This window comes from Anolis carolinensis, chromosome 1 (genome assembly GCF_035594765.1).
Source record: "Anolis carolinensis isolate JA03-04 chromosome 1, rAnoCar3.1.pri, whole genome shotgun sequence".
NCBI lineage: Eukaryota > Metazoa > Chordata > Lepidosauria > Squamata > Dactyloidae > Anolis > Anolis carolinensis.
The window spans coordinates 172,354,989-172,499,167 of NC_085841.1; the positions used below are offsets into that span (position 1 = coordinate 172,354,989).

General features: G+C 39.9%; 2 protein-coding genes across 3 annotated transcripts; one reads left to right on the plus strand and one right to left on the minus strand.

Annotated features, from left to right (window-relative positions):
- The first annotated feature begins 9,367 nt into the window (after positions 1–9,367).
- vps54 (VPS54 subunit of GARP complex) lies at positions 9,368–68,995 on the plus strand. Its single transcript, XM_003215187.4, has 24 exons — positions 9,368–9,506; positions 13,254–13,373; positions 23,715–23,876; positions 24,378–24,619; positions 25,659–25,737; positions 27,295–27,329; positions 30,744–30,875; positions 31,581–31,966; positions 33,473–33,599; positions 38,533–38,640; positions 41,070–41,125; positions 47,939–48,035; positions 52,591–52,928; positions 54,826–54,955; positions 56,226–56,407; positions 57,223–57,335; positions 58,928–58,991; positions 59,792–59,897; positions 61,878–61,965; positions 62,342–62,463; positions 64,581–64,661; positions 65,811–65,918; positions 67,064–67,158; positions 67,863–68,995. Exons 3-24 carry the CDS (start codon positions 23,741–23,743, stop codon positions 67,966–67,968), a joined length of 2,931 nt encoding a protein of 976 aa, XP_003215235.2. The 5' UTR covers positions 9,368–9,506; positions 13,254–13,373; positions 23,715–23,740; the 3' UTR covers positions 67,969–68,995.
- Positions 68,996–69,038: 43 nt separating this feature from the next.
- Positions 69,039–98,427, minus strand: ugp2 (UDP-glucose pyrophosphorylase 2). Of its 2 annotated transcripts, none has more exons than XM_008114233.3 (10): positions 98,273–98,427; positions 86,138–86,265; positions 84,981–85,088; positions 79,065–79,250; positions 78,200–78,333; positions 76,746–77,043; positions 75,989–76,186; positions 74,768–75,010; positions 72,426–72,530; positions 69,039–70,063 (listed from the first exon to the last, which is right to left on the minus strand). In XM_008114233.3, exons 2-10 carry the CDS (start codon positions 86,249–86,251, stop codon positions 69,956–69,958), a joined length of 1,494 nt encoding a protein of 497 aa, XP_008112440.1. In that variant the 5' UTR covers positions 86,252–86,265; positions 98,273–98,427; the 3' UTR covers positions 69,039–69,955. The 2 variants fall into 2 exon arrangements, with proteins under 2 accessions (XP_008112440.1, XP_003215236.1); XM_003215188.4 differs by lacking the exon at positions 98,273–98,427 and adding an exon at positions 94,169–94,526.
- Positions 98,428–144,179: the final 45,752 nt, after the last annotated feature.

Consider the following 144,179-nt stretch of genomic DNA (forward strand, 5'->3'; position numbering starts at 1 on the left):
TGATTTTTTCAGCAACCAGTTTTGATATTGCAAGTTATTTGTGTATTACTTGATTATTGATAATATTTATATCCTGATTCTCACCTAAAGCAACTCCCAGAACAGCTTACAAATAGTTAATAATTTCCCTCCCTGCAGACTTTCAGTCTGCATAAGTCATGCCATGTCAGGAAAAAGGAATGGGTGTGTATTTGTGAATAAACACTGTTGAACTGAGTGCATGAAAACGCCAAATTATTAGTATGGGCAGTCAGCAAAACAGTTGCCAAATAAAAAAGCAGGGAGGGGGCTCTCCAGTTATGTTTAAGGCATGGGGTAAGCTCACAATCCAACAGAATGACCAGCAGAACAATCAGCTTTGACCAAAGACTTATGCAGGATTGAAAGGTGACAGTTTGAAAGATTATCTTAAAAGTTAAGGTGAATACTGCTTCCTTTCATATATATTTCATATATAATTTAATTCTTATATTGGATGGATATTTGAAAAGGCTTAAAAGGAGAAAGTACTTGTTCCCATTAAGAAATGGCTAGAAGCATCCACCTTGAAAGCTCTAGGACCAGTTGTCGAAGCAAGTTCAAATGGGGCATTGTGTAAATTAAAACCATTCTGAAATCATTCTCTCTGTAAGAGCCAGTGAAAATGACTCATGTATTAAATTACTCCCATTAGGCAAGCAAATGATCAAGGAGAGAATTAAAAACCGAGAAAATGGGATTTATACATAGCATTTCTTCTGCTCTGATCGAGGCTTTCTAAAAAAAATTCAAGGTCAGCCAAGATTAGAAAGTTAAAACAAATCAAGTGCTTGTCCAAAATCAGCCAGAGCCAAGGGGCAGACAATGCTGTCATGGTTTGCAAAAACACTGTGCTGTGTGTGTTAACTGGAAAATAAAGTGCATGAAACTGATTGGCTGAGCCTGCAAAAACCCGGGGATTAATTTGATACTGTTTCTGTTCTGCTGCTGCAGAACCAGTTTGGACACGTTTTTCAATGCTGACTGAGTACTGCTATCGTGTTTCCCCGAAAATAAGACATCCCCATAAAATAAGACCTAGTAGAGGTTTGGAGGAACTGGCAAATATAAGACACCCCCCAAAAGTAAGACATAGAAAGAGGGAGCCAAAGGAGAAGGGAAGGCACACCTTTCCCTCCTTCCCCGGCTGTGACGGCCCCCTTCCCCACCCAGGAAGGCGAAAGAGGAGCCCTCCTTCCCCTTCCCCAACCGTGACGGCCTACTTTCCTGCCCGGGAAGACGAAGGAGGAGCCCTCCTTCCCCTTCCCCGGTGGTGACAGCTCTCTCCTCTTTCGCTGAGGAAGAAGGAGAAGGAGAAGGAGAAGGAGAAGAAGGAAAGGCACACACCTTTCCCTCCTTCTTCACGCCGCAAGCTCCTTCCTTGGTGGAAGAGAAGAGAGTGAAATAAGACTTCCCCCGAAAATAAGACCTAGTATGTCTTTAGGAGCAAAAAATAATATAAGGCACTGTCTTATTTTCAGGGAAACACAGTAGTGAAGAGAGCAGTGTGTACTCAAGAGAGGCTTTTTGCTGCTGAGAAAAGACGGTGAAGAACAAGGACTGTATTCTTCTCTGAAGCAGATTTGTGGACTGAGAAAGGACTGTTTATGACTGTGGGCTTTTGTTAGTGATCAGAGGGACCATTGTAAATACTATTGTTTTTTTTGATCTCTTGGAATCAGTAAAGTTCCGGTATTTTTGTTTTGCAAACCTGAGTGGCATGTTATTGTTCTGCGGGTGACTCTGGATCGCGGGCACACGTACGAGCTTCCATTTATCATCATCAATCCATAATAAATGCTACTTTTGAGGCAAGCTACCAAATACACAAGTATTTTCTCCTCCTTGAGACACAGGTTTATGCTTATACTGTACATCAGCAACAAAACTCTTTAATGTAATGCACCTGTCCTTAACAGAATGTTATAGCAAAAGTAAGGTTCCACATTTAGGTCTTAGCAGCATGTAAGTTTAAGCAATGGGACAAATATTAGCATATGGTGCCATTTGTAATAACTGGATAATAAGATGTGAACCCGTTCAATACCTGAAGATGAATTTGAGAAATGGTTTTGAGCTCTAGCACCCAAACAGATCTTGTAGCCTACAGAGTCTGTATACACGTTCTTATTAAATCCATAGGGAAATACTTGTAAGGATGGGACAAAGGCGCTGTGCCTTCCTCCATAATGGATCTTTATAGCACCAAGAATCTGTTTCAGAAGAGGAAAGTAATTGTACCTAACACTTCAGACAGCAGTCAGTCACAGGATATACTGAAGGAGAGATTGCAAGCCATTACAAAACCATAACATTTAAATAAAAGAGAAGTTATTAAATTGTGTGTGTGTGTGTGTGTGTATAACAATGTGGCCATCAATTTGTTTTCATGACAAAACATACATTTCCAACACACTTAAGATCATTTGAAGCAAAACGTTTGGCACAGATGACACTGAATAACTGGTGCAATTTTATTGAAAATTAAAGGAACTGCTTTTGCCTTTAAGCCATTTTTTCCTGAAAGAGAATTTCTCTGATTAACATTTGGAATGAACACTGGGGGCTTCCATTTAAATCATGAGAACTTGGGGGGAAATCACTAATAATAAAAATACTTTAAATTGCAATTATTACGCTAGAATACTCCTCCTTGAATACATATCTAACAAACTAAACTTCTGACATGATCCCTTTTGGGGGGATCTATGTCTAATCTATTTAAGGGATTACTAGACAATTCTGTGGCTGATATTTATAGCATAGGACTTGGACAGGATGACCCTTTTAGTCTCTTCCAACTCTATGGTTCCATGATTATAATCTAGACTTGACTTCAAAATCACAAAATAGAGATCTGGTTTGGCGTTCACGTGCAGGAAAAATGTGAAGATATCAACTGTCCAAGTCAGTGCTTTAAACAGAGAAGGGTTCTTTCTCCCACCCTGGACATTCCACAGATAAAAATACACTCGACTCACTGCCAACAGAACTTCTGAAGATGCTAACCACAGATGCAGGCAAAACATCAAAAGAGAATGCTACTGGAACATGGCCATACAACCCGAAAAACTCACTCACAGAAAACCAGTGATTCTGGCCATGAAAGCCTTCGATAACACATTGTTCGATAACACAAGTCAGTTTTCACTATTGTACTATTCCACAGTGTTTGAATCTAGTTCTTATGTCCGGGTCTTTGACAACTTTGTTCGCTGCCATCTGCTTAATAAAGAAATGTGCTTGTAGCATGGCAGATGGCGAGTGAGAACATAACAGCAGAACGTAGGCAGCCTAAGCATATTCAATAGCAATTCATTACATTAAACAATATTTCACAATTAGCCGAGGATAGAACCAAGTTTGCAAGTATTCGGTATACAGCTTGTAATGGGCTGGCACTAAGGCTAATAGAAGGGTGCACATTTCTAACTCTCAATATTTTCTTCAATATGGTCCATATATTTATTTATTTACAATTTGCCTTATAATTTGTTCAAATTTTTTGGTTACAGCAGCAAGGATGGTCTATGCCAGGGTGTGGAGACAAAAAGTAATACCGAAAAAAGAGGACTGGTTAAATAAAATTTTAGAGATTATGAATATGGACAGGTTGACTTACTGGTTATCTCCGAATCAGGGTCTACCTAAGAAGGAAACTAACTGGGACCTAGTAAAAGACTATTTGAAACAGATGAAATTAGACCTCATCTGCTGAACTTATTCAACTCCAAGGAAAGAAGAATACGAAGGGGAAGCAGTACTATTATGGTAAGACAGTAATTACAAATGAACTTAAGAACCAGCAAAAAGCAAGATGGAAGTCAACTGTTTTTTTCACTTTTTTCTTTTTCTTTTCTTTTCTTTTTCCTCTTTCCCACTTTCGTACACAAACCAATGTTCCCCCTCTTTCAATGTATAACAAACTTGTTTTTTTTCTTTTTTTTCTTCTTCTTCTCTGTTAGTGATGGTTTTTTCTTTTAATTTTTTTTAAAAAAAACTTTAATAAAACATTATAAAACAGAAGTAAAGCAACTTTTCACAGTATTTCAGGAATCCTGTTAGAGACAGGAAAGCTCTCTAAGGGCGCTAAGCTAGACCAGGGACTTCATCAGACGGTTTTCCCCCTCCATTTCTACACACTTCAAAGATGGCTCAGAGAAGGACTCCCACAGAACCATCAAATAATGCAGGACTGCTTCCAGTAGTTACTCCTCTCCCCAGTGTGGGACTCTGTCTCTGCAGTGTGTAGAAATGGGAGGATTTCTAAGCTGGGCACAAATCGACTCCACTCTATTGTATATTAATAGAAACACCTAAAAAAGCGTATCTGTCCCTGGCAAAGGAAATTGTTCATTTCTCCATTGCACTCCATTTTATGAAGTGCCCCTCTATGATCCTTCTGTGCATTAGTGGTTTCAAGGTAGTGTGGGTCCCATTGAAAGAAGAGTTTTAAAAGGGGTGCTTGTCTCTTCTGGAGTAAGGGTCTTGAGGGAAAGGACCTCATAGAAGCAGGGTCATCAGAACAATGCTTTATGTCCCCTCTAAACAGATGATTGAGTTAGAAAAGGGAGGATATATATGTGTTACACTTTTTAAATGCACCTGTTCTGACTTGACATACAAATTCAACTTGAGAACACGCCTACAGAACTAGGACTGTCTGTACCTGGTGCACTTGTTCCAGCAATATTTTTTGCAGTGATGTAAACATCAACTTTGATTAATCAAATACTGATCAAGATCTGCTGATGGTATTTCCATAATGGCGTCCAGTTTCAAAATAAGAAGTGAGAAACCTGAATGTGTTCTAACAGCAGATACGATTCCCTTAGAGGTCTTCATGGATCATTCTCAATGGTTGGCTCCTTTGTTTGCGAAGTTGTTTTTAAATATAAATTCTACTGGCCTTTTTTCCTGAGGGAGGGAAACATATATAGCTTTCCAAATGTAATGGGAAGGAGATACCGGTAAGTGAAATGCTCAGACCTGCTGACCAACTAGTTTATTAGAAATTAGTTCCAAGACCTATAGCTGCATCGTCTTCCAGAAGCTGAATGATGCATCAGATGTGACTCTACTGGTCAGTCTTGAGGCCAATCGGGGTACAGGGTGGCAACCTGTGCTCAAGAGGGTTTCACCCCCCCCCCCCCCGAGGACACAGATCCAGTCTGGGGGTCCTCCTGGACTTATCGCTGACACTTGAAGCTCAGCTGTCAGCAGTGCATCAACTGCAACCATAACTCGAGAAGCCAGATCTAGCCACGGTGGTCCATGCCTTAGTTACATCTCGGATGGATTACTGCAATGCACTCTATGAAGACAGTTTGGAAGCTTCAAATAGTTCAAAGATCTGCAGCCAGGCTGCAGGCTGGGGCGGGTTGTAGAGAACACACAATAATGAAGCAGCTCCATTGGTTGCCTATTTGTTTTCAGGCCCTAAACAGTTCTGGCCCAGCTTACCTATACAAACACATCTCCTTTTATGAGCCAGTTAGAGCATTAAGATCAGCTGGGGATGTCCTGCTCTCAGTCCCACCGCCGTCACAGGTGTGACTGATGGGGAGAGACGGGACCTTCTCGGTGGTGGCCCTTCGGCTGAGGAACTTCCTCTCCAGCAAGATTAGATCAACCCCCTCCCTTCTGGTGTTTAGAAAACAACTAAAAACTTAGTTATGTAAACAAGCCTTCAGGGAGTGACAACCTCAGGATCTGTCAAGGACAGAACGCCACAAGATTCAAAGTAACAGAGTTTATTAGATTACAGAACTCAAAAATGCCCGTAAAAACACAAGGGCCAGGCAGTTTTTGCCTTTAAGCGCAAAAAGGGACAAAAGTAAATGTTCAAAAGATAAACCGGATTAAACCGGAGTTTAATCCGGGTAAAAACAAACTGCTTGCTTCAGCCTAGGTATTAACAGAACGAAAGCCAAGGAACAAAAGATACAAAGAATGCAACTAATTGGCAGCAGATTCCTCTCTGCTGCCAGCACTGTGCTTAGAGTAACTTGCGTCGCTCCCACACACACACAGTAGACAGGATCTCCAACACGAGCAATTCAGCCAAGGATTGTAGAAGTAGAGTAGACCAGTTCCGTTCCGTAGATCAAAGCCAGAAGCAGACGTTTGTAGTTTTTCCAAGTCCAAGAAGGGGGGGAAGACAAGCCGTGGTCAGTTCAGTCCGGGTTCTCAAAGCAGGAGATGGCGTCCGTCAGAAAGACGACGGAAGGTCAAGCTAATAAGAGTAAACACAGGTTTGCACAAACAAATGCCCACACAATCCCTCCCGCCGTCTGACCTTGGATTCCAATCAACTTACGTCTCAGCACAGGAAAGCACACAAGTCTTCAGGGAAGCGTCCCACACACACACGGATCCCAAGCGTTTGCCCAGATTACCTTGCCCGACGCAATTTGCAATTGCTCCCAAGCCCCATTTTATGCCAGTTACAAATCTTCATCACTGTCAGCTGTCCTCCTTAACCCGGGCGTTTCCTCATCACTTTCCTCGTCAGAGCTGGAACACCTCTGACTACGCCCAACAGCATCTCCAGCTGTGGATCCCGTCCCATCCCTCCAGCTAAGCCATGGGTCTAATCCTGAAGGTCCCCATTCATCTTCTGCCCCATCATGGCCAGTGGCCCCCAATTCCTCCCTTACCCGAGTCCAATCCATCTCATCCTCCTCTGAGCTAACCAGCCCCTCCTCCATTTTCTCCGTAAACCCTTCGAAAGATTCTTCGTCAGATGGTGCTGCAAATATGTCTCGCAGTCTTTTTCTCTCTCGCTCCTCGAGAGTATCTGACTCCCGAGGAGTCTTACGCCCACGTCTGTCAGTAACAGAGCCATGAGGCTCAATCATAACAGGATCAGTGCAATTTTAAAATGTTTCATGTTCATGTTTGATGTTTTATAGTTTTTAATGGTTTAATTTATAGTCATATGTTATTGTTTTAGATATGTGATGTACTGTTTTTATTATTTGTGAGGCATTGAATTTGATGTGCACCGCTTTGAGTCCCCATAGGGATGAGAAAAGCAGTATATACATGCAATAAATAAATAATAAACTACCCTCACGACCTTTAAGGAGTTAAAAGACATGGTTATTTCAACAGCCCTTAGAAAATTATGAATAACATCCCCCTTAATATGGATTAGGTTTTTTTGTTCTATGGAAACTTGGTTATTTTGGCTTTTATCTAGTTTATTTAAAAGAGTGGAAACACTGTGTTTTAAATGTGTTTTAATTAAATTAAATTAAATTTAATTTAATTAAATTTTTCCTGTTTATAGTTAAATGAAAACATTATGCTTTATCAAGATTTCAGAAAATTTGGAGTGTGGTGGGCCAGATTTTGTTATTTCGTCCTTTAAATTTATAAACAACCCAGTGTCCTTTCCAGTGGCTTTTGCTGCATTCCTTCTCTAGGGCCTTAGTCACACATCAACTGGTGTTGCAAGGTTTTGTTTTCAAATTCTTGCTGGTTCTTCTCCTTTTGTATTTTTTTTCTTTTTACAATTCACACACTGGGGTGACCTAACCATGGCCACATCCACACTGCCATATAATGCAGTTTGGAATGGCATTATAAGGTCAGTATATAGAACCATATAGTGCTATTCAAATGAGGGAGAGGGGGTAGGGTATAAAACAAAGTAAATAAATACATTGCTTGGATTTATTTTCACTCTTGTCAGGAAAGATTTTTATGTATAATCTCTGATTGGTCAAGATTTATTGCAAGACCAGATATATTTTCAAATTTTAAATAATATTTATTATTACTTACTTACAACTACTTAAGCCCTTGTTGTCTGAGTATTATTGTCTTCCAGGTGCAGAGTCCTGGCGGTGGATACATAGTGACTGTGGAGTCCTATTCTTGACCCACATGTTCTTCCGCAGTGAGGGCATGGATTTCCAGGCAGAAAACGGTTCTGGTCAGAGTTGGCTTGACGGGCCTTCCTCTTGGCACGTTTCTTCCTTTCGCCCTCCATTCGTGCCTCTTCAAATTCCACAGCACTGCTGGTCACAGCTGAACTCCTTCTAGAGCACTCAAGGGCCAGGGCTTCCCAGTTCTCAGTGTCTATGCCAGTTTTAAAGGTTAGCGTTAAGACCATCGTTAAATCTCATTTCCTGTCCACCAACGTTTCATTTCCCGTTCTTGAGTTGAGAGTATAGTAACTACTTTGGGAGATGGTGATCTTTGGGCATTCTTTGGAATTGATGGCGTAGGACAGTGTGGTCTAACCTTTAATTACCCGAGGGCCAATCAAACTTTAGTATAGGAATGTGAAGGCCAGAGACATTACTTAAAGCAGTAAGAAGGGTAAACCATTTTTTTCCCCAAATGTTACATTAAAATATTTTTCCAGTAAGAAGGGCAAGGGCCAACAAAAATGAATTGGTGGGCTGCAGGTTGGACCACACTGGTGTAGGAGCATCACTTCAATGCTGGTGGTCTTTGCTTCTTCCAGCACGCTGACATTTATCCGCCTGTCTTCCCAAGAGATTTGCAGGATTTTCTGGAGGCAACACTGATAGGATAGTTCCTGGAGTAGAGTGTGATGTCTCTAGACAGTCCATGTTTCGCAGTATAACAGGGTTGGGAGGGCAATAGCTTTTACAAACAAGCACCTTATTGTCCCTACAGATGTCCTGATCCTCGAACACTCTCCGCTTCATTTGGAAGAATGCTGCATTGGCAGAGCTCTGGCAGTGTTGTATTTCAGTGTCAATGTTGACTTTTACTGCTTTTTACTTGCCCCGGGGCGCAGCGGGTTAAACCGCTGGGCTGCTGAACTTGCTGACTGAGAAAGGTCAGCAGTTTGAATCCGGGGAGCGGGGTGAGCTCCCGCTGTCAATCCCAGCTTCTGCCAACCTAGCAGTTCGAAAACATGCTAATGTGAGTAGATCAATAGGTACCGCTCCAGTGGGAAGGCAACGTCGCTCCATGCAGTCATGCTGGCCACATGGCCTTGGAGGTGTCTACGGACAACGCCGGCTCTTCGGCTAAGAAATGGAGACGAGCAACATACCCCCAAAGTTGGACACGACTAGACTTAATGTCAAGGGAAAACCTTTACCTCTACCGACTTCCCTTAGGGTTTCGCCTGGTGACGGGCCTTGTCTTTTGACTGTGAGGGAAAAGGAGAGCGAGCGGGGCCGAACGGGAAGGAAGGAAGGAGGTGGGTGCGTCCTTTCCTCCGCCTCAAACACAGGGGCTCGTGCCTGAGGCCTGGGTTCCGACGTGCGCCTTGCTCAGGACCCCCCCCCCCCCACACACACACACCCGGGAAGCGAAAGGGGAGGGGGAGGAGCCTCCGCGGCTGCTCCTCCTCCTCCTCGTCGGGGGCCGGCTTCCTCCTCAGTGCCGCCTCTGAGGGCCGAGTGGCTCCTTCCCTGGGACGCCGTCCTCCATGGTGGCGACGTGTCGCTGCGGAGGCGCCGCCGGGAGCGCTAGGCCCAGCCGCCCGGCCTCCGCAGGTAACGCCGCCGCCGCGGAGGGGGAGGGGCGGGAAGGGGAGGCCTTCGGCCCTGGCCAGGCTGTGGGGAGGCCTGGGCCCTTCAGCGCCCACTTTCCCTCCCACCGGAGGAGCCTGGAGCCCTACACCGCTCCCACGGCGGCCAGGCGGCCTCGCTTTTGGAAGGGGCGGATTGGGAAGGAAGCCCTCCTTCCCCTTTAGTTCCCCTTCAGGCCCTCCTGACAGCCTTTTCTTCCCCTTCGCCTCCATGTAGCCCTCTTCTCCTCTCACAGACCTTCTCCACAGCTGCTTCATGGCTTCCTCCTGCCTGCCTTCCGGCCCTCCTGACAGGCTCTTCTCCCCTTTCGCCTCCATACAGTTTCTTTCCCCTTCTCAGATCCTTCTCTACAGCAGCTTCATGGCTTCCTCCTTCCAGCATCTTAATAACAGCCTCCCTGAGTATGGAGTTTCTCTGGGGACAATTTGGTCTCCTGTACAAATCCTTCCCTCCCTTCCTCCTGCCTTCCTTTCTCCCTTCCTCCCCTTTTCATTCCCTTCAGGCCCTCCTGACAGCCTCTTCTCCCCCTTCACCTCCATGCAGCCCTCTTTTCCCTTTGCAGAGCCTGCTCCTGAGCTGCTTCATGACTTCCTCTGTCCAGTATATTACAAATTTACTCTCCTCTGAGTATTAAGGACTGTACTTTTCCCTTACTTATTTCTTTTGGGACAGGTTGATCTTATGTAGAAATATTTCTTTTAACCCTAAAGAGATCGTACACTCATGTTTACACCTGCCCTCACCCCATCTGCCTTCCTTCCTTCCCTTCAGCCACTTCACCTGGGTCTTTATCAACCAATCGTGTGTTGATAACCGCAAAACAGTGAATCTGCGAAAAGTGAACCGCGAAGTAGTGAGGGAACACTGTAGATCAGTAGGTACCGCTCGGCGGGAAGGTAGTAGCATTCCATTCAGTCATGCCGGGGCAGCCACATGACCTAGGAGGCTTATATGAACAACACCAGCTCTTCGCCTTAGAAATGGAGATGAGCACCAACCCCCAGAGTTGGACTTGACTATATTTAATGTCAAGGGAAAATCTTTACCTTTACCTAGATGCCATTAAAAATGCTTGAATTCATTTTCTAAAAATGTCTTAGGACGCATCTATTTTACACTGTAGAATTAATGCAGTCTGACCCCAGTTGAATTATCATGGCTTAGTGTTGTATTTGTACAAGATCTTTAGCCTTCTCTGCCAAAAACTGCCAGTGTCCTGCCAAACTACAACTCACAGGATTCGATAGCACTGAGCCACGGCAGTTCAAGTGGTGTCAAACTGCATTAATTCTACAATGTGGATGTCTCTAAGATACTGTAGTCAGGTCAAAAATGCACAAGAACAGGCCCAACACATCCTTCATGACCTCTGTTGACCTGAATATATATCCAAAATCCCAGCATGTTCACATACTATTATTTCTTTAAACTGAAATGTTAAAGAAAGAATAATATTAATATTTTTATTTTAAAATTTGCTATTTGATAGCTGCTGATAGTAGCATGCTGCTAATTTGAAAATAATGTAAAAGAAAACACCAAAATATCCTCCAAATCTCCAAGGAAGTACAGATTGAGTATGACTCATACAAAATGTTTGGGACCAGAAGTATTTTGACTTTTTTTAAAACTTTGGAATATCTGCATACATAATGAGAGATCCTGAAGATGATCCCAATCTAAAAAGGACATTGATTAATCTGTCATATTTACCTTGTATATCTAACCTGAAGGTAATGCTATGCACATTTCTTTTAGAATTTTGTGCATGCAACAAAGCCTGTGTACATAAAACCATAAGAAAGCAAAGGCATTACTGCCTCAGCCATCCAAGTGAATAGTTTTGGATTCTGGAGTATTTTGGATTTTTGGATAAGGAATGCTCAACCTGTAATAAGTAAATATTCTTTGTAATATTTCAAAAGTGTAACTGCCAGCAGTCATGGCATCTCCCCCTCCCCAAAAAAAGGGGTCATGTTACTGCTTGACCACTCTGAAAGTATTGTTCCTGTTCATAATGCAATGTGCTTTACATGCATCTGTGCTCTGCTTCAGATATATACTTCAGATTCCAGTGGAAAATGAGCTTAAGATGGTTATGACAGTGGCATGGTACCTTGAAATGAAGGATTTTTTCCTCAAGATGTTCTCAGCATTCAATGTTTTTAGACCATTGCCTCTGAAAAGCAGCCAAAGAGAAAAGGGGAACATTTAAGGAGTGATTTCATTTCTTCTTCTTCATTCACGCAGTCGTTTCCGATTCTTCATGACCTCATGGGCCAGTCCACGCCAGAGCTTCCTGTCCACGGTCGCCACCCCCAGTTCCTTCAAGGTCAAACCAGTCACTTCAAGGACACCATCCATCCATCTCGCCCTTGGTCAGCCTCTCTTCCTTTTTCCCCAGCATCATGATCTTTTCCAAGCTTTCCTGTCTTTGCCTCTAATATCCTTCCCTCCAGTGAGCAGTTAGGCATTATTTCCTGGAGGATGGACTGGTTGGATATTCTTACGTTCCAAGGCACTCTCAGGATTTTCCTCGAGCACCAAAGTTCAAAAGCATCTATCTTCCTTCACTCAGCCTTCCTGATGGTCCAGCTCTCACAACCGTAGGTTACTATGGGGAATACCATTGCTTTAACTATGCGGACCTTCGTTGCCAGTGTGATGTCTCTGCTTTTCACTATTTTATTGAGGTTGGCCATTGTCTTCTCCCAAGAAGTAGACATCTTCTGATTTCCTGGCTGCAGTCTTCATCTGCAGTGATCTTCGTGCCTAGAAATATAAAGTCTGTCACTGTCTCCACGTTTTGTCCCTCTATTTGCCAGTTATCAATCAGTCTGGTTGCCATACTCTTGGTTTTCTTGATGTTTAACTGCAGCTCGGCTTTTGCACTTTCTTCTTTCACTTTGGTGATAAGGCTCCTCAGCTCCTCCTCACTTTCAGCTATCACAGTGGTATCATCTGCATATCTAAGGTTGTTAATGTTTTTTTCAGCAATTTTAACTCCAGCCTTGGATTCCTCAAGCCCCGCATGTCGCATGATGTGTTCTGCTTACAAGTTGAATAGGGAGGGTGAAAGTATGCAGCTCTGCCATACTCCTTTCCCAATCTTGAACCAGTCTGTTGTTCCGTGGTCTCTTCTTACTGTGGCTACTTGGTCTTTATACAGATTTCTCAGGAGACAGACAAGGTGACTTGGTATCCCCATACCACCAAGAACATGCCATAGTTTATTATGATCCACACAGTCGAAGGCTTTAGAATAGCCAATAAAGCAGAAATAGATGTTTTTCTGAAACTCCCTGGCTTCCTCCATTATCCAGCGGATATTGGCAATTTGGTATCTCGTTCCTATGCCTTTTCTAAGCCCAGCTTGGACATCTGGCAACTCTCTCTCCATGTATAGCTGGAGTCTGCCTTGCAGGATCTTGAGCATTACCTTACTGGTGATTTCACTACACAAATTATATTAATTTATAATCTACTTTTATAATTGCCAATATTTACCTTCCATGATAACATTGCATGGGTACATCTTCTGATAAAATAGATCTATTACACATGCCAGTTTTTTGTCTGAAGTGAGTATGCTTCTTGCTTTGGTTTTTTAAATATAACAATAAAAAGTAATGGTTCATCTCAACTTTGTCTTTTTAAAAAAGTTTTGTTAAATTTTTGTTAAGCTTGCTCAATGCTATTATCTTTTTCTAGAACTTGAAAACAGTGTTCTACATATGTGCTACAGTCCCAAGATATTTTCTTAAAATCTATGGAACTGAAAGAGATATGAGGCCTGCCTTACTGGGACATTCTTGGAGTTCTTTCATCAAGGTATGCAAACTTATTTACTTAATATTATTAAAATATTACTAGCTGTGCCCAGCCACGCGTTGCTGTGGCATTGTCTGGTGGTGTTGGTGAGAAATCGTTGAGGTAGTGGTGGTATTGAATGTCTGTTGTATGGTTGTCTTTATGTTTAGTATGCATTTGGTTGTTTGTGTACTGTGAAAGTGGTGAGGGTAGAGGGGGTCTATGTCCCTGTGTAGCATTGTATAGTATTTATACGTTGTCCATGTGTTGTGAATGCTTGGATTGTGTCCTGCTGCATAGTAGAAAGGGTTGAGCTGGATGGCCCTTAGGGGTCTCTCCAAACTCTTGGATTCTATGCTTCTATTATTATTATTATTATTATTAGCATCATCATCATCATCATCTTCATTATTATGTAGAGGCTGGATGGCCATCTGTCAAGAGTGCTTGGATTGTGTCCTCCTGCATGGTAGAAGGAAGTTGATCTGGATGATCCTTAGGGGTCACTCCAAACCTTAGGATTGTATGTTGTTGTTGTTGTTGTTGTTGTTGTTGTTGTTGTTGTTGTTGTTGTTGTTATTATTAGTAGTAGTAGTAGTATTGAGAGGCTGGGTGGCCATCTGTTGGGAGTGCTTGGATTGTGTCCTGCATGGCAGAATTGGGTTGGACTGGATGGCCTTCAGGGGTGTCTCCTAACTGTCTGATGCTATGATTCGATGTGTATTATTATTTTGCAGATATTGGATGGCCATCTGTCAGGAGTGCTTGGTTTGTGTCCTCCTGCATGATATAAGGAAGTTGAACTGGATGATCCTTAGGGGTATCTGCTAACCTTAGGATTGTATGATATTCTTATTATTATTGAGAGGCTGGCTGGCCATCTGTTGGGAGTGCTTGGATTGTATCGTCCAATGGCAGAGTTGGGTTGGACTGGATGGCCTTTAGGGGTCTCTCCTGTCTGATTCTATTATTCGATTTGTATTATTATTGGGCAGATCTTGGATGGCCATCTGTCAGGAGTGCTTGGTTTGTGTTGTCCTGCATGGTAGAAGGAAGTTGAACTGGATGATCCTTAGGGGTGTCTCCTAACCTTATGATTGTGTGATATTCTTCTTCTTCTTCTTCTTCTTCTTCTTATTATTATTATTATTATTATTATTATTATTATTATTATTATTATTATTATTGAGAGGCTGGGTGGCCATCTGTTGGGCGTGCTTGGATTGTGTCCTCCATGGCAGAATTGGGTTGGACTGGATTACCACAGTAATTATTTCATATTACAGTAGAATCTCACTTATCCAACATTCGCTTATCCAGTGTTCTGGATTAGCCAACACAGCCTGTCAATGTTTTTGTAGTCAATGTTTTAAATTCATTGTGATATTTTGGTGCTAAATTTGTAAATACAGTAATTACAACATAGCATTACTGAGCACTGAACTACTTTTTCTGTCAAATTTGTTGTATAACATGATGTTTGGTGCTTAATTTGTATAATCATTACCTAATTTGATGTTTAACAGGCTTTTTCTGAATATCTTCTTATTATCCAACATATTCACTTATCCAACATTCTGCCGGCCTGTTTATGTTGAATAAGTGAGACTCTACTGTATATTTATAATCTTATATTATCTGCTTAGAAGATAATAAGGCCCCTTCTACACAGCTGTATAAAATGCACACTGAAGTGAATTATCTGACAGTGTGGACTTAAGATAATCCAGTTCAAAGCAGATAATATAAGATTATAAATGGGTAATATAGCTGTGTGGAAGGGCCTTGAGTCTACACTGCCATATAATCCAGTTAAAATCAGATAATCTGTATCTTATAGGCAGTGTGGAAGAGGCCTAAGTGAGGCCTAACTGTGCCTGTCCCCTGGGCTGAGTAGGTTGCTAGGAGACCAAGTGGGCAGAGCTTAGCCTTCTAACTGGCAGCAATTGGATAAAAAACAATTATTCCTGTCCTTCTAATTAGGACTTCATTTTTCTTTTGTTGTTGTTGTATGATCCTAGAGGCATGGATGAGGGGTTGTGCTGCCAAGTTTAGTGTTTCTGGGATGTGTAGTTTTGTTGTTTTGTCCTAGGCCGAAATCTCATAACCATTTTATATATATATAGATCATTTATTTGGGGAGTTGCAGAATGCAGTATATATTGTTTCACTGTTGGTAGACTGGTATTTATTCATCATGTCAGAAGCGAATTGACAATACAGTTATAATGTATTAAAAACCACAAAGGTAAAGGCTTGGCATTATTCTAAATTTCCTTTGGCCAGAAACTGGCCACTTTGAGTGCCTCTTGTGTCGCTGCTAGAAGTGAGGCAGGGCTCAGACGGCATTGCAGTAAGTGGTCCGTGGTTTGCTCTTCTCCACACTTGCATGTTGTGGACTCCACTTTGTAGCCCCATTTCTTAAGATTAGCTCTGCATCTTGTGATACCAGAGTGCAGTCTTTTCAGAGCCTTCCAAGTTGCCCAGTCTTCTGTGTGCCCAGGAAGAAGTTTCTCATCGGGTATCAGCCACTGATTGAGGTTCTGGGTTTGAACCTGCCACTTTTGGACTCTTGCTTGCTGAGGTGTTCCTGCAGGTATTGTTGTAGTAGAGCCTGTGAGTAATGTTACAAACAGTAGTATGGGTGCCAGAAGGAGGAAAAGGGTTACTCGGGAGCAGAAATCTGATGATGAGCAGCAGAGAAAGAGGATCCGGGACATATTTACAGCACCTACAGATGAGGAGTCATTTGAAGGATTCTCTGGGGATGATAATGTTGCAGATAGTAGTATGAATGCCAGAAGGGGGAAAAGGGTTACCCGGGAGCAGGAATCTGATGATGATTTGTAGATAAAAGTGGGTTCAGGGGTGAGAGGTCTTTGCAGAAGGCAAGGTGTTGTGCGTTTGTGTGCTGGGTGCTGTGTATTGGTAAAGATCCTTGTAGACTTGCTGTTGCCTGTTTCGTGTTTGGCGTTGGATTCGGATCTGCAGTTTGGACCTCCTGATCATTTGTGTGTTTTTTGACACGAATCGGCTTCTTGTGAATGTGGACTTCTCTCTTTCTGGACCTGGACCAGTTTGGCTAAAGACGCTGCTTCTGCGGGCACTGGAGCGACGCTGTTTTGGATTTTTCCCGCTCGACCCTGGACCCTGGACTTCGGCTGACAACACTTCTCTTCCTGCGACTCCTTTTGTTAACCATTTGTGTACTGTGCCTTTTTGTTTTGCCTCAGAGCGTTTTGTTTGACTTGTTGCTCTTTGGATCCAGTTAATCTGGATTATATTTCTGTTAACCTTTTGGACCAGGTCTGGTTTGGTTTTTTGAGTTTTGACCAGTGGAACTGCATTTTAGGATCTCTGCGTCCCTTTTCTTTTGTTTTAATAAATTCTGTTCTGAAGTCACTTTTAAGTCTGGCCCTTTAAGGCGTCTGTGATTCCAACAGGTATCTCTGTAGATCTTATAAAGCTATTTCTTGATTTAAGACGTTGCCATGCTAGCTGATATTCAAACAGAGGATGGGTCAGAGATGTCAGTGACTTGGTCCTTTCATTACTGGCTGCTACTTCCTGATGGATATCAGCTGATGCAATACCGGCTAAACAGTATAATTTCTCCAGCAATGTAGGATGTAGACATCCTGTGATAATGCTTCATGTCTCATTAAGAGCTACATCCAAAGTTTAACATGGTGAGATGTATTCCACACTGGGAATGTATATTCAGCAGCCAAGTAGCAAAGTGCAAGGGCAGATGTCTTCACTATCTGGTTGTAATCCCCAGGTTGTGCCAGTCAGCTTTTGTATGGTATTATTTCTAGCACCCACTTTTTGCTTGATAATTAAGCAGTACTTCAGAGCACGGTCCAGAGAAACTCCCAGATATTTTGGTGTACTGCAATGCTCCAGTGGGAGTCCTTCCCAGGTAATCCTCAGAGTTCGAGATGCTTGTCTGTTCTTAAGATGAAAATCACACACCTGCGTTTTAGATGGATTAGGACTCGTAATCTGTTAAGACTGGTAACAAACTGTTTCATTTTTTCCCAAGTGAACAGTGTTAACATAAACTTAAACAATCACACAGTGTGTCTTTATTTTTGGCATCAATACTTTGCTTGTGTAAATTGAGGGATAGATAGATAGATAGATAGATGGATTAATATAAGTTAGAGTGGAAAATCATACACACACACATAGAGCAGTCAAAATAAAGGCTGTCAACCAGGGGCTTCAAACTTATTTTCATCAAGGGCCACATCAGCCTTATGGTAGCCTTCAAAGGGCCCTTGAATCCATGCAGAGGGGATCTGTGTAGAACAGAAAACCAAATATCTTTTTACATAGTGGTCAGTGCTCTTTAGTTTGTACTCAGTTTGGGTCCCCAAATGCTATTGAAAGACAACTCCCTTCACTTTTGATTATCCGCCATGTAGATTGAGGATAATGGAAACTGAAACCCACAGCACCTTGTGTCTCTAAAGTTGGGGAAAGGTTAAAGACATTTTAACATAAGACATCATACCCACTGGTCTTGTAACTGAATTCAGACCCCTCTCTCGTGACTTACTAACAACCTGCAGCCCCTCCAGATGCTACTGTATCAAGACTCTCTAGTCATGATCTCTAATGGAGAGGAATATGGGAGTTGTAGCCTGCATCTGGAGGACCATATAAAATGACAAGGAGGGCCGGATTCGTCCCATGGGCATGAGATTGACACATTTGCTGTAAACAGTTATCTGCAAAATTAATTTCAATTTTTGGTGTGATCCATTGATTTCCCCTATCATTCCCATGTGATGTGTAGAGAGTGGAAACTGCCAGGAATGTTCTTTTACAATGTCACTTCTATTAGGATATTCAATCTGTTTTTATTACTTCCATTGTGCAGATGATTCCTGACAGAAATGAAGAATATTATCTAAAACATCTTATAGAGGATAGGTATCCATCAATCACTTGTAGAGTGGCTAAGATTTGTGTGGTAGCTATAAAAACAAGGAAGCAGTTTGTGGATGATTTTAGCAGATAAAATTTTAACTTACTCAATTTTATTATCCATACCCACGGATTTCATAAGCATCATATATGAAATATGTAGATTATGGACTTTCTGCTTCTAATATTGTGAATTTCTGGTCTTAATGTTAACGCTCAATAAACCCTCTGTTTTTAATATTTTAAAGTTTTACACTCCTTGTCTATGACCATAATAATGGAATTCATTCATTTCCCTAGAATGAAAGTAGAGGTTGCTAAAAATAGGTTAGATACACATGTAGTTACTAAGGCTTGATACTTCCCAGATAAAAAATAGTGAAACTAAGTTACATTTCTTTGAAACAAAAACACTCCAGTTTTTAAATATCAGTAACAGAAATTGTCTCATAAAAAGGAACGTATCATTGTTAAAAGTGAACCATGACCTTAGAGCTTGCGTTGTAAAGTCGTTTGAGTGTTGGGACGAAGACACTGGGAGGCCAGGGTTCAAATCCCTCCCAGCGATAGAAACCTACTGGGTGATTTGAGGCAGATCACACCCTCTCGGCCTCAGAAGAAGGCAAGGTAAAACCCCCTCTAAACAAATTTTGCTAAAATGAAAAAAATATGATCATTTTGTCCTAGAGCCACCATAAATCAACAATGACTTAAAGGCACGCAACAGCAAATGACCTTAAAATGGAGCTGTATAACGAAGAGTCATGGGGAAAAAACTGACTTCTTTGGTTAAGTGTTATAAGTAATATTTATTATTCAATATAAAATACAACAAGCAGTATTAAACTGCCTTCCGACAGGAGATCCTTCCACTTGAAGGTAACAAGGTAGATGCTTTAGAAAAATGAAGGAGGAGGACCACTCTGCTGCCCTTCCTGCTCCCCAGTTTAAATGGTTCCACATTTATTTATTTCTGCTTTAAGATGGGAGGTTTTCTGTCCTTGTAATTCTTATTGTGAGCTTGCTATCAGGTTCAAATATTAATACTAATTAAGAGTATTAAGATCTAGTCATCAGTTTGACTAGAATAGTCTCCACAGTGTGTCTTAGCTTCTCTTTTGTTCCTTGTAGGCCCACGAAAAAAAAAAACAGGATACACTTTTTGAGAAATTGGTCAAAGCCAAAGTAATTAGCAAGCTTAGTTTATTGATGGTCCCAGACATAAACACCCACTTCTATGTATGTTTATTCTGGAGGAAATCCTCCTTTATCAAATAGTTTATTCCAAATAAACATGAATATAATGCAGCTTCAACTTTCCAGTAAAAGGTTTTGCCTTACATCTATTACAAATAGATGCCTGTTTCTTGGCTCCACACAAATGTAATCCTGTATTGGAAAATAGTGCTTTGTGTTTGTCCAAATGTTCTGTTTCTAGTTGATATAAAGGTATTACTTTTTATTGTAAGCCCATGTGTTATAGTAATTGTTTTATGTGCATTCTTGTGAAATATTTGAATTTCAAATTGGGATGTTTGATTTAAAACTGTATTCTGCTAGTTACACAAATGTGCCTTGTTTCCTATTTTTTAGGATTAAAAATTGATTTTGACAGAAAGAATATAATATACAGTACAACCTAAATCGAAAACAAAAACAAAATGGTAAAGCAAAAGTACATGTACATATCGAACTATAAACTAAAACTAAATTAAGTTAAAGGAAAATACACTATCAAATCCTTAAAACTGAAAAAATGTGCTAAAACAGTAACATCATGGGGGAATTCTGATTCCCCAATCATAAATTGTAATGAACAAACTAAAAATTGAAAGGAAAAAAATAATCTGCCAAATAAAAAAATCCAACTAAACTTAGAATTATTATTATTATTATCCTTCCACTGGAAGGATCCACTGGAGGACCAAAGTTTTCCACTAAGATGCTCTCCCTAGAAATTCCTAAGTCCCCCAATGTGACTGTGGTAGTGATGTGTGTGGTATTTATTCCATTTGTTTAATTTGTGTTTCCGTTTTGTACCGTTCATTTGAATGGCATGAAATGGACCCCCCCCCCCCCCCGCAAAACAAAAACCAACTCGAAACAAAAAGCAGGTGGGAGCCGATATCAGCTCCAAGCCTGCTTTTTGGCTTGACTGCCTCACTTTCAGGGCCTGCAGCTGATTGCTAAGTAGAGAGCGCTCCTTACTCGGCAATCAGTTGCAGGTCCTGCGAGGCCCGGGTGTGTAGGCCCGGGCACTTTGGGCCTACAGGTGAAGTCCCCCCCCAAAAAAAATGAGGTGAAGGAAAATGGATCTTTCAGCCCCCGAAAACAAAGAAACAAATGTCTGACCTCCAAATTTCGGGAGGCTCAGACGAAAACGATCAGGGCCCCGCTGAAAGCCAGGACAAGAAACACATGACTACTCTGTGGACAATTGAATTAGAGGACCTAGAGATTTCCAGAGAGAACGTTTTCATCAAATCCATGAGTAATCTTTTTGAAAAGGTCACACCTACAAATATGAAGGACCAATCAAAATCAATTTCCTTTATACCCTAGAACCATTTTAAGTTACAATCATTTCTTTTTTGATAGAGGATCGGTTGCCTTTTTGTCTAACACATGTATTTAAAATTTCAAAATTGCTATTTTAATAGGATTACTTATGTAATGGTTGTAAACTTTTTATTATTATTATAGACTTCACTGTGCGTTTTGCTCTGGTTTATAAGTTGCCTTGAGTTTTATGCCAGAAGGGTGGAATATAAATTGGGTGAAAAATAAAAATACAGTGTATGTCCAAGGAAACATATGATTCCACTTTTACATTCAGTAATGCTAACTTCTGCATAAAATTTGCCACTGACACATTGTCAGCTGTTATCCTGTGTGATTTGTGCAGCTTGGCTCCTAAGGGTCCTTGGGTTTGCTAAATATTGGACAATTGAAGCTGATTAGAAAAATAAGCAATACAGGAACAAAGTATTCTTGCCAAATTAACAGATGAAGAGAAGGAAGGTTGCCATATTTTTCTAGAAGCAAACAAAATTTTGCTGACTATTGTAAAGCTGATAGACACACTGGAATTTGCAGGGAGTACATGTATTTTAGTGCTGGACCAGGACTCGAGAGACCAGGGTCCAAATCTCCACTCATGTCACGACCCGGCTGCAGGGCACCAATAACCATACACAGAGGCCAGAATCTATCTAATATCTTTATTGAAGGAGTATATAAAGTTAATAAAAACAAGTGTAGAAAATAGTCCAGAATTAGACCTTTCAGGAAAGGTCAAAATTAGTCCAAAGAAACAATGTCCAATATGAAATATTAAGGTCCAAAGTTGTAATCCAATAACCGAAACACTCACTTTGCCAGGCAAAGTGAGGGGAGATGACAAGGTCCTTTAGTCCAAGAACTTAACGAGGCTAGGAAGTAACTTGACTCTCGGAAAAAACAAGGCTTGAATACAAGACAGCAAGGAACGAGGAACAAGAACAAGATCCGTGGTATTTACTTGGCAAAATCCGGGAAACAAGGCAAGGCTGGGTCTTGGAAAGCAAGGCAAAATCCGGGAAACAAGGCAAGGCTGGGTCTTGGAAAGCAAGGCAAAATCCGTGGAAGAACAAGGCTGGAAAACGAAGGCTTGAATCAGGAAACAAGGCTTGGAAGCGGAGTAGCTGTCCACACACACTACTCCAGTTGCTGACGAATTGACTCCGCAAGATGCCTTTGTGGGTAAAACACCTAAATAGGGTCTAGTTTTCCCACCAAAGAGCAGTTCTCTGGGGAACTAGAAACGAAAGCTAATCTCTGAGTCCAGATGCATGACTCCTTAAGGTTTCCCATGGAAAGCAGGCTTAATCAGCTGAATTCTTAGCAGCTATCCTAGCACTCCTACGAGAGGCCGCTTGAACTGCTCTCTGATGTTTACAAAACTCGTGGCGAGAAAACACAGGAGATTTAGACTCAGGGCTTGTTTGACAGATTTCTGGAAGACAAATCTCTTGCAGGTGCAAGGTTCCCAAATCTGGCTGGGAAGGTTCCAATTCTGACTGAGACGGTGAAAAACCCAAGTTCTCCTCTTCATCTGGGACTACAGTGCCATGAACAGGACTACATGGCCCATGACTCATCACAACTCAGCCATAGGAAAGCCACACTCTCTCACCCTCAGAGAAAGAAGGCAAAGAAAGTGCCTCTAAACAAACCTTACAAAAAAAACATGATTGGGGAGGGGGAGGAATATGGCAGCACCTTTAAGACTGGCTTTTATTTTAGCACTAGCTTGGGGACATGGCGGTGCCCAGGTCATTTGAGAAACATGTGTGCCAAGTTTAGTCCAGATCCGAAGTCGTCTGGGTTCAGTGCTGTCTGTATAAGGGTGAACTACAACTCACAAAGGAAAGGTCAATCACCCCGATACCCCACCTGTATGTATAGTTGGGTATGATGAGGCAGTGTGCCAAGTTTGGTCCAGATCCGTCATTGGCTGAGTTCAGTGCTGTCTGGATAAGGGTGAACTAAAACTCCCAGAGCCAAATGCAGCTCAACTATAACTCCCTTTCCCCCCAACTTGTCCAATACGTTGTATTGGTTATGGGGGCTCTGTGTGGTAAGTCTGCTCCTGGTCCATCATCGGTGGGGTTCGAAGTGCTCATTCATTGCAGGTGAACTATAAATCCTAGTACCTACTACTCCCAAATGTCCAGGCCACTTCCCCTCCAAACCCACCAGTCTTCAAATCTGGGCATATCAGGTATGCATGGCAAATTTGGCCCAGAGCCATCATTGTTTGGGTTCATAGCGTTCTGGGTGTAGGTGAAGTCTAACTCCTATAAATTCCCCAGTAGGAGTCACAATGCTCTGACTTGATGCAGGGTAAACTACACCTTCAATCTCCCAAACTCCTCCAGTAGTTTGCAGCTCAATTTTGCTGTTCTTTTACACTTTTCTTTTACACAAATATCTCAAATGCAAGATAAAGTAATTGAATTTGTTCTTCAGGAGGGACAGTTATGATATATTAGAATAGATGTAACAAACAAAGCAAAAAAATTTAAGAGGAAAATCCCATTCAGGCAGAAGAGCCTAGAAGCTGAAGTGAAGAGATGTTGAATGTATCTTGCAGAAACGTTTGGGATAGCACATGCTTCTTGATTCTGTTTTTGATGATTTAGTGTGTGATCAATCTGTTGAGTAAAATGTAAACCTTGGAGGCTTTAATTTTGTATGGGTGCGTTGAGAAAATGAGGTAATGTAACCTATAATTCCATTAAAGTGTAATGATTACTTCTTTTCCAATTACTTTCAGTAGCTGTAACTGTAAATCTTTTCTTCTGTTTATATAAAACTCTGTGTGTATGTTATGCTATAATACCCGGCCCCATATGCACAGCTATCCTTTGTTTTGTTTTAATCTAGTACTTATCCAGTGGTGACTTTATGCAATGGCCTCAAGCCACCAGTCTTCACCAGTGCCTCAATCGAAGAGCAGCGATACTTTCTTTAAGAAGGAAGTGGATTCTGCAAAACGCTTTCGACCAGTGCAGTCGCTGCCAGATGTGTGTCCCAAGGAACCCACAGGTAACATCAGGACAAAATTATTTTGGAATCAGTGTTGAGAATATCAACCATGCTTTATTTCCTGGAGGAATCCTATTAAATTGATAAGCAGGTAATGCAATAGTTAGCTCCTTTTCATCCTCTTCCCCTCCCTCCTTCTTCCCCAGTGTTTGACACTGGGGGGTTTACCTTTATGGGAGATCCTCTGATCAAGTAAGAGCCATGAACAAGAATTTTGCAAAACAGCCTGATATTCTTGGAATGTTCAGGGTTTTCTGAGTGTTGAAGCAGTATAATTCTTTTTTCTTTCTTTTTTTGAAGCAGCTGTTCAAATCAGGAAGAGTATATCCATTTATGCAAATGGCTTTGATTTAAATACCAAAAGGTACATGCTAAGGCAGGAAGGCATATTACTATGCTGTACTGTATATCTGTTTCATGTTTCTATGGTATGTGAAACTTCTTGCATGCCTAATTTCATGTTAGATATTTAATGGTTGTTGCTATTGTCTTGTCTTGCAGGTGATGCTAGTAGTTTATGTGACAGCCCATCTTTAGTTGCTGATCAACATAAATGGACTATTTATCATTCCAAAGTAAATCTCCCAGCAGCACTAAATGATCCTCGGTTAACAAAAAGGGAATCTGATTTCTTTACAAAAACATGGGGACAGGATTTTGTGGATGTTGAAATTGTGCCTTCACTCTACCTCCCACAGTTCAACAAGGAACATTTTGCAACATACCAACAGGAAATTGTCCAGGTAGAAGAAATAAAAGCTATACCTACATATGTGCTATACGCATTTGACACTATTACTTACTGTAGCTACCAAAATATGATGCTATGGCTATCTATACATTGCTTTGTCTAAATTGACAAAGTACTCTGAAAAATGCAGAAGAGTAGCTGTGTGGAAAAAGTTAGCATCTGGGTTTGTGCAAGGTCTTGTCCCTGTATTGCTGTGTTATGTATGCTATTGTCATTAAATAGTTGTTAAACATCCTGAGGCTGCCAGCAGGATAATAAAGGCCTGCTTCCCAGTGATTGTTTTCAAACAAGAATTGATAAGATTGTAGCTTTTAGTGTTCAAGTAAACAATTTTATTTAGTATCCTATCTTTACATTGTATATTATTTTTCTATGTACAAAGATATAATACATAATACATTTTTACTATATTGCCAACTATTCTTTTTGTAAGGGAAACCCATAACAATTCTAGCTTCATAAACTATGAAAGGAGCATTACTCTTTGTGTTACTTTCAGCACTGAATGCGGCTTGTTTCCTGTTTTTAAACTTCAGGTTTCCCTAAAATGGGAAAGTTGAGTTTAATTTTGAGCATCAAAATTAACCAGTTCTATTTGCCATCTACTAATGAACCAATTGCCATGTGTAGGTACTGCTCTCCCCAGCCTCCTGATCAGAGGTAGGAAGAGCTTTGATGGGGATATGATGCTGTGGCTCTGTGTGTGTTTGCAAATTTTATTACTATGTTCTCCCTAGGAATCTTCTCTAGGTCCTCCAGGGGACTCTATGATCAACTTCTTCCAGCACTGGTTGACCATAAAGCATTCACTCAAAAATAAATAAATAAAAGAAAGCAATTTTAAATTTCTACTTTCATTGGGGCCCTGCACCCTTGTGAAAGTGGAGGGCTTTCTGTCCTATAACTACTGTATGATTCTCTATTCCATTTTGCCACAATAATTCTGTAAAAGGTATCATTTTTCATAGAGACTTAAACATAGATTTTAAAAAAATCAAATTAATATTTTCTTTATCTGACTTTTTTTGTAGAGAGAGAAGATTCATGAAAAATGCAAGACCATTTGTCCTCCTAAAGATACTTTTGACAGGACACTTTTACATACTCATGGTAGGGTTTTAACCTGAATTGCTTTAATATTAATGTTGTTTAATGCTGTTTTATTATTTGTATACTTTCAGTTGTATTGAAATGTTCTTAGTTGTGAGCTGCTTTGAATCTTCGTATGGAGAAAAAAAGCAGGATATAAATAAATATAACAACAACAACAAGGGTTCAGGGTTTTTTCCCCTTAATCATTTCTTTTCATGGGGCACCTACATTAACAGTAATATTTAATTTACCAAAGGTGTGCTTACTGTCTTAAATGATTATGAACACTGAAGAATCAAGGGATATAAAAATAAAGTATTATTATTATTATTATATTTCCCACTTTTCAAACTTGCTTTTGACAACCAAACCCATTGAATTTAATAGACATTATTTGGAGCTAGAGAAAGAGAGTAAAGTAATCCCAGTTCTGATGAATTCTGCTTTGTTTTGTATTTGTGGATTTTTCTTTTAACATTTTAGAACAAGCTGTTGTTTTGGCCTGAACTCAGTCCATGTGCTTCCATTCACCATTCATTCATCACTTGTTCAACCTACTGAAACGAAGTATACATGAATCTTGTTACCTTACATTATTTGGGCTAGAGAAAGTATACACGTGGAATACAAACAACAACAACAACAACAATAATAATGCTCTCTCTTCATCACTTAGAGCATTGCTTTCACATCACATGAGCCAGTACATAGTCAGGTGACTTTAAAAGGACTGAACCAGATTCAAGCTCGTCCTCTTGCTTGGACCAGCTTTGCCTCAAGTGCAACACTGGTGTAGAGAAGGCTTATGTTGTTCAATCTTGCCATGTGTTCTGAGGCTTCTGTTTTTTCCAAGCAATTTGCAAAGGAGCTGTGTTACACATGAATGTTACACTATAACAGGACCCTGGTGCATGTACACACATGTGAATTCAGTTTTACCACCTAATGTAATAAATCCTTTATTTCTATAAAGCTAAACAGCTACAGCCCATTCCTTATATGGTATAACTTTTTTAAAACCTGCGTTAATATGGCACACATGAGAAAAAAACGCTGTTTTAGTGTTTGACGCATGAGTTGTTAAAACTGACTTTTTTCCTGGTGCCTTCTGATGAGTTTGATATAGTGAGATTATTTTCTTCCGTCTAAAAATACTGAGCCTAGTTTTTCTTACTGCAAGGTGTAAATAATGTAATTATATCCAGAAATATTTCAAATATTAAGGTAAAGGTAAAGGTTTCCCCTTGACATTAAGTCTAGTCGAGTTCGACTCTGGGAGTGGTGCTCATCTCCATTTCTAAGCCGAAGTTCCAGTATTGTTTGTAGTCGCCTTCTAGGTCATGTGGTCGGTATGACTGCATGGAGCACCGTTACCTTCCTACTGAAGTAGTACCTATTTAATTATTCACACTTGCATGTTTTCGAACTGCTAGCTTGGCAGAAGCTGGGGCTATCAATGGGAGCTCACCCCATCCCACGGATTTAAACCAAATATTCCAAATATTAAAGTTGCTCTTTATAATTTCGTAATGATTACAAATCAGTGAATGCCTTTTTATTTCATCTCATTTCCAGATAAATCCAGGACAGATCTGGAGCAAGTACCTAAGGTGATTGAGATATTTCGCCAACAACAATTAAGATACACTTTTTATATTGTTATTATTTTATGTAGGTGTATATCTGTGTTTATAGTTCTTATGTAGATGGATGAATGGATATACCGTATAAACAAATAAGCAGATAGATAGATTAACTTGTTATATATGACAGCCTATTTAGACAACTTATACAAGTGCATCATTCCCCATTGTGAAACAATGTTTGTTTCACAAATACATAGTCGCAGTTTAGAAATTACAAGAACTACTGCAAACATTTAGGCATGTATAGTCCTTTCTGCCTGCAGGATGTGCATGGATAATTTTATATCTTTTATGCAGGCTCATTGTGCCCAAAGTTGGGGAATTCTGGCTTGTTTAAACTGCTGTTAAAAAGCACATCAGATTTGAAGACTCGGTTTATTTCAAACTGCCAGTCAGAACTTTACAAAATCAAGAATAAGTAATCATAAGCTTCCACATTCAGAAAGAAATGATAAGCAACACAGAAATTGGGGGAAAAAATTGTTTCACCTTTGGTGACACATCTAGCCAATATTGCATTACATTATCCATGAACCCAATATCCATGGTTTCACTTATCCATATTATCCAGTGCTATTCTATAGTATGCTTCAGGCTGAAATGTGCTGTTATCCGTGGATTTATATGTCCAAGGACAATGTTTCAGCTCTAACCTTCAGAGTTTGTATATTTGATCATTATTATTCAAGATTTAATTCAGACATCCTGTAATTATATGCATGCTACAAAATGGATACAATATAAAACTGATACATGGAAAGCATTTAAGTTATATTTAGTGGGTAGGATTGTTCTCTTGAAAATGTTTCTATTTCTCTGCCTCTTATTTCTATTACAAAAAATATTGGCTTGCCCTTCTTTATCAAAATTTAAATAATAATAATAATAACTATTTTTGTACCCCTCCCCCATCTCCCTGAAGGGACTCGGGGCGGCTTACATATGGCACAAGGTGCCTAAACAATGCAAGATAAAGCCACTAGTATATAAAACAACAGTTTGAACTCAGAACAGCGCTCAGTAATCTATAGTGTCATCTTTTTATGGACAAAAATAATTAGTAACTTCAGTAATAAATGACCTAGGTTCACAAAGCACATTAATCACATCAAGTCCAAGTATGAAGGTCTTGATGTTCTGGATAATGAAAATAACTTTACAGCTTTTTGCTTAAGGCAGTTTACCCAGGTTATAATGCTGGATATGGACAATACATTTACTTTACTTTTAGAAATTGAAGGAGACGTTTGTGTTGAACTGGACTTAATATTTTCTAACATCACACACAAAATAATAAAAAAAAAACCTGTTTCTTTAAACATTCCCAATGATTTGGAAAAGGTGGGAAAGAAGGATGGAGCCTAACTGGTCTCCCATACAACCTTTCCTCCTTCATCCACTGTTTTGTGGCTAGAAGTACCAGAATCAAATTGGATAAATATTTGGTCTTCACCTTAAATTGAAATCAGCTTGCACAAAAAGAATATATGCTTCAGTTAATAATATAAATGGTACCTAACGTCTGTAAAGCTGTCAAATCTCTAATATTATGTCCCTAAAATGTTGGAGAGGATGTGAAAACAAAGGGACCTTTAGACATATATGATTGGAATGCCCGAAGATAGTCTCGTTCTGACATGAGGTGATAAAAATAATTTCTGAAATTAAAAAGGACATATTACCAGTATCAACACTGAACTATACCAATAGCAAATCTTTTTCTCTTCTTCCTTTCAATACTGGAATGGTTATGCTGCTGCTTATTTTAAACACTAGATTAATTTTGTTTACTATGCTAATTGTATCCAGGGTTTGTTACTGGTAATGATTTGTATTTGTAATAGTTCTTGTTTTAAAATAATAATTATTTGAGCAATATTTAACATGTCATTTGAGCAAGGATCTTTGGTTGGGCAAATGCCCAGTCTTTAATCTAAAAGATTAAACAATGCATCTCAGTTGAGAATTTAAGCATTATTTCAGGCAATTTAGATTGCGTATACAGGCAGTCACCAAATTACAAACCAGATAGGTTATGTAGGTTCGTTCATAAGTTGAATTTGTTTGTAAATCAGAACAGCAAAAGTGCGCTTTTTGTAATTTGGCCAAAAAGGTGCATATTATCATCCTGTGTGATTAGACACCCCTTTTAAAAGACATCAAATCTTCCAAGCAATGGAAAGGAAAACCATAGAAATGCATAACCCTTCCCTCAAGGAGCCTCTCCTGTTTATCCTGCCCCAGCTTCCTCGAGGTCTACTTCTGCTATGGAATGAATGCAGTTTAACTGCCCTGGTTCATTGCTATGAGAACTGTAGTTTTACAAGGTCTTTAGCCTTCTCTGACAAAGAATCCTGCTGCCTCACCAAACTACAAATTCAAGTATTGCATAGCATTGAGGCAGGGCAATTAAAAGTGGTGTCAGACATGAAGGAGAGGAGAGGAGAGGTGGAGAGATACAGAGAGAATGACTGAAATATCTAAAGGAAGAAAAAGAAACAGGGAGGGGGTGGAGAGATGGATAGGAAGAAAAGGGAAAGGGGGTTTGGAGAGATGGATAGGAAGAAAGGGGAAAGAGTGGAGAGATGGATAGGAAGAACAGAGAAAGGGGATTTGGAGAGACTCATAGGAAGAAAAGGGTTTGGAGAGATCTCGATAGGGAAAAAAGGGAAAGGGGTGGAGAGATACAGATACTCGTTGGCTCAGCACTAAGATTTGATGGCAGAGAGGGAGGGGAGAGACCTGTTTGTAATTATGAATTCTTTTTAAATCAGATGTTCATAACTCGGGGACTGTCTGTATAATGTTCTTAATAACATTTCCAAATTGATGCATGTACAAAAGATATGAAATCATTTTGAATCTGGGTGCTAAATTTAATTGGACAAGGCACAAGAGTAAACTTACTGAATCAGTGGGATTTTCTGTGGATGGATCACCAAGATCCAGTTTATTTTAATTGGGTTTGACAGTTCTATTTAGCTTCCAGTAGCTCATAAATCAGGGCTGGCCCTGAATGTCCTCAATCCCTCCAGACCCCCAGGTCACTATTTGTCTTCCTCTTTCCCAAGCTTCCAGGAGAGGCAACTTCATTTAATTAGATTGTAGGTATCCCTGCACCTTGTTAATATAAAAAACAACCTGTTATATAAACCCAGAAGCACATTACTAGCCATATCTGGTTGGAGTTTGGAGGTATTTTGACAAATTTTTTTTACTGCTTGGTCCCTAAAGCTTCCCGGGGCAGAAAATTGGCCCCCAGATCTATTGTACTTGCTCCATCTGTTATAAATGGATTAGAAAAGTCTGCACTATAAAGCAAAGTGGAGGAATATTCATGATGATTAGAAGTGAGATGTGATTCATTTATGTTTTCAGATTTTTATGAAACCAGATTTTGCCTTGGAAGATCCCTTAACATTTAATGCAGTATTACCCTGGTCTCATTTTAATACTGCTGGAGGAAAAGGAAACCGTGATGCAGCTTCCTCAAAGTTGCTTCAGGAAAAGGTAAATGATTTTTTCGTATTAAATAAGTGTAATGGAAATTGAAGAATGCTACGAATAAATCAAGGCAGAAGGTCAAGATTTTGACTTGTGTTTCTAGGTCCCTTAGTTTAAGAAGTGATGAAAATTGGGTTGTAAACACTGCTGGTCTTAATATCACAAAAAGCCTTGGCTTCTGTGAACGTAAGAGGAAAAGGAGGTAGTCTGCAGTTTTTTCCTCCTCGTTCTAATTTCATATGCTAGACCTGCTCCAGAAATTTGAGAAGCCCTTTGGAACAATGCAGGAAGCAATACAGGGGCTTCATTTTAAGATCCAGTCAGAAGAGTAAAACTATGTCCTCATTATCCAAATGGGAATGGATTAGCAAAAGCAAGATAAAACAGTGTTCATAGGATAGAATCTGCAGTACATTGGATAACATCCAAGTCTTCATCTAACCTAAATCATTTGAATTTCAATTTGACAAGTTTATGCTGGAATCGTGTTTTAAACTTGATGTTATTGCTTCTGAAAAATGACAGCTTTCAAGCCTGTCTTGACAACTTTTTATTGTTCATGAAAAGACATGAGGGGCTTTTTATATAGTGTTAATTAAACACGGGTTGTATATTGGTGGGCAGTGTGGTATTTCTGAAGTGTCTAGCATTGTGATATTTAGCGGATAAGACCAAATGTTATAATAATTGATTTCACTTCCTTTTCTTCAGCTGAGCCACTATCTTGACATTGTGGAAGTAAATATTGCTCATCAAATCTCTCTCCGCTCAGAAGCATTTTTTCATGCAATGACCTCCCAGCATGAACTACAAGACTACCTCAGGAAAACTTCCCAAGCTGTAAAAATGCTTCGAGATAAAATAGGCCAAATTGATAAAGTTATGTGTGAAGGCTCTCTTAAAGTTTTAAGGCTATCATTGACTAAAAGTAATTGCATAAAAGCATATAATAAGCTAAAGTTGATGGCAACAGTGCACCAGACGCAACCTACTGTACAATTATTGCTGTCCACTTCTGAGTTTGTTGGCGCATTGGACTTAATTGCTACAACCCAGGAAGTACTGCAGCAGGAGCTCCAGGGCATCCACAGTTTCCGGTAAAGGCCATTTGCAATTTAATGGAAAAGTCATAATCCTGTGTAGAAATATGTGTTATAATGTATTATACAGAATATGTTTTATTATGCATTATTTTTAATTTTTAAAAAATCCTTTACTTTGTAACATTCATATGTGGTAAATGTTTAAATACACAATTGTACAGCGTATACATGCATAGCTTCAAGCTACAAGGATTTCAGAAGAAAGTATTCAAGATAACTAATAGTTAATGTTACAATGTGGAGAAAGGTGGTATTTTTAAAAATTAGCTGAATATTAAGAGAAAGTTATTATTATTTAAAGTCCTGAACTGTCAAATTAACAATTTGTAAGCTTTTCTGGGACCCTTTTCAGCTAAGGAGCAGGATATAATAAATACTTCAAATAAACAAATGTTTCATAAAATGTAAGTAGGTTTTTATGGATCAGTGTTTTTGCAAATGCTGCAGAAGTGGTTATCAGGCACTTCTAGAGCAGTGGTGTGAAACTTGTGGTCCTCCTGGTGTTTTGGACTCCACCTCCCAGAATTTCTGACCATTGGACAAGCCAGCTAGGACTTCTGAGAGATAGAGAGCCAAGCACTGGAAGGCCAGAGGTTTGACACTTCTGTTCTAGAGGAAGGATTCTGTTGAACCAAACTGTTTGACAGTTCTATGCCTCTCCTAAGGAGGTATTCAAGACCTCGGTGCGTAAGCAAAGAACTCGAAGCATAAATGAACAGCAGTGGAGCTGCATATTAGCAAAATACCTGACTCTCCATAGAGTTTGAGGATGCGTTAGTAGACTGGATAACATTGGTCTAGTAATCCCATGAAAGTAACAGACATCTGTCCTTGCGATTTCCTCTCCAGGAGCAAGTATTCAAAGAGAAATTGACATTTTAACAAAATAGTTGATTTAACAATAATGATTATAGCGAATACTCAATGTTGCTGGCATGACTCTCTTATCAGTTTTTGAGTGCAACAGATGTCATTATTAGTAATAATCCACAGCAGTAGTCATGTACCATTTCTGGAAAAATGTTAAAATATTATTTGCAGAGATCACAATTTGATTTCCTCCATTGTCAGTATGGTAATTTCCATTTTTATCTTCCTCTGATCCTTCAGGATAGAGATGGAGAATTTAAATAATATCAGTACAAAAAACTTTATATGAAAATGGAAAACGGATATCCTCAGACTTGAGGCTGGAAATTTAGTTATAAAATCCTTGCTTCTCTTATCTAAACCACCAAGGAATCCTTTGAATTCTTTCTATTCTGCTTTGGAGAATTTTTCTTTGAAATTCATATAACTAGCACAGAAAGTAATGTTTTCAGATAAATTGTTCTTTCTTAGATGAAAATACCTAAAGTCTATTAGTGTCGCAGTGGGAATTTTTTTTCTTTAAAGGAGCTGTAGTTTATACTGTACTAATATTGGGCGAATAAGACTTTCCTACTCCTCCCTTTCATTACTGACTTTTTAAAATCTCTTCAACATTTTTTTCTTGAACAGGCATCTTGGGTCACAACTTTGTGAATTAGAAAAACTTATAGACAAAATGATGATTGCAGAGTTTTCTACCTATGCCCGCAGTGACTTAAATAGACCTCTGGAGGAGGAATCTCAAGTTCTAGAAGAGGTACAGTGCTAATTATTAATAAGTGATTTATATAGTTGCCTTCTCATGGCAAAAACAAGGATGCTGCTTCAAATCTGAAGCCATTCAGATTTAGAGAATGAAGCTCGAATGATACTTGAATTCTGATTATGGTTCATAAGTATTACAGTCAAATCTTTACTTGCATGTTTTAGCATTTTTCACTTCTCAAGAATAGGCTAAAGACAGTCCCTGGGTTACAAACAAGATAGGTTATGTAGGTTTGTTCTTATGTTGAATTTGCATGTTAGTCAGAACAGGTACATTTTTAAGTGTAACGCCAGCCAAAAACGTTTTTAGTTTTGGACACATTGAGGAAAGGTTGACACCCCTCTAATGTTTGCTTTGCTGTTTGCTCCCCTGTTCAGAGGAATTCACTTCATTTTCTGTCCCTGTGACAATTGGATTTTGAAAAAAAATGTGGAAACAAAGATTGGTGGTAAAGCTTCAGTGGAGACACTTTTCCCATGATAACTCTTTCAGAAGTGAATTTCACTTCCGTGGAGTAAATTTCCTCTCCCTGTTCTCTCAGCGACACAAAGTGAGATTAGATCTTTCTAATGGGGATACAAACAACATAAAAATCTTAGTGATGCTAATCTCACACCATAGTAATAAAAAATTGCATGGAGTTCTGCTTCAAATGCAACTTACTATTTTTACCTATGCATGTAAATGCTTAAACATTTTCAAATATTACAAAAGGCCCAGCACATATTGTTGGCTGGAGCACCCCCTCCTAGGCTCACCTAGCATCCCCCCACCCAACACACACACACATGTGAACGTTAGGAAGAACTTCCTAATTGTGAGAGCTGTTTGGCAGTGGAACTCTGCCCTGGAGTGTGGTGGAGGCTCCTTCTTTGGAGGCTTTTAAGCAGAGGCTGGATGGCCATCTGTTGGGGGTGCTTTGAATGCAATTTTCCTGCTGCTTGGTAGGGGGATGGACTGGGTGGCCCATGAGGTCTCTTCCAACTCTATGATTTTATGTTTTTAACTAGGAGTCCTATGTAAGTGAGATATTTGTAACTCAGAGATTGTACATGCAGTTTGCCTAGCGCTTTTTGTACCTCAGTCCATTAGAAACTGAATACTTGGTGTGTTGAACTAAAAAGGAAGCTATAATCATGAGTTTGCATGGCATGAACAGGACTGTTGATAACAGGATTTCTTAGAGCTCTCTTCATAAATTCCCATTGGTTGACCCGATGGCACATAACAGCAGCAAGCAATGTACTAAATGTTGAGTAACACCTCGAAGAGTGTGATACAGGGCCATCATTTCCAGCTTTCCAGCTTTGTATTTATGTGTGTGTGTATATATATACACACACACACAAACATACAAATTTAAATAAAGGAAGAGCTGCTTCCAAGGACTCTCAATAATGTTTCTAAATTGTGTGTAGAGAAACCAATGTAAACTCACTTTTTCTTTATCTTTCTGGGGAAATAACATCAGTGGTACATGCTGGGCCGACCCCATGATTATTAGGGATTTTGGGGGATGCTATCTGATGGACCCCCATTATCTATAGGTTTGTGGCCATCATGCCTGGGGTCATAGATCGATAAATCTACTCAAGAGCTGCCCTGGTTATCAAGGTTGCTAATTACCAGGCATGCACAGCTATTTATCAGCAGTTTTGTTGGGGGCAAGTACAAATGACTTACTTTCCAGAAAGCTATAACACTGTCAGTATATTATTTCAATCTGTAAGACACATTATAGTGTAACAAAGCCCAGTAGCACTTCTTTCAGTCAGCACTGCTTCCAAAAGCATATCTAAAGCAGGATAACTTCAGCATTAAACTTAGTTGAGAATAGACAAGAACCAAAGAGCTTGTCTTTGATGAATAAGGCTTTTTCAGTTTCAGGGCCAACAATGTAATAGACTATCTCTTCAAAGAAAATGCACAATCTTCACTTGCTAGGGAAAACTGTTTACATGCCATATTTCTCTCTAAACTAGTATCTAGGTCATTTGAACCACCAATGGTATATGATTTCTTTCACTTTTATATTGTAGCCATTGTGTCAGTGAAATATGTGGTAAGTTTTGAGTATAGCACATTGGCTCTTCCATTTCATCTTTAATGTATTTGAGATGGAATTGAGATCTGACATCTCTTTCCTACAGAGGTGTCACAATTTTACTGGATTAAGTTATCTTAATAATAATAATAACAATAAAACTTTATTTATACCCCGCCATCATCTCCCCGCGGAGATTCGGGGCGGCTTACATGGGGCAGAGGCCCAAACAACATAAGGACAAGATAAACGACAACACAATACAAATCACAATATAAAAAGATAAAACAGTAATACAATATGAAACAAGAGTATTATAACAGTTAAAACCAGTCAATTAAAACAACAATACAAGGAAAAAATTGCATTTAAAACACATAAATGGTAAGGACATAATAAATACAGGATAGATTATTAAAAACCATCTGGGGCTGATTAGTTAATGACTGTCTCACTGAAGGCCTACCGAAACATTCAAGTCTTCAGTTGCTTCCTGAAGGAGGGTAGCGAGGGAGGTAACCTAAGCTCCCTGGGGAGGGAGTTCCAGAGCCAGGAGGCCACGGCCGAGAAGGCCCTCTCTCTCGTCCCCACCAAACGCAGTTGTGAGGAAGATGGAAGCGAGAGGAGGTCCTCCCCGGAAGATCTCAGAGATCGCGTGGGTTCATAGGGGATGATGCAGTCATGAGGATAGACAGGTCCCAAACCGTTTAAAGCTTTGTAGGTAATAACCTGCACCTTGCATTGGGCCCGGAAAGTTATCGGCAGCCAGTGGAGCTGCTTGAACAGGGGGGTTGACTGCTGCCTGTGAGCAGCTCCGGTTAGTAACCTATCTGCCGACCGCTGTAACAACTGCAGTTCTGGACCGTCTTCAAGGGCAGCCCCACGTAGAGTGCATTACAGTAGTCCATCCTTGAGGTAACCAGAGTGTGGACCACCATGGTCAAGTCAGACTTCTCAAGGTACGGTCGCAGTTGGCGCACTAGCTTTAGTTGTGCAAAGGCCCTCCTGACCACCACTGACACCTGGGCATCAAGTGACAATGATGAATCCAGGAGGACCCCCAAACTGCGGACCTGTGCCTTCAGGGGGAGTGTGACCCCGTCAAGCACAGGTAGCCACCCAATAACCTGATCAGATGTACAACTGACCTGGAGGATCTCTGTCTTGTCAGGATTAAGCTTCAGCTTGTTGGCCCTCATCCAACCCATTACAGCAGACAGACACTGGTCTAGGATCCAAGGGGCTTCCTTGGAAGTAGGCAGAAAGGAGTAGTAGAGTTGAGTGTCATCTGCGTAGAGATGGCACCGAACTCCAAAACTCTGGATGACCTCTCCCTGCGGTTTCATGTAGATGTTAAAAAGCATGGGGGAAAGAATAGAACCTTGCAGGACCCCACAGGTCAAAGGCCAGGGGTTCGAGCACGTGTCCCCCAGCTTCACCATCTGGGTACGGCCCTCTAGGAAGGAGTGGAGCCACTGCAAAGCAGTGCCCCCAATCCCCATTCCCAAGAGCCGCCCCAGAAGGATACCATGGTCGATGGTATCGAAAGCCGCTGAGATGTCCAGGAGAACCAACAGGGACACTCTCCCCCTGTCAAGCTCTCTGTGGAGGTCATCCACCAAGGCGACCAAAGCCATTTCAGTGCCATGACCAGGCCTGAAGCCAGACTGGAATGGGTCAAGATAATCGGTGTCTTCCAAGAATCCCTGGAGTTGAGACACAACCACTCGCTCCAGAACCTTGCCTAGGAATGGGAGGTTTGAAATTGGTCAATAGTTTGATAGAATCGAGGAATCAAGGGATGCCTTTTTTAGAATTGGCCTAATAATTGCATGTTTCAGGCTTGATGGAAATTGCCCTTGTTCCAATAAGGCATTGATAATCCTCAGAAACCAATCAACCAACCTCCCCCCCCCCCCCCCCCCGGCAAGCTTTATAAGCCAGGTAGGACAAGGGTCTAGAGCGCATGTGGTTGGTCTCATCACTCCAAGGATCTTGTCCACGTCATCAGGCCGAACAAGCTGAAACGAATCCATCAAAGTTGACTCAACAGATGCTCTAGGAACCTCAACTGGAACTGTATCATAGTTGGTGTCCAAGTCGGAGCGTAATCGAGCAATTTTATCTGCAAAATGATGTGTGAACTCGCTGCATCGAGTGACTGGGTTGTCCGCCCCCGCCCCCCTTCGTAAGGATGAAGGAGCTCCCGGACAACCCGGAACAACTCTGCTGATCTATTTGTTGCAGACGCGATGCAGGCAGTCGAGAAAGCTTTTCTGGCTGCCCGCAGCACCGCGGAATAGGTCTTAATGGAGGCTATTACTATTTACCATCCTGACTCTTAATTACTAGGATGATTCTAGATCTTTAAACTTCTGTGTAAGTCACATCAGCTCTTTCTGAGATTCATTTTGTTTGTAGGCTATTATATTCCAGATTCACTAAATGGATGTTGGAAATAATTTCTGGCTGAAGTTCTGAACCATGCAAATAATGAGTTCACCTTGCTGGAGTAATGGTGATATCTTGGCCTTTTTGGGGAATGCGATCCTATATCATTGCTTTGGTCACAATCATCTGTCTTGCTTACACATTACGGACTTGTTGGTAGATCAAGGGAGGTTGCATGTTTTTGGGGAAATTGTGCTGTTTTTGTGTGACATAACATGCAGCCATGTCTGAAAAGTTAAGTTGCTCATCTTTAGAAGTTTTTAAAGTTTCTAGATCATACGTAAGCCTTGACATATAGAAAGTATTCCTGTACATTCTATCCAATATAATACTTGATGCATTATTGTATAGTTTGGGATTCTACTTCTCCTTTTATATTTGAATTGCATTTTTTGGTGTTTTCAATTGTTTTGGATTTTTTCTAAACAGGAAAGGCTTGTGTCACTAGTGTTTGGACTTCTGAAACAAAGGAAGCTGAATTTCTTTGAAATATATGGCGATGAAATTATTATAAGTGCAAAGAATATAATTAAGCAGGTAAACTATTTTTACATTTATATTTTAGTTCATTTAAAAAAAACTTCAGATCATCTTCTAATTTCCAGTTGGTCTTAACTGTTTTATTGCAAAATGCACTGGTTTTTTAAAATATATTTATTGATTTATAATAAATATAATTCAATTGAAGAAAAACAAAACAACAATTCCACATCACATCCAGACATATGCTGTATATATAACTCCATGCAAGACACACGGTAAACAAACAAAGAAAGAAAAAAAAACCCAAAGAAATGAGGACTTCCCACCCTTCTAAATCCAAGGCAATACTAGATGTTCAACTTCTCTTCTCATTGAAAAATATTGTTTTCTAATTGAGGAAACTTACAAAAAGTAACCTTTAAACACCAAAATCCATTTATAGCCTTTATGTAGCCTTTATAGCCTTTTCTCTCTAAAATATATGAATAACTTACCCCTTTCGGCCATTTCCAAGATTGTTATAACCCATTCTTTTTTTGGTTGGGTGAATAGTCATCTTGTCATTATTATCATGTAGTAGATAATATCTACTACATGATAAGGAATGTTTTAAAATCTATTCCTTTACATTTTTCTTTAGATAACATCAATTAAAACATTCAATCTAAAATTGTATTCTGATTTTAAAAATATCTTGTATCTGCTTTGGTATCATTTTCCAATGCATGTTGCCTTTATTGCTAGTCCATGACATATTGAAATATGAGCCCTTATGGGATTACAATTTCCAGCATTTATTGCTAAGGCCCTAATAAATTTTAAACAACTTAAGTGAAATCAGAGACCACCAGAACATCGGGTTTCTGTTTTTTTTTACATTTTCTCTTAAATTGTGTGACCCCTGGAAGGGGTTTCACTTCCCCGATGGAGCAGATATGGTAATGCTTAGAGACCCATCTTAACTGATTTTGGCCTAAGTGGATTCCTTGGCCTGGAGGGCTTAGGACCAGTTTCAACTGGTTCTCCAACTGTAGCCTGTCCCATATAGTGATAACCACAGTAGCTCATTTATGGATGCCTTCCAAATCAGACATAATGTACTCCATATGGTATTGACTTTGAGGATGACTGGAGTGTAAACCTCAATAACTTAATTATAGATCATAGTCCTATTTAGAGACCATTTTACACTAGCTTAAAGGAATTGCACTGTCTGCCAGTCTGCTTCCTGAAATCAAGGCACTTGGCACAGCATTCAGTTCCCTAACAATTTGGCACTTTGATACTTGAAGGGACACTTCTCTATATTTGCATGTGCCCGAGGACTGAGGTCTGTGGAATCAGGCTCTTCTGTGTCTTGTTAGTGGGACCCAAATGGTTTAGGGATCATAACTCTAGATTTTTCCCATTCCCAAGAGGTAATGGGAAAAAACCATTTCTCTTTATAATGCCAATACACTTGGGAACTTAATCCCCTGCAGTGACAGGGAACTGCACAACATTCGCGGGGGGGGGGGGGGGGGGGCGCTATGGAGCTTCCCCAAAGCAGCATATTTTACTAGAAAGCTACTTTCCAAAAAAGCAATGAAAAAACACAAAATGGAATGTTACATGGCTTTAAATTTTGAACAACTTCAGGATTACATAAATGTAAAGGTTACACAACTTTAAAAATAGGAAACTACAACTCTAAGTACAAGAAACAGCATACAGTATTGTCCACAGAACACATAGGCAAACAGCACGCACACACCAATTGAGAGACAGAGACAAAGAACATTTTAACATATAATTATCTGTATAGCTTTTTGTATTTTGTACAGTTTTCCTGATTTATACATATGGCAAAAAATAACAACATAGACTCTTCTTTTTTCTCAAATTACAATTGGTAAAATATGTGGTTTTTGTTGTGCTGAGAACCATCTCAGTAAGGAAATGGTTGAATACCCATTTCATCCATAATACAAAATGGGAAAGCATCTGGTCTGTTTTACGTATGTCTTACGGACAGTGTAACCTAAAGCTGCAGGCAGATCCAAAAATCTAGGTACCTCCAGCACACAAAATGTCTAGGAAACAAGCGTCTGTTATATTTGAAGGAACACGTGGGAAATGGGGCATTATGAAGAAGAGACAGCAAACTGCAAAGCCGTATATTTTTTTCAATCTGGTTATGTTTTCTTGCTGATCTTTGGAGAATGAAACAGGAAAACAGGACCCATTTATGTGGATGGATCCTTTTAAATAAAGGGAGAGAGCCTCCAACAGCTTCAGCTTAACCCCATTTCTTTCTTTAAATTCTCCATACCAGTTCCTTCATAAAACATTTGTATAACTCATCCTATGTTTCCTTTGTACTAGATGCATTATTTAATTATATTGATTCAAGATATAACAGACCTGAATAGGAAATGTCAAAATAATTTGCAAAAACAATAAATTTGAGGGACACGCTTAAAACATTTTTCTCTTATTTGCAGTGTGTGGTTAATACAGTATCGCAAATAGAAGAAATAGACACAGAAGTGGTGGTTAAGTAAGTACAAATGATATAAAGGGGACAGGTTTACTATTATAAAGTATTGATTTTTAGAAGTAAAATAGGCTTTTTATTACTTCCTTATTTGTACATATTTTAAAAATCTCTTCTGACTGTGTACATGTTTCCCCTTCCCTTTTCAGTAATTCTACTTTTAGTATTCTGAATTATGATTTGCCATGTAATGCCCATAGAGAAGTTAGTATATTTAAAAATGGGTTGTGCAGGAGGAATCCCTAAATGCTACTGTATTTTGTACTTAAGAACCCAGAGTTGTGTCTTATATCCAAGTGTTTTTCATTGGCCTGGTTCAGACATAATGTTAAACCATAGTCTAGTAAAAGGAAAATCAGACACAGTAAACCTGAGGGTTCATGTGATTGTCCTTTCTTTCTTTCTCGAGGGTGGTCTATACTTATTTATTTACTGCATTTATATACCGCTTTTCTCACCCCTGGGGGGGACTCAAAGCGGTTTACAACATAATGGCAAAATTCAATGCCAACCATACATGTGAAAACATAACAAACAGATCAAATCATAAACAAAATGAACAACATCAGGTGTACTTATCGAATGACTTAAAAATAACAAAAATAGAAATTAAATATATAAATCAAACATTTAGGACATGTTTACTAATAGATCTAATATTAGTAAACAGTTAAAACATTAAAAGTAAAAAGGCAGTTTGCGACAAGCCAACAGGGCAGATGTAATGTCAGAGTGTTTAAGGTGCTGGCTGAATTAGAATTCTTATATTGCACAATTGCACAAGTTAAACAGGACCAAGGTAAAAAGGTTTGGCTACCATTCCTCTCTCCCACCTGCCTCCCAATTCCCTCCCCACAATATCTAGCCCCAGTCTTTATGCCCTCCCAAAGATTCCCAGATCATCACAAATAAGGACTCCTCTGGATACTGTTCAGGTACAGCCCAGGTCTTCATGGGGGGGGGGGGGGCAGTATAAGCTGTGATATGAGGTCCTTGGGGAAGTAGATGGGGGGTGTTTTTTTTCCTCATGGATAGAGGTGTCTATCCATGTTGATAAAAGTCATAGAGCGCCAAGATCTTATTGATTGGCTTAACATAAGTGGATTGCACATGAACCCAGAGTCTTGAGCTTGTCAGGTGAGATGGCACAGCTGTGGGGGCCACGCCCAGTATGTTTGGTCAGGCTGGCTCCAGGCAGAAGTTCTAAAATAAAGCTCTCACCCTCTGGCTGCCTTTGTTGCTCAGCAAAGCAGGCCCTGGGTCCAGTGATGGTGTTTTTATCTGCTGCTGGCTTCAGGTGAGATGGCACAGCTATGGGGACCACGCCCAGTATGTTTGGTGAGGCAGGCCCCAGGCAGAAGTTCTAAAGTAGAGCTCTCACCTTCTGGCTGCCTCTGTTGCTCAGCAAAGCCTACCATAACTTATGGTAGTTATAACTTATGGTTATGGTACCATATACGTACCATAACTTCTACTTATTTTTTAATTTAATTGCAGTTTAGAGTGTCTTATAAATATTAAAATGTGGTTAATGTTATTCTTTTTAAAGGATTTTTATTAAGAATTTCTAAATGCAATAAAAGACAAAAACATATACTGTATAGATATACACTAAAAAATAAGAAAAAAGAAAAAAATACATCCAGAAACAAAAAGAAGAAAGTTAACCATGTCTTATTTCCTTATGGTAGTTACAAATCTTAGTATATAAAATCTTCCTTCTCCAAGTAAAATTGTATTTCTGTTAAAGCCACACAACCTTTTTCCAATTTAAATCTTTCAAATATTAGAATACAAATCAAAATCTTTTGACAGTAATTTCTCATTTGGTTTCAATCTATATCCTTATTGTTCTCATTCCAAATGTTATATATATGATATATATATATGTCTCCTTTCCTTCTTTTTTGCTGTTTCCTTTCTATAAAATGCTTCTTGTGTTGAGATTTATAAAGGCATCTTAGATCACAACCTTGGATTGTATCTATTTCATAATCTTAGCAAGACCTTTCTCAAAAAAAATTATTAAAAACTACATTCACTTTAACTTTATAATACCATAAATATCCATATCACCCAAACCTCAGGTCATGTCCTTCTGAGTCTAATGATCAGAGTCCTCATTTCTCAGCCCAAGCCAATCTTTCAACCAAATCAAACAACAAGCAGATAAATACATTTCCCAGCCCAATCTTCATTTTACATCTTGTAAAATTTTATATTTACTTCTTGGTTTCTCCCCTTGCTATGTGAACTTCAGCAAATATTTCTGCTGTTGCCTGAATGAAATAGTCTCAGGAAGTAATTATTGTTTGAAATAAAAGCAACACTCTTGGGAAAACATTTATCATTATCACTGAGAGCCTTCCCAAAAATAACATCTTCAATTTCTCCTATCTTTGTAATCACTTTTAATTTCATTCCATGTCTTAACATAGTTATTCTGAAATAACATACAGTTCATATTTATCATAATAATATCTAAGTTACTATGGTAACTATGAACTGTATGTTATTTTACAATAGTAACATCTAAGTAGCAGCCCCCAATGGCACAGTGGGTTAAACCTCTGTGCTGCAGAACTTGCTGACCAAAAGGTCTGCGGTTTGAATCCAGGGAGCGGGGTGAGCTCCCGCTGTTAGCCCCAGCCCTAGCAGTTCAAAAACATGCAAGTATGAGTAGATCAATAAGTACCACTCTGGTGGGAAGATGACGGTGCTCCATGCAGTCATGCCGGCCACATGACATTGAAAGTGAGCATCAAACAAACACAACTAGACTTAATGTCAGGGGAAAACCTTTACCTTTACCTAACATTTAAGTATTTTATCTTTTTCTCTATTTCAAAGCCAGAATTCACCATCAGTTGCTCTTGATCTTTTTTCATATTTTTGTCAACACAGGGGTTTTTTGCTTATTTTTTTCATTCTTTACTGTGATTAGCAGAAATAAGTTTCATAAGCCATGACTTGAAATCTTCTTGTTTATGGTTATACCTCAGATTGACTAGAGTTTGTCAGAATAGCAGAAATAGCTAAGGTTAATGTAAAATAACACTGAAACTTTCTGCAAATCTGCAGATCTGAACTTTCTGAACTCTGCAAATCTAGGGGTGAGGTAAACCCATTCCAAAAATAGTAAATCAGCATTATTTCTGAACCAAACCCATTTAATGAAAAGGGATACATTGTAGAAACTAAAAATGTGGAGTTACTGGTCTTTTTTCTCAAAATCTGAAATGACTAAGTCTCTGAGTAGTATATGGTTAATATAATATTGCAAATGGAAGAAAGAATATTAAATAACATCAACAAAAACTGGAATGAGCAAATTGGCCTCTAGATGAGGATGGACCATAATTCTTAACAGCCCTAGCCAGAATATTATGCTCTGCCCGCCGGGTTATTCCGTACAGCACCAGCCGAGATCTGGAGGGAGGGGAGGTGGGGTCGCGGTGGTCTATAAGGATTCCATCCCCCTGACCAGGTGCCCTGTCCCTCAGTCGACCATGTTTGAATGTGTCCACCTGAGGGTGGGAGACCGGGACAGATTAGGGATTCTGTTAGTGTACCGACCACCCCGCTGCACTACAGTCTCCCTGCCTGAGCTAGCTGAGGTGGTCTCGGGCCTGGCGTTGGAGTCCCGGCGGCTCATAGTGCTGGGGGACTTCAATGTCCATGCCGAGACCAACCTCTCAGGTGCAGCTCAGGAGTTCATGGCCGCCATGGCAACCATGGGGCTGTCCCAATTAGTAACAGGCCCCACCCACAGTGCGGGACACACACTGGACTTGGTCTTCTGTCAGGGATGGGAGGAAGGTGGCGGTGTGGAGGAGCTCACCATCGCTCCGTTGCCATGGACCGACCATCACCTGATCAGGTTTAGACTTACTGTGCCCCCCAACCTCTGCAGGGGTGGTGGACCTAAAATGGTCCGCCCCAGGAGACTTATGGATCCAGAAGGATTCCTGACGACTCTTGGGGAATTTCCCGCCTCCTCGGCAGGTGATCCTGTTGATGCTCTGGTCTCTCTCTGGAATGGAGAGATGACTAGGGCAATAGACACGATTGCTCCGGAGCGTCCCCTCTCGAGTAACCGAGCTAAACCAGCTCCTTGGTTTACTGAGGAGCTGGCAGCGATGAAGCGAAAGAAGAGGGAACTAGAGTGCGTGTGGCGATCAGGGTATAACGAGTCAGACCGAACACGGCTAGGCTCCTATCTTAGGGCATATGCCGCGGCAATCAAAGCTGCAAGGAGAGCCCACCTTGCGGCCAACATTGCGTCCGCACAGAACCGTCCGGCGGCGCTGTTCCGTGTCATCAGAGGGTTGTTAACTCCCACCAATCAAGGTGGGAGCCCTGATAACTCGGCAGCCCGCTGTGAAGCATTTGCTCGGTTCTGTGCGGACAAAGTCGCTCTGATCCGTTCCGACTTTGACACCATATTAACGGCAGTCTCTGAGGATGTAACGAGTGCACCTGCTTGTCCAGTTTTGTTGGATTCATTTCAATTGGTTGAGCTCGAGGATGTGGACAAGATCCTGGGAGAGGCGAGACCGACCACATGCATCCTAGACCCCTGCCCATCCTGGCTGGTGAGAGAAGCCAGAGGGGGTTTGGCCGAGTGGGTGAAGGTGGTGGTAAATGCCTCCCTTCGGGAGGGCAAGTTTCCAGCGAGCCTAAAAATGGCTGTGATCAAGCCGCTGTTGAAAAAGCCATCATTGGATCCCACTCAATTCGGAAACTTTCGGCCTATTTCCAATCTCCCCTATTTGGGCAAGGTCTTGGAACATGTGGTTGCTTCGCAGCTCCAGGGTTTCTTGGTTGACACTGATTTTCTGGATCCGGCACAGTCTGGCTTTAGGCCGGGGCATGGTACTGAGACAGCCTTGGTCGCCTTAGTCGATGATCTACGCCGGGAACTGGACAGGGGGAGTGTGTCCCTGCTGGTTCTGCTGGACCTCTCAGCAGCCTTCGATACCGTCGATCACGGTATCCTTCTGGGACGCCTCGCGGGAATGGGACTTGGAGGTACTGTTTTGCAGTGGCTCCACTCATTCCTGGAGGGTCGGTCCCAGATGGTGTCATTGGGGGATGCCTGCTCGGCCCCACAACCGTTGACTTGTGGGGTCCCGCAGGGCTCTGTGTTATCTCCCATATTGTTTAACATCTACATGAAGCCGCTGGGAGAGATCATCAGGAGTTTCGGGGTGCGGTGTCATCTGTACGCAGATGATGTCCAGCTCTGTCACTCCTTCCCACCTGTCACTAAGGAAGCTGTCCAGGTCCTGAACCGGTGCTTGGCCGCTGTGTCGGACTGGATGAGGGCCAACAAATTGAAATTGAATCCAGACAAGACAGAGGTCCTCCTGGTCAGTCGGAAGGCTGAACAGGGTACTGGGTTACAGCCTGTGCTGGATGGGGTCACACTCCCCCTGAAGGCGCAGGTGCGCAGTCTGGGGGTGATCCTGGACTCATCGTTGAGCCTGGAGCCCCAGGTCTCAGCGGTGGCTAGGGGAGCCTTCGCACAATTAAAACTTGTGCGCCAGCTGCGACCGTACCTTGGGAAGCCGGACTTGGCCACGGTGGTACACGCCCTTGTTACATCTCGTTTAGACTACTGCAATGCACTCTACGTGGGGCTGCCTTTGAAGACTGTTCGGAAGCTTCAATTAGTCCAACGGGAGGCTGCCAGGTTAATAACTGGGGCGGCGTACAGGGAGCGTACTACTCCTCTGTTACGCCAGCTCCACTGGCTGCCAATTAGCTACCGAGCACAATTCAAGGTGCTGGCTTTAACCTATAAAGCTCTAAACGGTTCCGGCCCAGCTTATCTGTCCGAACGTGTCTCCCGCTACGACCCACCTCGAAGCTTAAGATCGTCAGATGAGGCCCTGCTCGCGGTCCCGTCAGCCTCACAGGTGCGGCTGGCGGGGACGAGAGACAGGGCCTTTTCAGTGGTGGCTCCCCGCCTATGGAACGCCCTCCCCACTGAAGTCAGGCAGGCTCCCTCCCTCCTGTCTTTCCGAAAGAGGACAAAAACGTGGTTATGGGACCAGGCATTTGAGCATGAGTAGCAGCAAAAAAATGAGATAAGAATATATGACCTACTGACAGACCCCACATGAACATGGAAAGCGCCTTAAATGTATATTTAAATGTATAATTATGTATATTTTAATGGATATTCTTAATTTTATTGTAATTTTTAATCTTGATGGATTTTTAAATTTGATGACAACTGTTTTTAATGTGTATGGTTATACTGTAAGCCGCCCTGAGTCCCCTGATGGGTGAGAAGGGCGGGGTAGAAGCGATGTAATAAAATAAATAAAATAAATAGTAAAAAAAATACTAGCAGCTGCAGTCAAAAACTGGCTATCCTTTTCTAGACACACACAGTTCTTTAGTTTGTTTCTGAGAATACATACTTAAACTGTGTTCTATCAAGTTAATTTCAGTTGATTGCCAGAATAGCAAAGTCAAATGGTGTATCAGAATGACCAAACTGGCATGATGCTGGATGTTTGAAACTATTCGAAGATGTCTCTCCCCACCCCCACCCCAAATCCTGAAATCTTAGAACATATGTTCATTTCTATCATTATAGATTTGTATTCCTATTCTGAAATTTAATATTAAAATTTATAAATATTAATAAGTTTTAAATTAATGATTGTTAACAGTATGAAGTAGACCTAGATATTGATAGGAGACTGATACAGAAAAATTGAGGATGGAATTAACAAAATTTTCCCCAGCACTGAAACCAAAGCAAAGTAAATTATAATGTTTGTTTTATGGTTTTCTTAACAGACTTGCAGATCAGATGAGGATGATGAATTTTCCCCAGTGGTTCGATCTATTGAAAGATGTTTTTTCTAATTTTATAATATTTCTCAAGAGAATTAAGGTAATATGAATAGGTTAAATAATATTTGATAATGCCAAGCTTGGAATTTTGGTTTCAAATTACCTTTTAAAATTACCTGCCTCCAAAGTGGATTTTTTCCCACATGGATTGAAAGCCTTTTATGATATGATTGCCAGGTAGCATGCCTGGGAACCATTAAGTTAGGAAAAGTTGTTGTAAAGCATGGACAGCCTTTCATTTTCAATGCAGTTTGTCACTCATCTACATCCCTCTGAGGTTTTTCCCACATAGATTTTCAAATGTCTTGTTTGTTAAAAGTAATAAAGAGCTTTCTTAAGAAAGCAACGATTGATTGCAAGTACTAAATGTGTAGCTGCAAAGATTAGTCCGTGAATCAAAAATGGAGGATTTTTAATCTGAGATTTGTGTGTCTCTGAACATACACAAAGCATTCTTCTGCCCCAATGAAGTCACTACATTTTTGTTGTCTCACCACTCCCAGTGAAGCAAGGGTTTTTTATGCAGGAGCCAGGGACCACAGATATAATATGGTCTTCGTAGATTAAATTATCAGGTATCTAAGAAACACACTCTTCTTTGCAGTCATTAATTGTATGAATAAAAGTGAAGGGAGAAAGTGGTAAAAAGCAGATGGGAAGAATGGGGTAGAAGCCAAGAGGGAGGGAGGGAGAAAGGGTTCTTGAGGAAAACAAAGAATTGCAAACAGGTTAGTTGCATCTCACCCCAGATCATCCTCACTCTGCCATTCCTTTTTCTGTCCTCTTCAGCAGCTCTTCCCTCTCATTCTCTCTTTCTGTTCTTCTCTTTCTTCTTCCTCTTGCCCATGAGAGTGAAATATATTGTTCTTGTTAGAGAGCTGAACTAGATGTTTGCATATCTGGCTTTTGCACTGAAGGATGGAGATTTCCCATCTTTGTTTTCAGTTCTGTGATGATGAGTATACATGGATGTTTATGTGAGAGGGAGAGATATCATGCCTTCTCTATGCTCATTCTGATGATGATTAGAATCTACTCTCTTACTGCTTTAACATTAAAATATTTGTATCTTGCTTTTTATTATGGGATCCCTATATATGGAGGGTAACTTTCCTTCCAGAACAGTGGCTCTCAACCTGTGGGTCTCCAGATGTTTTGGCCTTCCAGAAATCCTAACAACTGGTAAACTGGCTGGGATTTCTGGGGGCCCACAAGTTGAGAATCGCTGTTCCAGAAAGTCACCCTGGACAATTAGCAAGCCAAATTTGATAGAGCTAGTCCATGCATAGAAGAGACTCTCCTGTTCTCAAATCACATGTTAGGGATGCTGGAAACACATGAAGAAAAGAGTGGGCTAGTACACTCTCCCTTTTCGTGTGTTTATTAAACCAAGAAATTAAATCATTGAAGAGAGCTTTTGTTTACTTCAGTCACATCTGATTTGTACACAGTGAAACTAATTCTGTCTAATCCAGGGCACAGATCATGGGTACAGGCCTGGTTATATATCTATGAATTAGAAGCTTTAAAACTTGTAAAATGGAGAGGTTTGGCCTTTTTGGTCTAGTGCAGACTGGTAGGTACAAATGGTCACATGGAGTGAAAGAGTCAGATTGATAGATTGCAACGGGAATTCATTTTGACAGCATATTTGTGGGGAGAGAGATAACCTGAGGCCTATAACTGGGCTTTAGCTCTGTAGCAAGAGACAGGGGATTGAGGATAACTGATACAATACTTGTAAGGGTATTTGGTTGTAGTTTATTATCTACTACCTTCTCTAGTTAGTGTGCTTTATTCATTCCACAGGTAGTTTCACCAGGCTGGCTCTGCACTGCCACACAATCCAAATTATCAAAGCAGGCAATCCAGATTATTTGATTTGAACTGGATTATATGAGTCTATACTGCATATGACCCAGTTCAAAGCAGCTAATTTGGATTTTATATGGCAGTTTAGATTGGGCCCCAGACTCTTTCTACTTTCAAAAAGACTTCTTCTTTCATGCCTTCTATGACAGGGTAGTACTTTTAAGAATTGACAGAGACTATTGGTTTGTGACTTGAAATTAAGCTGTTGCCTGAATTGTTCTCATTGTTTCCTTCCACCTTTCCCCTTTTATTTAGTGTTCATAGTTTCATAGTAGAGCTTCTTTGTTTAATGGATAACCTTTTTTAAAAGCCCTATGTATAATCTGACTCTTCGAAATCAGAGGTTTTAGATTACAACTTCCATCAAACACAAACAGCATGGGACTTGCAGCCGTGGACAGTGGTGATAGGGAGTCATAACCTAAATAGATAAGAGATACCAAGGTGGCGAAAGCTGAATTAGGTGCATCTTCCAATAAAATTACATTACTATGATTTTCTTTTAGATCTCTTTTACTTAAAATTACTTCTCTGGGACCATTTTATTCAAACTGTAGAATTAAATGTAATAGATAGAAGTAAGTTCAATTTATGTAAATATACAGTGGAAACAAGTCCAAGGTATATAACAGTTTACTGACATTTCTGCCTCTTTTTTTTAGAGTGAACCAATTGATATGACACTTGCTGTATAATTATGATAAATATATAGCAGATACTTAAGATAAATATACATCTCTTGTAACTTTCGAATGAGATACAGGGACCAGCACAGCAAGCTATTGCCTCCCTGGTAAAGAGAGGGGAAAGATGCCTCTGTTCTTGTCTCTTCCACACTGCTTCCCTCACTGTCTCTTAGCAAGACAATAACTGGGGGAGGGAATGGCATTTTCTGTAAGTTGAGATTTCCTTCAACTTACAATACTTGTCCAGTTTCGGAATGTGATCAGTATTAACATTAAATGAGCCCTGCCCTGCATTCAAACTGGCAACCCTATGTTAGAGATTCCAGTCAAGAGATGCCTTCCCCTTTCTTTGGAATCTTCCATACTTTCCAATGATACACAAGTAATTGGTGTCACTTTAACAGATATATTTCTCTAGAGTACTGACATCCCTCCTGTATTTTTGAGTTGGCCTGTTTCACTTCTAAAGTGATAGGCATAGGACCTTCAGTTATTGTTGGAAGGAGTGGTTATTACTGCATTTCTTCCATGCGATAAAATGCATTTTAATTTTTTTATTTAATATATTTTAAACTACAGTTTTAGCCACCATTAATTATTCTCAAAAGGGAGATACAGATAAAGTTATTCCTGCAAAACACAATATAATCAAAAATAACAGTTAAAAGCTGATACACACACTATGCACACACTGGTCCCAGGATAACTCTCATGCAGTTGCAGACTGAGGTAAACAAGTTAATTTTTGAGCCCATTTGAAAGCCCGTAATGATGGAACTGATGGACATTTAATGTATCAATGTCCTCTGTTTTTCAACAATTTTCAATTTCCACTCTCTTAAATTACAACTAGAAAACATTAATTTGATGTAGGCTCTCCAATGGAATGAGAAGCTGAAGGAGCCAGGAATAGAAAGCAAATGGGATGTAAGAAAATGGTGGCATTTCCGGTGCGGTTCCAATTCTTCTCTTCCCCTTAGCTCCTTTGCTTGGAGGTGCAGAGGGAAACATTGAATAATTTGTTTATTTGTTTGTTTATACACTGCTTTTCTTACTTGATTGCTGCACAGCATTGGGTTCACAGCATTATAAAAATGCAATTTAAAATCTACAACATATAATAATAATAATAATAATAATAATAATAATAATAATAATAATAATAATAATTTTATTCTTGTACCCCGCCCCATCTCCCCGAAGGGACTCGGGGCGGCTCACATGGGGCCTTGCCCAACATCACAATATAAAATCAAAACAAAAACACAAATTTACAACAATAAATCAACAAAATATAAAAAAAATATAAAATATATAAAAATTAAAATAGAATTAAACTTACAAGTCAGTTAAAATCACTTAAAAGAAACCATTAAAATAATTAAAACACATTATACAATAAGATCATTGTACAGTTAACCCACCGACTTTGACCCTGATATATACTGCACAGTCTAATCTTTCCTGGTTATGGATCATGTTAACCTATGGGATTATTGATCCTCGCCCCCCAATTGGAACCTGTTGTGATTATCATTTATTGTTATTTTTAGTGTAACATTTTATTTTGTGTAATAATCTGCTTTTTATATTGTTATGTATTGGTTGCTGTGTATTATCGTTGTAAACCGCTCTGAATCCCTTCTGAGAGATAGGGTGGTATATAAATAAATTATTATTATTATTATTATTATTATTATTATTATTATTATTATTCATAATGGTTCCACATTTCAATAAATTCCACTTTTTGACCATTTATCACCTGTTGAGAAAGTGTGATGGCATATACATTTAATTTTAGAATATGGCAATGTTTTTAGTGCCTTTTGCACCATTATTATTCAAATAAAAACTGTTCCTGTTCAGGGACAGGTTATATGATGTACAATTGATGCATAAAAACCATGAAAACATTATGTTACTGTATAAAAGTTGGGCAGTATTTAAAATAGAAACATTCATATGAAATATTTATTTTTTGTGGAATAGAGCGTGAGCTGCACTTCAAAAATCAACCACTCTGTCTTGTCCTAGGCAACACTAAGTGTCATAAGAAATGTGGTTCTCCTGGTTCTAGACAAGAACCAAAGAAGCAAGGAGCTGGGAGATGCCTCTGCCCCGAAGAACTCTGCAAAGGAGAGTACCATAGACACTGAAGTAGCTTATTTGACGCACGAGGGCATGTTCTTAAGTGATGCCTTCACTGAAGGGGACTTTGCCACCGCAGCGGATTCTGTCTCTCAGAGGATCCTTTCTCCAGACAGTGAACCCAGCAGCAGTGACTCTGTATCTGAGCCTGAAGGTGCCACTGATTCCTCATCTAGCAAGGAGCAGACGTCATCCAGTACTACACCGGGTGGAATGGACATCATGTAAGTAGTAAGAATGCTCAAGATGCTCAATCCAGATCCTGGTCTAAACACAGAAGTGGGTCCTCAGTGTATAAAACGGAACGGGACTACTCCAGCATAATAAGTGCATAGTCACTGTTTGTAAATATGAGGATTTGAAAGCTAACGCTTACTGACATAGAAAACCATAATGTCCAAGACCCACTTTATCACATTGGTCATATCCTGTTTACTCCTTGAGATAAATGAGTCTTACATTCTCAACCGTGAATTCTGACACGAAACATTGCTTTATACCATAAGCATTAAATTCAACAGATTACTTTTCCATGAGAAATAAGTAAAGTGTCACTTTTTTCCATCTCCATTCTGATACAATCTGAAAATGTTTGTTCACTCATTGAATTGTCCACTCCGTAGGTGTGCAAGAAACTGCAGAGATCTACTGGACTTACCTTTCTGTGGAATTACCGCACTTCTTTACTACTCTTCCTTAGAGTCTCTGGGGGAAAATAGAGGCTATTTACTTGGTTGCCATCCTGTCTTGAGGGGTTGTAGAGCAAATACTGCTGCTAGTTTTGTTTGTAATAAATCGCATCTGGAAGTTTTTGGTTTTTTTAAAAAAATACTTATCTGGTGTTCCATACCTTTGTATAAGTAGTTAAAACATTGGATTGAGATTTGGTACATTCAAGTCCCTAGTCCCTTGTAAAACCTCTGGTGAATTGCAGTATCTCAGCTTGATGCATCTCACTGTTGTTACTGTGACTCTGCAAAGCATCAACTTGATCCCAATCTTCTTTCCTCACCATAGATTGAATCGGGTGGGCTTTCCTTATCTTTTTGTCTGAGCTAGTTAAGTCACCCATTTGTATGATTTCACACATATTAGCTCTAACTATGGTTCTTGGATCGGTTGCCTATGAATTCAAACAACCCACCCACCACCTCTTTTCCCCAACTGCTGTTAGTGGCAGATAATAACTAAGGAAGGGGAGGAAGCTAAGCTGCAATGAGGAGTGCACAGTGAGGGGATGGAGGTAAAGTTCACGCAACTCTAAAATGTTCTGTATAGGTGTCACAACCCATTTGGTAAATCCACAGATGACTGTGAGAACCACATCAAGAAATAAGCAACACATTCTTCCTATTCTTTTACTGTTTAAAGAGTCTTTGGGTGGAGTGTGTTTTGCATTTTATATTGATTATGTTTTGAAATTAGTTTACATTTTTTTAAATGGAATTTTAATTTGATAATTTGCTTAACTGTGTTTGAACTTCTTTGTCATCAGGCTTTAACTTTACCTTGTTTGAGTCTTGTAAGCTCCCTTGGTTTCCATGTCAGGAGAAAACATAAATTCAACACAATAAAATAAAACTATGCTGTTTCTGTTCCCAGTTCAGTTGATAAGGAGTGCTACATTAATATAATTCTCTGGAATTTAGACAGCAAAATGTTGAGGCTAGATTTTCTTATAGAACAATGACTTCTATAATAATTGAATCTGTAGATTTTCCTGACATGTTAAGCAGTACTTCTTGGACCATATTTCTCTTAGTTGCTGTCACTCAAGCTTCCAGTGTAGTTCTTTCTCTGAATCGAAGAGGTAGAAATCAAGCTGGTGTATAATACTTTTGTTTTCTGATTATTTTATATGTAAAACTCTAAATGCTAGATTAAGATCCACATGAGGAGTAAATGGCCACCCTTGTTTTGTAGTAGTTACATTTTATTCATCACTTACCCCAGCTACTGCACTGAGTAACAAGAGAAATATTGGTATCAAAATATGACGTTGAAAATGCATATGTACCTTCAGACAGATTTTTTCTTTTTTTTGAGTGGACTGGTGGTGGGTATTCATTATTTCAGCTGACATATAATGTGGAATCAAACTATCTTTTACCTGATTTTCAGGATTGGTGAAGATATAAAGTTATCAGAATTGGAACTGGGTAGATTAGCAAACAACATCCAGGAGCTCCTTTACAGTGCCTCAGACATTTGCCATGATCGAGCTGTCAAATTCCTCATGTCTAGAGCAAAAGTAAGTTCCACACATAGACTTGTATCCCAAAAGAGACTTCTTTTCTAGTTAACGGAAAATACTTTTATTTCCTTTGCAATTACAATCTAAACTGAATAAAAATAGTCTTTGTTGAAAGGTAGTAAATATTTTTGTTTTCTTCGCAAAGCAAAGATATTGGTTGCAATTTACACAACCTTAAATCTCTAAAACTTTGAAACAAAAAAGTAAAAATACAGTTCATTAAATAACATCTAGGGCAACTCCAACAGTAGGACACAATACATTGTGGGTTTTTTTTATGAGTTAAAAACAGCCTTGAGCAACCAGGTCCTTGTGGTCTTTTAAAAAATATTCAAGGAGGCATCCTGAGATTGTTTCAAGGGAATGGGGCCACCAAAGAAAATGCCAATACGATGGATTTTGCTGTTATAAAACCAATACACGATTCAAACGGCCCTTCAAATAATGTAGTTCCAAGCCATTTAAGGATGACAAGCAGCATAATGTCAGTGTGATTGTTGTGTGCTAAGCTGAAGTCTCTATTGGTGGGATCCAAAGAGGATAGGTGGTTTTTCATCCATTCACTGATTAACCATAGTTTCTCATTTAATCTGAATAAATTAGCATCTTAATATATTTTTTTAATTAGCTACCTTGATTGGTTCTGAAGCTGGTAGCTTTTATTTCTCTGTTGAATAGGAAACGATGTTTAAAGATTTCCAGGTGATATACAGGTATCATGAAGGGGAAAACAAATAGTATTTATGACATTTTGCTACATTTGGCTTCTTAAGACAAGAAATGATCATCTGAATGTAGTCAGTACCTAGTTTGGTGGTGAGATACTGCTTTGAGGCAGATAGCTCCTTTTTATTTACCTTTTGTGAGTCTGGTGAGAAGAAACATTTCTTTAAAAACTGTCAGTGGTAAATTTGTTGTGAAAAAGAGGCTGATGTAAAATGTTAAATCTTTAAAGCCTAGGTTAAAAGTAATATCTCAGCCCCAGAGGTCAGTGGATTAATTTGAGCAAATCATCTCCTCCCTCCACTACGAAATTTAGCTGCTGCGTTTATAAAAAAGAACGACCCTTTGTTATCCTGTTACCGTCCTGTAATCTGTAAAAAAGATACAGATGGGTTAAAGAAGTGAAAAAGGGAAAGCCTGTTCCCTCTGAATGTCTGTTTTCAATATCCTCAGTCAATTTGATGACAATTTCTGTATTGTTTGGCCTTTGGGCAGTTTAGGAATGGAAATAACTATAATACCACTGCCTCAATTTGATCTGTAGGACGGGTTCCTGGAGAAATTGAATTCTACAGAGTTTGTTGCTCTTTCACGTCTAATGGAAACCTTCATCTTGGATACAGAACATATCTGTGGTAGGAAGAGTATGTCATTGCGGGGTGCACTTCAGAGTCAAGCTAACAGATTTGTAAATAGATTCCACGAGGAACGGAAAACTAAACTCAGGTATGATTCTATGTGTATCTTACAATGTAATGCAGTTTGTTGGTCTTTGAAAACAGCTTCTCGGTTTCTTCTTTATAGGATGTACAGAGTTACTGCCTAAATTACACTCCTTTTCCCCCAATTCTATAGAAGGTTCACATTGTGTTCAATCAAAATGTGTAATTATACAGATTTTTATATGATATATCCTTAAGACAGAAAAAAACAAATTGCCATTAATAATGCTGATATAGTGAAATAACATATACTAACAGTATGAAGCTGGATTGATTAAAGAGAGATGGAATTTGCAGCAAGGGGTGGATTGAGGAATTCCATGAAGATTAGTCTCACAAGACCTGGAAAAGCCGCTGTGGAAGAGAGAGAAGGAGGGAGCCATGCAGGGCATATAATAGGCTGTGGCCTGTTCTCATTAATTTCATGGGAGGCCTAAACTGTATGTTGATTTCTACAACTACGTGAGCACTGCAGTGTGTGGAAAGGAAATGAGAAGTCACTTCCCACAGGGTTTAGCTACTAGCACTGTACCCTGAAAAAGAGGCATTGAAACAAACAGACTTTCCAGAGGAAAGTTCCTTGTATGTGTGAACTAGACATAAGACTTGGTCATCTTGCAGGAGTTAAAATCCTCATTGGTGCTTGCCAGTTCAGATCTCTGGAAAATCTGCCATTGATTATATTTGCATCAACTGAATCTTTTATGATTTTGACTCCCTGGCAACAACCTGCAAATCACTATAGACATGAAAGACTTTAAGGCAATGTTTTCTTTTTTCTTTTTCTGTAAACCCTCTTTCTTTTATGTTTATAAATAGTCTTCTGCTAGATAATGAGCGCTGGAAGCAGGCTGATGTTCCAGCAGAGTTTCAAGATCTTGTTGACTCGATATCAGATGGCAAAATTGCTTTACCTGAGAAAAAAGCAGGAGGTGGGTTTTGTGTTGCCGTTTCCTCTGGTTATTCTCATGTCACCATTCTCTTTCATTCTCCAGCATGACCTTGGTTTTGCAAATGAGCACTAAAGCATAGTATCCATATCTCCTGTAGTTATAAACTGTGATCTGTAGTTTGATCTGCCACAATGAAAAAAAATGATTGCACTGCTTTTACAGGGTGGGACACAAAGATCTCTCCTATTTTGAGGGGACACTGTGTGGACTGTATTGGGATGGAGAGTTGGGGAAGGTCTAATTCGGTAGGTTAGGCTCTGCCGTCTTCAGCGCCCATTATGAGTTAAACCGGTGAACATCAGGGCTTTGTTGTTCAAGCGTTTTATGAGAACAATCGTTCTGTGAAAATGATGCAGAGAGTGTCCTGTAAACATTTTCCGTTTGGTCAAACTGCATCTATACCAGATTGGAGAATGATTTGCTATGATGTTTTTATCTTTGGGTAACTGGATCCACACTGCAAAGAAGATCCCTTGCCAACCTAGAACTGTTAGAGCACCAGAAAATGTGAAAACAATCGCTCATCAGCAGGCCCTGGTGAAATCCAGACTGAGTCTGAGGAGAATTCTGCTTGCAGATTTAAAACTGCATCCTTACAAAATAATTTGTCTGATATGATTTTCAAAACTCATTAAAACAAAACTCTTTTTATGTACTTTTCAGGAATCTATACCATTTATTTCTAGATAGCTTCATTTGTTTTGTATGCCCTTTCAACATATTGGGAGATCTTTACGTCCCACCCTGTACTTAGCCTTTAAGGCAGGCTGCCTTCAGGAGAATGTTGAGATGGGAATGAAGTATGTGACCTGTAAGATATCATGTGTGATCCAAGAGTGACTCTGTGGGGGCATGAGCTGACTGATGGTACTTCTTAAAAGTCAGTTGAAGCAGGGAGTTGAAGAATGAACACCAGAGTAATTGACATTCTTCTTTGTGGTCTGTGTTCCTCAGTCAAATGGATCTTGTTTTCTGCACACAGATTCAACTGTTCAGCAGTGGAACTCACTGCCTCGGTGGAATCTTCCTTTGGAGGCTTTTAAACAGAGGCTAGATGACCATCTGTTGGGGATGCTTAAATTGTGCTTTTCATGCATGGCAGGGGGTTGGACTGGATGCCCATGTGGTCTCTCTTAACTCTTATGATTCTATGATTCCAGAGCTAGGTAGCTTTGGCATGAACTCCACACCTTTTTCTCTCTTTCATTCTCCAGCACTATGATTGGTCATCCCCATCCCCTTATAAAAATCTCCATTTTTTTTACTAGACTGTAAAACTTGATTATTTTACTGGAGGCAGATGAGTTGGGAACTTCCTGCAGCAGCCTACAGTACCTCTTTCTTCCTCTGGCAGCCCAATTGATTTCTTTGCTGGACAAAGAAGAATGGGGGGACAGCCGCTCACACCTTCAACATTCGCACTTGCCAGCATGCAATTCCATATACTTCAATGCATGCATCTCTTCATCACCTCTACCTGATTACAAGTCTTTCTCCAGACATTTATAGTGGGATTTTTATTGTATTTAGCTATAACTTTTTAAAATATATGTATATATTCATTTGTCTAGCTCCTGAGGAAAGAAAGCCAGCTGAGTTCTTGATTGTTGATGGTCAAAAATATGCTGTAGTAGGGTAAGATATGTTTTTTTATTCTTTATGATGAGTTATCTGCCGTATATTTTGCATGGTAATTTTGAATATTAAAACAATACAGATTTTATGAAGCAGAATAAGGCTTCAGGATGCAATTAGCTTTTTAAAGAAAGATGAGCCTCTGCAAATGTTAGCGAGGTATTTACATTCTTCCCTTTGATCTGTAGACCATGCTTGAATGGGGTGATTTGCATTCCTCCCAAATCAAAGCCCAGGGGCATTTTAGTTGCAGACCACACCTGTATTTGATGTTTGTAATTCACTGCTTCATGCAGCCTTTTGCTGAAGAAATTAAAAAGTTAAAAAATCATATACAGAATGAGATGATACATTTAAGTGTATTTTTTCTTGATCATGTTACATGTACAATGGTTAATAATGATAAAATAATATTAGATATATCATATAAAATGTCTGAAACATGTATGATCTATATGAAACAATTAATCAAGAAATGAAATTATTTAATATTTTGGTGCATAGTTTTATACATAATTTATATGCTGTCCAGGTAGTAATGTCTAGTCTGAGTGTTAAAGGCCATTGAAAAAGCCCCAAAATGAAATGAAAGGGAAAAAAACAAACAATAAAACCACCAGCATCAAAACATTATAATTACCTGGTGCCATTGTAAAAATTGTCAGGCAATGTTGCACGCAAAACAGTAAATGTGAAAAAGAATAAGTAAAAGATAAGGCATTTTAGAGTGTAGATTGGATGACTGACCTGTAGACTTCAGATATGATCTTAAATTATGCATTTGGTTCTTTGTTTTTCAGGACAGTGTTGTTGTTAATTAGAATCATCCTTGAGTACTGCCAGTGTGTGGATAACATCCCGTCAATAGCTACTGATATGCTTACTCGCCTATCCGATTTACTGAAGGTACTGCTCCCCCTGATGTGTTATAAAATGCAGATATTTATTTAGAAATTAGATATAATAATAATAATAATAATAATAATAATAATAATAATATTAACTCGCCCTCTCTCCCCATGGGGACTCAGGTCGGCTTCCAAAGTAAAATGGCAAACATTCAAAGCCAATATCCTGCCTTTCTCTATTGAGCTCCAAGTTTTCCTCATCACTTCTTTATCCTGACCAACCTTTCATGGTTGGTCTGAGAGAGATTATTCTGCCAAAGTCCATTTCTTGAATATCATAATGTACTTTTTATTGATAGTGCAGCGGGTTAAACTGCTGAGCTGCTGAACTTGCTGACCAAAAGGTCAGCGGTTCAAATCTGGGGATTGGGGTGAGCTCCTGCTATTAGCCCCAGCTCCTGCCAACGTAGTAGTTCGAAAACATACGAATGTGAATAGACCAGTAGGTACCACTTCGATGGGAAGATAAGGACGCTCCATGCAGTCATGCCAACCACATGACCTTGGAGGTGTCTATGAACAACGCCGGCTCTTCAGCTTAGAAATGGAGATGAACACCAACCCCTGGAGTCGGACATGACTAGGCTTAATGTCAGGGAGAAACCTTTACCTTTACATAGCTTTTATTTTAAATAAAAGTTTAACATAGATCTGCATAGGTATGCATGGAATTTGGAAGAAACAACTTCATTATTAACAGTTGAAAACATGGAATTTTGAATTCTTCAGTGTCACCAGAACACTTCCTATGCATTGTTTGTAGGCAGAGCCCTGCACTATATACTATACAGTACTTTCAGTATTAGATTTGAAGTTTATCTGTTCTAAAAGATATGCAGATGTCCTCACCTGTTTTTCCCATTCAGCAGATTTAGAACTAGTTTCATTATTGGAATTCATGTTGGTGAGCTGTTCATTCACCAAGTGAGTTTTTTTTTTCATGTCAGAAGCAACCGGAGTTGCTTCTGGAGTGAAAGAATTGGCCGTCTGCAAGGACGTTGCCCAGGGGACGCCCAGATGTTTTGATGTTTTACCATCCTTGTGGGAGGCTTCTCTCATGTCCCCACATGGAGCTGGAGCTGATAGAGGGAGCTCATCGCGTTCTCCCCGGGTGGGATTCGAACCTGGCAGCCTTCAGGTCAGCAGCCCAACCTTCAAGTCACGAGGCTTTTATCCCTTAGGCCATCAGAGGCTCCTTACCAAGTGAGTGTGGCGATCATTGATCTTTGTGTCGTTCCTTTCTCTCTGTGGGCCAGGTGGGCTGGCTTTATTTGCACAGATTTGTTAATATGGTGGAATCTGGGAGGAAAACTGTGATATTACTGACACACTCCACTTCCCTGACACATCTTCCCCGAATATATATGTGTATGTGTAGTACTTCACATTTGTCTGCAAGTCTACATGCATAGTCCTCGAAGTCCAAAACGTCATGTTCTTCACAGCAGAAAATTGTAAAGATGGTATAATTGCTTCATCCTGTACATAATTAGTGTAACATCTTTATATAAGGATGAAATCTGGTATTTGAACTTCTTGCAGGACATGGTTAGAGATAGGAAGGCCTGGAAAAAATTGAAACTTTTTTTTCCTGTTTTTTCCAAAGCGATTTTTTCCAGAAAAATTTAAAAGTGTGTAGAATATGTTGTTTTCCAATGACAGATAATATATCACAAGGTATTCAAACTATATAACACAAAGACCTTAATGAAAGACTTATGAGATTTTTTATTTCTACACACTTTTTTCACTTTTTCCATTATCAATTTTGTAAAACCCTCTATAATCAATTTTAGGTAATCTATAAAGATGGGCAGTTTTCAGTGTGAACAACCTCAATGCAAGTTTCTCCACATCTAACATCTGGGATTTTGTTGCGATGCAGTGAATGAGAAAATATGCTTAGTAAAGATTAAGTCACATTCTAGCTAGTCTCTAGATCTTAGGTGACTATTTACGTTCTCTGGTCTTCATGCAGTATTTCAACTCAAGAAGCTGTCAGCTGGTGCTTGGAGCAGGCGCATTGCAAGTGGTTGGCCTGAAAACAATAACTACCAAAAATTTAGGTATGGGTCTGATTTTGAGACATTTTGTGATTGTGTAATCTTCACTTAATTTTTATAAAACAAACTCCCTCCCGTTTGCTGCCTTTTGGGGTTATACTTTCATTTTTGGCAAATTAATAATTTATAAGAAGTAGATGAAAAAATGCATGTGTTATAATTCTTTGTAATAAATACATTTAGCTTCTATTATCGATGCCTTCTCTCTAAAACATCCTTTAGGTGATAATTAGTGTGCTGGCTCAGCAAGCTGCAGGTTTATCCTAGTAATTCTTAAAATGAATACAGAATGCTGCATGTACAATTATTTTACAGCTTCCATAGAAGGGATACTCATAGTTATTCTATGTCTATTTTTTCCTTTCCCCCCCCCCCACAGCCCTCTCGTCACGCTGCCTTCAACTCATAGTGCACTACATTCCTGTTATCAGAGCCCATTTTGAGGCTCGCTTGCAACCCAAACAGTTCAGCATGTTGAGACATTTTGACCACATTACTAAGGTATGTTTCTGGTCTAATGTAAAATGTCTGGGATTCCCGGATGATATGGTTTGCTTTTTTGCTTGCAACAATCCTGGGCACCACAACCAGTGATAAAAAGATGTTGGGAGTTGCAGTTCAACAATATTTGGAAGGCCACATTTTGCCCATCTCTGCTGTAAATTGAGAAACGGTCTCCATAAAAAGCATGAGTACCCATTTAGGAGTCCCAAGAGGAGCTTTTGAAAGGATGCAAATGAATATTTTCTCTCTTCCAATGCAACCTGAGTGGCCATTTGCACAGTTTTCTCATGACTACTTTCCTTTTCTCCAGCTTAAACATTATGCATCTATTAGGCACCTATAATTCTGCATGGCAAGGACAAATACCCTTGCCTCTCTGGTGAAAAAGCAATTTCCCTTTAAATGACAATATGTTAGAAGAAATAATCAAAACAGGTGGCTGTTTTTTTTTCCTTTTTCCTAAATGTATTCTAAGTGTAGGGGGGAAAGTGTCATCCTCCCAAGTTTTTTGTGTTTGCTAAGTGCAAAGCTTTCTTACACTTTCATGGAGGTTTGGCTGTTGCCCAATGCAGTTGCTGTTGCCTGTTTTTGGTCCAAAATTATTTAGCTGCTTGTGCTCTTCATTTTATCAGTTTTAAACTTATTTATTTGTGCAATACTTTTGACACGGAATAAATAAATGGAGGTTTGGCTAAGATAAGAAGCAGTGAGAGAAATTTATTCAATTTTTTCCTTTCTCCAAATTGAGTAAGTGAGAGAGGACTTCACTTCTCCTTTGAACCCTTCAGCAAGTGAAGGCTTGGGAAATAGAGGGCATTCGGGATAAAATGAAACAAAGCCAAAGGGTTTGAGACGAAGTTACTATTTCCTCTCCTTTTGGCATCAATATTAGGAGGGTTTGGCTAAGAAATAGTGGCAGTTTCTTGCGTTCTCCAGATCGTAGGGCAAGCAAAGGCATCTTCAACTATCTCAAAATCACTATCTGGTGATTTGGGGGCAGTGAGTAGGTCATGAAGACAAAGGCCCCTTCCAGACAGCTGAATAAAATTCCACATTATCTGAATTGAACTGGAATATATGGCAGTATGGACTCTGATAACCCAGTTCAAAGCAAATACTGTAGGATTTTCTGCCTTGATATTCTGAATTGTATGGCTGTGTGGAAGGGCCCAAAGAGAAATTTTGCTAATCAGCCAGGCCACTAACTGTAAACTCTTACAAGTACAGCTCCAGGGGTTCCTTGATGAAACAGAGGTGTAGTATAAATTATAGGCTTGTGCAATTCGGCTGGAGGGCGATCCATTTTTTGTATCCGAATTTCGTTCCATACTCAGATCCGTTCTTTGGGAACCTCCCAAAAATTGGCTAATAGAAAAATCTGTTTTCCGCTAGGCAGCCAAAAGATCTGGGAAGATTTAGTCCATTGGCAGGATTTGGGAATTTATGAGGCTCCCCTTTCCATTCCTGGGACCCTTTTCTTTCTTCCTTTCGAGGGAGCCTGGGTTTGAAAAACTGGGTTAAGGAAGCATGCACCGTGTGCTCCTGTATAGAAAGGAAGAAGGCACGCTTGGCAGCTGCATGGGCCATTTCGGGTGAGAAAAGCATGGCGGCTGAGCCCTTACCGTTATGGCCATCCAAACAAGCCAAACAATCTGAATCCATGCACAAGCCTAATAAATTGAATGAGATAATTAATCAATGAACAATACAGGTTAAGTATCCGTTATCCAGAAATCCAAAATGTTCCAAAATTTGATTTGTCCACATTGGCAGCTGAGATAGTGATATTATTGTTTTTGATGGTTCAGTGTACACAACCTTTGTGTATAAGTTGTATATGAAATATAAGTGAACTTCATGATTGGATGTGGGTCCCATCTACATGCAAATACTATAAAAATTTTAAAAAATCCAAAACAATTATGGGTCTAAGCATTTTGGATAAGAAGAACTTAAACTGTATTTATTATGTGTTATAATCAGAGAGGCAGGAAAGCACAATGCAGTTGCCTTTTGTTTATTTCTTTTTTATCAGTTCTGGGGATGTGCCTTAAAGAACGCCCCCCCCCCCCCCAAATGATAATTATAAATAACATATATGCATTTACTTGCAGGATTATCATGATCACATAGCAGAAATTTCAGCAAAGCTTGTGGCCATAATGGATAGTTTATTTGACAAGCTGCTCTCGAAGGTAATGGTTTGCATAATGCTCTTACTAACGTGCAATGTCTTCATTTGAGTAGATTTACAAATAGTGATACAATATGTTTTCCTTGTTCAGATGTATGAAGTGCTAGACATTTTCAAATTATTAGTTTATGCATTTTATGCATACAACATAATACTAATTTGTTTTTTTACATTTATTATCATTAGCATTGCGATCTTACACATGAGTCACACTGGGAAATTTGACCAGTCAGTAGCCATAGCCTATATTTGTCAATTTGATTAGGAAAGGACAAAAACCGTTCTGAAAACACACCTTATATCCATGATGGCAGTATCTCAAAGTTGTATAATAAATTTTCCAATGTGCCATTGTAGCAGCCCCCTTTTGTGTTTAGTTTATAATTGTATGTACAGTGTACGTAAGATTACTATAATAATGTATTTTGCTTTCTTATTCAGGAAGCAAATCTGTATTCTGTGTAGAAGCTGTATTTGCAGTTAGGGTTTTTAAAAAATTGTGAGAGTGGAAAAAATATCTTCATTTTAGATTTGTGCATAGTAATAATTACATTATACAAAGTCAACATGTTGATTATATTATTATTTTCATTGTTTCTTTTAAGCCTGTTTCTGGGATTATTTGAGGTACCAATTCAGGAAATTACATTAGATAGACTGCATCAGCTCTCATTTCTTAGTTATGACTATTATGATTCTTTATGGGAGAGCAGAGGAAGGCCAGTATATGTTTTGTATCTCAAAAACTAGAGCTGATAGGAGGAAACTGGTTCCATTTTATGGAATCAGAAGGTCAAATACACCCTAAAACAGGACTAATATTTGAGGAACAAAAATGTGTGTTGCCCAGTGTTATTTAAAACCACATTTACAAATAAGTAGCATGAGCAGTGAGCAGGAAATGAATATTAACAAGTGTTTGCTTTTAATCAGAATTCTCCCTGCTGTGACCTAAATCCAGTTGATAGTCTCAGCTAGAGTAGATGGTTATCAGTCAGAATCAGGTAATTCAGCACTGACATTAGTTCCATTGATTCAGTAGTCTGCTTTAGACAGGTGTAATTTTGATTTAAGGCCTATGTAAAGAAAAGGAAATCGTTGAAATCTATCAGACCAGATCAATACTCCCATTTCCTGTCTGTGTTTCCAGTATGAAGTGAAGGCACCTGTTCCTTCTACGTGCTTCAGGAACATATGTAAACAAATGGCAAAGATGCATGAGGCAATATATGACCTTCTTCCCGAGGAACAAACACAGGTGAGCCTTTTGGGATGGGTTGCCTTCTTCCTGCTGGGCAAGTGATCTCAGTTGTTGAAGAGCAACAAAGGATTGTTGAATTCCACAAATTATGCCTGCACTTGATGATTTGCTGACCTGAGGGGAACCAGAGCTCATTTTAAGTCAGCACTGTGTAAAGCAGTGGTTCCTAACCTTTTGGCCTCCAGGTGTTTTGGACTTCAACTCCCAGAAATCCCAGCCAGCTTACCAGCTCTTACGAACTATAGGAGCTGAAGTCCAAAACTTCTGAAGGCCCAAAGGATGGGGACCACTGGCCTTAAGTATTGGCCCAGAAGTTACGCTTGAGTAGAATTCAGCTTTGGTACTGAATAACTTGCCGCTTGTAATGCTAGATTGATGAAAACAGGGCAGACCATGGGAAGGCCTTTGTTCTGAATCAGAAATAGAGATTCAGGAAAACTCTGTTATGGAATCTCAGGTAAAAAAAAAAAGAAAAAGGATGTGTCTGCTCATGCTGTCATCCCCTCCCTTTTTTCTTTTTAACTATAAATTTCTTGCCTCATTAAAAATCTACTTTGAATGTTGGTCTGCTATCTTTGTAACATTGCTCTGGGCTTGCTCAGTTATTGCCACCTGTATGCTGAAAACTAGTTTTATCTGACATCACTAAAATGGTTCTGAATTTGCAACACATGTCTGCAATAACCGTGTGCTCTTAGAACAGAGTGGGGCATAAAGATTTTGAAGGGATATAACAAATGAACAAAGATACCTATTTTAAGAATGGAATATATTTCTGAAGGGTACATATAAACAGTTTTGTTTTAATGGGCTTTGAAAATCATATCAGACAAATCAATTTGTAAGGATGCAGTTTCAAATCAGCAAGCAGAATCCTTCTCAGACTCCGACTGGTACGTGGGGGGAAAAGAATACAGGGGAGCATATGTGCATATTGAATGTACACAAGCTTCTGTTTTAATTTTGTGATCCTGGGAATTATTCCAAAGAGCCATTATTTACGCTGTGATCCATAGGTTTTGTGCTGATAAGAATGCACTGTGGCTTCTGAATGAAATGGTGTCTTAAACTAGAACGGTGGGATTGAGTTTGTTTGAATAAAATCAGCTTTGGTAACTGCTTTTAACTATATCACCCTCTAGATGTTATTTTTACGAATTAATGCAAGCTACAAACTTCATTTGAAGAGGCAGTTGGCCCATTTAAATGTAATCAACGATGGAGGACCTCAAAATGGGTATGTGACACAATTTTTCAAGTGCTGCGGTTTACTGTTCTTGTGTTTGGTAAAATTTTCTGCTGCAAGACAAAAATGACAGTACTGTATTTGTTGGCATAAAAACCGAATCCCAAAATGCAAAGTGAATTCTGCACTGGAATTAGACTATTGGATTAAAAACTATGGCTTAATTATATTTGGTAAGCCTGTGTCTGCAGCTCATGATTAAAAAAATATTGACAGATGGAGAAGTGGTAGAGGGAATGGACACGAATAACATGCATCTGAATTGTGTATTGGTTTTTAGGCAAGAAATTTTAATAAATCTAGATTTTATCTTTTAAGAAAATTCTGAAGCAAACCTTCCTCAATTTTTTATGTTCAAACACAGCTGAACTTTAATTAAAATTGCAGTAGAAATAGAAAACAGGTGGGTGCAAGTTATACAAGGTAAGTAGTCTTTTTAAAAAATCCATTTAATAAAGTATTTTTTAAAAAAAACAATTTTGCATCTACTCCATGACTGATACATTTGAAGGTTAAACCTGACCTCATTTGGGGGAAAGATAAGATGAAAATTGGTTAAGTAGCTTGAATATTCATAGACCAGGCTTTTTCTGTAAAACTCAGTCGACATAATTCATAAACAGGAAGCCAGCCGTGTCTAATCTAGTGCAAATGAAGGATGGATACAATAATATTTTTATTTTTGATCCCACTAGGTTGGTTACAGCAGATGTAGCATTTTACACTGGAAACCTCCAAGCTTTGAAAGGGCTTCAAACACTAGACTTAAATATGGCAGAAATCTGGGAACAGAAAAGGTGATAATGCAGCAAGAATTGTCTCTTCTCACGGGATGCTGGCTTCTTCCTAGAAGATGAATATGTGGGACCTAGAAGAAGAGTCTCTTGAAATGGGGTGGAAATTACCTACAGAATTGACTTTGGGACCGAGTCCTTTCAGGAAGGAAATTATCAGATTCTTGTGCATTTTTTTCTCATTTTCTCTGGAACAGGCTCAGGTTTCTTTGGACCAAATCCAAAAGAATACATAGCTGTAACACAGCTGTCGTTATCTAGAGAGTGCTCTGTAAATCTTTATATTAAAAGGATGCTTTGCATTTCCTCTAGTACAGTGGAATTTTAATGGTGTCTCACCTTTATTTAATGATGATGGTACAGTTTGGAAATTCTTGCTGTTGAATTCTATGAAAATGTTTTCACTATAAATACTGTTAAATTATTTTTTTACAGATGTTTCTATAAAGTCTCGATTACTTTCACAGCTTCAGATTTGTTAGGATGCATTTGTTCCACATACTGCCACCAGAGGGCAGTGTTTTAATTCTCAGATCTCAAAAGTGCAGCTACAGCGCTTGCCTCTCCACATAAAGCATGCCTACATGATAGTTTGAAGTATTTTTATTATGGTGATCTAGGATTGGTAATTTTAACTTTTGAACACTTCTTAGAAGAGACCTTTCCATGGACTATCAACCTTCCAGTTTCCACATAACTCTTACCACCATTCTTTTCCATCTCCCTATCTGCTTAGACTTCCTTAAGTGTGTAGACAGAACTGCACTCATGAGAGCAGCAGCAGTAAAGGTGGTCCAGTTAATTTATGGAGGGGAATTATGCTATCTTTCAGGCTGGAGCCTGCCTGTATTAAGTGATGAAGTGCCTGTGTATTTCACCTCACAGCATTTTTACCTAAACCTGGTGAGTGCCTACTCTCGTGATGATGATGTACAATACCATGTTTTGTGTGCCTATGGTTACTTTAAAACAGGCATGCATCTGTTAGTATTAGCAGAAGTCTTGTCAATCAAAAAAATAAAATTGTAAAACGAGCTGTTAAAGAACTGTTTAATTATAAAAAACCAAAATATCCAGTTAAGGTGATATTGTTTATTTCAGTACCTGTACACATTCAGGTGGGATTTGTTTCCACGTGTGTGTCAATGCACAATTTCACCGTATAAACCTAAGTATGCAGCAGGAGTGATCTCTTCTATGCTAAAAAGCAAAATACAGCTCTTAATAGCTAAAGAGAAATGCTGAATGATGGGGGTGTTACAGAAGTAACCCTTTAGAAGTAACCCTTTAGACCAGTGGTTTCCAACCTTTGGTCCTCCAGATTTTTTAGATTTTAGTTCCCACAATTCCTAACAGCTGGCAAGATGGCTGGGATTTCTGAGAGTTGAAGTCCAAAACAACCAGAGAACCAAAGACTGAGAACCAGTGTTTTCTTTGGGTGAACACAGAAGAGTATCAACTCCTTCTTTAGAGCACAGTAAAAGTGAGGTATTGGGCTATCTCTAAATAGGAAGAAGTTGCCGTGAATGGTACAGCTTGAAATATTAACAGTAGAAGGCAATAATGTTAACAGTTAAGTACTGGACCTTCGAACAGTTTGCTTGTCTTGGTAGCCAAACATCTGGGTGTTCAGTTATGAGTACACTTCATAGAATTGTTTCACTTAACAGCATATTGTTTCACAGCTTTTTTTCAGTTACAAGCAATTTAAAACGTATTCAACATCATTAGCATGTTAAACTTCTTATACATGAGCTGCCTGTCTTCTCTTAAGACAAACAATATTGCACTTTAAATGATTCTGCAGTTCATTCATTATAATTATAAAGATTTGCATCTCAAATGTTCTTTCAGCTAAAAGAAAATACAGGAAAAACTGAGAAAATAATACTGTGGGTATAGTGAGTGGATAAGCTAAGTAGACCCTCTGTGTACAATTCTAACGCCTATGGGTTTTTCCACTTGAGAAGTGCTAGTCGATGGCCACCATCTGTTCAGTGGTCCAGGATCCGGAGATTGCCAGAAACGATTTTGTTCTCCAGTACGGCTCCCGGTGGGATATCTATCCTGTCCCCATGGTTTGCAATAATGATGACAGTTCCCTGGATACAGAAAATATAGTTAGATACTCTTTTAAAGTGATTGGCCTTAAATTGCTGTTAGCTTTAGTGATTAGCCTAATGACATTAATCTTTTTCTTTGCATTCAATTGGGGAGGTGCCTATTATGTGGCTTTCAACACGTAATATCTTATCACCCACCCGAATGGCTGCACCCTCAAAGTGTAGCTCTGAGGGCAGAGCAGACGAGTTTGTTTGCCTCTCCCCTCTGAGATACAAAGGGGACAACCCACATGGCCCATACAGCAAGAGTCAAAAGAGAATTAGGGTAGGCGGATGAAGAGTGAATTCACTCCCCCACCTGCCTCCCCTCTTTCTGTGGCGCTGCGGGACATAACTTAGCTCTCAGCTAAGTCAAGCCCCATAGTACCAAAACAGCAATTGCATCCTTATTTCACTCACTTTTATGTGGGGAAGAGCAGAATACCAAAGGGGGTGTGACTATTATGTGATGAAATACGGCAATTTCCTTTTAACTGCGATTTGGTAACTTTTCAAATACAATTCATGCAGAGAAACTGATGCTAAAAAATTTAGCATTGCTTCAATGATGGGTGCATGCATAGTAGTTTTATTCCTCAATTATTTATTCATGTCATTCAGTTTTTTCAGGTGTTTTGTCTTTTAGAACTTGCACAGTAACCTTCAGAATACCATGTAGTTTTATCCCAAAGATACAGAAGTCATCTTCTAAATGAAATCTATGCTTATTTAATGTTAGCCCCACTTTGCTCATTGAGCCTTGTTGTGTGCCTTCAAGCAGTTTTTGAATTAGCAACCCTATGACAGGGTTTTCTTGGCCAGATACGTTCAAAAGGGGTTTGCCTTTGCCTTCCTCTGAGGCTGAAAGAGAGTGACCATGTGAATTCACAAACATTTGAATGAATAGCCCTGCCAGCATGTGCACATAAAATCCTTCATAGTATATGATATAGGAATATGGTTTAGAGACAGTAGTTTACGCCAGGTTTTCTCATGTTACTGTGTGGAATCAAAAACATCCAAGTTGACTGAATAAATACATTGTTCTGATAATGGATTCTTATGTCTAGTGCAGGTAGCTCTGTCATTTTGACAGCCTTATGTAGTGCGTTGCCGTCAAGCTGGGACCAACTGACTTCCTGCATGTCAGAATGGGTTTGGACTGAATGGCCCCTATGTTTTCTTTCAACTCTATAATTCCATAGAAGTTGATCACATACTCGCACTGACTGTATCAACTAAAGTTAAATAGCTATTGCCGTGATCCCCACTCTAACCCTTGCATTAAAATTTCTCTTTATACTTTTCTCCAACATTCTCACTGCTTTTTTTCAGGCTTCTCGATAGTAATGGGATGTAGTACTATGCAAGAAAACATGCATGTATATGTACAAACATGTGTGTTTTATACTACACAGTGGCACATGATTGGAGAAAAGGATATTAACAGCATTTCAGAATCAAATGGTTGCATTTCTAATCTGTAACTGCAATGCAAATATTGCAATATAAAAGCACAGGCCAGTTTCAATTAAGGTAGGGATATTTAAACGTAGCTGCCAGTTTTTGAAATCACCAGAAAACATATTTCTATATATGTAAAGGCTTGGTTTTTACAATTAAAAAGTCAAGGATTCAGGATCACTACTATATAGGCCAGACTATCGTAAAGGCTTAAACAATAAACTGGTATGGCTTCATTATGCATAGGGATGCAGAAAAAGATAGTGCAATACTGTATTTTAATATTTCTTATCTTGGATGTATTAAGCCAGGAAGTAACAGAATCTGAGGGATGCTCAAAAGCCCGAAATACTATATGAACAGAAATATTTGAAGATTTGAGCAAAGAGGAAGTCACAAACATATGTTGATGTTTGCCACAGAAGCAACCAAAAGAAGCCAAGGATAAAGCAGCAATGTTTCTCACCAATCAAGCCACAAAAGGACACGCAGCTGCTCCTATATTTGCACATCTGCTGAGCAAATGGATGCCACCAGAGCAAAAGGATCAACACATTGTTGTTTGCATAAAATAGCCCATAGTCATACAAGCAAATTGAATGTTTCTGTAGGCCAGGCATGGGCAAACTTCGGGTATTTTGGACTTCAACTCCCACAATTCCTAACAATCCAAAACTCCTGGAGGGCTGAAGTTTGCCCATACCTGAACTAGTCTTATCCACAAGGTCATATCAAAACCCATGATTTTGGCCCCAAGGCCTGTGGTATGCAACAGTTAGCCTTTAAAAAAAAACAGTCATCACATTTTGTCTATTAGTGTTCATGGAATGCAACACTTTCTACATGTTAGCAGAATACACAAAGACCAAGCGTGTATCCAGTGAAGTGTATGACTAACCTTTAATGCTACATTTTTGCCAAAGGTGACATCGCCTGAAACAGTCAGATGATCCAGTTCAAGCATATCTGGGATACTTTCAAATCTCCTCAGGTAATCTTGGACCTTTTAAGAAAACAGAAAGTGGAATATGTGACTCCAGGTATGTTACTCTCAAACATCTGTCTGGGATTTTTTTCAAAATACATGAGAAATTCTAGAAAGAGATCAGCCTTTAAGGAAGTATCAGGAGTTTTCATTTAGAACTATGTGACATCTACATAGGAAAAGTAAAGACATTATCGAGCTGTATAGTGTCAAGAAAATTCAGTGATCGTACAGGAATGTTTTTGCGATCAGCCTTCCACCTTACCCTACTCCTAGATTTAGGACTATCAGAGGCAGCATAGCAGAACTGTATCCTCATTTTTGAGCATGGACTAGTTACAAAACAGCTAAAGACTTCCCATTCATTGTAGGTTTCCAGGAGGGCATATGGTTAAAATGCTACACGAAAATTCAAAGTATGTGTTGTGTTTATACTGAGGAGCATCCCATGCTAGGCTTCAGCTAATGAAAAGTTTAAATTTAGCAGACAGCCCCCCAGAGGACTGTGAATGCTTTTGGAGATGGTTTTCAAATACCAAAGAAGGGGAGAAGGAGATGTTTTAAAGATCTACCAAAACAAAGAATGAGATTTGGCATGTAAATTGCAAACTTAATATCTTTTATTCCATTATACAAGGGTGAGTCAAAAATTATCCACACTCTGGTAGTAGAAATTTAATCAACTTTCAGAAAAAGGCAAATGCATCATTTTTGACATTACCTCCCTGCTTTTCAAATTACTTTGTCCATCTGTCAACAAGCTTTCATATTACCTTATTTTAAAATGTTTGGGGCTGACCTACCAGCAATGAATACACGGTTGTCTTCAACTCTTCATCAGACATCAGTTCTCACCAAATTGGCGATAGTCTGACAGAGCCAGATCAGGACTATAGGGAGGATGCTTTACCACTTCAAAATGAAGTGTTAAAGCAGCAGTGTGTGGACATGAATTATCATGCAACAACAGAACACCCTATAGCAGTCCTCTGCCTTTTGTCTCAATTTTAGGCTTCAGCTCTTCAGTGAGCATCTCAATGAAACGAGCACTGATGATTGTTTTTTCTGATAATGTTCTGATAATAGCTCTTCTTTTGTGCAAATCACAAAGGGGTGGCTTTTTTTTCTTTCACCACAGTTGCAAATAAACTGATGTAACACTTTCAAAACTGCACAGCAGTGACTAGGAAGACCACCCTTCTAAAGAAAGCACTGATAAGACAGCTTAGCCAACAAATGTTTTAATATAACCAAAGTACAAAGTCTGACTCACTCTTATATGTATCAGCTCTCCTGGGCCTCATAATCCATTGGAGCTTCCACTGACAATACTGAGCCTGTATTGTCAAAAGCTTTCACAGCCAAAATTACTGGGGTGTTGTGTGGTTTCTGGGATGTAAGGCCATGTTCTAGAGGCATTTTCTCCTGTGGTTTCACCTCTGAAGATTCCACCCACAGATGCAGGTGAAACGTAAGGAGAAAAGTGCTACTAGAACATGACCATACACGCGGAAACCACACAACACCCCAATTCAGAGCCTATCGGCATCTCTAGACTGCAGACCCAATAGAAGATCTCCGCAGTCAGATAAATCGCTTACCAACAACTCCTCTGTCTAGTTCACCCAGATGGAGATGAGAAGTCGAAATTAGTATCCTCACTATACTGATAACGTAGTGCACTTATAACATTTGAATGGCCTTTTTTAACAGATCAGCTGTTAAATCTGTAAGAACCCGGGGCCGGGCTGTGGCGCAGGCTGGTGAGCAGCCTGCTGCAATAAATCACTCTGACCATGAGGTCATGAGTTTGAGGCCAGCCCGTGGCAGGGTGAGCACCCATCAATTAAAAAATAGCCCCTGCTCATTGCCGACCTAGCAACCCGAAAGATGGTTGCATCTATCAAGTAAGAAATAAGGTACCACTTATAAAGTGGGGAGGCAAATTTAACTAATTTACGACATTGGAATGAGGAAGTGCCGTCACAGTGGATGATGAAGCAGCTGCTCCCTCCTGTGGCCAGAATCAAACATCACCTCAGGAGAAGGTTAAATTGCCTCTGCGTCTGTCTCGGTTCTATGTGTATGTGGGCACTGAATATTTGCCCTATATGTATATAATGTGATCCGCCCTGAGTCCCCTTCGGGGTGAGAAGGGTGGAATATAAAAAAACAAGTTATATGGCTAGTAGACTAGAATATAAAATAGTCTTCTTAGCAGTGGAGCAAAATTTTACCCACAAACCTTTGCTTACCTTGGTGAAAGAGCTTCCCAGTTTGACCAGTGGCACAGTAGGAAATTCCCTTTTCTCACTCATTGTTAAAGATCCAGCATGAAGGCTATATAGGTTAGACATCACAAGTAGAAGATCAGATGTGGTCTTGACAGGCAGGAAACGGCTACGAGGCACATTTATTCCCAAAGAATTGTCAAAACTTTTAATAGCAGCACCAACAGCAGTCTCCAGCTGAATAACATTTAAACCACCATCTAAAGTCTGGAAGAGAAAGCTTCATGCATAAGGGATACATGTCTGTGTATGTATATATAGAAGATCCCTGCCCTACTGCTCTGGCGTGTTTGTGGGTGCATATGCATGCGCACACATTCATCCAACATGGAAACTGGAAGGCTCTGACTCCCATCACTCTGCCAGCATGACTCCTTCTAACTGTGACCACTTCTGGCCTGTGTTTGGGGATGGATCCAGCCTTGACCATATTTCAACATTATTTAAATCAGGCGTGAGCAAACTTCAGCCTTTTGGACTTCAACTCCCACAATTCCCAACAGCTTACCCGGCTGGGTCGAACTTTGCCCATGCCTGGTTTAAACCCATAAAGGTTATTCCCTACAATTCCATCGATCACTTACCAATTGGAGGTTACAATGGTTTGGAGAAATCAAGGAGAATAAAATTGTATTATTTGCCCTCATCAAAATTACAACTCCCAAGTTTTTGGATCATAAAACAATTTTTTTTACAGATAATGGAAATTCCACCCTACTTATATTTTTTTCAGAAATTATTCATGCGCGCGCGCACACACACACACACACACATACATATCCCAAATAGCCTACTATTTACTGGGAACTGTCATATGTATAAATTGGTCAATGAAATCGGTGTCTTTATAAATCACCATACTGTAAATTATTTGGTTGATCATTGGAAAAACATACGTATAGTGGCACTGCAAACGAAATTATTTCAAGAACCACAACCTTTATTAATAATGTAGCATTGAATAATTTAATTTTGCTATACTTTTGAAATATTTTTAAAGTTCTTTTCTGAAGCTATGAGAGACAGACATATATATATATATATGCCTTGAAATGCCTCTCCCACCATTTAGCTCAAATAAATTTTAGAAAGCCTGATTTCTCAACATTTCATAAAGACAGGGGATGGGTTTTTGTTTTTGTTTTTTCCTTGACTCTTTATCTTTAGGCCTTTTCGGTCCCTTACCTTTGGATTAACAATAATTTCCATATCAATTGCATTTTGTTCCTGCAGCCGTTTAATTGCCGATAACGAAACCCACAGGTTGTTTGTATTGAAGATCTTGAATTTTGAAACAGACTTAAATTCGTCAACATGCGCTTTTGGCACCTGAGCAATTTCCACCAGTCTCAGTTTGTTTTCATACTGTGTAAGCGTACCGCCCTGGAGAAAGACACAATTTTAAGTCTAGCGGGATTCTGAGCACCAGCAAACATACAACAGCATCAATGGCTTCAGTAGAGCTAGGTTTTCAATTTTTTTTAAAAAAAAAAACTTTACCAAGGGGCTTTTAGGTGGATGGTTGAGCAGCCCTGCCCCAATCATAGCTTCTATAGGAAACATTTAGCACAGCCTCAACAGAAGTAAGGTCTTGGAGTGGGCTCTAAAAGTACAAAATCTTCCATGGTTGTGATGGAGTGACCCACATAAACCATTTATGGATACAAACTGGGAATGAAAGAGTGCGGGTTGCCAGTTTCACAGTGGAATGGATGACTGAGCCCAATTTCTGTCCTCTTAGATATAGATTTGCTTTACAGGCCTTGGGACCTGATTTAAGGGCTCAGGAACAAGGGAAGAGGAGAAAGAAATTTATGTGGGATCAATCTGTTGTTTTTGGTATATCGGCCCTTGAGATCCAACACACTGAACAACAGGAAAAAATATGCAGGCTTCACTTTGTCAGAAGCAATGTTCATGAAAAGAAATATTTCATTTTTACCTTAACATCTGCCCTTGTTTTATTGGTGACCTCCATAACAAATTCACACCGTTTTCCATTTGGCGGATTCATGAGGTGGTTGAGAATGTAGAGATCAACGGTGGCACCAAGGTTATCGATGTTGGACACAAAAATATACTCCTTCCCCTCATCAATAAAATTATCCAGCAATCCAGAATTGTAGAAACTTGCATAGATGTCACCATGCCCTGGAGGATACCAAGCCTCTGTATTCTCTCCAGAGTAAGACACGTCTTTTGCTATTGGCAGTAAAGATTCCTTATTAATGCGTGGGTACCTGCAATATAATACATCTTTTCAGCTGGGTGAGCAGCATAGGGATGCAGGGTGTCACTGGAGAATTACTGAAGCACTGAGAGGACTGGGAGGGATAGCTGCAGACTAGGACACGGAACAATGGCTTCAAACTACAGGAAAGGAGATTCCACCTGAACATCAGGAAGAACTTCCTCACTGTGAGGGCTGTTCGACAGTGGAACTCTCTCCCCCGGGCTGTGGTGGAGGCTCCTTCCTTGGAGGCTTTTAAGCAGAGGCTGGATGGCCATCTGTCGGGGGTGCTTTGAATGCGATTTCCTGTTTCTTGGCAGGGGGTTGGACTGGATGGCCCATGAGGTCTCTTCCAACTCTACTATTCTATGATTCTAGGAGACTTCACACATCAGCCATATCTTAAGCACATAGCACATTATGCTCAGAAATAAATGTGGGCAAAGTGTAGTCCTTTAAGAAGCGGTGAGGTTGCAACTCTCATCAGCCCTTGTTAGCATAGCCCATGGGTTCTCAAATTTTTTCAGCCGCTGAGCCCTTTTTGAAGCAAAAGAGCCGCAATGTTTATATATGATATATATATAATGTATATATATCAGGCATGGGCTGGGTGGAGAGTGTGTGATCTAATTCACACAATGCAAAAAAAAGGAAAGAAAGAAAGAATAAATACAACATTTAAAACGAAGAACAATTCTAACTAACATAAACTTAACTGTATTTCAGTGGAAGACCCCAGGGGCCATGCAGTCCAACCCCCTTCTGCCATGCAGGAAAAACACAAAACACCCCCAACAGATGAGCATCTAGCTTTTTTGTAATAGCAGCATAAAACCCCAAAGGCTATCCAGTCCAACCCTTTACTGCTATGCAGGAATAACACTATCAAATTAATTTCCTTGCATTTTTTGAAAGAGGAAAGGGGAAGAGGTGGGAAGCAGCATGGTGCCATGGAGCCCCTCACTATAATCCACAGAGCCCCAAGGGCTTCACGGAGCACAGTTTGAGAACCCCTGGCATAGGCAATGGTGAGGAATGATGGGAGCTGAAGTTCAGTATCCTAGAGTCATTACTGTGCTTTGCATTCATTTACAGATAAACAGGAAAAATTTCTTAAGGATGTTGCATCATATATCATTGAAACCAAAAAATAACAACAGTCTTGCCTGCTTTGGTTGAAAGTGTAGATTTTCACACGACTGTGGCTGTATTTTTGCAAGATCTTTTTGGTGTCTTCGTCAGTGTTGAAGGAGTTCATTAGAACTAGTGGAACATCTGTATTGTATGTTTTATTTAGATGCTGTGAAAACAGATTCTGTTAAGCACTACAGAATTATCTCTCTTTTAAAAGCAGAGTTAAGTAAAGTTTTTCTCTGGCATTCCTAAAACAAATTGAAATAATGATGAAGGTGGTGAGCCTGGCAGCAATCGCAACCCCAAGCTACTCCCAACTCTTTGCATGCAAAAACAGTCAGAGGAATATGCAGCTCCCCAGGTGTATGCTGCTACTTGACTTGAAATACCACAAACATAATACAAACATGGGATAGGTAGTAACCTATCTACTGTCACCATGACAGATTCAATGATAATGGGATTGCCTTCTGATCATTCAGTATCTCCTCACCCCACTGCCAGCCCATTGACAGAAACAGTTAATTCCTGCTGTGTCACTTGGTGGGTCTGCACATCCTCTTTCACTTCATTAAAAACAAAAAACTTCAACATTTCTGTAGCTGCTTCTTTTTTTGACTTCCCCATTATTTCCAGATGTTTTTACCCCCAAATTCGCTTCAGATGAAACAGCAGCTCTATGCCAAAAAGATAATGGCATATCAGAACATTGTCAACCTTCCTCAAAACGGACAAAAGAACTAGATGCAGACAGGACTGCTATTTGTCTGGTTCTCATTAAGCCAAACAGATTGAACTGCATATCCACTGTATTTAGCATTTGATTGGTGTCTCTGGATTGCACATGGAACTGTGAATATTCTGTAACCCACAGAAAACCAACACCGGCCAACTCACCTCGATCTGCTGAACAGTCAAATCCAGGAAGGTATTCTCATTCCGCACCCCAATAAGGCTTTTGGGGCCCTTGCATCCCATACTGGTGCCCAAGCCGCCATTGAGTTTCACTACAACCAGTTTGTTCAAAACTGAAGCAATGCTATCTGGCAAACCTCTGGCTTTTATCTTCTCATAGGGCTGTATCTGAAAGGAATGTAATTGTTTTAGGATACATTCACATAAGGTTGATCTCTTATCAGTTGCTCTCCATCAGTATGTTCTGAAGAGCATCAGCACATTTCTCTAGCCTGGAAAAAGTGGGCTCTGATATTTTAGTATTTAAACATTTTAAAGTTAGTGATCAGTTGAGTAAAACTGTTAGCATTGTGGCTTGACGCCTACTTCAGTTCTGTTGTGTTTTAACACATCCCCATAGTGCAGTGGTTCTCAGCCTATAGATCCCCAGATATTTTGGCCTTCAACTTCCAGAAATCCTAACAGCTGGTAAACTGGCTGGGATTTCTGGGAGTCCTAGGCCAAAACACCAGAGGACCCACAAGTTGAGAACCACTAGTGTCAGGTGATTGTTAAGAAATGGGAAACACCTCTATTTACATCAATCACAAATCTAAGAATAGAATCCTAATGTAAACTCTTTTTTTTCAGTCTCATGATGAAAGGATACATTACTAAAAGTGATGTCCTTTGAAAATGTCCTCATGGACATCACCAGGCTCCAAAGAAAACACTATTGCAATTCTCACAAAATCCCACAAATCAACTCATGTGAAATTAGATTCTACAAGTCTAATCCAGGACTTGGGAAAGTAACGTTTTTAGAACTAGAAATGCAAGAGTCCCCAGCTGAGGGTTGAGGTTTGCATTAAATTATAATCTTAAAGATTTTTTTTTCTAAGCTCTGATCCATGCTATCTGGGGCATTGGCATAGTGGAGGGGCAGTTTTGAATAGATCAGAGGAATTTTGATTCCTACGGCACACTTCACACTCGCAAGTGGCTTGTGCTCTCAGCAACCTCAGTTTGCAGCCTGCTTTCCCTCTCCTGTCCGTCCAATGCCGTCACAGAACACTTTTCAGTCTTTTGCCTGGCTAGTAGGCTGCCTTAACTATGAATGAATACTGGCCACTAGTTTCAGAACAAAGCAAGTATTTGGAACAATTACTGAAGAAAGTCAAGAAAGAAAGTCTAAAGGCAGGATTACAGATTATCATTAACAAAAATAATGCCCATAAAGTTTATAGAATGCAGTAGGAAAAGAGGAAGAGTGAATTCCAGGTGTAGAGATACAATCAAGGAAGCCACAGTCATGAGCCTGTAAGACCTGTAGGGAGGTCTCTTATTCATGAGATTGCCGTAAGTCAAAGTTCACTTGCTGGCAGTTAACAAAAAGGAAGACGAGAGCTATCTGGGCTGCTGAACCAGATCCACCTTCTTGTTTACATGTATCTTTGCCGCCACCATCAACAACTTTGTCTCGGGTACTGGCTTAGCCTGAAGGAGGTATGCGGATCTGAAATACCCCTATAATTACAACTGGGATGGCAATATCTTAAGAGGCCTCAGGGCAACAAAAAGGAGATATCTCACCTCCCAATACCCACATCAACTGGTTTTCTTTCCAGTATGCCACAGAAGGCAGAACACAGACTTTCACCAAAATTCCTGTCTACAGCAAACTAACGCATTTGCAACTTCTGTGTGAAGTTAGGGTGCATTACTCCACATCTGCTATACATCAATATTGCCCACCCTTTGCAGTCACAATTATAAAAGTTTAAAAAGCACAATCTTCATGAGAACATATGTACAAATGTATTTAATTTTTTTAAAAAAAACTAATATTGCAGCTTTTATTGTAATATATTTAAAAAGGAGGGAGGAGAGGGATGTAATGATGAGACAATTCAAACCACCATGGTTTCAACAACTTGCCATTATATAACTTTCATTCCTTGGCAAAATATTGAGGTGAAAATTTCCAAGGAGGTGGCATTAAGAATTTTACAAGTGTAAACATTTAAAGCCAACTTTGTGTCATGTCCCCACGCAAGCAGGAAGGAACATACTTTTCCATAAGCCAAGCCTATCTTTATCATCTACTTTGAGATTATGTCATCACTACATTATAGTAAAGAACAGGAAGTTTGCCCAAGAAGGGCTGATACATTAGAGGTACTTCATTAATACCTTTTCCAGGAATGAAATGTTTACTAAAAGTGAGTAACTATTTAAACATCAAGGATATTAGAGCTAGGATAATTGCATGAGCAAGAAAAATATATGTTTATTAAGTAGTATGAAATGCCACATAAGAATGAGTCCAGTGATGTGGCTAAAAAACTATGATGGATAGTTTTTTAGCCACAGACTGAATTTTGTCAAATACTGTCAAATAAAGACTTATTATAACTGTTAAGATAGAAAGGCTGGTGCAAGCAGCTGTTCTAAACACTATTTGAGAGGACATTCCATCAAATTCAGTAGTAGATAACTTCTAAGTAAATCATCCCAGAACTGTCTATGGTCTGGAATTTGGCAATCAAAACATACAAGATACAGCAGGGCTTTTTTGGTTATTGTTATCAAAAGCTTAAAATAAAGGTCTTCAGAAACAGTTCCTGTTTTCCTGAAATAGTGTAAGTGGTTTTAATAGATTTATTAACTATGTACACACCATATTTTCAGAGCAAGAAGATGAATGCAATTGTTGAGTACTGATCAGAAATGTTACATTTTATAGAAGTCTAGCTGTGCCCGGCCACGCGTTGCTGTGGCAAAGTATGGTGGTATGGGAAATAAAGTATTGAGGAATTGGTGGTAGTTAAGGTAAAGGGTAAAGGTTTTCCCCTGACATTAAGTCCAGTTGTGTCTGACTCTGGGGGTTGGTCTCATCTCAATTTCTAAGCCGAAGAGCCGGCGTTGTCCGTAGACTCCTCCAAAGTCATGTGGCCGGCGGCATGACTGCATGGAGCGCCGTTACCTTCCCGCCGGAGCAGTACCTATTGATATACTCTCATTTGCATGTTTTTGAACTTCAGGGTTGGCAGAAGCTGGTGCTAACAGTGGGGGCTCTCTCCACTCCCCCAATTCAAACCTGCAGCCTTTCGGTCCAGAAGTTCAGCAGCTCAGCGCTTTAACACGCTGCACCATCAGGGGATATTATTTCCTAAAGGTTGTGAATATACAATATTTCTGATTGTTGGAGGCAAGTATGAATGCTGCAATTAGGGAAAATGATTAGTATGTAATGGCCTTGCAGCTTTAAAGCCTGGCTGTTTCCTCCCTGAGTGAATTTTTTGTTGGGAGGTGTTAGCTGGCCCTGATTGTTTCCTGTGTGGAATTCCCCTGTTTTAAGAGTGTTGTTCTTTATTTAGTGTTCTGATTTTAGAGATTGTATTGTTCTGTTTTATTATACCACAGTTATTTTTATATATTCTGATTTTAGTGTTTTTGAGTACTTGGAGCCAGATTGTATTCATTTTCACGGTTCACAGCAACACAATAATAATAATAATAATAATAATAATAATAATAATAATAATAATAGTAATGATAGTAATAATAATGACTTATACACACTGCTTCACTCCCTTCTCAGCTTCCTTTCTGGAAGAATCCTTTCTTGGGAGATGTTAGCTGGCCCTGATTGTTTCCTTTCTGGAATTCCCAATTTCCCTGCTTTCAGAGTGTTGCTCTTTATTTACTGTCCTGGTTTTAGAGATTATATTGTTCTGTATTATTATATCACAGTAATTATTTCATATTACAGTAGAATCTCACTTATCCAACATTCGCTTATCCAATGTTCTGGATTATCCAACGCAGTCTGCCTTTTCATAATCAATGTTTTTGTAGTCAGTGTTTTAAATTCATTGTGATATTTTGGTGGTAAATTGGTAAATACAGTAATTACTACATAGCATTACTGCGCATGGAACTACTATTTCTGTCAAATTTGTTGTTGATGTTTTGGTGCTTAATTTGTATAATGATGACCTAATTTGATGTTTAATTGGCTTTTCCTGAATCCCTTCTTATTATCCAACATATTGACTTATCCAACATTCTGCCGGCCTGTTTATGTTGGATAAGTGAGACTCTACTGTATATTGATAATGTTATATTATCTGCTTAGAACTGGATTATATGAGGCCCCTTCTTCACAGCTGTATAAAATGCACACTGAAGTGGATTATATGGCAGTGTGGAGTCAAGATAATCCAGTTCAAAGCAGATAATATAAGATTCTAAGTGGGTTATATAGCTGTGTGGAAGGGCCTTGAGTCTACACTGCCATATAATCCAGTGCAAATTAGATAATCTGTGGAAGAGGCCTAAGTGAAGTCTAACTATACCTGTCCCCTGGGCTGAGTCGGTTGCTAGGAGACCAAGTGGGCGGAGCTTAACCTTCTAACTGGCAGCAATTGGATAAAAACAGTTATTCCTCTCCCTCTAATTAGGACTTTATTTTTCTTTTCTTTTTCTTGTATCAACCTAGAGCCGTGGATGATGGGTTGTGTTGTCAAATTTCGAGGTTGGGGGCCTGTAGTTTTGTTGTTTTATCCGCTGCCCTGATACCATCACTCTTTTATATATATAGACATGAAAAATACTGTAAAATTAGTAAACAGAATGAGATTAGAGCCATGTTTCTCAAACTGTTTAAATCTGAATACATCAAGTTAGTATTTGTAAAAGTGTTGATGTTTTTAAAACATGCGCAGTTCTATTTTCAACACACAGAGGTGCTTTCCAAAGAATTAAAGCTTAAAAGCTCCTCATTCAGGGATGCAACAGATAGGAAGTATCTCTGTGGCACTGACTATGGTATACAAGCAATTAATACATGCAACTCGCTAATTTCCTTGACATGTTAAGAGATTATCACACTCTGAAGAATAACAGGCTAAGTAGCGGTACAACAGATAGCAACTTTCAGTAATTCCTCTCCAGTTACAAACACACACATCTTGCAGATCAGTAACCAGCATAGGCAGGAAGCAGCTAGCTCTGTGTTTATGCTGGGTATTGAGAAGACATGCCTGTTCCTAGCTCCCCGGAAACATCTGAATTCGGTTCCCTTATTCTACACAAATTATGTATACTGTATAGGTTGAAAATCCCTTATCCAAAACGGTTAGGACCAAAAGTGTTCCCTATTTTTGATTTCCCGCTTATTTTGGAAAAAGGAAAAATACATGAGATAACTTGGAGATGGGACCCAAGTCAAAAGATAAAATTCATTCATGTCTAATAGGCAAAGCCTGATGATAATCTTATTAACAATATTTTAATGCTTTTGTGCATGAAGCAACATAGATACTGAACCATCAGAAAGCCAAGTCACGTTGAGGACTTCAGAAGGTTTCAGAATTCTTGATAAGGGATGCTCAACTTCTAATGTCTTTACCACTAAAACAATGCGCATTACAAAATTACACAAACACATTACAAAATGAAATGAAAATGCGTACAGGATAAGGCCCAATAATCATGCTATTACTCAAGAAGACAAAGGGCACATCTACACTGATCATTTAGGTCAGTTTTAAACCAGCACAGATGAAAGTGGTTCAGTTGTGTGGATTATTACATTGGGTAATCCTGGACCCAGTTTGAGGTCCAGATAGCAAAGACACAAATGGCAGAGTCTGGCTTTGAACTGGTTCCAGGATCTGCAGTATTCACAATTGAGGCAAGCCCATATTTCTGAGAATTCAGGACTACTGTGGGGTCATGCACAGTGTGATTTATCAGTTAGCTGAAGAGAGGGTGCATACTTTCAGTTATTTTGAATAGTTGTTGCTTAAGTCTCAATGTCTTGAAGCCTTCTGGACGAGTGGAATACTTAGCATTATTAAATAACGAGATCAGTTACAAAGTAATTATTCACATCATGCTATTGCAACTTACAGAGTCTTCTGGAGGTCTCTGGATCTTTCCCCAGTCCACAGAAGGTCCCTTTTCTTGTAAGAATCTATGAAAGAGCTTTTTAAACCCTTCCAGGTCCTTCTTAGTGTGCTAAAAGACACAGAAAAAGATAGATAAGATGAGACGAGATATAAGCTGCCATGGGTCATGTGCCGGCCACATTAAAATGAACTTTCCCTCATCACTTTAAACAAATCTTATACAAGAAAAAATGCTTGATGGCTTTGCTTCATCAGCAAGGAATAGTCACTGCAGACAACTGGCCCCTTTTGGCATATACAGTGTTCCCTCACTTATTGCGGGAGTTAGGTTCCAGGAACACCCGCAATAAGTGAAAATCCGTGAATTAGGAACACTATATTTATTTTAATATTTATACACTATTTTAGTAGTTATACACTATTTTATGTCTTTATCAACCAATTGTGTGTTGATAAATAGCCTCCTTCTCCTCCTGTTGCCACTTGGGCTCCTTTTCTCTCCCTTTGGCTTTTCCTTCCTCCCTTCCTTAGGCTGTAAATTGTAATTTTTTATGATTTATAATAGTCTTTTAGAGTTTATTGAAAAACTGCAAAACAGCGAATCTGCGAAAAGTGAACCGCGAAGTAGTGAGAGAATACTGTACCTGAAGCTGAGGGATTTTTTAAACCTGAAAATGCATTGTTTTGCCACAACAGTGAACCTTATCTATCATTAGAAGACCATCTCTGGTTATTACAGGATACCTCCTGAGCTTGTAGTGCCTATGCTGAATTGCTATATATAAGCCTTGACTTTTATGATGCTGGAGGCAATACTACAGGAAGTATACTTAATGTCTGAAAAGAAAAAATGTGCTTTTGCTCTTTCACAATTCAGGCAAGGATACAATTTCCGCCAGCTCTAGATCATTATTCTTTTAATCAACCATGGAAAAGCAATGCATTTAGGATAGTCTTTTATTCACTGTGTGTGCTGTATTCACTCCGACACACAGTTCTACAAACCACAATGCCAAAATTCTCCTGTCACTTTTTTGGTAAAATAGGCCCAAGAGCATCTGTCCAGATCAAAATATGAAAACATGTAGGTGATCATATTTCAAAAATGTCTCTAAATTATAAACCTTTTCCCCACATGAATGTAATTTCGGTACTTACCGGCAGTTCATTCTGTGGTGCAGTTGCAAGAATTTTGTCCAATTCCACTTTCATGGAATATTCCAGTTCTTGTCTAATTGCTTCCTGGAATGGGGAAGTACCGGCCTGAGACATTGCTTTGCTAAAATCTGTTGTAAAAAATAAAACTAATTTTAGTGGTTAGTAGGCATAAATACAGTAGAGTCTCATTTATCCAAGCTAAACCAGCCGGCAGAAGCTTGGATAAACGAGTATCTTGGATAATAAGGAGGGATTAAGGAAAAGCATATTAAACATCAAATTAGGTTATGATTTTACAAATTAAGCACCAAAACATCATGGTATACAACAAATTTGACAGAAAAAGTAGTTCAATACGCAGTAATGTTATGTTGTAATTACTGTATTTATGAATTTAGCACCAAAATATCACGATATATTGAAAACATTGACTACAAAAATGGCTTGGATAATCCAGAGGCTTGGATAAGTGAGACTCTACTGTAATAAGAATGAAGAACTTTCAGGGTGAGAAGGGAACAGAATTATAAACTGTATTACAAAACATATTTTATTAGACACATTATAAAACATACATTTTCATTAAAATATTAATCAGCTACTAAGCAATAGGGGAAAAAATCCCAGAAGCTAACAGCTGTCTGGAAAGAATAACATCAGGTCATTATATGTCAAACATTACACATTTGTTGAGCAATATCATTTCCCTTTCAACAAATGCATGTCATACAAAAAATAGAAACCTGCCCATGAACTAACATGCTGTTCTCACTTCCAGTAATTTTTTTTGCATCACGCTTTCCCCTCCATTTTTCCTGCATATTCAATTATGAACCAGGTACCAAGCAACATGAAAAAAGAATTGCTCTAACCCTCTCATCTTTATTTACTTTGCTTTTAATGCAGAGATCACAGAATACACATATGCAACTTGGGAGTGCCAATCGATGATACTTCATACTTTAAAAACAAAGGCGGTTGGCCTGCTTTGGTCATTTTAAAAAAATCAACAAATGGGACCAATTGCTCAATGGTGATAAAAACTGTGTGAGTCTTTCACAAGGAATTCAGGAATTCCTTGACCGCGATGATTCATGAATTGAAATAATGTGGTTTACCTCCACTTTCAGCCCAAACGCTTTCATTCCTATAGTGGTAGGAAGGGTTCAATTCTACTCCTATAGGACTGAGCAAACTGATAAAACACATACATAAAGGCAAAGTGATTTCACAAATTGTTGTTTAAATTCTTTAGCTGTGTATATAAATGCCTACAGATGTTTAGCCTACAGCATTTTTTGTGAGAAAAGACAGGGGACGGAGAATATACAACACGTGTCTGTTTTCATAATAGCTAAAAGAACACAGAAGAGTCCTGCTGGATCAGGCCAGATACCTATCTAGCCCTACATTACATTAAGGTTCCCTATGGGAAGCTCACAAGGAAAACATGAGAGCAATGCCATCTTTTCCTGTGTTCCCCAGTAAATACTACTACTTCTTGATACATTAAATTGCATAGTTTAAATCACTGCTTATTTAATACACTGCTGAGCACATACTGTAGTTTAACAAATTGCTGAGATTCAGATTTAGAAAACTGGTCACAAACACGTTTTTGAATCATAGTGCTTCTCTTAAAATCCAAGATGTGATCCAGGAAATCTGTTTTTATTTATCATAGCTATCAATGGGAGCACCCAGTGGCGCAATGGGTTAAACCCTTTTGCCAGCTGAACTGCTGCCTGAAAGATCAGCGGTTCGAATCTAGGGAGTGGGAAGAACTCCTGTCTGTCAGGAGCGGGATGAACACCTGTCTGTCAGCTCTAGCTCTCCATGCGGGGACATGAGAGAAACCTCCCACAGGATCTGTCGGGGGTGCTTTGAATGCGATTTCCTGCTTCTTGGCAGGGGGTTGGACTAGATGGCCCATGAGGTCTCTTCCAACTCTCCTATTCTTTGATTCTAGGATGATAAAACATCAGAAATCTGGACGTCCCCTTGGCAACGTCCTTGCAGATGGCCAATTCTCTCACACCAGAAGGGACTTGCAGTTCCTCAAGTCACTCCTGACAAGAAAAAAATTCCAGGGCCAGAGAAGCAGATGGCGAAAACAGAAGAGTTACCATGAACCGTGCTCTGACTTACAAGAAGCACTGCTTGACTATCAAGTAAAACATGGGTGCTAGAAATAACATCAAATAAAAGGTGACTGGCACAACCTGGGGATCACAACCAGACACAGTGAAGACATCTGCCCTTGCTCTTTGTTACTCTGCTTTTGAATACGCATGCCCAGTGTGGAATACATCTCGCCACATTAAAACAGTGGATGTGGCTCTTATCACAGGATGTCTACACCCCACACCACTGGAAAGGTTATACTGTTTAGCCGGCATTGCACTACCCGATATCTGCCGGGAAGTAGCAGCCAGCAATGAAAGGACCAAGACAATGACATCTCTGGCCCATCCCCTGTTCGGGTATCAGCCAGTACCCCAATGCCTTAAATCAAGAAATAGTTTTCTAAGATCTACAAAGATACTTGGAGGAACACCTCAGCAGGCGAGAGTCCAAAAATGACAGGCTAAAACCCGGAACCTCAATCAGTGGCTGACGCCAGATTAAGAGACTCCCCCTAGGCACGCAGAAGACTGGGTGAATTCGAAGGCACTGAACAGACTGCGCTCTGGGACCACGAGATGCAGAGCCAACCTTAAGAAATGGGGCTACAAAGTGAAGTCCATGATATGACAGTGTGGAGAAAGCAAATCACCTACTACAATGCAATCTGAGCCCTGCTACATGCACAATAGAGGACCTTCTTATAGCAACATCAGAGGCACTCCAAGTGGTCAACTACTGGTCAAAGGAGATTTAGTATAATGCCAAGTTTTTTAAAAACTTTTTTGTGTTTTCAAACACATTACAACTTGTACCCTTGGTTTGCTTCTGACATGATAAATAAATAAATAACAATCCAGCTTTTTTTAGTAACGGTAACACCTACTATATTGGCCAGTGTTTACACACAACCCGACAACTTGAAGATTGCTAGACAATTTGTTTTCTTTGTGCACAGTAAGATTTCTAAAAAATATGTTATTGCCATTGTGGAAATTCACCAGCCCTCACAGCTCAACCAATCCTCAAGGGTTGGGAAACTATAGATAACATAGAGAAAACGTAACAACATATAACTTTTTCACCAGTGCTTTGGATTTCAACTAGCAGAAACATTTTGGGGTTTTATGGACATGTGATGTTTCTAAGAAGACAAAAGATAAATATTGTCTTATCCTCCATGTAGCAGTTTCAAATCATAGCAACAAACCCGAGTTTACCTTTTAATATGTTAAAACTAAAGCCTCTAGTACTTCCAAACATATGGATTCCAAATTATTTTTGAACATGTGATCAAAAGGTATCCAAGGATAGGTTGGTTGTTTTGCCTACAAGCATGATGGAGAACAAGTTATCAAAGAGCTTTTTCAGGTGAGTCTCATATTACTGAAACCATGTATTGAGTCACCTTGGGGGACACTGAAAAAAACAGCCTTGAAACTAGGACCTAACATAGTTGATATGAAAAAAGAGTAATGGTTAACAGCCCCTTCCAAACAAAAGAAAGAAAGAAATAGTTTATGTGTTTTACAGATCCCTGAAAAACCATCCAGACTTGACTCATTTCCTTTGGAAATCAGCACAGATTTCTGGATAAGTTGACCCAGGTTTTCAGGGGAAATGGTTAGGCTATAGTTTCTCAACTTATTGTGGTGTATATATGGTTCTTTTCTTTTCTTGGGAACAAAATGAAAATGTGAGCAAAGTACAAAACAATAGAGGAAGCCAACTGTTTCAACATGTAAACTTTGCTTTTTGTTTTACAACACTGCCAATTCCATAAAAAGGCATTTTGAAGTTTTGCAATACATGCCCAGGGCATTTCCATATTATGGGTAAGTTATTTTAACTTGTGTAATAACTGTCATGACTTCAGAGGCACGAGGCTTTCTCCAATGCCAACTCTGGTGTTGTCACTTTCCTACTAAAACTTACAGGAGCAATTTTTATTGGGTGGGTGGGTAAAGTACTGCAGTGGAGCACATGTTTTGTGCTGGGGTAGGGGGCTGAGATACAGTGATATGGTATACTTTAAAAGTGCTGAACAAACAAAAAACTCCTAGGATGTCACTCCCTGGGAATTAGGTCACATGCACATATGCCCTGGAAAAGTAGTTTTTTCACTGAAGAGGCTCCTATCTCTACTAATCATTTTGCAAACTGTCTCACCCAACTTCGCAACAGCAAGGGTGTGAATGTGCAAGGGTATGAACATTCGCTTCCTAAACAGCTGAAGAGTCAAACATTTCCCACCTTCCAGAACTTCTTATGAAGTTGTTTTTAAAACATTATCTACTGCTGATGCTGGGAAGAGAAAAAGAAGCACCAGAAGCAATTCTCAAAGGATCATAAGAGAGCTGTTATTTAAAAAGTAATTAAAATGGTGGATAATATCTGCTACAGATCAACACAAATAAGAATTCCCTGGTTTTGTAAGTACACATCATGTTCCTGAAGACCACATGCAAAGTTTTGATAGGCCAGCCCTGACATGTAATGCTTGTTGCAGATTAATGCAAGACCTAGAGCTATGACCCTGCTTTTTCAAAACAACGATTTACCATCCTCTTGGCATTCTTTCCAACTGAAGAGCATAATTAGGTTAATCAGGATCATTAAAGTGGCTTGAAAAGGAATGGCTGAGGGAGCTGGAAAAGAGAATACTGAGAGGCAATGTAACAACCATGTTCAAATATACAAATGTGAGCCAAGATTGTTTTTCACAGGTGCAGAGCATAGCATTCAAACCAAAGGATTCAAATTACTGTACTTGCTAGCATCTAACAGTGGCTTCTTCCATCAAAATAATAAGTATCTATGCAAAGTTCCACTGACTTCAACTGGTCTTCCATCAGGAAAATATATATAGAATGGCAGGCTTAATGCCCATTTGCAAGTTTATTGTAAGCAACACAGTGGAACTATTTTAATGTTTAACTGTAGTTTGTTTCTTGCTGTTAATAATTATTATGTTGTTTGAGCTACAATGGTACTTTGAGAACAAGATACCATTCTCCAAAGTTCTTGCTTACTTTGGCATATTCTTTATCTGATAAAGCCAGACAACGATTTATTCTGTATTTTAGCAGTCCTAAAACAATTTCACAGCATCCTGAAATTAACACTGACCTCTACGTCCTCCTGCAAATGTCACCTCCTGCCACATCCCAGTGATCCTACACACCACAGATTATTTATCTGCGAGCTTTGGCGTGCTAATAGTAATTGTGGGTGTTCAATGTTTACTGCATATTTTAATCCCTCATGAACACTTTCCAACGATTCTACACTTACAGCAGCAGTGTATAGTATTAGTATTACAGCTCCAGCATCTCTTAACTGGATTTCCAGGACCTGGATACTCCAAACTTCAAAATTATCAATGTGGGTGAATGAGATAAGAGACATCTTTGCTTTCGACTGGTTTAATGTACGCAGGCTTTGTTTTATACATAACATTATTTATATACAGACTCTGAAGATAATCACAAAAAATGTTTTAAATAATGTGCATAAAACAAAGCCTGCATATGAAATATAAATGAATTTCATATTTAGACTTATGGCTCTTCTTCAAGATTTCTCTCATTATGTAGGTATATGAAAAAACAGGTATTCCCAAATCCGAAAAATTCTGATATTCAAAACACTTCTGGTCTCATGCATTTTGAATATATGATACTCAACCTGTATTGACATTCCTATGTATTAATGGAATTTTTAATTCTTCATTTTTGTTTACTTCCAACAATTCTAGTCTTAGAATTTCAGTTTTACACATACATTTATATAATGGTAAATTCTAAGATTGTAGTATTGTTGGAGGTAAATCTATATGCGTTTATATGTAACAGATGGCATATATATATATATATATATATATATATATATATATATATATGCATGCCATCTGTACATATATAAATGGTGCCTCAGATGAGGTGTCTACGGCCCCTTCCACACAGCTGTATAAAATCCACATTGAACTGGATTATATGGCAGTGTGGACTGAGATAACCCAGTATTGTGAATTATCTGCCTTGATATTCTGGGTTATATGGCTGTGTGGAAGGGCCCTGAGCTCACATCTGGAGATGTCGCGCCTGAATGGTGTTTCTGCACTGCTGAAATTTTCTAGCACTAACCAAAGAGAGTCTTTACAGTTCATTTCTTCACTATTTCCAAAACCATGTGAGATCTTAGCTTGAACAATATTTCTTCAGGTGTCCTCTTGGTTAGATGTCCCTCTCAGCCTCATTTTAAAAATGCTCTAGTGCAGTGGTTTTCCAGCTTGCATCAAACTTGACAAAGAATTTGGAGTCAACAGTGATAGAAATGAAGTAGGGCCCTTCCACACAGCCATATAACCTAGAATATCAAGGCAGATAATTCACAATATCTTCTCTGAAATGGGTTATCTGAATCCACACTCCCATACATTCCAGTTCAAAACAGAAAATGTGGGATTTTATTCAGCTGTGCAGAAGGGGCCTCAGGCTCTTTCCACACAGCTGTACGAAATCCACATTGAACTGGATTATATGGCAGTGTGGACTCAGATAATAATACTTTATATTCCACCCTATCTCTCCAAGGGGACTCAATTCTGTTCAAAGCAGATATTATGGATTATCTGACTTGATATTCTGGATTATATGGCTGTGTGGAAGGGCTCAGAGACATTCAAATCAGAAGAATTTCACAAATGTGGATACTACACTTGTGGAGTTTGAAAAATTATACTTAGAGAAACATTTATACAAATCAGTCTTATGCAAAAGTGACTTTCCCAGGATTTTGGCAAAAAAAAACACCCCAACATTACACTTTAATGTGTTATCAAAGGCTTTCATGGCCAGAATCACAGGGTTGTTGTGTGTTTTCCAGGCTGTATGGCCATGTTCCAGAAGCATTCTATCCTGACGTTTCGCCTGCATCTATGGCAGGCATCCTCAGAGATTGTGAGGTATATTACTCACAACCTCTGAGGATGCCTGTCATAGATGTGGGCGAAACGTCAGAAGAGAATGCTTCTGGAACATGGCCACACAGCCCGGAAAACACACAACAACCATATTACACTTTAAAATATTTTATGCTTTTTCTATTATAGAGCTGATTAGTTTAGATGGATCACTTTCACGTAGCTGATTTCAAGATTCAGCTAACTCTGCTTTTAGCTCTTCACAGCCCATTGAGGAGCAGCGCATAGGAATATTCATACAGTAACCAAGACAGTTAGCATCTATCTTTCCAGTTCGAAGTACCCTGAACCAATGAAAGGTAATGAAAACCTTGTCTGTTTGACCAGTCAACAGTGTCAACAGAGCACTTCTATTAGCAAGCTTTCAGGACACACTGCAGGCACAAAGACCCTTTCAATTTAAAATAATAAGTGCCCTGTTGCAGGAATCATTTCCTTGAAGGAGAGGGAGGGGGAATGCTCCAGCAAGACATCAAGAGTCATCACTGTTCATGAAATGTCTCTTCCTGCTTTCGCAACCTATTATTTCTGAGAATCAAGCCACGTAGGTAGCAAAAGGAGGTAGTCAAGGCCCAACACCAGAAAGACAGGATGCCCAAATTCACTGGCACGACCCTTCCAATTCTCAATGGGAGCCTATCTATTTTCGCAGCAGGGTTTTGACAGAAGCACCGTGGGCAAAAAGCCCTGGAGGGAGCGCCAAGGACAGGCTCCGCCTGTGACCCTACAGAGCCAAAGCCAGCAGCTGCAGCCGCCTCTGTCTGGGTGTGCAGCCTCTAGGAAGAGACAGGCCCCCGCTCTCGAATCGGTTTAATGCCAGCCGATGGGGGGGGGTGTCCATTTCCCACTCTGCACCCCCCTCTGTTACAGGAGCCCCGCTTAGAGAAAAAGGCACCCCGCTTCCAAGATGAAAAGGCGCTTACCTTTTGCAAAAGACGACATTTTGGATCCTTAGGAAAATAAAATACTCTGGCTCTAGAAAAATATAGAAAATTTGAGGCGTCTTCTCCCTCCACTCCCCTTCTCTCTCTCTCTCTCTCTCCTTCCTCGGGAAAAGAGGAGGCCTTTCTGGTTCCAACCTCGCAGCGATTCTTCCCAGCAGATGGTTCTCTGTATCAAGTATCGATCCCTGAAGAGGCTTGAAGAAAAACCCAAAGGGCTCCCTCTTCCTCCTCCTCCTTCTCCAACCAAAGGAATGCTGCCAGGCCCTCCTTCTTTTCCCCCTCCCTTCCTCCCTCCCTCTGCCCTTGGAAACGAGTGGCCCGGGATGCGAGGCGAAAGCCACACGGGTTTAAATTTCATCAATGAAAGGGGCGGGATCCGGATTGAGAGCGCCTCCCAAAGAAAGGGAGGGGTTTCGCTCCTTCTGGGCTGAGCGCCCAGGCTAAGATGCGGGTGGGTATAAATAATCAGCATAATAAGCATTATCATAATATTATAATACTATTAATATATAATAATCAACACCTCCCAACAAAGGATTTCCCTAGGCAGGAAGTAGCCAGACCTTGAAGCTGAATGGCTATTAAATGCCAATAAAGGTGGCCAATTGCAACATTCACGCCTGTCTCAAACAGACAAGAGTCCTTTCTCCCACCCTGGACATTCATTCCACAGATATATAAACCCCACTTGCCTAGTTTCCAACAGACCTCACAATCTCTGAGCATGTCTGCCGTAGATGCAGGTGAAATGCTTCTGAAATGCTTCTGGAATATAGCCATACAGTCTGGAAAACTCATAGCAACCCAGTGATTCAGACCATGAAAGCCTCCACAACACAACGATGATGCAGACTAACCACCCAGGTCAAGATGTGGGCACAAGTAATAATCAAAATAAACATAATAATAATAATAATACAGTAGAGTCTCACTTATCCAACATAAACGGGCCGGCAGAATGTTGGATAAGCGAATATGTTGGATAATGAGGCATTAAGGAAAAGCCTATTAAACATCAAATTAGGTTATGATTTTACAAATGAAGCACCAAAACATCATGTTAGACAACAAATTTGGCAGAAAAAGTAGTTCAATACGCAGTAATGCTATGTAGTAATTACTGTATTTATGAATTTAGCACCAAAATATCACGATATATTGAAAACATTGACTCCAAAAATGCGTTGGATAATCCAGAATGTTGGATAAGCGAGTGTTGGATAAGTGAGACTCTACTGTACTATAATAATACAAAATAATAAACATGATGATGATGATGATAATGATGCAGGCTAACCGTCTAGGCCAAGATGCGGGCATAAAAATAATCATAATAAACAGAATCATAATAATAAAAAATAATAACACTAATAATATAAAATGATGATGATGATGCAGGCTAACTGCCCAAGCCAAGATGCGGGCTGGGCTCGTTTGTGGAGATAAATAGTAGGGTAGTAATTATAATAACAATAATAATAACAATAATAATAATAATACAGGCTCCGCAGGAACTAAGGCCCAGACCAAGATACAGTCCTAAAGACTTGGGAAGTGTTCGACTTGTGATTTTATGATACGAAATCCAGCATATAGATCTCGTTTGCTGTGTCATACTATGTCTTTGTGTCAATAATAATAATATAAAATAATAAACACAATGATGATGATGCAGCTCCACGGGGGCTTAGCGCCCAGGCCAAGATGACTCCCCTTTGTGGAGAGTATAAACATAATAATCTATGTAAATAATAAAACTGAACATGTACTGGGCAGCGGTGTATGTATGTCTGTGGCAGATTTTCCATTGGTTCCCACTTCCAGAGACCACTGTGACCCCACCAATGACGAATCTGGGCCAAACTTGGCACACAGAACCCCAGGATCAACAGAACATACTAGAAGAGTTTGGGGGGAAGGCTGGCCCACCCAGGTGGAAGTTGTAGTTCACCCTGCATTCAGAGATCGCTCTGAACTACACAGATGATGGATCTGGACCAAACTTTGCACACAGACCCAACATAACCAACTTTGAAAACAGGCAGGGTTTGGGGGTGATTGACCTTGGAATTTGGGAGTTGTAGTTCACCCGCATCCAGACAGCATTAAACCCAGCTGATGACAGATCTGGACCAAACTTGGCACACACATCCAACATGGCCAACTTTGAATATTGGTGGGTTTGGGGGTGATTGAACTGTAGTTCACCCACATTTGTATGCATTTTCTAATGGATGCATTCATAAAAAATAAAAGCAAAGAATATTTTTTCTAATAAACAGCATTACAAATTACCCAGTCCAGGCATGGACAGGTATCTCAGCTAGTATAATATAAAATAAACATAATGATGATGATGCAAGCTCCACGAGGGCTAAGCACCCAGGCCAGGATGAGTATTCTTTGTGGAGAGAAAAAGTAGGGTCTAAATAAATATCATCATCATACAGGCTCCACATGGACAAAGGTCCCTTCACCACAGCTTTATACAATCCAGCTGATCTGCTTTGAACTGGGGGCCCTTCCACACAACCCTATATCCCAGAATATTAAGGCAGAAAATCCTACAATATCTGCTTTGAACTGGGTTATCTGAGTCCACACTCAGATAATGTGGGATTTTCTGCCTTGATATTCTGGGATATAGGGCTGTGTGGAAGGGTCCTAAGAGAATCCTGTTCAAAGCAGATGATGTGGATGAGCGGTCTTGATATTCTGGATTATGTGACAGTGGAGAAGGAGCCCAAAATAAGCCTCCTTTGTAGAAAGCAAAAGCAGGGTATAAATAAAAGTAAATATAATAATACAATAAAATAAGTGTAAGAATGCAGGCTAGGGGGTGGGGGGGGGGGGCTGAGGCTCCTACCACACAGCTGAATAAAATCCCACATTATCTGCTTTGAACTGGAATATATGGAAGTGTGGACTCAGATAACCCAGTTCAAAGCAGACATTGTGGGATTTCCCACCTTGATATTCTGGGTTACAGTAGAATCTCACTTATCCAACATGAACGGGCCGGCAGAATGTTGGATAATAAGGAGGGATTAAGGAAAAGCCTATTAAACATCAAATTAGGTTATGATTTTACAAATTAAGCACCAAAACATCATGTTAGACAACAAATTTGACAGAAAAAGTAGTTCAATATGCAGTAATGCTACGTAGTAATTACTGTATTTACAAATTTAGCACCAAAATATCACAATGTATTGAAAACATTGACTACAAAAACATTGACTACTAAAAGATAATTCTGCGTTGGATAATCCAGAACGTTGGATAAGCGAATGTTGGATAAGTGAGACTCTACTGTATATGGCTGTGTGGAAGGGCCCTAAGTGCCAGATCAAGATTAACTTCTTTTGCGGAGAACAAAAGCAGGGTACGGAAACTAATAATAATAATAATTTTTAAAAAGAATAAGAATGCAGGCTCCAGGAGGATTAAGTGGCCAGGCCATGATGAACCTCTTTGGTGGAGAACAAAAGCAAGGTATAAATAATGCATGGGTACACTTTTGCCCTCCAGGTGTTTTGGACTTCAACTCCCACAATCCCTAACAGCCGGCAGGAGTGGGAGTTGAAGCCCAAAATAGCTGGTGAGCCGAAGTTTGCCCATGCCTGGTATAAATAAGCATAATGCTGCGGATGTCCCTCAAAGAAGCCCCTCCTCGACCAAAGCCCCAGCCCGCCCTCGAGACGCCTTTTTCCCGCCTATGGCGTGGCTTCCCGAGGCCTAGTTCAAGTGGCAGAAGGGTAAGCTTTCCTTCAGAGCAAGGAAGTCTCCATGGGGCCGTCTGTGCTCGAAGGGCTGGGGGAGGGGGAGGGAAGCAGGGAGGGAAGGAAGGGGGGAGACGGCGGCTCCCGTCCCGCCCTGCTCCGCTCCTCCTCGGCGCTGACGCCTCACTCCACCTCCCAGGCTGCCATTGGCGAGGGCCGCGAAGGAGGAGGCCCCAGTGGAGGCCGCAAGAAGGAGGAAGGCCCCGCGTGTGAAGGGAAGTGGAGCATTCTCCAACCCACTCCCGGCCGGGGCCTGGGTACGACGACTACTACTACTGCTACTCGTTCTCCTACTACGCACCTCTGTCCTGAGGCAGTGGGGCAAGAAGGGGGCCGGGCCCCCAAAGGCAGCGGGCTCTCGCAAGGCGGGGAAGCCGGAGCGGAAGTGCCGCCGGGAGCCCTGCGGCCCCGCCTTGCCTGGGAGGGACGACGACGGCGACACCGCCTCAGCGGGAGAAGCCGCCTGAGGTCCGAGTGGGGCCAGGAGGCCCTCTCCTTGGCGGGGAAGAGCCAGGCCTTGCTTCGAAAGGGCTTCTCAGCGCCCTCCCACACAGCCATATGACACAGAATATCAAGGCAGAAAATCCCACAATACCTGCTTTGAACTGGGTTATCTGAGTCCACACTGCCATATATTCCAGTCCAATGTGGATTTTATACAGTTGCGTGGAAGGGGCCCGAGTTTGTAATTGAGGGGCCTTCCATGCAGCCAGATAACCCAGAATAAAAGGTAAAGGAAAAGGTTTCCCCTGACGTTAAGTCCAGTCATGTCTGACTCTGGGGATTGGTGCTCATCTCCCATTTCTAAGCCAAAGAGCCAGCGTTGTCCGTAGACTCCTCCAAGGTCATGTAGCCGGCATGACTGCATGTAGCGCTGTTACCTTCCCGCCGGAGCAGTACCTATTGATCTACTCACATTTGCATGTTTTCGAACTGCTAGGTTGGCAGGAGCTTGAGCTAACAGCGGGCGCTTAAGCCGCTCCCAGGATTTGCACCTGGGACCTTTCAGTCTGCAAGTTCAGCAGCTCAGCACTTTAATGCACTTCGCCACCGGGGCGAATAACCCACTTATTTGCCTTGAATTGCAATTTCTGAGCCCCCTTCCACACAGCTGAATAAAATCCTACATTTTCTGCTTTGACTTGGAATATATGGCAGTGTGGACTCAGGTAGCCCAGTTCAAAGAAGTTAATGTTGGATTTTATTCAACTGTATGGAAGGGGGTCTAAGGACCCACACAGCCCTATATCTCAGAATATCAAGGCAGAAAATCCCACATTATCTGAGTGTGGACTCGGATAACTCAGTTCAAACTGATATTGTGGGATTTTCTGCCTTGATATTCTGAGATATATCGCTGTGTGGCAGGGCCGTAGCCAGAAAAAAAATTCGGGAGGGGTTTTGAAAATTTTGAGGAGGGGGGGTTGAACCCCTGACCCACCCGCCCCCCGGGTTCAGACCTGTCAATATCTGCTTGAGATAGTGCCTGGAGGGGCTCTTAATTTTTTTCATCTCATAGACTTAGCATGGGGATTTGGTTAACCAGTTAAAATTCATGAGTAAACCAGGTTTTTTTTTTAACCTGAAAATTTGGGGGGGGGGGGGTGTTGAACCCCTAACCCCCCCCCCCCCCCCCCGCTACAGGCCTGCTGTGTGGAAAGGCCCTTAGTTTCCTTTGACCAGAAGCTGGCCACTTGGGGCGTCTCTGGTGTAACTGTGAGAAGGTCCTCCATTGTGCATATAGAATCATAGAGTTGGAAGAGACCTCATGGGCCATCCAGTTCAACCCCCTGCCGAGAAGCAGGAAATCTCATTCAAAGAAGCAGGAAATCGCATTCAAATGGCAGGGCTCAGACTGCATTGTAGTAAATGGTCTGGTTTGCTCTTCACACTCGCATTTTGCGGACTCTGCTTTGTAGCCCCATTTCTTAACGTTGGCTCTGCATCTTGTGCTCCCAAAGCACATCCTGTTCAGCGCCTTCCAAGTCATCCAGTCTTCGGTGTGCCCACGGGGAGTTTCTCCTCTGATGTCAGTCACTGATTGGAGTTCTGGGTTTTTGCGTGCTGCTTTTGGATTCTCACTTGCAGAGGTGTTCCTGCAAGATATGCTTAAAGCTAACCTTAAAAACGATGGCATAGACACTGAGAACTGGGAAGCCTGGCCTTGGAGCGTTCTAACTGGAGGTCAACTACAGTAGATTCTCACTTATCCAAGCTAAACGGGCCGGCAGAAGCTTGGATAAACGAATAACTTGGATAATAAGGAGGGATTAAGGAAAAGCCTATTAAACATCAAATTAGGTTATGATTTTACAAATTAAGCACCAAAACTTCATGTTATACAACAAAATTGACAGAAAAAGTAGTTCAATACGCAGTAATGTTATGTTGTAATTACTGTATTTACGAATTTAGCACCAAAATATCACAATATATTGAAAACATTGACTACAAAAATGGCTTGGATTATCCAGAGGCTTGGATAAGCGAGGCTTGGATTAGTGAGACTCTACTGTATTACTAACAGTGTTGTGGACTTTGAAGAGGCATGAATGGAGGGCGAAAGGGAGAAACATGCCAAGAGGAAGATGCATCAAGCCAACCCTGACTGGGGCTGCCTTCCACCTGGAAACTGATGCCCTCACACATTAAAAATGGCATGAACCCGCCACCACTGCGTAGTGCAGATATAGCTGTGCATCGTGATAATGGAACAAAGCTTTCTAGACATGTTGAAATTCACTGTGTGTTGCCCCAATGCAGTTTCAGCTCATCCAAATGACTAATGTGGAAAGGTGTCCTGTGGATGTTTGTGAGCCTTAGAAAATTCTCTCTGGCTGAGCTCTCAACTGAGCTGGCTTGAAGGAATGTGTATAGCAGATATTTTTAAAAGAAAAACAGAGTGGGTAGACTTTGCAAGAGACAGGAAAAGAGTTTTCTCAAAGTTCAGTTTTTGTTTATTGAATTTAGGCTTCACACAAATGTTGGGAATTTAACAGGATTCTGTACAGCTTGGAAGCCTTCCAATACATGCATGTAGCCCCTCTGCTAATGAGGTGAGGGGAAGGTTTCCAGGTTACAGGGCCCTTTCACATAGCCCTACATTCCAGAATATCAAGGCAGAAAATCCCACAATATCTGCTTTGAACTGGAATATATGGCAATGTGGACTCGGATAACCCAATTTAAAAAGATATTATGGGATTTTCTGTCTTGATATTCTGGGTTATATGGCTGTGTGGAAGGGCCCCCAACTCATTTAAGACTTGTCTCACTGAAAGTATTTTTACTCCCCTGTTTTTTTGGCAGGAGGCAATCTTCCAAAATGACTTTTCCTGTGCCTTTATGCTATAAGTGGAATGTCTTATTCATGAGGCCTAAAAGCAGTAATAGGAATATATTTTCATAACCTGTTAAGATTATGATTCCAATATGGTTAAACATTCATGCAGAGCAGTAAAAACGCAGAAGACTAGGGGTTTATGTGAGCAGAGGTAAAAAGAAATTAAACAGTAAGACAAAATATCCAGCCTCCCTTTCCCTTTAAAAAGTCATGCGCATAAAATAAGCATCAGAGACATCTAATAAAATAGCAAAAATATGTTTACTCACAATCTTGTATGATGATGGTCATACAGGCAAAAACATCTTAGTTCCAAAGAAAAACAGTTCAGGAAACTACATATCTCTTAACAGACAGGAACATCAGCATGGCATGGTCAGGAGCAAAGAGGAAGAGACAGGAAGAGGCATCTGTACATCACTTCCTGTGTGTCCCCAGAAAGGATACACCCATTTCATATGCAAAACCCCCTTAATGGTGTCATCAACTCTGGAATGCAGCTCTGTTCAGGTTACTAAGCAACAGACATAAATAACTACATAAACCATCCCACATTGAAAATGCATGCATGATTGCTTAGATAACCCAACAAGCGGTCCATAACATTAATACAGTACTATTTATGATATGCCTGGAAATTGCTACATTGCAAGGGTACTTTTACGGAGCATGGACTCTTATTACAAACTGAAAAATACTTCGAGTTTGAAAATGGCAGTATGGGACACTGAACTTCTGACTCCCTTCTTGCTACTATTTGTTAGAGCACACAGATGAGCTCCCTCTATCAGCTCCAGCTCCATGCAGGGATATGAGAGAAACCTTCCACAAGGATGGTAAAAACATCAAAACATCTGGGCGTCCCCTGGTCAACATCCTTACAGACGGCCAATTCTTTCACACCAGAAGTGACTTGCAGTTTCTCACGTCACTCCTGACACACACAAAAACTCAGTACAACTAGTCATTGTCATCCTAGTAAGCTTTTTACTGATTGGTGTAAATTATTAATTTTTTTAGAAGTTAGTCCTTTTTTGCAGTATTGCCATTTGTTTAAAATCTTAGTTGACACGTGGAGAGAATTAAATCCCAAAAAAAAGACTATACACATTTTTCAAATAGGCACCAATCATGGTCGAGGATCGGCATGATATGGGCTTCTAAATCCCTGGTGACAAAGATATCAGATATACGTATCTTACCTAGAGACCTATCGGACCACTGCCCAATAGTAATGGAACTCAATAAAAAAAGGTTTATAAGGAAATGGAGGCTAAATGAAAATCTATTAAAAGATAAGCAAGACATAGACAAAATTAAAGCGATGACAAAAGAATACTTTAGCATTAATGATACTAACGAAATGAACCCACAAATTGTATGGGATGCTTATAAGGCAGTGGCGAGAGGATACTTAATTCAACTAAGTGCTATCAAACGGAAACAAAAAGAAGCAGAATGGAACAGATTGAATAAGGAGATTGAGATGAAAGAAAAGGAATTAAAATCCAACCCTAAAAACAAAAAGATAAAAAGAAATTTAGATTTATTAAATAAGATGAAAGAAAGTAGAGACTTAGAGAAATTGGCAAAACAAATTAAATGGGTTAAACAATACGCTTTTGATAATGCAAACAAACCAGGGAAATGGTTAGCCCGTTTAATAAGGAAGAAAAAACAGAGTAGACAAATTATTAAAATCAAAACCGAAGGTAAAATAGTGAACTCAGATGAGGAAATAAAAGAGGTATTTCAAAGATATTATGAAAATTTATATTCCAAAGATAATATCAATCCCGAGGCCATAACAGAGTTCCTAGGTAAATTAAAGCTGGATAAAATTACAGAAGAACAAAGATGCGAACTCAATAAAGAAATTACAGAGGAGGAAATCCTTAAAGTAATCAATAGTTTAGATAGTAACAAAACCCCGGGGCCAGATGGATTTATCGCGGGCTTTTATAAATTAGGATTAAAAGAAGCGATCTCTTTTTTGAAAAAATTAATAAATCAGGCCCTTCAAAGCAAGGTTATACCAGATTCATGGAAGGAGGCAACGATAGTAATGATACCCAAAGAGGGCTTAGACATGTCGGAGGTGAAGAACTACAGACCCATCTCCCTCCTAAACACAGACTATAAAATTTTCACAAAGATCCTGGCTAATAGGCTGAAGGACTTCCTTGTAGAGTGGATAGGAGAAGACCAAACGGGCTTCCTCCCAGCCAGGTCTATTAAGGACAACGTAAGAATAATAATTGATGCTTTGGAATACTATGAACAACATAATCAAACAGAAGTGGGCTTGCTCTCATTAGACGCGGAGAAAGCTTTCGATAATTTAAATTGGAATTTTTTTAAATTGTTATTTCAAGAATTGGACTTAGGATTTCAAATTCAAAACGGCATCAATAGTATTTATGAGGACCAATGGGCAAAAATACAACTAAACGGTCAGGAGACAAACAAATTCGCAATTAGCAAAGGTACGAGACAAGGTTGCCCCCTCTCTCCCTTAATATTCATTATGGCATTAGAGACCCTGCTTAGGACGATAAGAAATGATTCGAACTTACAAGGTCCCAGAATAGATAAACAAGATTATAAATATCGAGTGTTCGCAGACGACGTGATATGTATTATAGAAAACCCAATCCAGAATATAAAAAATTGGCTTTTGAAAATTGAAGAATATGGAAATGTGGCTGGCCTCAAAATCAACACAAAGAAAACAATGATCCTTACTAAAAAATATGTCCAAAAAGAAACAGAAAGAGCTATACGATATTTCAGGGTTGAAAACAGAGTCCAAATTAAAATACTTAGGGATCTGGCTATCAGCGAAAAATAACCAATTATTAGATTTAAATTATGTAGGGAAATGGAAAGAAATCCGAAGTGATCTGGAAAAATGGAATAATCTAAACGTCTCTTTAGTGGGAAGAATAGCAATAATCAAGATGAATGTCCTGCCCAAGTTACTTTATTTATTCCAAAATCTACCAATTATAAGGAGTCCCAAGATATTCAAAGACTGGCAAAAAGACATCTCGAAATTTATTTGGAGAGGCAAAAAACCCAGGATCAAATTCAGCACAATGATTTCACCAAAAACGCAGGGAGGTTTTGGCCTCCCGAACCTAAAACTTTACCATGATGCTAGTGCTCTCCTTTGGATAAAAGAGTGGATCAAATTGGAAAAAACTAAAATTCTGAATTTGGAAGGCCATGAATTAAGAAAAGGATGGCACGGGTATTTATGGTACGGCAAAATGAAAATTGATAAACAATTTGGCAATCACTTTATTAGATCTGTCTTATTGAGAACGTGGGATAAGTACAAATGCCGCTTCCATACTAAGACACCACTATGGTTATCTCCGATTGAAGCTGATCATAGAAGGCTATTAGGTTGGAGGAAATGGCCGACTTATAGTCAACTGTTAATTATGGCAAAGGACAAAAAAATCTCCCCCAAAGTAAAAGAATTAGTCGAAATACAAAAACTAAATAAAAATGTGTCCTGGTACCAATTCTTCCAAATTAATGAGGCATACAAAAGAGACAAAATAGTTGGATTTGACCAAGAACCAGGATTCTGGGACAAATTTATTCATGTGGATAGGAAGAACATATCCATACTGTATAATAAATTACTGTCCTGGGAAACTGAAACAGAGTTAGTAACTAATTCCATGATATTATGGGCCAGGAACATAAACAGACCCATTCAATTGTGTGAATGGGAGTCGATTTGGAATAAAAAAATTAAATATACGTACTCAGTAGATATGAAAGAAAATTGGCTTAAGCTTATACATAGGTGGTACTTAACACCAAAGAAAATAGGGCATATGTATAAGGACGCAAATAATAAATGCTGGAGGTGTAAAGCCCAAATAGGATCCTACTTCCACATGTGGTGGAAGTGTAGGAAATTAGATAATTTCTGGACTATAATCCTGGAAGAGAGTAATGATATATTAAAGACAAAATTTGTAAAAAGGCCGGAACTACTTTTGTTAGGTTTATATGACCCCGAGGACAAAATTGACATTAATACCGACAAACTTTTCACCTTTTTCATCACCGCAGCAAGGCTCCTGATTGCAAGACTCTGGAAGTCAACGCAAGTACCGACAAAAGAACAGTGGTTGGAAAAAGTGATGGAAATCAAGAATATGGACCAACTATCCTTCTGGATTAAAAGAAGTAATGGCATTCCATTAAAGGCTACTGACTGGTCTAATTTTGAGGACTACTTAAGGAAAAAACTACAAAAGAATTAAGGACTGAACTAACGGACTTAAGAGAACAAAATCGGAAGTCAAACCATCACCTCCCCAATCCCCCTGCCCTAATCCCCACCCCACCTTCTATGTTCCACAGTCCCCTTTTTTTTTCCCCCATCTCACCATACTCATAACCAGGTACCTGCCACCACCCTAACCCTATCCCTATCCCTACAGCTAATACTTGCTCGCCTGTGTACCACTTGTTGAGGAAAATCACAATAAAAATTACTTTTCAAAAAAAAAAAATCTATGTTTCTTCCAAATAGTTATAAAATCATAAATTGCCAAATCATCTGTGCCACTGATTTTCCAAATGACCTATGGCAGAGCTTGGTCATAGCTATCCACACCCAAATAAATCATATATTTGATTCCTATGATGGGTTAGATCATCATCATCATATTTAGTTGTATTCTACCACGGTAAATCTGTGTCCAAAACAGCTTACAACATCAAAAAGGTTACATAAGCCTCCCAAATTCCCCTCCCTCTAAATAATAACTACAGTCCATGACTTAACATCATATAAATAAGTTGAATACCTCACCGTCATAAAATACACATCATCATTAACCAGTTTCCTTAATAATCCACAGTGAGACTTGGTAAGAGCCAACAATGGTACAAATTTTAAAAAAAACTATCCAGTTCTACCCAGCTGTAAAATCTTAAGAAGACCTCACAGTCTCCAGATGTCTTCAGCCATTGCCACCACGGCCATCAATCACCCTTGTGGGTGAATCAGGGCTTCATCCTCCTAGGATGAAGCCAGACAGGAACAGGTGTGATGACAGAAGGACTCATTGCCAGATGGCAATAGGACTACTTTTGAAAACTTCTCATTTTCAGTTTCTAGGCCACATGTTGAAATCAGCATTAGGAAGCATGTTGCATTGATGCTGAAAAAGTTTTGTGGCTTCAGTTCCTTTTTGAAAAACAATCCACAACGTTGATGCTTATTTTTAAATGTGTCTTGGGTCTTTGTAGGTCCCATAAGTTACTCAACACATGGTCTTAGGCCTAATTCGCTCCTTCTCAACCTCACCTCTTTTGTGTGTGTGGGGGGGGGGGGGGGCACATACAACCTTAATGCATTAAGGAACACCGGAAGGCTGTGTGAATTCACCTTCTGGAATTGGACACAGACATCTTGAAGGCAAAATTAGAGATTTATTCTTAATGGCCAAAGAGGATGTCAGCCAAGAAAGCACTCCAATGAACTGACATACCACAACTGTGAATATATATTTATTACATTTTCCCTGTTCTAGGTTGTGATTGGTCTAGAAAGTGTCCAACTTGGATCCGCTTTGTGGTTGGTCTGGAATTCCCTTAGACATCATTGCTGGTTGGTCATTATTGTGGCGGGACACTTAAATAAACTACAATTGGATTGTAAGCTGCTTTGGGTCCCATGAGGGAGAAAAGCGGGATATAAATAAAAATATTATTATTATTATTATTAGAAGAAGAAGAAGAAGAAGAAGAGAAGGAAGATTGCCAGGAATCTTCAGCTCTTGATAACAATGGTCTCTCTAAATATGAGGAAACTGGAGGTTGAAGCCGGGGGGGGGGGGGGGGCAGCTACTCTCTAGTAGATGCCTGCAGACATTGAAGATCCATTACCTTCATTGACTGAGTGTTATTAAGTAGGAGATGCAGATATATAGATATATGGCTGGAGTTAAACTTTAAAAAATTACCTGTTCCAACTTAGATACAAATTCAACTTAAGAACAAACCTACAGAACCTATCTTGTTAATAATTTAGGAACTGCCTGTATTAGCTCTTAAGGGCCTGAACAGATCAAGCTCTTTCCTTGATGGTCAATTTTCCTACTGAAATATGTTTTCAGTAATTGAAGTAAGCTAAAGAGAAAGGGGAGCCCACGGTGGCACAATGGGTTAAACCACTGAGCAGCTGAACTTGCTGATCAAAAGGTCGGCGGTTCAAATCTGGGGAGCAGCGTGAGTTCCCACTGTTAGCCCCAGCTTCTACCAACCTAGCAATTCGAAAACATGCAAAGGTGAGTAGATCAATAGGTACCACTCCGGCGTGAAGGTAACGGCGCTTCATTCAGTCATGCCGACCACATGATTTTGGAGATGTCTATGGACAACAGCGGCTCTTCAGCTTAGAAATGGAGATGAGCACCACCCCCCAGAGTTGAACATGACTAGACTTAATATCAGGGGAAACATTTGCCTTTACCTAAAAACATAGAAAGAATATGAAATGGGAAGAAAAAAACCAATATCATTACAAAGTTATTTTTAAATGAGGCTGTGCAGTATTAATTGGGATTGTCCCTACCAAATCAGAATAGTTAGGATGATTTAGCAACTGTGATCCTTTCCCCCTTTTTATATTTTATTAGAATGAGTTGTAATAGATTGTGTGTTGAGCCTATGTTTCACTGTTCTATAGTAATACAGCATGGAGAAGTTACTTACAGCTCTTAGATTCTCTAGTCAACATAGCTAGACGTCATAGCAGTTGAGGGATTGTAATCTAAAAAGTAATCTTTCTGGCCTCTTTGTAGTCTTGTCTTCTTTGTGTTTGGAAATAGGGTATGCTTGTGAGCGCCAAGCACAGATCAGAACATGCTATGGACTATCCTGACCTTCTAAATTATAGTGAATGACACCCTCATTTTCTCCTTGACTGTTCAAAGATTAGTGGATGTAGAATAAATACTTTATTGATCTTCTTGTGGGCAGTTCATGAGGAGACCTCATTTTAGGATTCTGTCTGGTGAGAGACATTCCATTCAGGGAGGCTTTGAAGAGAAAGCTGGAATACAACTGTGTTTTCTTAGCAATTATATGGGCACATAAGAGCTCCCAGAGACCTAGAGTCTATGCATGCATCTGTTTTGCTTTCCTGCAGAAATCTCCTGTGGCACACTGTATGTCTATTAGTGAAAAGAAAAGAGAGGAAATTACATCTGGGACAAATACTTGTCAAAAATATAGTTGGAAGCATTTATTCTTCACATTTCACTCTGCTGCTTTACAATTAGATGCAGAAAGTACAAGGCTGGGGAGAGGCTGTTTCTTCTCCCATAAGCACAAATAGTTCTTTCACAGAAGACATTACGTAGGGTGGAAAGAGGCCAACACACACCCCAGCACATAGATGTGGCTTTAAAGCAAGAGTGGAGAAATTTTCCTGTATACTGACATGGAACCTGTTTAAATCTTCTTTTTTTATCCCATACCAATTTTGTATTAAATGCAAACTTTTATATGAGAGGATTGGTAAGAACGTTGCCCTCCAAGGTTTTTGGACTTCCATTAGGCCCACCCAGTAAGAGATTATGGAAGATTAATTCAAACTATCCAGACCTCCAAAAATGGATGTCTGCATCGTCTGTATCATAGGGATACAGCAGAAAAGGGCCATCTGTCGGGGGTGCTTTGAATGCGATTTCCAGCTTCTTGGCAGGGGGTTGGACTGGATGGCCCATGAGGTCTCTTCCAACTCTACTATTCTATGATTCTAAGGGACACTTGTGGCCTGAGGGTGTAGTTGTCTCCAGGGAAGAACTTGCCCACTGCTGCCATGTGGTCCCCAATGGAATCCTACATCTCTAGCCCATGCGGACACACATGCTAAGGCCCCTTCCACACAGCTGAATAAAATCCCACATTATCTACTTTCAACTGGGATATATGGCAGTATGGACTCAGATAATCCAGTTCAAAGCAGATATTGTTGGTTATTCTGCCTTGATATTCTGGGATATATGGCTGTGTGGAAGGACCCTGAGAGCATTCTTCTTGCAGTGAAGCCATTGAAAAGTTTAACTGCAGTTACCCCAGTGTTAGGATTGAGAAATTGGGTTCTTCTAGCAGTACTTAAGCCAACGTCCTAAGGAAATAAGAATTTACAGATATTATCTAATTAAAGAAAAAGGCCAATGGAAATTAAAATGGAGAGACGAGATAGTGACTGGCTCTGTTGCCATCAATTATATGATCAATTTAAGAAAACTTAAAGTAGGGTTTGCTAACAGAAAATCAACATTCGAAGGTATTCTTGAGAAGTGGAATAAGGGCTTAGTTTTTAGATTACAGTATATACTAAAATACAATCCAGAAGACAACTAATAAAATCGCATTGATCTCCTGGGCTAAAGACTTAGGGAAAAATATTGATCTGGAGAACTGGGAGCATCTTTGGAAAAGTAGATTTAAATTCTCAATAGTTGCCTCCATCAGAGAAAATATGTGTACATTGTTTTATAGATGTTATATAATGCCAGAGACAACAGCCAAAACGGATAAAACCCACCTGGAAGAAAGCTGGCGGTGTAAGATGCAGTTTGGTGGACTTGTAGGATGGTACAACACTTTTGGAGAAAAGGTGATTAAGGAAACAAACAAAATGATTATGAAAAGGGTTTTTAAAAATCCAGTAATGTGCCTTTTAGGAATATTTAGAGAATTAGCAAAGGAGGAAATTTATCAAAATAGTTTTGTTGCAACTAGACTGATAATAGCAAAATCATAGAAGAAAAAGAAGTATCTAAAAAGAATCATAGAATCATAGAATCATAGAATAGTAGAGTTGGAAGAGACCTCATGGGCCATCCAGTCCAACCCCCTGCCAAGAAGCAGGAAATCGCATTCAAAGCACCCCTGACAGATGGCCATCCAGCCTCTGCTTAAAAGCCTCCAAGGAAGGAGCCTCCACCACGGCCCCGGGGAGAGAGTTCCACTGTCGAACAGCTCTCACAGTGAGGAAGTTCTTCCTGATGTTCAGGTGGAATCTCCTTTCCTGTAGTTTGAAGCCATTGTTCCGTGTCCTAGTCTGCAGGGCAGCAGAAAACAAGCTTGTTCCCTCCTGCCTATGACTTCCCTTCACGTATTTGTACATGGCTATCATGTCTCCTCTCAGCCTTCTCTTCTGCAGGCTAAACATGCCAAGCTCTTTAAGCCGCTCCTCATAGGGCTTGTTCTCCAGACCCTTAATCATTTTAGTCGCCCTCCTCTGGACGCTTTCCAGCTTGTCAACATCTCCCTTCAACTGTGGTGCCCAGAATTGGACACAGTATTCCAGGTGTGGTCTGACCAAGGCAGAATAGAGGGGGAGCATGACTTCCCTGGATCTAGACGCTATTCCCCTATTGATGCAGGCCAGAATCCCGTTGGCTTTTTTAGCTGCTGCATCACATTGTTGGCTCATGTTTAACTTGTTGTCCACGAGGACTCCAGGGTCTTTTTCGCACACACTGCCGTCAAGCCAGGCGTCCCCCATTCTGTATCTTTGATTTCCATTTTTTCTGCCGAAATGAAGTATCTTGCATTTGTCCCTGTTGAACTTCATTTTGTTAGTTTCGGCCCATCTCTCTAGTCTGTCAAGATCATTTTGAATTCTGCTCCTGTCTTCTGGAGTGTTAGCTATCCCTCCCAGTTTTGTGTCGTCTGCAAACTTGATGATCGTGCCTTCTAACCCTTCGTCTAAGTCGTTAATAAAGATGTTGAACAGAACCGGGCCCAGGACAGAGCCCTGCGGCACTCCACTTGTCACTTCTTTCCATGATGAAGATGACGCATTGGTGAGCACCCTTTGGGTTCGTTCGCTTAGCCAATTGCAGATCCACCTAACCGTAGTTTTGTCTAGCCCACATTTTACTAGTTTATTTGCCAGAAGTGATAACCGAAACCCCGGCTTTTAAATTAATTTAAAAACACAGCGGAGAGTTCCGCAGGTCACCCACCAAAGGAACGGAGCGGGACCGCAGCAGACTATTATTAAAAGACTCTTTTTTTTTCATTTTCCCCTTCCCTGAACTATGTAACAAATCCCCCCAATAAAAAGTAGCATTTATTTTAACAATAACACTCTCTATCTGGTTATTTTGTATCTTTCTCTGACTCCTTCCTTTGCATGCTATTTCTCTCTCTCTCGCGTCCCTTTAACTCCGGCTGAGGTTTCTCCGCCATAGATTAATATGGCGGACGATACAAATTGGCTCATATCTCTATCAAAATTACCCCTAGAACGCTCCTCTTTTAGACCTAACCCTTTCTAAGGCTCCTGACTCGAAGACAACCAGCGGAACCGGAATCGGTCCAGTTTTCGGCACCTCAACAGCTGACTGTCAAACGGGACCGACGGCTCCTTTCAAGCTAAACTGCTGCCTTATCCCGGACTTTCCTCTCCCCGCAGCCCGCGGAATGGTTTTAAAAGATCCCTAGCCCCTTTCTGTGAACTGGGGATGGGGGGATCGCTCTCTCGCTGGGGAAACATAGTTCTCCAAGAACCCTTAACCTCTCTACAGCTGCCAGGGGGTGCCCGGACGGATGCCCTCCACATTTCATTCATACCTTCATAATTTTATGAAGGAGAAGAACACCCTTTCCCAGACCTATCCCTGGACTTATGAAATCTTATACTTCCAAAGACTACAACCCACATGTGCCCCTTCCCCATGCCATCTCTATGAATTCCTTATGAACTCTTTTTCCTCATGTATTTGTGAATTTTCATATTCTATGTACTTGGACACTCTCATGACTCACTGTTGTATGAACTTCTAATCGTTGGGCTAACTTCATGAATTGTGAAATCATGCTGCTAGAACTCCCCTTCTATATCGGGTTCCCCAGATGTTGTAAACTTCGTTCTTATCAAATGTTTTCTATTGTTTATATCATTCATGATTCCCCTTTATGCAATGTCACCCACCTTTATGGATTCTCCTTTATTTCCTTGAAATCTATCTATCTGCCTATATGTATTTGTACTCTTTGGGATCCCCGGAAAATATGTATTTTTTCCCAGCAGGGTTTATGTTCCAACTTTATTTTAATTTTCATTTTATCCCATATAATTGTCAAATCATGGAATCAAATGGGAAATATTGTGACCCCAACGTGAACTCTAGCCCTATGACCCAGACCTCCCTTCCCAAAAACAAAAGGACAATCTGCCACAGTTTAATCCAATCTCATTCCGATCGCATGGACAATATAGGGCTTGAGTCACCAAATTCCTAAAGGTGACTCGCCCCCAAGGCAAACATTGTCATATCCCAGGCCAGGACGCCTCAGGAAGGCACCCCTGTGGAGCCCGTCAATGACGGCTCATCACCACCCTTCTTTACTTCCCGTCTGACACCCCAAAGACATATCTAAAACCTGTGAACGTGACAGGACCCCGGACATCCTTGATGGGTGCCATTAATTCCTTTAGAAATCGGCCGGGCCAGGATTAATCTGATAATTCCTGTCCGGTCACTTCATTGTTTTTAATAGCTCCCGCCTCCTCCTCTCTGATTGGCCCGAGTGGGGACAAAAAGCGGCTCCCCATTGGGCCAGCAAGGCAAGGCGGGAAACGAAAGCCCGCCTCGTTCAACCTCCCAGCCTATCCGCGATCGGATGGGCGGGGAAGCGGGGCGGGAAATTCAAAGGGCTGTCAGACCGAAACATTGTATAAATATGGCTTTATTTGAAACATATGTTACGCTAGTAGATTGAATGATCGCTACTAGTGTCCATTCAGCTGAATCGCTCAATAAAGACTCCTTGGCGGATTTTCCTTCACCCTTGGCGGACCTTCTTCATTTCAGGCTTCAGGTTGTATTGCGGCTTATATTCTCCTTTTGGCTTCGCCAAGGTCCGTTCCCTCAGGACCAGATCGGGTCTCTCCTTAAGGGCCCGATCCCCTAAAACGCGGTCGACAACAGAAGGTCGTGGGGGACTTTGTCGAAGGCCTTACTGAAATCCAGGTAGGCTACATCCACAGCATTCCCTGTATCGACCCAACTCGTAACTCTATCGAAAAAAGAGATCAGATTAGTCTGGCATGACTTGTTTTTGGTAAATCCGTGTTGACTATTAGCAATGACCGCTTTTTCTCTCCAAAAGGATTGGAGAGAAAAAGTTATTACATTATATTCAAATGGCCAAGTTATCTAATGGTATCCTGGAAGGAAATAATGAAGAGTTTGTTTTTAAAAAAATGACGCTGGCATTTGAATACATGGAAAGGAAGACAAATGTAGACTTTAAAATAGCCGCAAGGGAAATTTACTAAACTAGATATAAGGATAGATTTTATAAGATATGGAACTTGCAGTGAGTAGTGTCGGAAGTCATGGATGGTGAGTTCATGGGTGAGAGGTGTGGGAGAAAGATTGGATAGAATATTGCAATGTATTTGTGGGAACAACATCCCTGCATTAGACGTATTTGACTATCTCTAGATGTTTCTCCTTTTTATATTCTGTATCCTGTTAATTTCACTAATTATAGAAATTTAAAAATAAGTTTTTGAAAAGGAATTTGAGTTTTTCACTCTTCTTGATAATACATCACGGGAAACAAATAATATATTTAATCTCCATAAGCCACTGATCACTGATGATCTGTGACCTGGAAGGGACAAGGGTGGGCCCTGAAGGATAAGCTGGTGAGCTGATTAGCGATAGCTTTCCTCCTCCAAGGTTGTCATTTCCTATCTCTGAAATATACTTAATAAAGATAGGAAAGTAATGGTATAACATTCAAGATATTGTTGCTTTTAAAATGTCCAGATAACTATTCTCCTTTACAGTTTTTCAACTTTGGTCAAGTAGAACATTTAATTCAGGTAAAGTTATACCTGTGCTTGCTCAATGTAGATTCGATTGGAGGTTCAACATATATTGAAACATCACAAGTTTCTTACTATTTCTGCTCAAATCCTCCAAATTGCATGTTGGACATGTAAGAAAAAAATGTTCATGTCTGCATTGTCTATTTGCCTTTTCAACATGTATTAACATAAATGTTTGGACAGGGTTGTCTAAATTGGCGTTATCAAAACAAAATTGTAAGTGCCTTAGTTCTAGGGCAGTTTTGTTTGGCTACAGTTCTTGCAGCTCAGGGTGCCGACAGTTTTGTCAAGATCAGAGATTCAGATTCTCCATTTTTTGTGAACTCAGATCCAGAGGAGTTAGAAGGCTACGTACAAACCTCTGGCCAGGCAAAAAACCTACCTGCCAGTGCAATTTGGTGAATTTCCATCAAATGTTGCAATTTACAAAAGTACTTAATTTCCAACCAGGAAATTGGGTTCTGTGTGTGTGCTTGAATGGGAAGCTGTCAACAACTGTAGTGGCTGCTACTTAATGCATGATGCTTAATGACGCTAGCTTGTTCTGCTCCATGATCGGTCCTTCGATTTGATCCCAAAACATCAGGAACTGGGGTGATTCTGGCCTAGTGCTTCTGCCTTAGGTAGGCCCTGACATGCTTTAACATTTCCAAAGAAGGTATTCCAGGAATCTGGAGAAATTCCCAAGTGGGAAATCATCCTTTTGTCCCTAGATACCATTTATCAGCACTAGTGGATAAATACATGATTCAGTGTGCTAAGCTGCTGGATGGCTGCTCCCTCTCCTACTGAAATAAAACACAAATGCACACTCATATTTGAGCAAAATGCCAATGGTAAAGAGCTACTGTCCTTAAACAGCACTGTGAAGTTGCCAGGAACAATATGATATTTGCATTTAAAATCGCATTGATTCCTACAAAATTACTTTAGTTTTGTTTCGTAATCTTGAGGAATCCTGGAAAATGGTCTCCATTGAGATTCAAGATATCATATTGCAGCACTCAGAAGAAGCAGGTAATCACTTTAGTCCAGGTTGCCTGAATGAGGCAGAATCCATTATCCTCAGTATAAAGCATATCAATTAATACTTAATGGTAATACTAAGTGCTCCTCAAGATGGGTTGCTTGAGTGGACGAGCTGGGAGATGGGAAAAGTTCCCTTTAAAAATCTATTATAATCTCTTCCACGGAGTTTGTTTTGCAAGACCAAAAGAAGCCATGAGTATCAACTGGTGTCTGAGGCCCCTTCTATACTGCCATATAAAATCCAGATTATCTGCTTTGAGCTGGATTATAAAGCAGTGCAAACTCATATAATCCAGTTCAAACCAGATAATTATTTTTAATTGTGTCAGAAATGAATTGTGAACATACTGCAAGCCGCTTCTAGTGTGAGAGAATCTGCCATCTTCAAAGACGTTGCTGTGTTACCATCCTACGGGGAGCTTCTCTCATGTCCCTGGATGGGAAGCTAGAGCTGACAGATGGGAGCTCACCCTATCTTGTGGATTCAAACTGCCAACCCTTAGGTCAGCAGTTAAGCTGGCACAAGGTTGTAACCCAGGCACGGGCAAATTTTGGCCCTCCAGGTGTTTTGGACTTCAACTCCCACACCTCCTAACAGCTGGTAGGCTGTTAGGAATTGTGGGAGTTGAAGTCCAAAACACCTGAAGGGCCCAAGTTTGCCCATGCCTGGTTTAACCCATTGCACCACTGCTACTCCCTAAAATGTAGATTATTTGCTTTGATAATCTGGATTATATGCCAGTGTAGAAGGGAACTGATAGAGTCTTCGTAAAGCCACCTTCATTTCTGCCTTTCCCAATAACAGCTGTGACTAGAATGTATTTATAGTAACACTGCTTGTCCAAAATGCAATGAAAAGTCACAAGGAGGAACACTGCTGTTCAAGATGCCAGCCAGCTAGGCCCTCTCCGAGTCTTTTCCATTTATGAGTTTGTTTAAATAATTCATATCTTCTGCTTTCACACCAAAGAGAATTTCAGGGATACATGCCTAAAAATCAAAATAGATAAAATTTTAATACAACAAAGAATCTAACCATCAGTAGTAAAAAAAAATTATTTTTAAAAATAATTTTTATTGAAGTTTTGTGGTGTTACATAAACATAGACTAAGGGAAAGAGTGGGAAATGGGTATTGGTATTTGAGGTGGGGGGAGGGGGGGAAAGAAGGGAGGGAGATAATATCTTAAAGGTACGGTACACATATAGCATATATCTAAAAAGAAAAGAAAGAAAAAGGGGGACAAAAAGAAGATATAGAAGAGTAAACATTAGGGAGTGTGGGTTGGGGAGGGCTTTGGGAGGGAAGATGGGGTCTATTAATAGACTCCAAGGGAAGGTAGCCCTATTGGGGGGGGGGGGGTAGACTTCCAATCTTCTAGCTTCCATCAACATCTGATGTAATTTCTTCATTTCAAAGTTTCTTGAAGATATTCTTCAAAATATGACCAGTTTGTTTCTCTAATTGGTCTTCCGGTGCTTCTTTTTATCAAAAAAGTCAATCTATTCATGTTTTTAATATCCGTCAGCTTATCTAACCACATTTCTTTAGTAGGGCTTTCCCTACCTTTCCAATTTCTCGCGACTACTATTCTGGCTGCAGTCACTGCATAGGTAAAGATTTTTTTCCTTATTATCCTTTTCTTTCTGTGAAATAGTTTCTTCCCATTCTTGAAAATTATATAGTCCTAATAAATAATATTCTGGTTTACAATCAAATTCTATTTTTAAAAGTTTTTTACATTCCAAGTGGATTTTTTCCAGTACTTTTTAATTTCTTTACAGTTCCACCACATGTGGAAATATGATCCAGCCTGATCCTTGCACCAACAACATTTGTTATCTCTATCCCTATACATGAATCCCAATTTTTGGGTGTCAGGTAGCACCTGTGTAACCATCAGTAGTAAAATTGATGTGCTTAGCATGATCTACATGCATCCACTTTGGCTGAGTATATAAAAGCCAATAGAATACCCAGAGGTCTAAGGTTATTTAAACCCCCCAGGATGTTCACACTAGATACATCTTTCAAACAGAAATGGGTTGCTATTTTGAACATGTTCTCATGATTTAATGCTTTTGTTGATTGCCCGGTCTAATTAAGAAATAGAGAAAGTCAAAATCCAAGCTCAATCATTACTGGAGGAGCTAAATGTAAATGATCAGTATAAAGCTGACTTAGCAGCTCTATCTAATAAACTCAAGGAATTCTCACAGCAAATTAGAACTTTCAAACTAGAGAAATTTGAGAGGGATGAAAATGATTATAGAAACAACAGTTTATCGCTGGTACACTGACACCCATAAGCCTAAAAAGCAGGTCTACTTTAGTGCATATACTTCAGAAGATGACTCTACTTCTTTTTCAGATGGAGTGCCGCAGGGCTCCGTCCTGGGCCCGGTTCTGTTCAACATCTTTATTAACGACTTAGACAAAGGGTTAGAAGGCACGATCATCAAGTTTGCAGACGACACAAAACTGGGAGGGATAGCTAACACTCCAGAAGACAGGAGCAGAATTCAAAACGATCTTGACAGACTAGAGAGATGGGCCGAAACTAACAAAATGAAGTTCAACAGGGATAAATGCAAGATACTTCATTTCGGCAGAAAAAATGGAAATCAAAGATACAGAATGGGGGACGCCTGGCTTGACAGCAGTGTGTGCGAAAAAGACCTTGGAGTCCTCGTGGACAGCAAGTTAAACATGAGCCAACAATGTGATGCAGCAGCTAAAAAAGCCAACGGGATTCTGGCCTGCATCAATAGGGGTGTCGCATCTAGAACCAGGGAAGTCATGCTCCCCCTCTATTCTGCCTTGGTCAGACCACACCTGGAATACTGTGTCCAATTCTGGGCACCACAGTTGAAGGGAGATGTTGACAAGCTGGAAAGCGTCCAGAGGAGGGCAATTAAAATGATTAAGGGTCTGGAGAACAAGCCCTATGAGGAGCGGCTTAAAGAGCTGGGCATGTTTAGCCTGCAGAAGAGAAGGCTGAGAGGAGACATGATAGCCATGTACAAATACGTGAAGGGAAGTCATAGGGAGGAGGGAGCAAGCTTGTTTTCTGCTGCCCTGCAGACTAGGACACGGAACAATGGCTTCAAACTACAGGAAAGGAGATTCCACCTGAACATCAGGAAGAACTTCCTCACTGTGAGGGCTGTTCGACAGTGGAACTCTCTCCCCCGGGCTGTGGTGGAGGCTCCTTCCTTGGAGGCTTTTAAGCAGAGGCTGGATGGCCATCTGTTGGGGGTGCTTTGAATGCGATTTCCTGCTTCTTGGCAGGGGGTTGGACTGGATGGCCCATGCGGTCTCTTCCAACTCTATGATTCTATGATTCAGATGGTTCTTGCAATAGTGCCTCCACTTCTGGAAGAGATAATACCTCGATACCTAGACGCACTGGCCGAGTTAGAAGCCAACCCAAGAGGTTTTTTCAGGGGGTTCCCAATCGGAAACAGAAGACCTGATAGTCAATCTATTGGATAGAGTATTATCCCCACATGAAAGATATATAAACAATAAAGGTTTATCTTTTGTTCCCACACCCAAAATCAACTCATTCAGAACTTGTATTGAACTGTCTAAATTGTTTCATTCTATAAAGTTACGCTATCATTTTGGCAATACATTAAACACTGCTGCAACTACTTTTAAACCTCACAGTACTTTTGTTCCATTTACTGATCATGTTGGCATCAGGGCCTTTGAAAAAAATGTCTGTGATGAGATATATTTGAAACGTATTCCCAATAAGGACAGATTTAAAACAAACTTCTCCAGGAATGATTGGCAAACTCTTAAAGAACTAGCAAATGACAAAAACATCATATGGAAACCTGCTGACAAGGGTGGTGCTATTGTTACAATGAACAAAACTGATTATATGCAGGAGGTCAGTTCAAGAACATTATTCTCTTATAGATAAAGACCCAACTAAACACATCCAATTTATCATAATAACCATAATTCTGGAAGGACTTGGTTTAGGTTATATCACAGAAAAAGAAAAAGATTTCCTTATGACCTCACATCCATGGATTCCAGTCTTATATACATTACCTAAAATACACAAAGATATCAGGCCACTTTAGGCCGGCCCATTGTTTCTGGATCGGGCTCAGTCCTTGAACCACTATCCAGATATGTTGACTCTTTTTTACAGCCCTTTGTAAAACAAACTATGTCATACATCAAGGATACCAAACATTTTATTAACATCATAGAGAAACTTTCAATTCCTACAGATGCTGTCCTTATGACAATGGATGTCTCTTCATTGTATACTAGCATTCCATTATTAGAGGCACGAGAAATCTGTGAAAAAACACTAGATTCAAGACTGAACTTATATCCCCCCACTCACTTTTTATTAGACCTTATTGATGTGATTGAGAAAAACTACTTTAAGTTTGATGAGCGCTTTTACTTTCAGATTCAAGGTGTGGCTATGGGGAGTGCAGCTGCTCCATCCATTGCCAATCTATTTATGAATGATTTAGAGGTTAAATTTATTTTGAACCATACACAAACCCCTGTTTTTGATCATGTGGTAAAATACTGCAGATTTATAGATGATGTTTTTATCATAATGCAAGATTATCAAACAGCACAGAAACTTCTGACATGGACCAACACTATTCATCCCCATATCAAATTTACTGGCAATATCAATTCCAACAGCATAGCATATTTAGATGTAAAGGTCATTAAGGATAACAATAAACTGATAGTCAACCATTACCAAAAACCCTCCGACAGAAATGCATTTTTACATTATAGCAGTTACCATAGTTTACCTCTGAAAAACAACTTATCATATGCACAGATGTTAAGAATCAAGCGTAACTGTACCCGCCACAAGACTTTGAATATCATTTGAAAACATTGAAAAATCAATTTAGAAATAAAAGTTATCCTGAACATTTGATTCATAAGGCTAGTGCCAAAGTAAGTAGAGTCTCGAGAACCACTATATTAAATGACAAGATTAGACCTAGAGACAACAGAGTAGTGTGGCCTCTTACATTGACCAATTTATCTAAACATGTAATAAAAACAGTGAGAAAATACTGGAATTTTGTAAGTGACATACCAGGTTGTGAACATCCCCCTCTTATCGCCCACAGGAGAACACAAAATATCAAAGACATTTTGATTTATTCAGATTTAGATTCCACACAACACATTACTAAATTCAACCTGGTGGGTAATTTCGCTTGTCACCAATGTTCTATATGCCCACAATTCGTACAGGCTAAGTTTTTTAAGGATCATCACATTAAATTTCAATATAAAATAAACCGTTTCGTTACTTGCTCCACCGAAGGGGTAATTTATGCCATCACATGTCCCTGCTCCCTAATGTATATAGGCCAAACGAGCAGGGAAGTCAAAGTCTGTATTATAAAACACAAAAGTAAGATCAGGAAACATTCTACTGATTCAATTTTTTATAAACATTTTGAAGATCTAAAACACAATCCTGAATCACTCCGGGACCAGGTTCTAGAAGTTGTCACACCCTCCAAAGGCATAGATTTCCAGACGAAGCTCCTACAGCGTGAATCTTTTTGGATTTTCACATTCCAAATGGAACATCCGAAGGGCTTGAACAATACCAACTCTTATGACTGTTTCTTGTAAAGATTGATAGTCTTCCTTTAAATGTGACTCTGGAGTAACAGCAACTACATTACTTTACAACCACCTGACCATTGTGCTTGCCATTTAAGAGTGAAATTAGTTACTCAGCTTCATACTCGCATTGGAATCAAACTGTTTGCAGAGTATGCGTGTTTAAAACTTTCTGTGAGTATGACTTTTACATTATCTTTGTTGTGTATCGTGTATGTCTCATGTAACTATATGTATTGTAAATAACTGGCAGTCACTATATATGTTCCCTATAGGATCCACATTAAAAAAAAACCCTCAAAAAACCCAACTGAAAAAAGGACTACAATCCACCTGATGAAGACTGTTTTGAGTTGAAACCAGTTGTGGTTTTGGAGTCTACTATCCATAATAAAGAAACAAGAACAATCATTATATATAAGAAAAGGACTCAATTTGTGTATGTGGAACAATTAAAGAACATTTATTGTTCATGAGAAGAGGAGTAAATTCATCCTTCAAGAGAAAAATTTTGTTTTTACTGTGAATGTAACAGTCCTTTGTTTGCTTGTTTAGCAACGCCTTTTTATCTGTTTTCATATTGATGTATTGAACTAAATTTAGGTTTAATTATTTCTGTATTACCGTAATAGTGGATACTTGTCTTTGTATTTTCTTGTTTAGCATGATATTTGCAGCATTAAAAATATATAGGTTAAAATAATTTCTCTTAAAAAGTTTAAAAATATTTGCGCAAATAGAAAGGTTATTTGATCGGAACATAATTCACCTATTGTCCCAAAGCAAACTCCTTGTGTGAGGAAAAAAACAGCTGAAGATTTATGTGGCTCTTTAAAGATTAACACATTTATTATAGCATGAGATTAGGTGGTCTTTAGCTCTCTTAATCAGATGCAGGTAAATATGCCAGGGCACCGCAACAAAGAAGGCAATCTAGTTTTTAGATAAACACCCTTGTTTTAGAGAAAACACATAGAAAAGAGGAAAAACCAGCCTCCATTCTGGAACCAGTTTTTCTTTTTTGTTCCTTTCTGAAACAGGTAGTTATCCTTTTTTACTTTTTCTTTTGCACACCTTTAAAACATACTTCAGGTTGTTTTGGAGAGGGGTCCTCCCCCTTAGAATGTTTTTTCTATAATCTGTTACTGTATTTTTTTCCATTTTTCAAAGCCTTCTTTCAAATTTGTTGTGCACATAAAGTTTTCTCATTTGGATAACATATTGATACATACTCGTTTCATATTCACACATGCATATGATCACAAAGAAGGACTCTACTTTAAAATGGCTATTAAATGGAATTGTAACACAGAGGTAAAATCAGTCCATTTAATGCAGAGTTTCCAGAGATGTGGAGGAATAACAGTTATAGGAACCATTTAAATTATATCTGATTTAAACACTTGGTTTTCTGGTGCTAATTAGCAACAGTAATATTCCGCTGACATTTTTCAGACTTGGTATTTGCAAGGTTTTTATGACAGCTTTAAATCACATTGCAGAGAACAATATATGTTTCTTTCAGGAAAATTGTGGACAAATCCAAAATTCAAGGAAATTTCCAATGTTTACTGAAAACTGGACTTTCTAGAAAAACAAAAATACAGCTGAATGGTATTCAAGTATGTTTGCTCTAGCAAATAATAAAGGAGACAGCTTATGTACATTTGTCTTTTACACAACATACTTTTTACATCTATGCACGGCTGTCCAGAAGCACAGCTTGAAATAGTGGGTTTGAAAATTAATTTGTTAATGTTGGCCTTAGAATTGGGAGTTTACCTTGTTGGAAACAGCATAAATTATTGGGATAAATAATTCAGTACCGTCAATTAGATCAAGGGAAATGATGATCCCTGGGTGTACGTTTTGTTCTTGGAGTCTTACAATTAGTTATAACAGTCTAAAAGTTAACTCATTAAAGTGGAAGAATGATTTTAGTATTAATCACGAAATCTATCAGGAGTTCAAACATAATGAGTGTCCATCTAACAAATTAATAATTTAAGGAATTTACAGTGATTATAATTTTTGCTCAAAGTTAGAATTAAGTACATTTCAGCTAAGCATGTTTAATTTGCATTTTGAACTGCAACTCTTGCTATTTTTCAGATTAGATTAGAGTAGGATCTTTCATTTGAGGCTCCTTCCACACAGCTGAATAAAATCCCACATTATCTGCTTTGAACTGGGATATATGGCAGTGTGGACTCAGATAATCCAGTTCAAATCAGATATTGTAGGTTATTCTGCCCTGATATTCTGAGTTATAAGGCTGTGTGGAAGGGTCCTGAATGGTCAACTGGACAGTCTCCATCAAGAAAAATACCAGGCCCTGGTTAACAGTTCTTTGACAAATGCACAAGAAATCAATCTTAAAATGAACATAACACTGAGTGTGTTGTAAATGAAAAGGAGCATCTCAAGGGTTTATCTTCTTAACAGAGTCATTACCTTAATTCGTTAGATCCTGCAATCTGATTAAAAGGATCGAAATAAGCAGAGCGAATTTCAGAGCTGCAGAGGAAAGCCAAGATACTTATTTTCCCATTATGTTAACTCACCTAAAATACTCATGGACAGCAATGGAATGGCCAGACACATTTAAAGACTTAGACCCCTTCCACGTAGCTGTATAAAATCCAAATTGAATTGGATTATATGGCAGTGCGGACTCAGATAACCCAGTTCAAAGCAGACATTGTGGGATTTCCTGCCTTGATATTCTGGGTTATATGGCTGTGTGGAAGGGCCCTAGATCAATGCCTTTGACTTCCCAGAATTGCAAGTACTGTAGCTTAAAATACATTCAGTATAGAGTTCAGGTTCTTGGGGTATGTGCTAAGTAGAATGGCACTGGTAGAGTCCATTGGTTTTGAAAACAGTGGTGCTGGCAATGCTTATAAGGAAGAATGTGCCTTTGAACAGATATTTCAAACATGGTCTTTATTTCCCCATCTCGCTGACTCATCTGTTTAATTTATTGGGAGGGGGCGTTGCATCATGTCCTCTACTCATAAACCTTTATTGTTTTGTCACCACTCCTTTGTTTTCTTTTTGCTTCAGCAGAAAACCTGCTAAGAAGGAAAAGATGGCATAGCTGCACAGTTTCCACTGCTAGTTTGAGGAACTTTCTATTTAGAAGTGTCCACACTAGAACCAATGATTAAATGACAGAAAGAAAAGCAAGGCCCTTTACCTACTGGTTTGGTGATGGTTCTATTAAGTACTGGTTTAGCCATGGGGTGAGTGGGGTCCAGATTGATGCTTTTTTTTTTGCTCCAAAAGGACTGAACCACATGCCTATAGTGGTCTCTTAAAGTGTAAAATGGGGAATGCTTCCTCTTCCATATTTTGAACTGCAATGCACTTGCTCAGTATTGTAACCAGTACACTATCTTGGAAAGTCTTGAAAGGTGGCTAATTTTTTTACTATATAAAGAAGGAAATGGCATAAATAGGATTAGTCTATTAGATAGGCATTATCTGGAAGTTTTAAAGTGCATGATAGATGGGCAATTTTATGCTAAAGCTTTGAACTTAATGTTAATGAGTGGATATTTTAAAATTAATGATACTAAACAGGTATGGAGTCTCTAGCTACCAGTATCCAGGAATGGGTTTACCTGACATTTAATGCTTTGCTTCAAATGCTCATCTGGGTTCATTCCAAACTACATAGAGAACATGGTAAGGGTTATTTTAGGACCCAGAATTTAATCATATAATAACCTCTCTTTGGAATGTTGCACTGGATCAAATCAACACAAGACATTTTATAAGAGAGATGATTCATATTTGTGTGTGTTTTGTTTTGTTTTTAATCACTTCCAAAAATATTATCATGATTGTAAGTTCTGTAATCCTCTGGTCTTTTGGCATGAGGATACTATTGCCGTGACCTTTATGACAGCCTCATAAACCAGATCGCTACAGCTAAATAGGGATGGCATTGAGTTTCACAGTTGACTTTAACAAAAGAAATCATGAGGATTCAACTTTCCGTACTCTGCAGCATGCAGTATGATCTCAGCCCTGCTGGGAAAGATCACTCAAGGTGTTATGTAATCATGGAAATATTTTCTGTGAGACATCCAGAAAAAAACAGTAGAGGCATATGGTTGTAATCAGATCAAGATTTAAAAACCTGATTGATGGGTTGCAATTGCTCAAAGTATGTATACACGCACCTGCACTTGTACAATAAATGTTGCAGTATATCTTCATTAGAGCAGCCAGGTGTAAAAGAGGGGGGCGCTTTTGCCCTCCTATAAAAGAAAATCTGTTGTAGAGGAAATTTCGGTAAGTGTGAGCAGCAACAATACCTGCTGAAATGTCTTTTCCCTTTTTTCAAAGGAGTGCAAACAGATTGATTCACTCTTCATTTTCTCCTGTCTTCCCTTCTGTTTGTATTTTGATATTCCTTCAATAATAATCTGACTCCTGCTTAACGTTTATTTTATGAACATTTATTTCACATAAATGGCTCTTGCTTTGGATGATAATGTCCATGGTCGAGTGCCAGAATCTGGATCCATATGGTGAAGTTGCATTCTTGCAATTGTTAGCCTCCCATTAGCGTGAAAATAGGTAAAGGTAAGGGTTTTCCCTTGACATTAAGTCGAGTCGAGTCCGATTCTAGGGAATGGTGCTCATCTCAGCTTTTAAGCCGAAGAGCTGGTGTTGTCCTAGGTCATGTGGCCAACATGACTGCACGGAGCACCGCTACCTTCTCGCCGAAGCAGTACCGATTGATTTACCCACATTTGCATGTTTTGAACTACTAGATTACAGTAGTAATCTACAGTAGTAATCTAGTACAGTAACATCCGGCAGGCCCCAACTCTTCTGGGCTTCAGGAAGAATGTTAAGACATGGCTTTGTGTGTAAGCATTTAATGAATAAGTACTGTATTGACATGGTCTGGTTTATGTGCAATGATTCCTTGGAAGAATGGTAATAAGTAACTATATGTTTTAAGCTTGATTATTGTATTTTATGAATTATTGTTAATGATTTTAGATGTGTTGCTGTTTTTATTGATTGTTTGGCATTGAATTTTGCCAGTTGTTGTAAGCCGCCCTGAGTCCCCTAGGGTGAGAAGGGCAGGGTAGAAATGTTGTAAATAAATAGATTGGCAGAAGCTGGGGCTAACAACGGGAGCTCAACCTGTCCCACAGATCCGAATCACTGACCTTCCAGTCATCAAGTTCTGCAGCTTAGCTATTTAGCCTGCTGTGCCACTGCAGACCATTATATAGCATGAATATAGGGCCGGCCAAATACATACATCTCCACTCTTTTCTCTGATCACCCAAGTAGTACTGAGCCATTACCAGTATTTACAAATCAGCAGGAGTAATCAGAAAAAAAATTAAAACAGCAATATCTTTTGTTACGCTACTAGACAAGACCAGTATATACTGTGTCAGGGAAACATAGGGATATTACTTAATAATATCTTCTACTTGCTTGCATTTGGTGTTTAGTAAACAGATCATTAAAACTTCTCTGCTATTCTGGTCTGTGGCTACGCTTTCACACTCTGACTGAATTCTTATTTGTGTATGGAGAAAAGTATCCATATTGACAGAACATAGGCTAACTATCCAAAAGCTTCTTTTGAGCATAACACACATCATTTTATACTGAGAGATAGCATGTAAAATAACTCAAAGGAAATTTGAATGGTGGCTCTGTTCATACTTCCAAGGCTGGGAATGGCAACCCACAATGACTTCTCATGCTCACCTTCTGAATGATGCACACGTTCTAATTCAAACATTCTCCAATTAGAGCCCTATAAGGATTCCTAACTCCCACTGTAAGATGTCAGGATGATGTAGTGCTTTGCACGTTGGACTAGAATACTGGGAGGAAGGGGGCTGAATTCCCCCTCAGCCATAGAAACCACTGGGTTGTCTTAGGCAAGTCACACTGTCTCAGCCACAAAGGAAGGCAAACCCGACAAGAAATTCTATCGAAAACCTTGCAAAAGGTTCACCATAGGTCAGAAAGTACTTGATGGCAGACAGGAACACCTCTCACTGTACTTTAATTGGCCATGGTTTTTTTTTTTTATCGTGTCAGAAGCGAATTGAGAACATACTGCAAGTCACTCCTGGTGTGAGGGACTCGGCTGTCTACAGAGACGTTACTCAGGGGATGCCTGGATGAGTTACCATCCTGTGAGAGGCTTCTCTCATGTCCCCGTATGGGAAGCTGGGGCTGACAGACAGAAACTCACCTCATGTTGCAGATTTGAACCTCCGCCCTTCAGGTCAGCAGTTCAACTGGCACAAGGATTTAATCCATTGCGCCACTACGGCTCCTAATTGGCCATGGTGATGGGAAGTAGGTCATGCCAATCATCCATCCAATCTTTCTTCCTTCCTTCCTCTCTCCTCTCTTTCTCATGCAGCAGCAACTATCTGCTCTAGTGTCTAGACAAAGTTTGAGTGCAAGAGTGGAGAGAGTGAGCTCATCAGGGAGACAGGGCAGTCTTTGGATCCCATCAGACTTTTGATTATCTCATGAGGAAAATGAAGAACTCAGGGAAAGGCTTGAAAACAAGCACACCCATTATAAATCATTAGAAATGATCACTACCTTGTATTACGGTATACTGTAAATATTCAACCGGCATTTTTCAGCACAGTTCTGTCCCTTAATTGTGCTTACTTTCTAGGAATCAAATCACTTCAACCTCTTTGTCCTAGTGGGCCCAACAAAAGGTTTATGTGTGTAACTGAAGCTGAAGCAGAACCTACTATATACTTAGAGAGTCTTTATGCAATGGGTTCTCTATAAGTGAGAAGGGGGAGGATTGAGTGAAGGCTTGGCAAGAGAGGACACAAACTTAGGACTTCATCAGACACATTGAAGAAAGTGGGAGGGATTGTCTTTTTAGCAAAGCATAGCCCCTTCTGCTTTAAAATACATAATTTCATTTTACAAATCCCATCAGATGCTTAATGTTCTCCCATTCTATCCCACGTTTTGACCCAACACTCAAAAGAATGCAGTCCCTGACCACTCCGCATTCTTTTTTTATCAGGGAAAATTTCAATATTGAAAGCCAAGATTACTATGGACCACATCCCATTTGGGGAGAGTAGGAGAATTATAAACCACTTTGCCATGATCCCCTCCTCCCAGGCTTTCTTTCCCTCCATTATACCAGTATTATGTTATGTAGTGTATAAACTGTTTCTTGAAAATGTATAAAAGTGTAACCTAGACACAGCCACCTCTCTGTGACCCTGTTTAGATAATCTCCTGTGAATTGAAAAGTTGAAAAAATCCCTCTAGCTGTTTCCCAAGTCAGATAATCATCAGATGCATTGTGTGTATGCAAGGATAGGTGATCTCCTTTTCTAGCCAAATAAGCTCATGATGTTTGTGCATTTTGCCTGAGAGTCTGCTGCTCTCTTTGGGGATAGAGAATGTGTGTATTCATTAACTGTCTACATGGACAGCCAAGTCCTTGATTATCTAAGATTATCTTGAGTCTTGCATCTTTGTCTTCTAAACTCCATATATTTGTTTTGCATGGAACTGGAAGTTTGAGTTCATCACAGCCACATCAACATATCCGGCTGATTGGCTCCAGCTGCCGTTTCTCCCACCTGGAGAAAGTGACATCAACAGAGCTCTCAACCAATCCTGGCATGGATCCTGGCCAGCCCTTTTCCAGCCAATCAGCAGAGGGAGCGGGAGGTTTGAATGGCTGTCAGAACTGTATAAGATGTCTTTCTCTGTTTGTCATGCTTGTGCCTTTTGAAGCAAATTGCTTGTACTTGCATCCTTTTGGGCCAAATTCTAATAAACCTCTGTGGCTTGTCATCAAATTGGTGAGTTCATCTCTCTGTCCTGGACTATCTAGTTTAGCTTATGCTCGCCTGGCATGGACTCTTTAACCGCTTTCGTAGCTGAAATCACTATAAGCATGATCATGTAATATTACACCTGGAAAAGGGGTGGCTGAAGTAAAATCTTTCCATCAAATCCAAAGGAAAATTCTGGTTACTGGAATTCCCCCTTGGCTTATAACAAACTTAATACTGATTTAATAACCCATTACTCAACAGGTTGCAGGAATATCTGATGCACTGGAGCGGGAAAGTAATTACCGTTGTTGTTCAAACAGTAACACATTTCCAGATATACTCCCCCAATATGTATGAGGTAAAGAAATGTGAAACACACCCGTACTTGCTGGCAAAGACCAAGCGGTTTGCTCCACCAATTGTCCTACGAGACCAAACAGTCATTTTTCTTGCAGACAGAACTAATTAAAATGAATGTATAGTATATACACACAGACACTAACCTGGAGCCTACCTTTTTATATACTAAAATAAAATTGAGAATGGATTCTCAGAAGCAATAATTAAAACAAGGCACACATTTCTTGCCTTATTTTAAAAGAAAAAAAATGCCCTCTTTTGCAACTGCAGCACTAAAATGTAGTGTACTTCTTGAGAATTCAGCTTTTCCCTTGTACTGCTGCCACATCCCTTGAGGCAGCACCCCACCATGAGTCCATTTCCTTCAACAGAAGAACTTCTGAATGTGGAAACCAAAGAGACCACCAAAGGAATGCACATGTGGAATGCAAGAGCACTTACTGTAGGTAGGAGCATCCTTTCTCGCTCACTCCTCAGCAGCCCCTAATAACGGGTGCCTTAACTTTAGGCACAGCCTGTTGCAGTGGCTACATGTCATTAATCATAATCTTTGTGTCTCTTGGCAACAATCCAGCAGCCATTCCACATACCAAGAGCCAATGGTGTTTCCCATGGAGTCTACAAGTGAGGCATTCAGCAGCAGTGGCCAATGGGAACCCTTTATGGCTACAGTTGCCATCCTTTCCTCCCTTTGCCTGATTCCCATGCATTTCCAAAACAAGAGGTGTACGCATGCTAAGGTTGGCATGCCACCTAGTTGACTAGGTTTATCTGGAATCTAGATGTGCCAGCCAGTAGCCATTTAAACTATTATGTCCTTCTGATTCCATGTTCTTTTTTTGTAAGTTTCTAGTCCTTCTAAGTACTGAAATATGAGATGAAATATGGAGGTACTCTTCAATTAAATTTTTCTATAAGACACAACTCATAAGGTTCAAGAAGTGAGGAAGGGATACATTGCTAGTCTTCTAACCAGGATTACCATTAGCCAAGATACCTAATTTATTATTGGAGATATAGTACCAAATTTTGTGTCTCTTCTCTTGGTTCTGGTTCTGCAAATAGACCTTGAACCCTCATCTGCTGGAGGGTCTAGATCAGTGGTTCTCAACCCGTGGGTCCCCAGATGTTTTGGCCTTCAACTCCCAGGAATCCTAACAGCTGGTTAACTGTCTGGGATTTCTGGGAGTTGCAGGCCAAAACACCTGGGAACCCACAAGTTGAGAACCACTGATCTATAGGATCACTAGCTGTGCCCGGCCACGCGTTGCTGTGGCGAAGTATGGTGGTATGGGAAATAAAGTATTGAGGAATTGGTGGTAGTTAAGGTCAAGGGTAAAGGTTTTCCCCAGACATTAAGTCCAGTCGTGTCTGACTCTGGAGGTTGGTGCTCATCTCCATTTCTAAACCGAAGAGCCGGCGTTGTCCGTAGACTCCTCCAAGGTCATGTGGGATGACTACATGGAGCGGCGTTACCTTCCCGCCAGAGCAGTACCTATTGATGCACTCACATTTGCATGTTTTCAAACTTCTGGGTTGGCAGAAGCTGGGGCTAACAGTGGGGGCTCTCTCCGCTCCCCCAATTCAAACCTGTGGCCTTTCGGTCCAGAAGTTCAGCAGCTCAGCGCTTTAACACGCTGCGCCATCAGGGGATATTATTTCCTAAAGGTTGTGAATATACAATATTTCTGATTGGTTTTTTTTGTTTGTTGGAGGCAAGTATGAATGCTGCAATTAGGAAAAATGATTAGGATGTAATGGCCTTGCAGCTTTAAAGCCTGGCTGTTTCCTCTGAGTGATTTTTTTTTGTTGGGAGGTGTTAGCTGGCCCTGATTGTTTCCTGTCTGGAATTCCCTTGTTTTCAGAGTGGTGTTGTTTGCGATATTTTATGTGCTTCTACTGTCTGTGGCCCTGAGAAAACAGGATTTGCCAGACTTTGATGATGGGAATACTTTGTTGGGAGGTGTTAGCTGGCCCCGATTGTTTCCTGTGTGGAATTCCCCTGTTTATTTACTGTCCTGGTTTTAGGGATTATATTGTTCTGCATTATTCTATCCCAGTAATTATTTCATATTAAAGAAGAATCTCACTTATCCAACATTCGCTTATACAATGTTCTGGATTATCCAACGCAGTCTGCCTTTTCATAATCAATGTTTTTGTAGTCAGTGTTTTAAATTCATTGTGATATTTTAGTGGTAAATTTGTAAATACAGTACAGTAGAGTCTCACTTATCCAACATAAACGGGCCGGCAGAACGTTGGATAAGCGAATATGTTGGATAATGAGGAATTAAGGATAACCCTATTAAACATCAAATTAAGTTATGATTTTACAAATTAAGCACCAAAACATCATGTTAGACAACAAATTTGTCAGAAAAAGTAGTTCAGTACACAGTAATGCTATATAGTAATTACTGTATTTATGAATTTAGCACCAAAATATCACGATATATTGAAAGCATTGACTACAAAAATGTGTTGGATAATCCAGAACGTTGGATAAGCGAGTGTTGGATAAGTGAGACTCTACTGTAAATACTACATAGCATTAGTGCGCATGGAACTACTTTTTCTGTCAAATTTGTTGTATAATATGATGTTTTGGTGCTTAATTTGTATAACGATTACCTAATTTGATGTTTAATTGGCTTTTCCTGAATCCCTTCTTATTCAACATATTCACTTATCCTGTCGGCCTGTTTACGTTGGATAAGTGAGACTCTACTGTATATTGATAATCTTAAATTATCTGCTTAGAACTGGATTATATGAGGCCCCTTCTTCACAGCTGTATAAAATGTACACTGAAGTGGATTATATGGCAGTGTGGAGTCAAGATAATCCAGTGCAAAGCAGATAATATAAGATTATAAATGGGTTATATAGCTGTGTTGAAGGGCCTTGAGTCTACACTGCCATATAATCCAGTGCAAATTAGTTAATCTGTGGAAGAAGTCTAAGTGAGGCCTAAATCTGCCTGTCCCCTAACTGAAACCTGGCTGTCCCTTGGTTGCTAGGCAACCAAGTGGGCAGAGATTAGCCCTCTAAACTGGTAGTAATTGGATAAAAAAAATTATTGCTCTCCCTCTAATTAGGACTTTATTTTTCTTTTCTTTTTGTTGTATCAACCTTGAGGCGTGGATGATGGGTTGTGTTGTCAAATTTTGAGGTTGGGGGGCCTGTACTTTTGTTGTTTTGTGAATTGCCGTGATGCCATCACTCTTTTATATATATAGATAGAAGGCTTCCTCCAAGCTATGTGTTGTCTGATACGTGTGATGAAAATGGCAAGTCATATTTCCCCGGTTATCCCCTGACTTTTTTTCCTGGCAAAATCACTTTTTGAGGTTTCAAATGCTATCATCCTTGGTTCTGGTTAGTCCTTGTGGTGTTGAGTCTATGAGATATTCAAATCTCTGTCCCATTTGAGGTCTTCTATTTGAGGTTTTCTATTCTAACAACCACTTTGTTAAGGATGCAAACAGAGAGAGCACAGAAAATTATTTTTAAAAAGCAATTACAGTAGTTGTGTTGTCGAAGGCTTTCATGGCTGGAATCACTGGGTTACTGTGAGTTTTTCAGGCTGTATGGCCATGTTTCATTAGCATTCTTTCCTGACGTTTCCTTGCATCTATGGCAGGCATCCTCAGAGGTTTGTTCAGAGGTCTGTGGGAATGAGGAAAGTGGGATAGATAGATGCAGATGAAACGTCAGGAGAGAATGCTACCAGAACATGGCCATAAGGCCCGAAAAACCCACAGCAACCCAATTAAAGTAGTTGCTATTATAGCTCCAAGGGACAGCCGTCAGTTGCTATTAAGTAGTTACATTACACTACCTATTTTTTTTCTTTGAAGTAACTAATGTAGTTGCTTAACATTTCTTTTTAAAAACACAAAAAATAAACATTGTATGCCACTGGCCTGTGATAAAAAGTGCATTTTCCTTCTATCCATCTTATCATTGTCTCTATGTTCATAATAGAGCAGAAGGCATAACATAAACCAGAACTATGTGATATTTTTCCTTCCTTATTTAGCGAGGTGAACACATAATTCTATGCATAACTGAACAACTGCACATATGTTGCAATACAAAAAGAGTTTCTTGACAAGTGCGGTCATCGCTAATAACAAATGCAGTCATCACTAATAGTCAACACGTATTTACCAAAAGCAAGTCGTGCCAGACTAATCTGATCTCTTTTTTCGATAGAATTACAAGCTGGGTCAATACAGGGAATGCCGTGGATATAACGTACCTGGATTTCAGTAAGGCCTTCGACAAGGTCCCCCATGACCTTCTGGCAACAAGCTAGTCAAATGTGGGCTAAGCAAAACTACGGGTAGGTGGATCTATAATTGGCTAAGCGAACGAAACCAAAGGGTGCTCACCAATGGGTCGTCTTCATCCTGGAAAGAAGTGATGAGTGGAGTGCTGCAGGGTTCTGTCCTGGGCCCGGTTCTCCCCCCCAAATTCTCAGGGTGGTGCGTGAGAAGGCCTTACATTCATATCATGATCTGATCACCATGCTCAATATATCCCATATACATGGGGTTATTGGGATAATGATACAAAAGGTTTGCTAGGGTAGATCCTCTCTCACTCAGACTCAGCCCCCCCCCCTCCCCCAAAATCAAAATCCTGGCTACAGGCCTGAGGAGCAGCATTCAAAACTATCACTGTGAGAGCTGTTCAGCAGTGGAACTCTCTGCCCGGAGTGTGGTGGATGCTCTTTCTTTGGAAGCTTTTAAGCAGAAGCTGGATGGCCATCTGTAGGGGGTGCTTTGAATGCGATTTCCTGCTTCTTGGCAGGGGGTTGGACTGGATGGCCCATGAGGTCTCTTCCAATTCTATGATTCTATGATTCTAAGTTACAGTTCCAATATACCAGTATACCAGTATACCTTTTCATTGATGGCAAGTAACTAGTTATGTATTAGAGTTGTGCGCGGAACCTGTTTTCCTTTGTTACATTCATTCTTTCATTGCTTTCATTCCTTCGGGAGCACGTAATGGGAAGCCCCCTCCCTGCACGAAAATCAGCTCGACATGCCTGCTTTTCGTGAGCCGCCTCCTTGCTTGGGGAGTGCGTGCGGCGTGCAGCCTGCCTGCATCCAAGCACCTCCTCTAGAGTAAGAAACAGAATTTGCCTCCTTGCCTTAGAGAGTGCGTGTGTGGCGTGCGGTGACTGCCTCTCCTTTATAGTAGACAAATAGGTAAGAAGTTTTTTTAAAATAAATTGGGGTCCCCACCGAAAGCCGGGACACGAAACAGGTAAAGGTTTACCCTGAAAAAACAACCCTATTATGTATAATCAGTCGATTCCAAGCTCTCTATCTTTTCCATTCCCTGTTAGCTAGTGTCGCCATGGTTTCAAACTACAATGTATGTCATTGAAAGTGTATTTTCTTCAACTGAACTAGAATCTTTCCCTTGGGAGAGTTTTTTGGACTCTTCTTATCAATATGGTTGTTTATCATGCAGGAGACAGGTTGCAGATTCTGTTGGATAAGACTGTATACACCCCCACCACACACTGATGCCTTCTCTATATAACTAATGGAGGGAGAAAGATAGACATGGTGCATATTATTATAATCAGTAAGCAAAAGTGAAATTAAAATAGATACTGGATTGCTACATTCTTTATTGTTCTGTACTTATGCAATTACTACAGTTTTATGTTGGCAGGCATTATCATAAGCTCAAACAATTAGCTTAGTTGCTATTAAGGTCTTGCGGATTTTAACGCTAGTTGTAACCGATCGGATTCCTGCAAGATACCTTGATCCACTACAATCAGCATTATCTGTGTTTTAAATCAATACTATCAATGATTTGTTGATGATAACTGGATATCTTACAGGAGGATTGGACATATGGTGCTGTATATCTTACTGGACTTCAGTTTCCCAGTATTTCTCACCAGTCACTAAACTGGATAGGAATAATGGGAGCTGCAATTGAACATTTTGAGGGCCTCGCATTCTCAATGACTATCATGCTGTTGTAATCCTAAATTTAAGTAGCCCCATAAGACTGAAACAAGGCAAAATGAAATTATTTATCTAGCACAGTACCTGATGCAGTTCTTATGAGAGTCATCATGATGAATCTATAAATATACAGAAGTGTTGTGCAAACTATTTGCTGTTGCTAGGCAATGTTAATAATAAATTTTCTTAAAGAAACTAGTTGGCATTGGATGAAGACAGAGGGCTGAATGGGTGAGCAATCACAATGGTACAGGAACCAGGTACATTTCCACCTCAGAACAAAGAGACAGTCACCTCGGAGGGGGGGCTGGCAACCAGATGGGAAATCCACAGATGCTATAAATAAGAACAGACATTGCATGAGAAACTACATGGGGCGTATTGAGAAAAGGAAAACGTCTCTGAAAATACTGAGATTTTCCAGTTCCTTTTGTCAGGATTTTGCCTACATTTTCATGGCTTTGCATCTAAAATGTTTAGAGTAGGAATGAAAAGTCCTTGGTAATTATGGGGATGCTTTGGGATGAGGAAGATATCATGCAGATCTTCAAAATAAAATTACCGCCTGATCACACAGTCGTCATCATCCCCAATTTTACGGGCAGCCACTGTAAAGTCACTGGGAGTCACAGCTGCCATTAGACGACTTATGGTTGTCGCTCCTGCCCGCCCCCCCCCCCCCCCCGCCCCCTTACAGAACTACAGAGCAATCGTAAAATTGGGCAGATCTGTAATCACGGGGAGAAATCGTGAATTTAGCCAAAATAGCACTAAGGATCTGTTATTTTGGCTCAAAACAGCTTGCCATGGTGCAAAGGGACATTACAATGGGCAATCCTTAGCAGTGAGCTATCCTCCCTCTTTACATAAGTGCATAATAACTCCTTCCCTTCGCAAATTTCTTTTTTAAATTATTAATGACAGATATAGTGTAATAGAGGCATTGTTGGACAGACAGTTTTCCTTTGCTGGTATTGTTCCAATTATAATATTACTTAGCAGAGAGCTGTCATCCCTGTTTATAGAAATGCATGAATACTCCTGCCAATGGAAAGAAGTGGTTTAAAACAGCATCCCTGTTTCAAGGGTCCAATGGGTTTTTTTTTTCGTGTCAGGAGTGAGAAAGTGCAAGTCTCTTCTGGTGTGAGAGAACTGGCTGTCTGCAAGGATAATAATAATAATAATAATAATAATAATAATAATAATAATAATAATTATACTTTATTTATACCCTGCCACCATCTCCCCAACGGGACTTGGGGCGGCTTACATGGGGCCATGCCCAGAACAATACAATATAAGCAGCATATAAAAGAACAACACATCACAACACAGTGAACAATATAATAAATAATAATATCCATTACAATACAAATCAAGGAAACAATGAAAACAAGGGCGGACCACATGAACATTAAGTTAAAACTCGGGGTGAGAAAGACATAAGAATAAAAACCATAGCGAACAGGATGTTGCCCAGGGGAAACCCAGATATTTTTTGATGTTTTTACCATCCTTGTGGGAGGCTTCTCTCATGTCACTGCATGGAGCTGGAGCTGATAGAGGAAGCTCATCTGCACTCTCCCCGGGTTGGATTCGAACCAGCAACCTTCAGGTCAGCAACCCAACCTTTGAGTCATCAGTCCTGACAGCACAAGGGTTTAACCCACTGCACCACCGGGGCTCCATGGGTCCAATGGGTTTAGATGCAGAACAATTGGATCCCATGGAAAGCAATGGTTTAAAACTGCATCCCTGGCCCCTTCCACACAGCCTTATAAAATCCACATCGAACTGTGCCTGCTAGAGCAGACAAAAAATCAACATCAGACCTCTTGGCTAGTTCAACTGACAAAACAGATAAGGAGTTGTGGACTTCCAACCCAAAATCAAATCTCTAAGAACTAGATCCAAAAATTGTTGCACCACAAATATTGGATATAGAAGCTCAGAAAGACGTTGTTACACTCAGTAAAGCTGGCTCATTGAAATGGCTAAGTCATTTTAAACATACTTTTCAGACAGCCCAATATCTAAAGACAGAAATGGCTAAACACTTCAGAAGGGTATTTGCCAGAACTAGATTTGAACAGCTAGATACAATGGTCAATATGGAAGGTTTAACCAAGTTCCATATAATGAATGGTTTTGTATCTGTGGAGCGACAGAGGTAGAAGATATCACATATGTACTGTTTAGTTGTAACTTGTACTGTATAAGAAAGAGAGAAACCAATACCTTGGCCCATACATTATATTTATATATATTTTATGTCCCGGCATGGAGTGCTTATTGTATATATGTTGTGCTCTGCCCTGAGTCTTCTTCGGGGTGAGAAGGGCAGAATATAAATGTTTTAAATAAATAAACAAATAAATAATTATACAAAAGACACACTAGGATTCTAATATTAAAACTTCATTTTTATTGGCTGGCCAGAATGTTAAAATAACATACAAAACAGCCCTTTTTCTTTATTTGCCGTTCAGAGGTGTTCTATTCTCACAGCCATGTCTAGCTTATACAAGCATGTGCTCACCAGCAGATATGTCCTAACAAATTTCTCTCTCTGGTAGCATGTGATGGTGTGTCCATGCACTTTGTTTGATTAATGAAAAGGCAATCTATGTAATCTATGTACAGGTTTTGTCCCTTGCTGCCCACTTTTTATTGGATAACATCACATGTGACATGAAAGACAATAATCTATATATATAAAAGGATAAAGTTGCGGGCGCAGTGACTATAACAACAAAACTAAACATCCCAGAAATACGAAACTTGGCAACACAATGCAAAAGCCTTGCCTCCCGGTTACAACAACACAACCACACCACAAAACCACAATCCGGACCCACAAAACTCACAACAACACATCATGACTATAACAACACAACTAAACGCCCTAGAAATACAAAACTTGGCAACACAACGCAAAAGCCTTCCTTCCCGGTTGTAACAACACAATCACACCACAAAACCACACTGGACCCACAAAACTCACAACAACGCATCGTGACTATAACAACACAACTAAACACCCCAGAAATACGAAACTTGGCGACTCAATGCAAAAGCCTTCCCTCCCGGTTGTAACAACACAACCACACCACAAAACCACAATGCAGACCCATAAAACTCACAACAATGCATCGTGACTATAACAACACAACTAAACGCCCCACAAATACGAAACTTGGCACACAACTAAATGCCCCAGAAATACAAAACTTCACAACACAACGCAAAAGCCTTGCCTCCTGGTTGTAACAACACAACCACACCACAAAACCACAATCCGGATGCACAAAACTCACAACAAAGCATCGTGACTATAACAACACAACTAAACGCCCCAGAAATACGAAACTTGGCACACAACTAAATGCCCCAGAAATACAAAACTTGACAACACAATGCAAAAGCCTTTCCTCCCGGTTGTAACAACACAACCACACCACAAAACCACAATCCAGACCCACAAAACTCACAACAACGCATTGTGACTATAGCAACACAACTAAACGCCCCAGAAATACAAAATTTGACAAAACAACGCAAAAGCCTTGCCTCCCGGTTGTAACAACACAATCACACCACAAAACCACAATCCAGACCCACAAAATTCACAACAACGCATCATAACTATAACAACACAACTAAACGCCCCAGAAATATGAAACCTGGCAAAACAATGCAAAAGCCTTGCCTCCCGGTTGTAACAACACAATCACACCACAAAACACAATCCGGACCCACAAAACTCATAACAATGCATCGTGACTATAACACCACAACTAAACGCCCCAGAAATACGAAACTTGGCACAAACTAAACGCCCCAGAAATACAAAATTTGACAACACACTGCAAAAGCCTTGCCTCCCAGTTGTAAGAACACAACCACACCACAAAACCACAATCCGGACCCAGAAAACTCACAACAACGCATCGTGACTATAACAACACAACTAAACGCCCCAGAAATATAAAACTTGGCAACACAACACAAAAGCCTTCCTTCCCGGTTGTAACAACACAACCACACCACAAAACCACAATCTGGACCCAAAAAACTCACAACAACGCATTGTGACTATAACAACACAACTAAACCGGATGGCCATCTATCTGAGAGGTTTGGGTGGGTTCTTCCTCCATGACAAAAAGAAAGAAAGGGGTTGGACTGGATGCAAACTACAAATCCCAGCACCCCATGGCATGGAGTCCATGCATTTCAATTAGAGGCCTCTTCCTTCTCCCTTTCCCCGCCATCCAACCCATTGACCCAGTTCCATGGCTCCGCAGGCAGGAAAGGCTGGGACGGATAGAACGAAGGAAGGAGGCAGGGAAAGGAAGCGAAGGAACGCCAAGGACAAGAGCCCTCCCTCCCTGCCCAGAAGGCCAAGAGCCAAAGGGAGAGAAAGACCATTGATCCGGTTATATTTACCCTCCTTTCTGACCAGTGTGTTCTTATCAGCGAGCTTAGGATCGGAGCAGAGAAAGGGAACAGCATAGGAATAAAGGAAACAAGGAGAGCACCCACTCTATCTATCCATCCATTCATCTATCCATCCACTCACCCACTAATAATAAACACCTACACAGGCAAAAAAAGACTATTGTACCACAATAAGATGTAAACTGCACTCAGCAGAATCAGACATCACGATTAACAACAAACCAAAGACAACAGGGATCTCAAGCAATTATCAATCAACACAAAAATTGAAGAAGGTAACAGACTTCAAATACTACTACTAATGTGAGTATAAAGAAGAGTGGAGGTCATAGCATAAATACAACCTAATGTAGACTGACCAACACCACCAGACTAAGCCACAGCTAGTCTATATATATAAAAGGATAATGAAATTTTGGCCTAGGACAAAACAACAAAACTACACATCCCAGAAACACGAAACTTGGCAGCACAGCTCCTCATCCATGCCTCTACGTTCATACAACAAACAGCTCCAGCTACTCCAGAAAACGGTCAGGTTTTGAGACTGCAAGACTACTATTCCACCTGGCCAACAAAGGATTCCCATAAGCCACAGCAATGCGTGGCCGGGCAAAGCTAGTAACTATATGTAGGTGCCAGATATAGTTGTAGAAATGGGCCCATTGATTTCCCCCCTTCTTCTCTTAATGCCATAATAAGCAATCACAAGTCCACAAAGCTGGGTTTCTGTCATTTCTCTGCAATGTAATTACTAAGAAGTTAATCACTCAGTGGAACCATTAATCTCCAATTACATGTTGACAGTTGTAGTCATCATGTGAATCCAAATTCAAAATGTATAGAGTTGAGGTATTTTCTGAGAGCTAGCATGCTTCCAGGTCAGCGAAATCACCATTTCCAGGAACCCTGTGTGGATTTCAGCATGGTGAAGCAACAATGGGATTCAATATACCGTACTTTCAGGATTGGGTTTGATACACCTGTGAATGGATGCAACAGATGCCAAAAGCCAATCTGAGCTGAATTATACATGCAGAAAATGATCATGCTACTAGCAAATATAGTGTATTTGAATTCATGTGTGTATCTGCACTGTAGAATTATTGCAGTTTAATTCCATTAATTCTTTAACTGCTATAGCTCAATGCTATGGAACGATGAGAGTTGTAGTTTTAAAAGGACTTTCACATTCTCTGCCCAAGTGTGCTTGGTGCATCCTCAAACTACAACTCCCAGGATTCCATAGAATTGAGCCATGACACTTGACGTGGAATTCAGCTCAGGGGACAACTTCCCACGGAAAATCAAAACAGGTAAATATCTGGCATAATCCAATTGGCATCTTTTTGTTACTGATAATGCTTTTTTAGCATTGAAACAGCTTTCTTAGAATTAGATGGAAAGGAAAGTGAGAGCTGGGGATCAGGATCATCAGCATGCATGTGCATAAGTTGAGTTTATGTTACTGATATGATAAAATCATACAGATGCACTCTTAAGGGGTGGAATGGGAATCATGGACTAATAAATTCTGCTACATAAATTGGCAATCTACCAAATGAGTAGGAATGACATGTAAAAGAAAGGAAAACATTACAGTAATGGGCGGAGGTCACTAGGGGGTGCAAGAGAGAGAAGGATAGTCCATTTTATGGGGGTGGAGGGTGAGTTGGAGAAAAGCCATTTTCCCCTGTTTTCCTGTTATTCCTCCCACCCATGTCCCATTATAATAGGGAAGGGGGAATAACCAACAAAAATGGGGGAAATTGTTTTTCTCCTTCAACTTCCCCCCTAGTAAAATGGACTTTCCTTCTCTCTTCTTATCTCTCCACCCGGATAATGAAACAGTACCAATATTACTATAAAAGGCTGTAAGTCATTATAGGTCCAAAATAGTTCCAGTGTCAGAGGCAGTATAACGCAAATCACTACACCTCATTGGCTTTCCTAGCCCGCGGAGTCAATGGTAATCATCAATTATGAGTGTTACTTAATGTTCTGTACTACTGTTTCATTTTTTGCTGCTGCTCTTCTTTTTTAAACTGTTGCTTGTTTTATTTGTTACTTTGTTTTATTGTATCATTGCTGATAACATTGTAACTATTTTTGCTAGCTGCATTCAGAACATTGGGATGCAAATTACTATAAAATAATAAAGGTCTTTGTCTCATAGCTGTGCAATTCTCAGCCCCTTCCATGTACAGTTAATAAATCTAGTGGCATTGTTATTATGCCATACCTTGATTTGTAGGCAGCAATGTTCATGCCATGAATATTTTGGAAAGTTAATTGCTATTGTTACACTGCCTGTTATTTCTGTTGGTATCATTTTCTCTCTATAGAGCACAGAATCAAGCTAATATCGTGGGCTTTTAGCATTCAGCGGGATTTGGTTCCAGGACCTCCTCATGAATACCAAAATCCGTGGATGCTCAGGTCCTGTTATATATGATCTCACACACAGACCCCCCTCTGCCTGGGTCAAAATATTAAAGTGACAAAGTCAGCACCATGGCAGAAAGTTCTGTGAGTGAAGGTGGCCTGAAGTTCGATTGATCGGTCATGCAAATATTTGCAGGACTGGAAGAAGCCAGCAGCAGCTACCAGCAATATTTCTAGCAACAAACTTTCCCCTTTTAATTATTAGTCTGTTACAAAGTAACCCTTCAATAAACGTGCACCTTGATGCGTTACCCTCTATATCTGATTCTATGTTTCTTCTTTGCCTTGTGTGACTTCCTCTACCCCTTTCACCTCTGGGAGCTGGCCCTGGTAACCCCATGGCCCTCACGGCCCTCACAGCTGGGCTTCCCTCCTTCTTTCTTTCCTTCCTCTCTTCCTTCAACCCAAATATGACCCTTTTTACCCCGATCCCCCACATGGATACCCAGGCCTCCAGGTTCCCTGTGTATGTGCACCCTTGTCCTGCTGATACCTGGCCTCTAGGCTGTTGGATCCCCCTCGATATCTGCAGACCCCTCTTGTATATATAATGTCATGTTTCATGTTTGGAGCATGAAAACATCTAGTACAACCCTGGTGATCTTTTGTCAGCACTCTTTGACCTATGAATTCCTTCCAGTGTTTTTCCTGGTCATCACCATCTTACAAAGGACTCAATCACCCACCATCTGTGACCCATAATATTGGCTGTGAAGAGACAACAGGCCTTGGAGTCGGACCACCTATTCTTTGTGTAATCACATGGACATATGAAAAGAAATCTATCACCTTGCATTTTCTTCCCTGATGTTGGGATGACTTGCCCTGTTTTCCACAATGACATTTCCCTTTTCCCAGAAGTGGATCCTGTAATCCTATCACTTTGAACAATATGTTGCTTTGAAACACAATGGACACTGGTGCAGAGTCACCAGACCCGTGCAGTCGAGGCCCATAAAGACAATAATCACAACAATGGGACCTAAGGGCCCCTCTTTGTTCATCCCAGTGTTGGGACACTGTTATCCATTCAGAAAATGGTGTTTTCTTTGTCTGATACCATCACCTGGTCCCTTGCTGGCCATTGGAGAGTGGAAATCTACATTGGAAGTCACCGTCCTGCCTCCTGGAGGGAATCCCTCCCAGCTGTTCATGATGTCAGAACACCTCCACCAATCAGGGCAAAGCAGGAAAATCAAAGGGACAAAATGCATAAAATGTCTGTTTTTACTGTTGCCAAGGATCTCAGCTTTCTTCTGTGGCTTACCACGAGCTGGCATCCAAATCTGCTGACTTGAATAAACTACTTCGGTGGCTTCTTCTTCAACTAGGTGAGATTTCTTGACTGGGAATAATGGGTTTAGCTTCTTCATCCCACCAGGCACTCAGATCCATAGGTGGCCACTACTGGTATTGGCCGCTCTCTTAATGGAACTCAGTATCCACGCTTCGGGATTCACTATCCATCTCACTACCCACAACTGCTTTATATTGCTCTTTCATATACATGGCATAAAATGGTATCCGTTACACAAAAAGGCAAAATCAAGGTTTATTTTTAGACTTTTTTGGAATGATTTCAAGCTGTGGATAGTTGAATCTGTGGATATGGAGGGCTAACTGTATTCATGTAAGCAGCCACCTGACAAAGCAGGAGCAGAAAACAGAAAACATAGTACAGTAGAGTCTCACTTATCCAACACAAACGGGCTGGCAGAATGTTGGATAAGCGAATATGTTGGATAATAAGGAGGCATTAAAGAAAAGCCTATTAAACATCAAATTAGGCTATGATTTTACAAATGAAGCACCAAAACATCATGTTAGACAACAAATTTGGCAGAAAAAGTAGTTCAATACGCAGTAATGCTATGTAGTAATTACTGTATTTATGAATTTAGCACCAAAATATCACGATATATTGAAAACATTGACTCCAAAAATGTGTTGGATAATCCAGAATGTTGGATAAGCGAGTGTTGGATAAGTGAGACTCTACTGTAATCCCAATGCAAGTTGTGAGCAACTATAATTTATGGAGCATTATTTGTTCATATATGTAAATATGTATGCTCAAGGACATTAAGTGCAATGTAAAATGTGATTGAAAAGTAAAATGAAATCATCTTGTTGACTTCCTGCAATGAAGAGGTCTTTCACTGCACATGCTAAAGTGGTTTCCTTTAGTA

Coding starts and splice junctions, on each gene's coding strand:
- vps54 (XM_003215187.4), top strand. CDS start 23,741: ATGGCCTCAAGCCACCAGTCTTCACCAGTGCCTCAATCGAAGAGCAGC. Junction 54,956..56,225: donor TCCTCATGTCTAGAGCAAAA/GTAAGTTCCACA, acceptor TTTGATCTGTAG/GACGGGTTCCTGGAGAAATT. Junction 56,408..57,222: donor GAACGGAAAACTAAACTCAG/GTATGATTCTAT, acceptor GTTTATAAATAG/TCTTCTGCTAGATAATGAGC.
- ugp2 (XM_003215188.4), bottom strand. Junction 79,251..84,980: donor AGAGACCTCCAGAAGACTCT/GTAAGTTGCAAT, acceptor CATTCCTTTCAG/ATACAGCCCTATGAGAAGAT. Junction 78,334..79,064: donor TGACTGTTCAGCAGATCGAG/GTGAGTTGGCCG, acceptor CTGTTTTCACAG/CATCTAAATAAAACATACAA.